Raw genomic sequence first — 144,179 nt, 5'->3', positions numbered from 1 at the left:
GACATAAGCACAGTTGACACCATCGAGGTGCGGATATTTACTTTCTACACAAGTAGTTTTTTTTCCAGTTTTGTCCGATGAACAGATTGTAGTGGTAAAATAAAAAGGGGATACATTTTTTTGTGCCATTTAGGCGAAATAGAATTCTAAGCATCACTCCAGTCAAAACAGGCTCTGCGAATGTTCAAGTCCATTCATTTGCTATGGGCTCGAGCTAGTGTTCCAGCTTAGCCAACGTTCTTAAGCCGTTCTTCAGCCTCGGGTGAATTTTGACTCGTTCTATTGTCCAGCCTATAGATAGCCAGAGCGAATTTATGAAAGCATCTGAATGTCCATTGAGAAAGCACAACGACTATACCATTTAGCCAAGCTAAGAATGACTGGAATAATCAAGTCAATAAATGTTGGGTAGTTTTGCCTATAGTTAATATACTGGCAAGTTTGTTGTATAACTACTAACGTTAGGTAGCTAGCTAACATACCGGTACATACTGTTGTAATGATATGCTATGTAGTTCGTAAGGACAGCGTCGCTATCAAATATAAAGCGTAAGGTAACTTATTTGAACAGTCATTACTTCATGACATTGAGTAGCAAGCTAACCCTTGGTCATTAGGGCAAATCTGGTCTGTGATAGTAAAGGTTGAATAGTCTCTATTGTTCAGCTATTAGCTCCCCAACTTGCAACAAATTGTTGCTGTTCCCATTCTCGTTTCTTTCCCTCTCCCACACATCATCATTCTGCGCCTGAGTGGCTCGCTTGTGGGCGTGCTGGCAGAATATGGCAGCAGCATCGGTTGTGCGTCAAGAATTCTGCATACAGTAGCACGTTTGTATGAAGGTGTGGTTATTCACAGGCAAATTGTTATATGCTATGGAGGTACATTTGTGCCTTTTTGTTGAGAGAAACTCTTCTTTAAAAAAAAAAATTCAATCAAAAATAATTGTTCTGAAAGCAACTTTTTCCCGACACAAAGGAAGTCATAGCGGACATCTATGAAGGACTGTGTGATGATGGCATCTCAGGTAAGCAGCACTGGGCGTTTTTCCGTCCAAATTTTAAATAGCTAGTAGTTAGCTCTTACGATTCAGTGTAGGTTTATAAAATTCTACTATATTATATTAATCCATACCGTAGAGTGAAAAGTCATGCAATTATTATTCTCAAGCTAACCAAAAGCGATTAGCGTTCTCGCCATTTTCAGTTGAATAAATCTAACTTTCTTTCATGGCAACTCATAAGCAGGCCATGTCATATTTGTTTCATAGTCGATATATTATCATACTTCATGACAGTGTAACGGTTAGCTTTTTTTACAGAAGGATGAAAGAACACAATGTCTGTCACAAAGAGTTAGGGAGGCTTTGCAGCGTGTAGATGATGCAGGTATCATTGCATATTTCCCATCACCTAATGAACAACCACAATATCAGTCTGGTGTTAAGCTTTCTGTGCTGTATTGACGTATCCTGAAAATGACATCTACTGCTTTAGATTGATATCTACAAAAAATAAGCTATTTTCTTTACTTTCAGAGAGCGAGCTGATCAAGGGGTCAAAAATGTAGATATTGCCAGATGTTCACTGTCCGAGGAACAGGCCGCGGAAGCTGCGTAAAGTGTCCATAACCAGAGGTAATTAAACAGTTCTGTGTTCTTTTTCTCTCCATCTCTGCCTGTCTTGTTGTACATGGAACCTGTCTCACATGCATTAATTAAAAACCCCTAAGATGTCAGCTGCTAATTTTAAGATTTACACCACATAAACACAGCCAGTTTCAGGGGACTATCTGTTGCCATCTGTTGCTGCCAAGTCATGATTTCCCTGGGGGTTAGCCTTGCAATTACCAAGTGGTGAGACACATAGCCCTCTATATTTAAATGTTTCAAGTACACTCCGATAGGTGTCTGCATCACATACAGTATCTTCTATTGACATTATCTTCTATTGTTTGTCCTAATGTCTGTTTTTCAGCATAAAGTAGTCTGTAGCCAGGTTGGACACCTGGTGAGACCACACACACACAATAATAGTCTCTCTTCTTCACTTCATCCCTCTCCCCCTTCTCCCTAAATCCTCTAAGTTATATCAGCTGTGTTGGTGAACCCCTCCCGGATCTGAACTGGCTGACACAGAGGGCACAGCATGATCATAGGTCACTTAGTTGGGTCAACAGGAAGTGTTATTAAAGAGATGCTTTACATTGAAATACAGACAGAGATGTAGTTGTCCCAGAGTTAATGATCCAGGGTCAGTTTTGCGTTTCACCTCCTGATGATTATGATGACTGACCGTGTTAGAATAAAAAAACAAGGCTTAATCATGCACTCTCTCTATCCATCTGTCTCATCTGCAGGTATGTTTTGATGTGAGAGAGGATGCCGGTCCCCCGTCACCTCACCCACTCTTAAGATAACCTTCGGGCCAACTGGGGGCCCAAGGCTGGTTAGGAGACACTGCAATTGTGATGAACTGAGAGAATATTAGGGTAGCACTGAAATTCGTTAATCATATGCTGTCTGCTGCTGTTCTTACCTCATTCCCTTTCTGTCTTCTACACCTCTCTCCCCACCTTCTTTCTTCCTCGTTTTATAATGCACACCATATGTGCATTGAAGTACAGATTGAATTTGTATTTATAATATTATAATTATCATAATTATAATGCATGTTTTATGTATTTATAACACCTGGGTAATGAACTTCTTTCAATAAAGCGTTTCACATTCTCCCCTGGTTGAAATTAAGTACTGTATCTCATTGAAATACTATATGCATATTTATTTTTTTGCTGTTTATATGAATTACAAATCAGCCTTTACTTAAATCATGTTTCTAGTCTATTGCATAGTTACAATGTGTAATCATTGATGTCCCAGGAGCAGGGATGGTAAACACTGTTGAAGTGTATAATTGTAATACAAACATGCAGACACAGCATCATTCAAATAATAGAGTTTGATATGACTGAGAAATACCTGAACCGCACCGTAATTTGCCAAGGAAGAGTACATGATCAGTGAATATATTTGGAAACTTGGAAACGCTCCACCACCAGCAGGTTGGAGATGTTATGATTGTGGCGTGAATTCAGTTGGCCCACTGTACTATAGTCCTCAATCATGACATAGCCACTTATCTGTTAATCATGGTTTGGCTTGGTTGTAGAACAATACAATTGCCCGACTATCATGTCAGCAGAAAAAGATAAGAGCGATTGGACTGGTTGTCGACACCTCTTTGTTTGTCTCTGCCTCTCTTGTCTGTCTCGCTGTGTGTCTGTTTCTCAGGAGGAGGTGTTCCACAAAGAGAACGGCCTGTCTGCAGAGCTGCTGCTGGGCTGCAGGGTGGTGCTGAGGGAGAGAGCCGTGGTCCAGGGCCTCATGTCCAAGTGCCAGACCATCTCGGGCAAGATGGTAAAGGGAGTCACCCAGGTCATAGACAAGGACATGGGCTCCGTGACCCAGCCCTCAGTACTCAACAGAAAGTAAGTGAGCTCAACTTCCACTGCTGTCCTGATTCATAGACGATTGCGTCTAGTCTACTATAGCCTGTGTCCCAAATGGCATCCTCTTCCCTATATCGTGCACTACTTTTGACCAGAGCCCTATGGGTCCTGGTCAAAAATAGTGCCGTAAAGAGTCTAGGATATGATTCCATTTGGAACATATACTTTTATATTCAGACTGGGAGAACAACTCCTCATTGTTGTAACTAATAGATCAATCCAAATGTTAAGTAAATGCCATGGTAATCCAGTTATCCATTTACCATGGCATAATGGATGTATTCTCAAAACGGTTAACCCCACGTCTGATATGATTTGTCTAAAAGGAATAAAATAATAAACCTTTTGTTAACCCCATTAAACAACTGTCACATCACAGTTAAATAGGTTGTTATGCCACAATTCACAGATACTTTTTTTTGCCTCTAAATGTCTTGCTTGGTTTGTCGTTGAAGGTCTTGTATTATGATTGGTTTGTCTGTAAATGTCTTGCATTGTGATTGGTTGCCATGCAGGTTGCAGTTGAAACCCTACCAGCTGATTGGGCTGAAGTGGCTTCTCCTGCTGCACCAACACAAGCTGAATGGAATCCTGGCTGACGAGATGGTGAGATGGTTTACCCCTTAAGCCGCCTTCACACTGCAGGTCTTAATGCTCAAATATAGATATTTAAAAAATATATATTTTTATGTCTACTGACAGAAGGTTACAAGTGACCAAATCGAATTTGTGTATTCAGACAGCAGTGATTTTCTGACAAGGCTACACTAGTTGTCATGGTAATGACGGGTGTGTGTGCCGTGGTGTTCGTGCTTCCTGTCACTCAGAAGTTAGTGAACACTGCTTTTTGCAAATGTGACAACAATGCCTGCCATGATGTTTCCCAGTTGCTTTGAATGTTCAAAAGCATAGGAAAAGAACACTTTTAACGTCTCAAAGGATAAGACGATCCAACTCTCAAAACAAGTCCTTTTTGGCTAGCCACAGCAGTCAACTAGACAGCTAGGTAGCTGTTTATCTCTCTAACACATGCAAACATTTGTTTGTAGCAATTAACAAGCTAGATAGATTTTTTTATTTCCCCTTTATTTAACTAGACAAGTCCAGTTAAGAACAAATTCTTATTTTACAATGATGGCCTGTCCCCCTTTGAATTGGATATGCAAATCAATAGGATTTTAGTCACTTCCAATTGCCAATGTGAACACTGCTTTTGAGAATACATTAGATGTGTCCCGAATGGCACTCTATTCCTTATACTCTTGAGTGTACAAATCATTAGGAACACCTGTTCTTTCCATGACATAGATGACGCTATGATCCCTTATTTATTTAATTTGTTAAATCCACTTCAATCAGTGTAGATGAAGGGGAGGAGACAGGTTAAAGAAGGATTTTTAAGCCTTGAGACAATTGAGGCCTGCATTGTGTATTTGTGCCATTCAGAGGGTGATTGGGCAAGACTAAAATAATATTGAATTGTCGTTGAACAGGGTACGGTAGTAGGTGCAAGGCGCAACGGTTTGTGTCAAGAACTGCAATGCTGCTGGGTTTTTCACACTCAACCGTTTCCCGTGTGTTTCAAGAATTTTCCACCACCCAAAGGATATCCAGCCAACTTGACACAACTGTGGGAAGCATTGGAGTCAATATGGGCCAGCATCCCTGTGGAAAGCTTTCGACATCTTGTATAGTCCGTGCCCTGACGAATTGAGGCGGTTCTGAGGACCAAATGGGGTGCAACTCAATATTAGGAAGGTGTTCCTAATGTTTTTCACACTCTGTGTATAGTGCACTACTTTTGACCAGAGCCCTTAGCGAATAGGGTGTCATTTGGGTCTTAACCACATATAGTATGATTTTTTTTTTTCTGTGAATTTCCCCCTCCCTGTGTTCTAGAACTGTTACCAACAGAAAACAATGTACTGTGGCAGGATGGTGTAGAAATGCCTCAACAGGGGTGTATTCACTAGAAAGTAAACAGTCTGAAACAGGGTGGGACTAACCTGAACTTGTCCAATCAGAAACTATTGTTTTTGTTGCAAGACATTTTCCGTTGCCAAACGGTTTGCTACAGTCTACACTTATGAATACCTAACAGATTTAGATAAGTGAGCATTTGAGTAATATTGTGTGTGGGTGTAGCACCTGCAGGGTGCTACACACAGACAGAGAACGAAAGGAAAGGGTGAGAAATATTTATTTTAACATTCAAAAGGGAAAGGGGTTTGCCTTGTTTGGTTTAAATCAGAGTTTGGAACTTTTTCGGTTCTGTTTCCTGAAACAGTTGCAACCCCTGGTTAAATACTTTTCGATTGCCAGTGTGGGATTGAAGTCCTTATATGAAACCTGGGGCTTTGTGATGCTGTTTTAGACTGATACTTTGAAGTGCAGATGTGGATCTCTATCACTCTTTCTCTCGCTCGCGATCTCTCTTAAATCATCTTTCTTCTACCAAATCAGGGTTTGGGAAAGACCATCCAAGCCATAGCCTTCCTGGGCAGACTGCACCAGGACGGCATCGACGGCCCCCACCTCATCACTGTGCCCTCCTCCACCCTTGGTAAGGGCTCTACTCACGTCGTGCCAGTCACTTTATAACCACTTTAAGCCTGTTTATAACCACTAATAGAACACATGACCTAAGCAAAGGATTAGTGTATTATTGGCATGTTTCTGTTTTGTGAAAAACCTGTGACCATTTCACATTAAACGACCGTTGCCCTTTACTCAGCCGAAACAAAACATTATGCCAAACATGACAGATATTATCAATTGGACTGGATTGAATTGACCTGTATTTTCTCTACAGATAACTGGGTTCGTGAGCTAAAGCTGTGGTGCCCTAGTCTCAAGGTGTTAGTCTACTACGGTGAGTCGTTTTCTCCCTTATCATCCATAGCTGTGAGTCTAAGCCGGTTTGTTTTCCCTAGGAACCAAGTGGAAGAAGATGGGCCGAAGCGGGGAGGAACTAACCTGAACTTGTCCAAACAGAAACACTCTTTTCATGATGAATACAAGGGCTGGGAATTGCCAGGGACCTCACAATATGATATTATCACGACACTTAGGTGCTGATACGATAAGTATTGCGATTCTCGCGATTCTATGTGTATTACGATTCGATACGGTGATTTTAGTTTTTTGCGATTCGTGTGTTCCAAACATATTGCTCACCATATGTCTGCTGCAGAGGGACAAGAGATCCATGAGAAAATGAGTTTTGGTCAGTCATGGAAATCAAATGGCTGAAAACAGATTGACTCTCTATTTTAAAGAAGATAGAGATCAAGCTGTAAAGGAGAAATACAGGCGTTTTGGTGCAGGTGCAACCAACTCGCGGCCAAATAATATTGTGATATTGTCAAGATGATACGATACAATATATCGTAAACAATAATATCCCGATATGTAACTGTACAGATGTCTTGCCCCCATCGCTAATGAATACATCCCCTGTTGGTATGTTCAGGCTCTGTGGAGGACCGGCGGTACCTGCGACATGACATCCTCAGCAATCAGGTGGACTTCAACGTCATCGTGTCCACGTGAGTACACATACACGTACGCACAATATTGTCGAATAGGTTTCAGTCTATTGGTGGAACCACAATGAGCTCTAGTGGAAGGGAAGAGCATTGCGTCCTCTGTCCTTGACATTGTGACTATCAGCTGCTCCGGGTTGATGTTTCCACTAGGTGCAGATCTAGGATCAGCTTCCCCTCCCCCGATCCAAACCTTAACCATTGGGTGGGGAAATGCAGTGGCCCCAGATCAGGATCTTGGGGCAACTTCACCCCAGAACCTTGCAGGGGTGTTTTAATGGGCTACGTACGTGTCTGTCTGAACCAGAAAAGCACTTTGTAATGCATTAATGATTGATTTTAATGAGCATTACACGCTGTTTGAGGCAGCCATATGGGAAATGAAGACTGCTGAATCGCCCGGGCTATGTTTCCAAACCTGTGTGTTGACAACACAATGAGTCAATTAGATACATACAGGGAGTTCACTGGAACTAAAACGCCTTGCTTCTTAAATGTGCTGAAGCATTCCCTAGTGTGTGTGTGCGTGCGTGTGTGTGCGGCGATGTAGGTCTACATACAGAATGTAAGTTCAACTACAAATGCTCATGTTTGGGTGTAATTTCTCTCTGTGCAGCTACAATCTGGCCATCGGCAACGACAGCGACCGCAGTCTCTTCCGCAAGCTCAGACTGAAGTATGCCGTGTTCGACGAGGGCCACATGCTGAAAAACATGAACTCCCTCCGTTACCGCCACCTCATGGCCATCAACGTTAGTTCACGGCACAACACCTCACACTTCCACATTGACAAGTAGTAGAAGCAGTTGTTGTGTGCAATAGAGTTGATGTCCCGCTGTCTAGCCATCAGTGTTTTTTTTTAATCTCTCGGACATTCCTGACTCTGTCTGCCTGGCTCCTTCTCGCTGTCTGTGATTCTGACTCCCTGTCTCCGTCTGTCCCCGTGTCTCCGTCTGTCTACCTGTTTGTCCCTGCGTGTCTCCCTGTCTGACCACCTGTCTGTGTGTCCCCAGGCGGAGCACCGGCTGCTCCTGACCGGCACCCCTCTGCAGAACAACCTGCTGGAGCTGATGTCGCTGCTCAACTTCATCATGCCCTCCATGTTCTCCAGCAGCACCACGCAGATAGCCAAGATGTTCTCCATGGTAAGGTCAAGGGTCAAGTTTGGCATAGAAATATTCTGATCCTAGATCAGCAGTCCGTCTCTGAGACACTTTGTGAGTACAGGCCCATGTCCCACTCCCCTCGTGTTAAGTGGGACTCTCACAGCAGGATGTGTGTCTTGATGTTTGTGTGGTAGAAATCCCACGAGGAACAGAGTCGTTTTGAGAGGGACCGCATCGCCCAGGCTAAACTCATCATGAAACCTTTCATCCTCAGACGAGTTAAGAGCGAGGTAAGGGCACTCCCAAAGTGACTTACACTGAGAAATACTGGATGGTTCACAATGTGATATTTAAAGATGTGTGTGGGGGGGGTGTGCGTATTGCACTCGTTTGTGTGTGTGTCTCTCAGGTTCTTAAGCAGCTGCCAGCGAAGGAGGAGAGGCTGGAATTCTGCACCATGAGCGAGAAGCAGCAGCTGCTTTACCAGAACATGGTGGGCAAGCTCAAGAAGTCTGCCATCGGAGAGAGTATGTACTGCACTGAACTGTAGTGTAGGTCCAGGGTGAAGTTTCTCCTAAATGCACATCTAGGATCAGATTTTACTCTCCCAATCCTAATCTTATCCATTAGTGGGGGAAAGTGCTACACTGACCCAAGATCAGGGTCTAGGGTAATCTTCACCATATTCAGTGTAGTGTTACAGCAGTGGCGTGAGAGACTGGTGGTGCATAGCAGGCACAATAAGCGTGTTTGTGTGCTCGGCATCTTACATCCTGTGCCCTAATTTCAACCAAACTGTTTTCTCTCTCCTTCGCTATTGCTCTCGCTCTCTCTCGCATGCTCAACCACTCGCTCACATCATCTCCATCTGTGTAGAGAAAGTGCTGTGCAACGTGATGATGCAGTTGAGGAAGATGGCCAACCACCCTCTGCTCCACCGGCAGTACTACACCACAGAGCGACTCGAGGCCATGAGTCACCTCATGCTCAAGGTTGCTGCTTTATTGGCCATTTTGTGTTTGTGTCCTAGTTTTTTTCTGTAGATTTATATAAATCAAGTAAGTTAATCTCCTAAGAAACTACATTACCACCCTTATCTCTTCTGTCTTTCTGTCAACCCTCTCTCCCTTTTTTTTCTGTCTTTCTCAATATGTATATTTGTATTCATCCCCCTCCCCCTAGGAGCCGACCCATTTGGACGCGGACCCGGTGCTGATCCAGGAGGACATGGCGGTGATGTCGGACTTTGAGCTTCACCGGCTGTGCCAGCAGTACTCGTCGCTGCACAAATACCAGCTGGAGAAAGACCTACTGCTGGACTCCGGGAAGTTCCACCTGCTCCAGACGCTACTGGCCACACTTAAGACCAAGGTAAGGAGAGAGACTAGTTATTTTATTACTCTGTTTTGAGTGTTTCTCCCGACTCTTTCTTGAGTTTAGCCTCGGGCCCATTCTGGAGGATGTACATTGTAGTATGGTGTGGAATCAGGGTTATCTCTAGTCATTATATTTCGATCTGCCATGTTCAGATCGTTTCACGGGGTGTGTTCATTAGTGCACACAGTAGCAAAACATTTTGGATTGAAAACAAGTGTATCTTATTTCAGGTTAGTCCCACTTGTTTTGTCCCGTTTTGGTTCGTCGTGAATACACCCGATATGTGATGTGGCTGTGCTGTGCTCTGCTCTTTCGGCAGGGAGACCGGGTGGTACTCTTCAGTCAGTTCACCATGATGCTGGACATTGTGGAGATTCTGCTTAAACACCTGGGCCACCGCTATGTCCGACTGGATGGCTCCACACCCATAGCAGACAGGTGAGCTGGGTTGGGTGGGTTCTTTCTAACATAATTGTGTGCAGTATTTTTCCATAGGATGTGTAACTTGGGGACATAGTGCATATAACATTTAAATAAAAAGCTGTTCACTGGCAAATCTCTGAGATTGTTGGTAGTATTGTATCTCACTGCTACTAGTGAATCTCCTACTTCTGGAGTGTCGAGAAAATGCACGGAGCCACTGTAATCCCTAGACCCACCTCTGTTTGTTTGGTGCAGGATCGTGCTGATTGACGACTACAATATGGACCCGGAGATCTTTGTGTTCCTGCTGTCGACGCGGGCGGGCGGCCTGGGCATCAACCTGACCTCAGCCAACGTGGTCATCATGCACGACATCGATTGTAACCCCTACAACGACAAGCAGGCAGAGGACCGCTGCCACAGATTGGGCCAGACTAGGTGAGACCGACAGGGAGGGGCCAGACCAGGTCAGACCGAGAAGGGGGGCCAGACCAGGTGAGACCAGGGAGGTGGTATGGTCTGGGCTAGGCTAAATTTGGGCGATAGGGAGATCTGTAGCGAGAGATGTCTCGCTTACAGAGAAGTCTTTATTAGTAGTGACGAGGTGCCATGTGGTCAGGAAAACCCCTCTGGCCCTAGAGAAGGTACTGTGAGGACAAAATAGGGGGATCTAGTGATGCTGAGGGAATGGACACTGCTCTGATGAATGACTGAAGGTCAGTGTCTGTCCATCTCCTGCTGCAGGACTGTCCAGGTGATCAAACTGATCCATAAGGACACCATAGAGGGTGGCATGCTGCAGCTGGGCCAGAAGAAGCTCAAACTGGAGCAGGACATGACCGCTGCCGAGGAGGGTAAGAACCTGGGGGGAGGGACACAGTCGAGCTTGCCCACATACACACACAGACATTTCAACGTCTTTAATTGTGAGAAAGAGGTGCTCAACCCAAAGCTCAGTGTCCATGGCCCCTCTCCTTTTTCATGTAATGCATCAGTAACACACGTTGAGAACAGGAGTCATCACATTATCGTATGTTTCTTTTCTTCTTCTTTTCCCCCTTCGTGCCCAGGTGATGAGGGCACCATGTCTGAGGACATGGCCGTCCTCCTCAAGGCATCGCTGGGCCTGTGAGGGTCCGGGAGCTCCCTCCCTGGAGTTTCATTGGGACTCAGCCTGGAGCATCCCACCCCTGACTGACCTGACTCACTGACTGACTGAACCCTGCCATAGGTGGGTCTTTCCCTGCTACTCACTCTGCCCTTGAGACCTGAGACGCAGCTGTGCACTTCCGACAGTCTGCACTGGAGACGATCTGGTTGTGTTGATGGGATTATTGGCCTTTGCTGTCAGTAGCAGAGATGGCGGGTGTCGTTGAAGGTCAGTGGCGACTCTGCTCTGTGCAGCACCTGTGGTGTATTCATTAGGAAGCTAAAGTGCCAAAACAGGGAGGGACTAACTTCAACTTGTCCAATCAATTATCGTTTTCAGTGCAAGTGGTTTTCTGTTGCAAATTGTTTTGCTATGGATTGCACTAATGAACACACCCCATACTCTGCTCTGAAACAATGCCAGTGAACAGTTTGTCAAAGAAACTCTGTCTGTGCTGCCTTATAGTGATACAATGAAGTCCTGCAGGGGACTGGCTACCAGGTGGTGACAGAGCTGCTCTGTTTATGTATCATTGTGATGTGACGTACTGTTGTCAAAGCTGTTACTCGTCCGTTTGTATTTTTGATGTCCTTGTTGCAACATCAACAGGGTTTGTCGAAACATGAAATAAAGATTTCAATATTTATTTTCTTTTGTTTCAATGGTTTATTTTGAAAGTATATTTGTCTCCTTTATTGTCAGATCTGGACCCATATCCACAGTGTGAGTCGAAAATTGGTCATTAGTGCCGAGAATAGAGATTTTACTCCTACTCTTATGGGCAAAAATAAAAGATAAGTCATACCTAGTAGGCAGATATTTAGGACACCTCATGAGCTGAGTTAACCCGTTAAGAGTTATGAGCAGGTGTCTTGATAATAAAATAAATGCAGCAAGTCAGTGGTTCCTGCACCACATGCTAATTACTTTTTAGTTGTTCAAATGTTTTGCTATTTCTATATGATCAATCCTTAAATGATGTAAACCTACATGCAACAGTATCTCCTGTGTCTTTGACAGTGATTTCACTAGATGCCTATTTCACATGATCTGCTTAAATACTTAGAAAAAATACTTAAATAGAGAATAAAAAGCCTAAATTGGGTATGCCTGTAAGTAGGACAATTGAATGCATCTAAGGCTTATGTTAACTTTGAGTTCGATTAAAAAATGATACAACTTTTAAAAGGTCTGTGACATTATCCGCAACTCACCTGCGGCCTACTGTTGCCAAAGCGATTTAGATTTGTTAGACGGGAGTGATGATATAAAGCTAATATTGTAAAAAATTATGCTTTTAACAACCATCAGAATTGATTTTCTTTTTAAATACATGCCAACATAGTAGGCGATAATAAAGAGAAGGCAAAGTGATTATATAAAATTATATCAAACATTTGACCATTGTCACATTCACCATGGGTGTCTTAAAGCGAGCTATAGAGTACACAGCTTGCAACGCCTCATTGCGATTGTTGCAAATGACGGGGAATAACCAATCGCAATAAGCGTCATCACTATCTTTCCTTTGCTGTACAAACCCGGGATTACCAGGTAAGAAACATCAACATAGAAATGCTACCAAAAATTATTTACAGAAACAGTCATCCATGATTCACCAAATTATATTTTGAGAGAGGAAGCATAATATTTTAAGCATATTGTCTATCTCCACTGAATGATATTAACTGTAAGGATTTCTTTCCTAATAATAATCTAAAATTAACAAATGTACTGAAAGACCTGGAAAGCCAATTTACAGAGGAGGAACTTCTCTGATTCAGAGGGGTTGAGTTAAAAACAGAAGACCTATTTCAATTGAATGTATTCAGTTGTACAACTGACTAGGTATCCCCCTTTCCCCTTTGTGTGGCAATTAAGTGCTTTCAGTCCCGACTCCGGGATGCTGGCCTTTTCAGACAGTTGGAAAGAAAAAGTCATAGCTCAGACTGGCAAAAAACAGAAAAGATTAAGATGGGCAAAGGAACAGACACTGGACAGAGGAACTCTGCATAGAAGGCCAGCATACCGGAGTCGCCTCTTTACTGTTGAAGTTGAGACTGGTGTTTTGCAGCTACTATTTAATGAAGCTGTCAGTTGAGGACTTGTGAGGCGTCTGTTTCTCAAACTAGACACTTTAAATAAACTAAATCTGAAAATGGTGGGCTTCATGTTTATAGCCTGCTACAGCATGCAATACTACGAGGGGTCATGCATGTACCATCCCATCTTTATATTGTGCATGTACTGTATGTATGCCCTTCAGAAACCCAAAATATTATTAGGAATCTTTCTTGTCAGACTGATAAAATAGAACTTAGATATTAGGCTTGTATAACAGTTATTTTACAACATGAAGGTTAGGTGAGGGATTTTTTTTAAGTACATTTATTCATGATACTATGAATAGAAATGGTGGAGTTACTGTATGTCACATCCAGTGATCAAGAATATGGGAATGTTTGCTCAATACAAAGTTACAACCAACTGATTGCAGCATTACTGCAAAAATGGAGGATGCAAGTGGGAGAGGTAGGCCTACTTGCTTCTCTGCCAAATATTAAAGATAAAAATTCTCTGAGAATTGGATTGGAATAAATAGAAAAATATACCAGTTTCATTTGAGGACAAAAATGTTGACAGCTGCGCAATACAGGTTACAAAATAGACGGAAAGAGGTTTTTGCAAATGTACAGTCATGGCCAAAGTATGACACAATTATTAATTTTCACAAAGTCTGCTGCCTCCGTTTGTATGATGGCAATTTGCATATACTCCAGAATGTTATGAAGAATGAAAAGATGAATTGCAATTAATTGCGAAGTCCCTCTTTGCCATGCAAATGAACTGAATCCCCCAAAAAATATTTCCAATGCATTTCAGCCCTGCCACAAAAGGACCAGCTGACATGTCAGTGATTCTCTTGTTAACACAGGTGTGAGTGTTGACGAGGACAAGGCTGCAGATCACTCTGTCATGCTGATTGAGTTCGAATAACAGACTCTAAGCTTCAAACGGAGGGTGGTACTTGGAATCATTGTTCTTCCTCTGTCAACCATGGTTACCTGCAAGGAAACACGTGCCGTCATCATTGCTTTGCACAAAAAAGGCTTTACAGGCAAATTGTTGCCAATTTATCGGATCATCAAGAACTTCAAGGAGAGCATTTCAATTGTTGTGAAGAAGGCTTCAGGGCGCCCAAGAAAGTCCAGCAAGCGCCAGGACTGTCTCCTAAAGTTGATTCAGCTACGGGATCGGGCACCACCAGTACAGAGCTTGCTCAAGAATGGCAGCAGGCAGGTGTGAGTGCATCAGCAAGCACAGTGAAATGAAGGCTTTTGGAAGATGGCCTGGTGTCAAGAAGGGCAGCAAAGAAGCCACTTCTCTCCAGGAAAAACATCAGGGACAGACTAATATTCTGAAAAAGGTACAGGGATTGGACTGCTGAGGACTGGGGTAAAGTCATTTTCTCTGATGAATCCCCTTTCCAATTGTTTGGGGGATCCGGAAATAAGCTTGTCCGAAGAAGACAAGGTGAGCGCTACCATGTGTCATGCCAACAGTAAAGAATCCTGAGACCATTCATGTGTGGGGTTGCTTCTCAGCCAAAGGAGTGAGCTCACTCACAATTTGCCTAAGAACACAGCCATGAATAAAGAATGGTACCAACACATCCTCCGAGAGCAACTTCTCCCAGCCACCCAGGAACAGTTTGGTGATGAATAATGCATTTTCCAGCATGATGGAGCACCTTGCCATAAGGCAAAAGTGATAACTAAGTGGCTCGGGGAACAAAAGATCGATATTTTGGGTCCATTGCCAGGTAACTCCCCAGGCCTTAATCCCATTGAGAACTTGTGGTCAATCCTCAAGAGGCAGGTGGACAAACAAAACCCACAAATTCTGACAAACTCCAAGCATTGATTATGCAAGAATGGGCTGCCATCAGTCAGGATGTGGCCCAGAAGTTAATTGACAGCATGCCAGGGCAGATTGCAGAGGTCTTGAATAAGATGGGTTAGCACTGCAAATATAGACTCTTTGCATCAACTTCATGTAATTGTCAATAAAAGCCTTTGACACTTATGAAATGCTTGTAATTATACTTCAGTATTCCATAGTAACATCTGACAAAAATATCTAAAGACACTGAAGCAGCAAACTTTGTGGAAATTAATATTTGTGTCATTCTCAACTTTTGCCACGGCTGTATTATAAATAAGTAGTCAGACCCTTTAAAAAAAAATCAGACCCTTTACTCAGTACTTTGCTGAAGCACCTTTGGCAGCAATTACATCCTCAAGTATTCTTGGGTATGACGCTACAATCTTGACACACCTGTATTTTGGAAGTTTCTCCCATTCTTCTCTGCAGATCCTCTCAAGCTCTGTCAGGTTGGATGGGGAGCGTTGCTGCATAGCTAATTTCAAGTCTCTCCAGAAATGTTTGACCGGGCTCTGGCTGGGCTCCTCAAGGACATTCAGAGACTTGTCACGAAGCCACTCCTGCATTTTCTTACCTGTGTGCTTAGGGTCGTTGTCCTGTTGGAAGGTGAACCTTCGCCCTGAGGTCCAGTCTGAGGTCCTGAGTCCTCTGGAGCAGGTTTTAATCAAGGATAGGATCTCTCTGTACTTTGCTGTGATCGCCTTTCCCTCGATCCTGACTAGTCTCCCAGTCCCTGCCGCTGAAAAACATCCCCACAGCATGATGCTGCCACCACCATGCTTCACCTTAGGGATGGTGCCAGGTTTTCTCCTGACGTGACGCTTGGCATTTTCAGGCCAGAAAGTTCAATCTTGATTTCATCAGACCAGAGAATCTTGTTTCTCATGGTCTGAGAGTCCTTTAGGAGCCTTTTGGCAAACACCAAGTCGTACCTTTTACTGAGGAGTGTCTGGCCACTCTACCTGTCTGGCCACTCTACCATAAAGGCCTGATTGGTGGAGTGCTGCAGAGATGGTTGTGCTTTTGGAAGGGTGTCCCATCTCCATAGAAGAACTCTGGAGCTCTGTCAGAGTGACCATCGGATTCATGGTCACCTCCCTGACCAAGGCCCTTCTCCCTCGATTGCTCAGTTTGGCTGGTTAGCCAGCTCTAGTAAGAGTCTTGGTGGTTCCAAACTTCTTTCATTTAAGAATGATGGAGGCCACTGTGTTCTTGGGGACCTTCAATGCTGCAGACATTTTTTGGTACCCATCCCCAGAGCTGTGCCTCGACACAATCCTGTCTCGGAGCTCTACGGACAATTCCTTTGGCCTGGCTTGGTTTGTCCTCTGACATGCACTGTCAACTGTGGGACCTTATATTGACAGGTGTGTGCCTTTCCAAATCATGTCCAATCGATTGAATTTACCACAGGTGGTCTCAATCAAGATGTAGAAACATCTCAAGGATGATAAATGGAAACAGGATGCGCCTGAGCTCAATTTTGAGTCTCATAGCAAAGGTTCTGAAAACGTATTTTAATGTGATATTTCAGTTTTTTACTTTTACTAAATGTGTATTTTTTTAATAACTTTTTTGCTTGGTCATTATGGCGTATTGTGTGTAGATTGATGAGGAAAAAACACAATCTGGCTGTAACGTAACAAAATGTGGAAAAAGTGAAGGGGTCTGAATACTTTTCCGAGTTCACTGTATCTCCCTGACTTGCATTTGTGTGTCCTTGCACGACCCTAAACAAGCACAAACCAATTGGTTGGTTAAGGGAGATAAGAGTAGCCTTTTACATTTCCTGGGGACTCAACAGTGTGTCAAGTTACTGTCATAGTGATGCACATATTCCTAAACATTGAAAGAGTTCACCCTAAGCACTACATAACCATAAAGGAACAAAACCGTCCCAAGATTAGGCCTATTACAGAAATTGTAGTCTACACACAGTCATGTGCATACGTGCAATCCCAAGTAATGTTGACTGGAGGCCCTAAATGACCTTTTGAAAAACGGTTAGACAATATGGCCTGTTCTGATTGCACATGATGGTGAAGGATACCTAGGCCAAGTTCACAAATGACTCATGTTTCAGTAGGCCTATACTAAAAAAAATGTTGGAGTTAGACAGGAGTTCTTCTAAGATCCTCCTCGAAGAACCTCAGGGTTCTTGGCAATTAAAAATACCCCCAAATGGTTCTTCCAAGAACCTCTTCGGAGGTGGGGTTCTTGAGGGAACTTCATAATTACAACTGAAAACGCTCATGACGAAATTTGAAATGAGACATCAGTAAAACAGGTCAATTGGGTTGATGTTTGGCTCCGAATATATACTGAAATATGAGAACTTTAACTCATACCGGTGTACTGTAATGAACGACAATATGGTTTTCTGTGAACAGCTTCCATGTCTAGTAACGCTACGTTAGAATTACCTTTAGCCAAACCGGGTAACTCAATGACCGTTAAGTAACGTTTAGTTTACTTTAATTTCCTAGCTAACTAGGCAACTCCACAGGAGGCTGCTGAGGGGAGGACGGCTCATAATATTGCCCGGAACGGAGCAAATGGAATGGCGTCAAACACCTGGGAACGATGTGTTTGATACCGTTCTAAGAATTCCAAGCCCATCTGCCTCGAACCTCCTGTGCAACTAGCAGGTTGTAGTGTTTACAAAACGATATTCTGCCCCATATATTCTATAATGCTTCCATAAAGCTAACATGGCTTCAAACACTCCCATTAGTGTCCAATTGAGAGTTAACTTTTGAGAGACAGCTAAATTAGCTTAGCTAGCCAAAGTAAGAGGACCTATCCTGAGATGTCATGGCGAACTAAATCTGAAAACGGAGGGCTTCATGTTTATATAGCCTGCTACGGCATACATGTACCATACCTTCTTTTATATGGTACATGTACTGTATGCAGAAACCCCAAACATTATTGTCATCCAGTAAAATGTTGCCTAGGAATCTTTCTAGGCAGACTGATAAAATGGAACTTAGATATTAGGCTTTTATGGCAGTTATTTCACAACATGAATGTTAGGCGAGGGTTTTCCCCTGTGTGTTCTACTCGGTTTTAGCAGGAGGGCTCCAAAATTGGAAGGATCTATGAAATGTAAAGAGGTAAGGTTGATAATATGGTGCTGTTTTGCTTAAGCAATTCAACTATGTAATTGTTTGATGATGTCATGTGTCTTTCAATATTATTTGAATATCTTAATCTCTTAATGTTTGTACAACTTTTCTATGACACGCCCCCCTTTGGAATTATTCTTAGGACAGAACATGGACACAATTAAATTGGGATCAAGAAGGAGGTAAGAATGTGTTGTAGGATTGCTGCATTTACATTCTTAAGTGGAATTACACCCACATAACAGTCAATACAAACTGAAATCCATTAGCATACAAATGGCATCTAAATTCTTTGGTGAAATGGTTTTGGTCATGGGTGTTCCTGCCCGTTACTTTGCTCCAATCAGGGGTTAGCCAATCTATGAAAGGGGAGTTGAGGCTGACGCAAAGTCGGCACATAACTATCCTTCGTTCATGGAGCCAGGGTGGGGACAGGGTATGTAAGTGCCTCTGTATATCCTAACTGAAGTATCCTCCTAGGATAGTGCTGCTTGCCCGAGCTGTGACAAGCTGGAGTGGCCTATTGCAGGGTGATGCATGTACCTGAGTCTACCCTCGAGATGAAAAGTGTTCCTAAAAAAAATATAATAAAAAGAGTTATGTTTTTCTTTCTCCAGGTGGCAGCGAAGCAGCGTTTTGATCACCCAATGCTTGTTATAAATCTCACCAACAAAACATTAGAACGAATGGGGCCCACTATGACATTTACTAACCTCATTTCATTGTTTATTTTCAGAAATGCTGAAGTACCTGGATGGTCTCTGGAGGATGTCTTCCAGTGGCTTCAGCAGAATCAATTGAAGGACTTAAACCTCTCTTTTCCAAGTTAAAAAAAAAATGTAAACACCTGTCAAAAGGCCTGCTTTGTTTAACTGCCCAATATGCAACACGCATTTCTTCCACCTCATAAAACAGATTCGCCACATTGGTCTATATCACCAGAGTGATCCAGTGTTACTGTTAACATGTGGACTTGGAGGTCGCATGAAAAGCTGTAAATGCTTTGCATTTATACAGAAATCACAAAGATTTGACGAAAGATACGTCTAATGGTTCTGTTATCCCTGTGCCTGACTTCATCGAGGAAGACGTGGACGATGATGATCCTGATCTCGCTTGGCCGCCTGCAACTAATGTCATTGAGTCCGTGGACTGCAAAACTGAGGACTTGGTTAAAAGCCTTAAGAGAAACCTCTGCCTTCCTATGTTGAAGATCTGAGAGAAGCATTGTGGTCCTGCGACTGTGCAGAACAGTCTAGGGGAGGACCTTCATTCCAATGTTGATTAATTCCTGTCCCACTACAGCGAGGCCTTTAAAATCCACCTTCGGGAAGATTCATATCAATGTAGATGAGGGCAATGACTTGTGTGAGGTTTTGAACCACTTTTGAAGAGTGTATGCAATGCATCAGTACATAGTGGATGCGGGAGCAATACTGCTGCAGAGAAATAGGAATGGCAAGACAGAGAGAGATACATCTGAGTGGTGAAGAACAGGACAGAGCCAGTTTCCAATACATCCCACTACCGTACGTTTTTAAGGTGGCACAAAATGGAGATGTCTGTGAAAGCTTAAATGGAGAAGAAGAAGAACGTGCAGACTATTAAATCTTGAATGATTTCATAGACAGGGATTTCTTCAAGAGCAATCCTTTATTCTCGCAAATGGTCCGGCTTAATTTTTATGTACTGTACAGTTGAAGTCGGAAATTTACATACACTTACGTTTGACTCATTAACTTGTTTTTCAACCACTCCAAAAATTTCTTATTAACAAACTATAGTTTTGGCAAGTCGGTTAGGACATCTACTTTGTGCATGACACAAGTAATTTTTCCAACAATTGTTTTCAGACAAATTATTTCACTTATAATTCACTGTATCACAATTCCAGAGGGACAGAAATTTACATATATTCCAGAAAATTATGTCATGGCTTTAGAAGCTTCTGATAGGCTAATTGACATCATTTGAGTCAATTGGAGGTGTACCTGTGGATGTATTTCAAGGACTACCTTCAGACTCAGTGCCTCTTTGCTTGCCATCATGGGAAAATCAAAAGAAATCAGCCATGACATCAGAAAATGTTTTGGAGACCTCCACAAGTCTTTTTCATCCTTGGGAGCAATTTCCAAATGTCTGAATGTACCATGTTCATCTGTACAAACAATAGTACGCAAGTATAAACACCCTGGGATCACGCAGCCATCATACCGCTCAGGAAGGAGACACGTTCTGTCTCCTAGAGATGAACGTAGTTTGGTGTGAAAAGTGCAAATCAATCCCAGAACAACAGCAAAGGACCTTGTGAAGATGCTGGAGGAAACGGGTACCAAAAGTATCTATATCCACAGTAAAACAAGTCCTATATCGACATAACCTGAAAGGCTGCTCAGGAAGGAAGAAGCCACTGCTCCAAAACTGCCATAAAAAAGCCAGACTTTTTTTAACTGCACATGGGGACAAAGATTGTACTTTTTGGAAAATTGTCCTCTGGTCTGATGAAACAAAAATGGGAGGTGCTTTGCTGCAGGAGGGACTGGTGCTCTTCACAAACTAGATGGCATCATGAGGTAAGAAAATCATGTTGATATATTGATTCAACACATCAGTCAGGAAGTTGAAGCTTGGTCGCAAATGGGTCTTCCAAATGGACAATGACCCCAAGCATACTTCCAAAGTTGTGGCAAAATGGCTTAAGGACAACAAAGTCAAGGCATCGAAGTGACCATCACAAAGTCCTGACATCAATCCTATAGAAGATTTGTGGGCAAACTGAAAACGCGTGTGCCAGCAGGGAGGCCTGCAAACCTGACTCATTTATATCAGCTCTGTCAGGAGGAATGGGCCAAAATTCACCTAACTTATTGTGGTAAGCTTGTGGAAGGCTACCCAAAACGTTTGACCCAAGTTAAACAATTTAAAGGCAATGCTACCAAATACTAATTGAGTGCATGTAAACTTCTGACCCACTGGGAATGTGATGAAAGAAATAGAAGCTGAAATAAATCATTCTTTCTACTATTATTCTGACATTTCACATTATTAAAATGAAGTGGTGATCCTAACTGACCTAAGACTAAGTATTAAATGTCAGGAATTGTAAAAAATAAAAATAAAAGAGTTTGAATCTATTTGGCTAAGGTGTATGTAAACATCTGACTTCAACTGTAGGTGAATTTGAGGTTGTTAATCCTCTAAATACACAAGCTGCGTATTTAAAAATTGGCAATATTGAGTGGAAACACATATCCCAGCCTCAAGACACATACCTCTCCACCTTGATACAACACAAGATAATTCAGAAAGTAGTAACTTGTTACAAAGACATCTTCCAGCCTATGCTTGATGATATCAGGCTGTTGGAGACACCAGGTGTTTCTTTGGAGTGCAACGGAGAAGGAAATCTATTTCGTGGCACCATTGCCACAATCTCCAATGGCAACCTCTCTGCCCATGATGTTGCTGGTTCATCTAAAACTGCAGTTCAGGAAGGACCTGTCGCTTTTGCACAGCAACCAAGGGAGGGTTCTGTTTGAAGTTTACAGAGGGGGAGTTCACCAAGTGTGACTCAACAAATTACAACTACCAACTGCAGGCAGCCACCCCCCCCAAAAAAACAGAATTTGCCGTAGTCTATGGTGTCAGAAGTCCATGCTACTTCTCTGAGATGTTATATGCACCTTCACCCATTGTGCACTTATTTCCCCTTGATGTGATGCATGACTTCCTTGAGGGTGTCATACCTGCAGTGCTGAGGTTGGTGTTACAGGAACAAGAAAAGACATCACTGTGGCCCAGCTAAATTATGGGATCAATAACTTCCCCTATGGCAACCATGGCAGATCATCCAGACCACCACCACTCTCGGAGCATGCTTTGTGGACGAATGGGCATCTGGGTGGAAGTGCATCTGAGAAATCCACTGTCTTCAGGTTACTTTGGGACCCAAATAACCACCTGTGATGCATGGGACGTGTACCTATTACTGAGAGAAATCGAGGACATTATCATGGCATCTACCACCAGGACTTGGGTACCTTACCTGGAGGAGAAAATTGTGGCATTTCATGCTATTTTTCAAGGTCTTCCCAGACAAGCAAATACCAAAGATTCAGTTTCTGATCCATTATCCCCGACTGCTGATAGCATATGGCCCACTTATTTATCTGCTGTGTATGTGCATTGAAGCAAAGCATCAGTATTTCAAGAGAATTGCACGTTATCTCCAATTACAAGAACATTGCATAGACACTGGCCAAAAAACACCAGATGAGGCAATGCTGGGAGCAGTCAAACAACACATGCTTAGGAAGCACAAAGCCACAATGCGAAGACACAAGAGACGTCCCAATACATGCCATCCCAGTCTCTGACACTTGTGCTTTGCAGGCTAGATTTGGGGAGGATCTGATGCCTGACTGTCCATCACTGTAGATACCGTGTCAGACAAAATTGGTGACTTTGAAGAACACTGGAATGCAATGGAGGCTCCTCAGAGGAGGAAGGGGAGGACCATCCTCCTCAGTGAATTTCATAAAAATGGTAAAACATTTTAAAAGTTAGAATTTTTAGGTAAAACTATACTAAATATAATCACGTCACCAAATAATTGATTAAAACACACTATTTTGCAAAGAAGATCTACAGCAGCCTCAACAACACTTTGTAGTGTAGCATCATGGTGTAGTTGGAGCACAGCTAGCTTCCGTCCTCCTCTGGGTACATTGACTTCAATTCAAAACCTAGGAGGCTCATGGTTCTCACCCCCTTCCATAAACTCACACAATAATTATGACAACTACCGGAGGATGTCCTCCAACCTAACAGAGCTCTTGCAGTGTGAACTGACATGTTGTCTGCCCAATCAAAGGATCAGATAATTAATCTAGTACTGAAGGCATAAACTCCAGCTACCGAGCACTGCAGAGCATGTGGTTAGTAGTTGACTAAATATTTATAGAGAGAGATTGTCCGTTTTTTTTCAGTTTCAATTTCTTAGTGTAGCTAGTTGCACTTGCTAGCTATGACTATCCAACACAAACTGGAACTCCCAACACAAACCAACTCAAGGTAATTTATTGCCACCGGGGCTCACCGGTGTAAATGCTTAATGACTGTACATTGTAAAGTTACTGCATGATTGTAGCAGGTTTACTAACGCATTAGATCTATTAGCTATGCTGACTATGACGTTACTTTAGCTAATATGGTGACAACATGTAGGATGTGTGTAGTGGTTAGGCTTGGAAAGGTTTTTTCTCCAGGTCACATACAGCTGATGTGTTGTGCATTGAAGTCCACAAGCGAAGGGAAGAGGTGAGAGGAGGAGAGCGCATGGAGGCTAGAAGGAATAAAACGTGGCTGATTGTTTACTCGTGATCTGGGGTGTATTCATTCCACCGATTCTGTTGAAAAACATTTCTTAAACAGAAGATAAACATACTTGAATTTGTCCAATAGACACTCTCGTTTGCAACTGTTGGACTAATGATTACATCCTAAATCAGCTAGATGCAGGCAAGAGTGTGCAAGGCGGTATTGAATGCCACTGCCTATCCATGTGTCACTGTCTGTCACCTCATATTTGTCTCTCGACCTGTGTGCACCTGCATTGTAAACTTTCATTCATGGGCTAGGTTGTATCAACCTCATGATGGGTATAGAGAAAATTCTAGTATCATGTAGTAGCCTTAACCTATTACTGTTACATTCAACTGGGTGAATGGAATATGAATGACAGTCATCCAATATGCTGTAATAGAAATAAGGCCATGCTCAAGAAAAAAATGTGTCCTCCTTCATCTTAAATGGCACTGACCGCCACTACTGGAATGTTCTTCAAACTTGTGATGTGCACATGGGCAGAGATTCCAGTGTTCTTCAAAGTAAACCACATTTACGGAATCTTGAGCAGCTGGTATTTGTGTGGAAAGGTCATGACTCCAGTTTCAACAGCCATTCACATGCCTATGTGGGTGAGGACAATCTCCAGTGCGCAGCAGTGGTGCCTGGTTAAGAAATGACATCCCATGGTCTGGACAGCTACCTTGGAGGGGGAGAAATTACATCCCATGGTCTGGACAGCTACCTTGGATCCCGAGAGTAGCTCACAATCCCTCTCCAGCATTGGATTTGCAGGTTTTGTCAACAAATGATATGGAGTCTTAGTCTGGATACCCTGGGTCTGGGTTTAAAGAGGATAGGTCTTGGTCTGGGATTCAAAGGGTCTAGTCCTGCTTTCAGTCTTGACTCCATCTCTACTAAATTAAATATATACTGTAAAGTTTGTTAGAAATTAGAGCACTTTTTGTACATAATCCCCCATTTTAGGGGACCAAAAGTATTGGGACAAATCCATTTATGTGTACTAAAGAAGTAAAAAGTTAAGTGTTTGATTCAATATTCGTAGCGCGCAGTGACTACACATTTTGGGATGAATTTTCGGTTTGTTTTGGTTGCGTTTAAGATTATTTTGTGCCGAATGGAAATTAATGGTGAATAATGTATTGTGTCATTTTGGAGTGACTTTTATTGTAAATAAGAATAAAATGTTTCTAAACAATTATACATTAATGTGGATGATACCACGATTACGGATAATCATGAATTAATCGTGAATAATAATGAGTGAGAAAGTTACAGACACACAAATATCATACCTCCAAGACATGCCTCTCACAATTACAATAACCTCTCACCATTACAATAACAGGGGAGGTTAGCATTTTTTGGGGGGGTATGATATTTGTGATATTTCATCATTATCCACGATTCATTCAGGATTATCCATAATCATGGTAGCATCCACATTAATGTAGATGTGTTTAGAATCATATTCTATTCTTATGGGACCAAATACTTAACTTTTTACTACCTTAATACACATATAAGTGTATTCGTCTCAATACTTTTGGTCCCCTAAAATGGGCAGACTATGTAGAAAAAGTACTGTAATTTATAAACAGTTCACCCAGTATAGATGAAAATACCCTCAAATTAAAGCTGACAGTCTACACTTTAACCTCAGTCATTGTGTGTAAAATCGTTGCTGGTTTGGTATAGGTGTTTTCGCCTCTGGCTGTCAGTCAGGCCGCAACAAAAAGAATACCGTTTTAAAACTGAAGTAAAAGTGTTGTTTTTTGGATGCAGAAATTGCAGAATTGAACTGCAGTTTTACTGCACTGTAACTGCAGTTACACTGCAAAATTACTGTAGTAAAAAAAACAGTGTTATTTGGACACAGTATTTGCAGCCTACTGCAGATGTAATGCACTTACTGCAGTTAAACTGTATTGTACTGTGGTAAAACTGCACTCTGACGGCAATCTTTTTTCAAAGGGGTATTGATGGGAAGACAGACACAGTGAACAGTTGACTTGTAGTTTACTTGAAAAGATAGACAGTATATAACAGCACAGTATGAAGGCAGCACAGCATTTACAGAGCAATGCTTGACTCTGAGAAGGCTACTGCTTGTACAAGGCACACTTGGGTGTGGAGGTGTGTGTGGATGTGGTGTGTTTTTCCTATAGGAGGAAGCAGATAACAAAAGTGGAATCAATATCAGGAAAAATATACAGCTATTACACAATTACATTGCGTGACACACTGACAATATTAGCTATAAGGGCAGCACTATAATATAGTACCCCCCACATTGACCCCTGTATATAGCCTCGTTATTTTATTATTACTTATTTTTTTTGTTTATTTACTAAATATCTTCTTAACTCTATTTCTTGAACTGGATTTTTTGTTAAGGGCTTTTTCATTCAGGGGGGGAGATCTGTGCATATTTGTAAACAACAGCTGGTGCACGAAATCTAGCAAAGTCTCTAGATTTTGCTCACCTGCAGTAGAGTATATTGTGATAAATTACAGGCCACACTACCTGCCTAGAGAATTTTCAGCTATACTTTTCGTGGTTGTTTATTTACCACCACAGACAGATGCTGGCATTAAGACCGCACTCAGTCAGCTGTAACAGGAAACCGTTCACACAGAGGCGGCGCTCCTAGGCCGGAGACTTTAATGCAGGGAAACTTAAATCAGTTCTACCAAATTTCTATCAATATGTTAAATGTGCATCCAGAGGGAAAAAAAATCTAGACCACCTTTACTCCACACACAGAGACGCATACAAAGCTCTCCTTCGCCCTCCATTTGGTAAATCCGAACACAACTCTATCCTCCTGATTCCTGCTCACAAGCAAAAATTAAAGTGGGAAGCACCAGTGACTTGGTCTATAAAAAAGTGGTCAGATGAAGCAGATGCCAAACTACAGGACTGTTTTGCTATCACAGACTGGAAGATGTTCCGGGATTCTTCCGATGGCATTGTGGAGTACAACACATTAGTCACTGGCTTTAACAATAAGTGCACCAAGGACGTCGTCCCCACAGTGACTGTACGTACATACCCCAACCAGAAGCCATGGATTACAGGCAAAATTCGCACTGAACTAAAGGGTAGAGCTTCCGCTTTCAAGGTGCGGACTTTAACCCAGAAGGTTACAAGAAATCCTACTCTGCCCTGCGACGAACCATCAACCAGGAAAAGTGTCAATACAGGGCTAAGATTGAATCATACTACACCGGCTCTGACACTCGTCTTCGGTGGCAGGGCTTGCAAACTATTACAGACTACAAAGGGAAGCACAGCTGCAAACTGCCCAGTGACACGAGCCTACCAGACAAGTTAAACCACTTCTATGCTCGCTTCGAGGCAAGCAACACTGAGGCATACATGAGAGCATCAGCTGTACCGGACTACTGTGTGATCACGCTCTCCGTAGCCGACGTGAGTAAGACCTTTAAACAGGTCAACATACACAAGACTGCTGGGCCAGACGGATTACCAGGACATGTGCTCTGGGCATGTGCTGAACAACTGGCAGGTGTCTTCACTTACATTTTCAACATGTCCCTGATTGAGTCTGTAATAGCAACATGTTTCAAGCAGACCACTATAGTCCCTGGGCCCAAGAACACATAGGCAACCTGCCTAAATGACTACAGACCCGTAGCACTCACATCCGTAGCCATGAAGTGCTTTGAAAGGTTGGTAATGGCTCACATCAACACCATTATCCCAGAAACCCTAGACCCACTCCAATTTGCATAACACCCAAACAGATCCACAGATGATGTAATCTCCATTGCACTCCACACTGCCCTTTTCCACCTGCACAAAATGAACACTTATGTGAAAATGCTATTCATTGACTACAGCTCAGCGTTCAACACCATAGTGCCCTCCAAGCTCATCACCAAGCTAAGGATCCTGGGACTAAACACCTCCCTCTGCAACTGGATCCTGGACTTCCTGACAGGCCGCCCCCAGGTGGTAAGGGGAGGTAACACCACATCCGCCACACTAATCCTCAAGACGGGGGCCCCTCAGGGGTGCTACTGCTCCAGTTTCAACTGTTCTGCCTGCGGCTATGGAAACCGGTGTCCCCGCATATTGACTCTGTACCGGTACCCCCTGTATATAGCCTCGCTATTGTGATGTTACTGCTGCTCTGTAATTCTAAAAAATTATTTTTTTTACAATTATTTAATTTTAAGGGGTGGACCAGCTTAATATTGCAGAAAGAATGTTGCTTCCATCAATGTAATTGTCTGCATCATTTCCAATCCCCCATATATTTTTGGGTAAATATATATATCCATACACGCATGCATACATATACACATATATACATACACATACCTATATAGACATACATACTTTTTTAAAGAATATACCTTTATTATTATTCCCCGCAAAACCTACCACGATCCCCCAATTGGAGTAAACTAATAAACATTTCGGCTTTTACCTTCAAATTATACATCTGATACACATTTTACAGACAGTCTATTTTACAATAGTTATTTTTTGTTTGTTTTTAGTCCTTCCTCTATTTCTGATGTCCATCCAGTTTGATTTCTATTTGTAACTGTGCTATTTCACAACAGTTCTGAACCTATATACACTTTACAGACCCCGTATGTTTTACTTGGTTTATCTTGCTATTACTCCCACCCTTCAGCTCCATTCAACCTCTCCCATCTATCTCTCAACAACATCCTTTTTGGATTTCTATTTGCCATATATTTTTCAACTGTGCTGTGATGCTTCACAAAATAATTGAACCTTTCTATTCTTATAGCTTCTACTGATTGTATATTAAAAATAAACTTTTTTGCTAAAATAATAATATTATTGATTGATTGACTATGGCTTTTCAAATCACCCAGTATTGCTATCTGCAGCATTAGTTCTAGGCAAATGTTGCAATTCTTCAGCCGTTCCTGGACCTGTGACCAAAAACGAGCTACTTATGGACAATACCAAAATAAATGATCTAATGACTGCCTCCTCGCAGTAGATTCTGCAGAGCTGGGAAGATATATATAACATTCTATTAGTTGCAAGAATTTTGTCTAGTAATCTAAATTGAAAAATTTGAAGTTTTGCATCCGGTGTTGTTTTTTGCATATCAATTTTGCATGTAATTATTTCTTACTTTTATTTCTTACTTTTTTAGGTATTTTCTTAAAACTGCATTGTTGGTTAAGGGCTTGTAAGTGAGCATTTCATTGTAAGCTCTGTTGTATTCAGCCCATGTGACTAAATTTGATTTGATTTGAACCCTGACCTGTTCACCAGAGGTGTTGCATTGTCCGGGACCTGGTGTTTTCGACTCTGTCTACCGTACCTGCTGTCTCTAACTCTGAATGCTCTGCTATAAAAAGCCAATTGACATTTACTCCTGAGGTGCTGACCTGTTGCATCCTCTACAACCACTGTGATTATTATAATTGGACCCTGATGGTCGTCTATGAACGTTTGAACATCTTGGCCATGTACTGTTATAATCTCCACCTGGCATAGCCAGAAGAGGACTGGCCACCCCTCAACCAGGTTCCTCTCTTGGTTTCTCCCAAGGTTCCTGCCTTGAGTGAGTTTTTCCTAGCCACGGTGCTTCTACATCTGCATTGCTTGCTGTTTGGGGGGGGCTGGGTTTCTGTATAGCACTTTGTGACATTGGCTGATGTAAAAAGGGCTTTACAAATACATTTGATTGATTGACTGAGAACTGGTTCGGGCATACACCCGAGTTGGCTTTTTTTCCCCTGAGTTCCCAATTGTTTTGAACGCACTGGAGTCGGAAGTCGGAGATTTTGAACGCGGAATAAGAACAGGTCGAGAGAGGCACCCTTTCGTAAATGCATACTAATAATTCAATATTACACTGATTCATAGGCCGAGTATGGTATTATGCATCTAAACAGTTAATCATTGTTTTTATCTCAATCGGCATAATGTCGTAAACGACGTATGTATACACGGATTAAATCACCTGGTTGTCTGCCCAATCTTTCGAATTATTAGGACACGTAAACGCAGTCACATAGGTATATTTGAACTGTGGATGTGCTTGCACTAGCAGCGCGCTTCTTTTGCGGAGTTAAGTGGGTTCGGGAAAAACTGAAAGTATGCATTTTAGAAATAGTTTTCATATAGAAACTTTATATGTCCGAACTCAGAATCAAATCGTCTTCACAAAAATAACATGGTCACTTTGGTACGTGTCTTTTGTTTGGCGACTTTCTGCATATCAGATATGTCCATGTGAACATAATTATTCGGGAAGTCGTTGCAAAGGATGTAATCGAACCATAATCTGGACCCCAAACAATCATGTGCATGGAATATATGTTTGATTTTAGATGACCAAAATGAAATATATACAAATAACTACAGTTCAAATAAAATACAACTGACTGAAATTACTGTCTTTTGATCATTTAGATCAGCTCTGGAAAAGATCTGATGTGATAAAATACCAATTAGTCGGAAAAAAAAATAGAATTGTGGCTGCCTGTCAAAACGTAGACATGGAGCAATACACTTGTAAAGATCGGCATTAGGACCCCTACATGAACTGTGCGCGGTATGCTCTTCTACACGCATGTGATCATGTGTCAGCAAGCCACTCATGCTCAAAGCAGTCAGAACCCCCTTATAATCAAAACAGAGACTAGCTGAAAGGCTCCCCACCACCATATCAACATGGATTGCGGAATTGTTACATCGAAAATAGTAATTTTGCTTCTAAGTTTAATATTTTGGGTAAGTGTTTGGTCGACTTTCTGTTGCTCCTTTGATTTATGTGTCGACTTCTTTCCACTGATCTAAATAGCACTGATCTAAATTCCTCTATGGTGAGCAGTTTTTGGTGAAACGAAACCTCTGGTTGGGCAATGGACATGGTAGGTTGTTGAATGTTATGGCCTGTACGGTATCTAATATCGATTTCAAATCGTGATTAAATAATGTGCATGACTTATTGAACATTACCAATAGGTTAGAGGAAGGAATTATTCTTCTTGGTTTGTATTTATGCGTAAATTTCAACATCTCTTTACTCGCAGTATACTCATTCTCAAAAGTCTCTGAAGTGGACCTACTTCCAGGTGCATATCAACACAGCCTGGTCTCATAAACGAGATATAGTAAACGTAAATCCGGGACATCCAAATTTGTATGATATGTTACCTTTGGTATGGTTACATAAGCCAAAAACGAAAGTAGGGTGGTTGGTTGGCGGGAAGGGTGGGTACGAACGTCTAGCAACCCAAAGGCATGAGTTCTGATCTCATCACGGCCAATTTGAGCTAATTAGTCATTTTTCAACTATTTACAACTACTTAGCATGTTAGCTAACCCTAACCTTTAACCCAGAATTCATAACACATAATCTGTTTTGCAAATTCGTAGCATATTGTACCTTTTGCAAATGTGTAACATAATACGAATTTTAATTCAGGAAGTCATACGAAATGAGTGATGGACTTCCACGAATTAATACATACTATACCAAACCTAAGATTTCATACTAAATGTAGTGTCTTGATTTACATACAGAAAGTTACAAAATCCTCTGAGATGAGGTTGATCGACACTGCACATAAGTGACACCAACCACACCACAATTGTCAATTGTAGATTAATCCAGGGACAGACTAGCTAGGTGAGTTCTGGCAAATGTCAGATGGGCAGGTCCATCTTTAGCCAAGTGGGCCTGTCTAAATAGTTTGTTATTTTAATGCAGAATTACCATTTCTGGGCCAGTATGGGGGCCTCAAGGTTAAAAAATGGGCCTATGTGTTAGAACAAATGCCCAAGATGTTTTCCGGTCCTTGTGCCTCCCCCCTGTTGTTCAAATCTAATTCTATAGAATTTCTAAATCAAGCAATGCGGCCAATACAGAAGGTGATCTGGTCGAATGTTAGACGTTGACGATTTTACAAAATAACAAGAAATTGAAACCTACAGTCTGTGGTTCTTTTTATTTTTTCCACTCATTTGAGGCACATGTTCCTGGAAGGATTAGGGGGTGGTGGTGGAGTGTGTGCGTTCTACTCGGGGTGGGCTGGTGGTGGATCTCATGACCGAGGACTCATTGTGAGTGAAAACGGGTCATGTGCCCTGGAGCTTTGAATCTAAAGGAATATTAGGCAATGAGCAGCTCACCACCTGATCACAAAAATGTGGAGACAGTGGTCAGGTGAACAAAACCAAAGCATGGATTCCTGTCTTACCTTGTCCTTAGACTGCTTACAGGGTAAGGAAACCAATATGTAATGTGGATGAAATGCTCATTTAAACTCTGAATAAACCTCCAGTGCGTTTGAGAGAAAGAAAGCTAAAGAGAACTGCTAAAGGCAGTCACCAAGGGCATTCTGAATCCCTTGTTTTTGACAAATCTACCTCTTTAGATACCTTGTGCAATAACCAAGTATTCAATGATTTTTTTTAGAGAGATGACTTCTATATGACCTGAGAGTTGACTATATACACTGCAATTCGTAGGACAATTCTGCAGCTATATGAGTTGGCCTCACCCATGTTGCGTCCCAATTGTCCACCCTTCTCCTGAAGAGTGCGCTTTCATACTTTGTGAAATGGATTTAACAATGGTGGAAACTCCCTTCAGCCAATGCTTACACCAATCCTATGCTTTTAAATCCATGATTGGGAGAATGCACGTGCACGATTCTGGCGACGTGTGGAAAATAGGCATCACTACCTTGATTAGCTGTATAAAGTGCTCATGTTGTTGTGTTCTTCACTCTAGGCTGCGGGGGGTGCCCTTGTCTATGTAGGCTCTTATGTGATCAAGAGCTACAGCAACTTTGACAACTTCCTGCAGGATAAGTACACGTTTATCTCGGCAGGCATCATCATACCTGTGGGAGTGGTGATGTTCATCATCGGTACTGTGGGCTGCTACGCCACCCTGAGAGAATCCAAAGTGGGCCTTAGCTTTGTGAGTATAAGCCTCAGACACCTTGGTGATGGTGAAAGGAGAGACTGGTGGTGCAGCCAGCCAGGCCTTTCGTAATAACGTGTGTGTGTGTGTGTGTGTGTGTGTGTGTGTGTGTGTCAAATGGCACCCTATGTCCTACATATGGAATAGGGTGCCATATGGAATGGGAGGCATACACTGCAGGTTTGGGGTCAATTCTATTAGAATTGTGGTCAATTCAGGACGTACACTGTAATTCCAAGTCTCTTCAATGCTTTTCAATTCATTTTTTTAATTGTAATTTTGTTTACATTTGGAATTGACCCCAACCCTGATACATTGTACGCTCTTTGTGGATCTTTGTGTTGAAGTCCTGCTGCTGCGCCCCTTGTTCTCGTTCTCCTTGCTGATTTATTGTCTCTCCCTCTCCTTCCAGTTCCTGCTGGTTATCCTGGCTATATTTGCAGCAGAGGTCGCTGCTCTAGTGTATGGGATCATCTACCAAAGAAGGGTGAGTGAATTCCACATTTGTCTCATAGGTTACAATAAAATAATACGTAGTGTATTCAATTTGCGTAGGTGTATTACATGTGTGGAGTATCAGCGCAGTATTTGAATAGACATAGATTTAGGTTTGTATACCTCATCTTTACAGATAAAAGGGGACTTGGAGCGGTCAATGACTGATGTGTTCCTGAAGTATGATGGTCAGAACTCTGACACCCGGGCTGTGGATTACTTGCAGTCTCAGGTCAGTATCATGCCATCTCTGAGCGAGCAGGGGCTTGCTAGGATTGAAACCGAGATTCTCAATGTGCGACTACTTCCTGTAAATAGGCCGACCTCGTGGAGAAATTTGCCACACTCCCGTTGATGGTGGTCTGAGTCTTTGTTGCGGGCGTTACAAGAAGAAATCGCATGTTCAGTCTCTCGATTTTTAAACCTCTCTGGTGCTAGCAAGCACCGGTTGGCACCAATAATGTATACACTAGATTGCTGATGCTATCTATGTATTGGCTAATGAGAGATTTTGAAGACACCGGTCAACCGTGTTGGTACTCCTCTGAAGGGGCAGTCCCCCATAGGTATAAGTAGGTTGGCATTTATTGAGATGACTCGTGTACTTGAGGCAGCTCTGCAGAGTGGTCACTAGCTGGCAGAGCCACAGTCATAAAATCTGATTTTGAACTGTAACCCTAATGCCTTAAATTAAGATCAAAAAGTGAATTTTTGTTTTCATACATTTTTGTGATATGGGCAATTTTGACTTTGCAGCTGGCCTATCTATTGAAAACTGCTCTGTTCTGCATCCAGGGAGACTCATGACAATACATGTCAACCTGCTAGGAATTAATGGAATTCTACTGTATTTCAATGAAATGTCTCAAGGACAGAATTACATGCATTTAAGTATTTTTTTGTTGGTTGACGGTAACATTAGTACTCTCTAAAAAATGATACATTAAGGAAAATGCTTTAAAAATACATATTTGTGTTTTTAGCTCTCATAATATAATAAAAAATTATGCATTAAGGTGTCTGTAATATAATAAATGTGGCAAAAACGAATGTAGACATTAATAAATGCATTTCTGTGTAGCCTTTTTACAATGTTGGGGGAGCACTAAAATGGAAGTTGAGTGGCTTTAAAACCGTGCCTATTGTGTGTGTATATACTGTATAAATAATTGGCTTGCACAAAGATTACATGATACAGGAAACTAGGCTTTTGCCAGCTTGGAGCTGGTTTAGGACCTATAAATAAGTCTACACATGAACCACATTAAGTCGCTATGATATGAAACTACCAAGCATTCTTCTTCTCTCTGTATACAGTTGCAGTGCTGTGGAGTGCAGACCTACCTGAACTGGACCACCAACCCCTGGTTCAGCAGCATTGACAACGCTGTGCCCGTCTCCTGTTGTAAAGGGAACAACACCGAGTGTACAGGCAAACTGGACCAGCTAGACCTGCTCAATACCCGGGTATGGATCAATTCAGTAAACGTCTAACTAATGCTACCTCTTAATCTAACTTAACTCGCTGGGGAGACGTAGTCTTTAGGCAGAGATCTAGGATCAGTTTGCCCTCCCCAAAACCTTACTTTACAAAAATGAAAAGCATGACTGGCCTTTGATCAATTTTTGATAGTCTGTCTTATTCATATCAAATCAAATTGTATTTGTCACATGTGCCGAATACAACAGGTGTAGACCTTAAAGTGAAATGCTTACTTACAAGCCCTTAACCAACAATGCAGTTAAAAATACCTTAATTTTTTTAAATATAAGTAACAAATAATTAAAGAGCAGCAGTAAAATAACAATAGCATGGTTATATACAGGGGGTACCGGTACAGATTCAATGTGCGGTGGCACCGGTGTCAAGGTAATTGAGGTAATATGTACATTTAGGTAGTTATTAAAGTGACTATGCATAGATAATAACAGAGTAGCAGCAGTATAAAAGGGATGGGGGGTTTCGCCATTTGTTTAGATTTTCAGGAGTCTTATGGCTTGGGGGTAGTAGCTGTTTGGAAGCCTCTTGGACCTAGACTTGGTGCTCCGGGTACCTCTTGCCATGCGGTAGCAGAGAGAACCGTCTATGACTAGTGTGGCTGGAATCTTTGACAGTTTTAAGGGCCTTCCTATGACACCGCCTGGTATAGAGGTCCTGGATGGCTGGAAGCTTGGCACCAGTGATGTACTGGGCCATACGCACTACTCCCTGTAGTGCCTTGCGGTCGGAGGCCGAAGAGTTGCCATACCAGGCAGTGACGCAACCTGTCAGGATGCTTTCGATGGTGCAGCTGTAGAACCTTTTTGAGGATCTGAGGACCCATATCAAATCTTTTCGGTCTCCTGAAGGGGAATAGGTTTTGTTGTGCCCTCTTCACGACTGTCTTGGTGTGCTTGGACCATGTTAGTTTGTTGGTGATGTGGACACCAAGGAACTTGAAGCTCTCAACCTGCTCAACTACAGCCCCGTCTATGAGAATGGGGACGTGTTCGGTCCTCCTTTTCCTGTAATCCACAATAATTTCCTTAGTCTTGATCACATTGAGGGAGAGGTTGTTGTCCTGGCACCACACGGCCAGGTCTCTGACCTCCTCTCTATAGGCTGTCTCGTTGTTGGTGATCAGGCCTACCACTGTTGTGTCATTGGCAAACTTAATGATGGTGTTGGAATTGTGCCTGGCCTTGCAGTCATGAGTGAACAAGGAGTACAGGAGGGGACTGAGCACGCACCCCTGAGGGGCTCCCTGTTGAGGATCAGTGTGGCGGATGTGTTGTTACCTCCCTTTACCATCTGGGGGTGGCCCGTCAGGAAGTCCAGGATCCAGTTGCAGAGGGAGGTGTTTAGTTCCAGGGTCCTTCGCTTAGTGATGAGCTTTGAGGGCACTATGGTGTTGAACGCTGAGCTGTAGTCAATGAATATCATTCTCACATAGGTGTTCCTTTTGTCCAGGTGGGAAAGGGCAGTGTGGGGTGAAATAAAGATTGCATCACCTGTGGATCTGTTAGAACGTTGTGCAAATTGGAGTGGGTCTAGGGTTTATGGGATAATGGTGTTGATGTGAGCCATGACCAGCCTTTCAAAGCACCTCGTGAGTGCTGATGGTTGATAGTCAATTAGGCAGGTTTCCTTAGTGTTCTTGGGTGGTCTGCTTGGAACTTGTTGGTATTACAGATGGGGAGATATTGAAAATGTCAGTGAAGACACTTGCCAGTTGGTCAGCGCATGCTCAAAGTATGTGTCGTAATTCATCTGGCCCTGCGGCCTTGTGAATGTTGACCTGTTTAAAGGTCTTGCTCACATCGGCTGAGGAGAGCGTGATCATTCTTCCATTTTTCTGTATTTCTATGTGTTAGTCCTTACTCTCTGACCTGTGTGTGTGTAACTCTAGGGTTGTGAGGGTATGCTGGAACAGCTCCTTCAGGATGTGATGAGTTATGCCTTGCTGGTCATCCTTGGATTTGCCATCTTCAAGGTACTGTACCTGGCTGTCCTCTGACTTAACATTTCATTTATCATGTTGCATTTCCAATATCAGGCTTTGCACCAGTGTTTGGCCTGAAGCTACATGCTTTTGTGATTCCACCTCTTGAGGCCAGGCACAACCCCCCCCCCCCCCCCTTTCCACCCCAAAATTCTTGGGCTGTGAAAGTCTTGGGGACAGAATTGGGATAGTGGGACTTTTTCTGAGATGTGTGAATCTACTTTAATCTTTGGTGCCAGACAATTTACTCTGTACTGAATGTACTGAATTTTACTGCATTTCTTTGTCCTTTCCTTTCAGATTTTCGGGACGCTCAGTGTGTGTGTGATCACGTGTAAAGTCAGGCGAGGTGGCTACCAGTCCCTGGATGCCTGATCCTGTTGGCTTGAAGTATACTTCTGAGGCTTGTCTTGCACACTCTCCTGGCCCCTGACTCCTCTCCCCTTTCTCCAGCACTGAGACTATAGAGCCTTAGGACTTATGTTCCCCACTCCAAGATTTTAGCAACCTTTCAGGAACATTCTTACAGTTTTCATTCAGCTTTCCTATGTAGTTGTCAGCCCACCAAACGTTGGGCAAACCACTGTCAACATTTGAAGCATTGGAAACCACAAGATGCCATTTTTTTTTTAAAGATAGTTGCAAATAGGAGTTACCACTCAAACTTTTAAACAATGGAAGTTGGTTTTGTAATTTCCTGCTGTGCATACTGAAAAAAATAAGAAAGGGTTTGCTCAGTGACATATCAGTATTATGGGGTACACTCCATTTTAAAGAGGCAATCTGGGACTCAAACAATAACAAAACGGCTAACCATGCAATTGTTTTGGTAAACAGCTGATGGATGGTGCTGGAGAAATGTAACCATTCTCAAATTCATAGACGGATCTATGGATACAAAGACTAACCATATATTAGATCAAAATGGATGTTTTCCTTTAAAAAAAAGAAGTGGTACAGTGTTTGTTTACAATCACATTGTTTACAAACAATGGAGTAAAAAGGCTTATATTTTGGGTTCTGATGGGGGTAAGACAGTTTAACTAAGCTCATGAGGCTTTTAAGTAATATTTTTCAATAATCAATTGCTATATATCATTAATTTGTTGACCAAAAATGTATGTGCCGCTCCCAGATTGCCCCTTTTTTTTTAAGGCTTGAAATGTTATGTTGAAACGGCCAAGGACGTTTTTAAGACTTCAACACATCAGGGTAGTAGGCTCTGTTTAATCAAGACTGGATTGTCTTGGATATACAGTATTATTATGTTACGGAAAGACTGTCAAGATTATTTGGGAAATTATTTGATAAAACTAAGGGACAGTTTGAAATGTACGAGAGGGTGGGGGGGTGTCATAAAGAAAATGCACCCCCCTCCACAAAGTAAAAATATTTTCAAATGACCTTCCTCTTGTACTGTAAAAAAAACAAACATTGCACACTCTGCCCACTCATGGAGTTAACTCAAAGTAATGTTTATGACCACAAATAATAACTGTAGTGACCCTGTGTTTTATAAGTGTGGATATTGACTTTGCCACTTCAGCATGCTTTTGTGGCACTGTCGATGCCACACAGGGCTACAGGCCTTGAAGGTTGAGTGTTTGTCGACCACCATGGACTAGCTCCCTGCCTGTTTCATTAGGGCTTACACTATGATCGGAGCCGGCTGCAGACAATGAACAACAAGAGGAATCAGATTTTTTTTAAATTTTGATGCCATATTTCTCATTATATTAAAATATATGGAATGAATTTTCCACCGACAGGTTTCTGTGCCAATGCACCACACCACCAATAAATAAAGCATACCGACTTTGGGCGTTCCAGTATCATGGTTTGCATTTTCAACACCACAGTAAATACTGTCAATCTCGACAAACAGAAAATAAATCCCTTCCTACCTTGTAGGCCTATGGAGAATCAAAAAGTTGGCTTGACAATCTCAGAATGTCATTACACATTTTGGTGTTTTGTAATATGTCTCTTTCCATTTGTCAATTGGCTGTTGCACATTTTGGATTAATTGATTTTATTTGGCAGTAAAAAAGTGACCTGGGTTGCAATGTGGTCCCTATTTTCACACAACTACATATACACTTACATAGATGCAGGCAAAAGGTTATACTTTTCACACATTAGCCAGCTTTTTGACATTTTTTTTTAGAAGTGTTTATTGTTGGTATGGCTTTGAGTTGCTGTGGTATTTTGTTCCACTCAATAGCACCGGTATATTAAAAAGTGTTCTCACCAGATAGACTTTTAGATTTAAAACAATGAATATTAGAGTATCCGGCTCCGGTATTATGCTGGTGGACATATCTAACAAATGAAAAATGTGGTACCTGGAGAAGAGTCTGTGATAATTGGTCCAGACTGTGGTCCCCCACAAAATAATCACAGCCAGCCTGCTTAAAATGCTTGACCTCCAGATGAGTATGAGGGGAGGGGGGGGGGGGTTTAAGTACAATTCTTACAAGGTTGTTTGCCACTGGAGTAGTTCACTTGCCAGAGTCTAGGGTGTCAATTCTATCCAATTGGGGAAAGATTTTCATGCGAATATTCTGAAATCTGCATAAAAACAATATGAGCATTTTCCCAACAGAGTTGTGTTTCTATCTATATTGACTTGTTGCTGATAAGTCTTTGCGTAAATACGTAGTGCACGTAACAAATAAATGTTGCGGTTAAATTCCCATGTACCAAAATAAAAAAACTACAAGTTAAATGGGTTTCCATTGCATTTTTAACTCTAGGCCTTGTTTTGTCACATTTTTTTGCATAGGTATAGAGAATGTGCCTACTCTGGTATCGCAGATACATTGAGGGTATAGGCTACATGATTATTATGGACGAAAGTGTGAGAATTGTTATTTGTCAAATGGCAGTCAAGCATCGATCATCATATTGTCACCAGAGAAAGACCTTTGATATTTATTGAAAGTAGCATCAAACTCATCACCTTGCACTTTCACCACCACCCTGTGAAGTTCATCATAATTTATTTCAGCTGTAGCCTAATAAACTCCATGCTTTCCCGAGTCGTACTGGGAGATGACACAACATATCATGTGACTACAAGTTTATTTCAATATGATGGTTATTATTATATCAGTATTTGCGCATTAGCGTTTCTACCGCCATTTTTCACATAATACATTTTACACACACAAACAGATCCCACCTTGTTTAGTGTATTTTATATTGTCTACATTTTTATCCAACATGTATTTTACTTGCATAAAAAGGTTTGTTGAAAACCTGGTTAATGTTGAGGATGCTGGAATTCTATTTTCCTACAGGAGACTTTTGAAGTAGCCTAATCAGATTCAAGCATTCTGACTGGTTGTGTTTATGCCACGTATAAAAGGTCATACATTTTAAAAGTTCAATTACAAATATTTTGCCTATAATGAAGCTTTAGGTTCTAGGTGAGCGAGGAATAGCCGCATTAAGCTTGCGTTAAGCTTTCCTTGAATAACTGGGCCTGCCAGGAGCATATGAAACATTCAAATCTCAGGGCTTTTGCAACATTATTCAAATGACATTTCCACTGCAGCCTAGAGTTTAATTTTGTACTCACCTGAAAACAATAATGCCATTGCTCATTGCATTGTAGTGTTGTTGGCTAGTCTAGGTAGGATAATTGCATTGTCCCCAAACCAGATCAGTAGGGGAGTTCTTTCATGTCCAATGATGCAGCTGGCCTCCCCACTGCCATCAGCTATTCCTGTTTGTCCTGACAATTGATGCAGCGTTGAATGCTTTTATATGTGGTATGATTGCTAGTTAGACTATTGCAAATCTGGACAAATGATCCACCTACCACTAGGTGCCACAATGGTGGCTAGAGGGCAGGATAGACAGTTAGACTAACTATTGACCTGTGGTACAGTAAAAGTTAGCACCTGGAAAAGCGTAGTGCATAAGGGAAGTACCAAAACACCTTGATATAGGGTAGGCGCATGCAAGCAGATGAGGACATTTGGCTGAGATGGAAGAAATTGTATAGGCTAGTAAAGCCTGCAAAATAGTGAATGGAAAAAAAGCACTGTGCCCAAATTCTGAGAAGTTGTAGGCATTGAGTGTAGTGGTTATCTCTTGGTTGGGGACCTTTTTTTTTAAAGACATTTGTAAATGCACAAGATAGCATATTAATATTTGACAGGAATTCCAATTCTAATTTGAGTATATGCACTGAAAAAAAATATAAATGCAAGATGTAAAGTGTTGTTCCCATGTTTCATGAGCTGAACTAAAATAAATCGGCCTCACAACCGCAGACCACGTGTAACCACGCCAGCCCAGGATCTCCACATCTGGCTTCTTCACCTGATCGTCTATGACCAGACACCCGGTCAGCTGATGAAACAGGAGTATTTCTGTCTAATAAAGCCTTTTTGTGGGGGAAAAATCTGCTGATTGGCTGTGCAGTTGTGTGAAATCTATAGATTAGGGCCGAATGAATTTATTTCAGTTGACTGATTTCTTTATCTGAACTGTAACTGAAATTGTTTCATGTTGCATTTATATTTTTGTTCCATATAGTTTATTTTTGCCACACACCTAGTTCTTAGGTCCAAACTGATAGGAACCCAGGTCACTCAGAAGAGAGGGCTACACTTGTTTAGGAACATATTTGGAAAAAGACACATGCAAATCAGTGGAGGCTGTTGAAGGGTGGACAGCTCATAATAATGATTGGAACAGCAAATGGAATGGTATCACACACATGGAAACCATGTGTTTCATATTTGATACCATTCCACTGACTCCACCCCAGCCATTACCACGAGCCCGTCCTCCCCAAATGAAGTGCCACCAACCTCCTATTGTCATGTCTTGTTATGTCTGTTCCTGTCCTTTCTCTTCATTCTCTCTCTCTGCTGGTCTTTTTAGGTTACCTTCTCTGTCTCTCATCCCTCAGCTGTTCTACATTTCCCCTAACTAGCTCATTCTCTCTTTCCCCACCTGTTCTCTCTTCCCCCTCTGATTAGGTCTCTATTTCTTTCTCTGTTCCTGCTACTTTCAGTGTCTGATTCTTGTTTGTGTTTTTTGATGCCAGAAGCAAGCTGTCGTCTCGTTTGCTTCCACCTTGTCCTGTCCTGTCGGAGTCTGCATGGCAGGTGCATCCTGCATTATACTACGTTCTTTTGTTCCATTGACTACGTTGGAAGAGGATTTATGCCATTCCTGTTTTTATTAAAGAACTCTGTTTTCTGTTAAAACCGCGTTTGGGTCTTCACTCAAGTTCATAACACCTATGGTGTAAATGCTCAAGATAGGATGTTAATATTTGACAATAATTCCCTATGCACTTCTAAGTAGAGTATATACAAAGATAGGACCCAATGCATCATTCTGTAAGTTAAAATGTTTTATGTATTTATTTAACCTTTATTTAACCACGAAAGACCCTTGAGGTTATATTGCATTCATAACCAAATGGGGAGGTGGTATTTACTGTACAACAACTTGTCTATCATCCCTGAGCTCCAACTTTTCCAACATGCTGACTTCTGACGTCACCTACTAAGGAAATTACCTCGATAACAGTATTTTCGGCAGTTAATTGTAACAAAACATTTGTAAAAAGCAATCTATTAAGATTTTAAAACGCCATCATTTGTTTACAAGCATGATAGCTGCACTTTCAGTTTATGGTTGACACAACTTGTTATCCATTAGCCAATCTGCATTTCTCAAAAGGTTCAAAGCACATGAACGCATCCAACTGGTTTTTACGACTTCACTGCAGGTAATTACCATCTTCCCACATGGTTATGAACACAGTATTGGAGACCTATTTCGAGGGTGACCTGGCATGTACATTTGCATCTGCAGCACCAATGCAACATATTCTGTGGAAACAGCAGGGGTCCATGTCTCAATCTGTCTCAATTGTCTCTAGGCTTGAAAATCATTCTTTAACCTGTCTCTTTCCCTTCATCGACAAATGATTCAAGTGGATTTTAACCGTTTAAATCATTAAGGGATTATTTCACCTGGATTCACCTAGTCAAGTCTGTCATGGAAAGGGCTGGTGTTCGTTCCTATGTATATATATATATATATATTATATTTTATTTTTATTATTATAATGTATTTGGGTACCTCTTCCCATTCTAAATCAACTTATATGGTAGCTTAACGACTTGAAATAATTGTGTAGTAGTAACACCAATGATGGTAACCCCTATGACATCTTTTAGGTTACTGAGGATTATCTTAAATGGAGGCCACAGATGCTCAATTCTAAGGTCATTAAACCCTTTAAAGATATTATACTAAAGTGATATGATTAACCACTCTGTTCACGATTTAAATTCATTTAAATTGAGTAACACCAATGACACATTGGATTTAGACACACAAAATGATCAATGGAATCCTCAAATTTAGGTGTGAATAGCTAGTCCTTTATTTCTATAGGACCCTCCTGCGATAACAGTGCTGCTGGAGGGAATGCTTAAGGTCTTTGTATTTCTTTGTAATTATTGATTTAAGGCGGTAACACCAATAGATACAACTTAGCAAAACATAAAATGTATTTTCATTTGAATAGCCTTCTTTGTTTTTATCTATCTGTACTGTACATGAACTACTTTGGTTCACTTTCGAGTATTTCAAAATAATAGATATTTCTAATCCCCAAAAGATCTCAATACAGCTCCACACATCACTACTGGGACAAGACAATTTGCAAACCTTAAGTACTTTAATTAACTTCTTGGACATAGGGGGCGCTATTTTAATTTTTGGATGAAAAACATTCCCACAATGCATAAAAATTATGTTTTGCAGTATAAAGGCATTATGTGTCATTTATAAACAGTTCAATATAAACAAAACAATTGAAGAACAACACAACATTTATAGCAGTCCATGCATTTTTAATTGTGAATGAAACCAGTATCACCCCCAATATTAGAATATCAACATAAGTTCTAGCAGAGCTGATCAGAGCTGATTTGATTGAGATTCGGTAATCTGTTAACTTGGCTTTCAAAGACTTGGCTTTCCCCTTTGAAGAGGGGAATGACCATGGCAGCATTCCAATCTTTGGGAATCTCAGACGATACGAAAGAGAGGTTGAACAGGCTAGTAATAGAGGTTGCAATAATTTCGGCAGATAATTTTAGAAAGAGAGGGTCCAGATTGTCTAGCCCGGCTGATTTGTAGGGGTCCAGATTTTGCAGCTCTTTCAGAACATCAGCTATCTGGATTTGGGTGAAGGAGAAGTGGGGGAAGTTTGGGCGAGTTTCTGTGGGGAGCGCAGGCTTGTTGACAGGGGTATGGGTAGCTAGGTGGAAAGCATGGCCAACCAGTAGAAAAATGCTTATTGAAATTCTCAATTATTGTGGATTTATCGGTAGTGACTGTGTTTCCTAGCCTCAGTGCAGTGGGCAGCTGGGAGGATGTGCTCTTATTCTCCATGAACTTTACAGTGTCCCAGAACATTTTTGAGATTGTACTACATGATGCAAATTTTTGTTTGAAAAAGCTAGCGAATAAAAGATATGTTAACTTTTAGCTCAATGCATGATATGGGGGAGAACATCATGGTTTGTCTGTCTAACTTTGTAATAGCTTGTCAATAATGTAATCTGAAGCTTTCAGTGTTACCTACTCTAGTAAAAACACTACTGCTGCTGTGTGCATTGTGTGTCTGCACAAGGACATGACGCCATTTCAATTTTTTTGAAAGGCCTGGCTTTCTGAGGCTGAAGGTTGCCATGCCTCACTACAAAGTGCCATCACAAGCATTATTTTCCAAGACTGAAATCCCAAACCTGTACAACGAGGTTAAAGTTGATGTTGGAAAAAGTCTGTCTCAAGGCACGAGGTCAGCAGTTTGCTGCAACTACTGACCTCTGGACTAGTGAAAGCGGGGGTGGTCGACCCTACATCAGCTTCACTATCCATTTCCTCACCCCAGACTGGCAACTGGAATCAAACTGCCAGAAAACACAGTTCTTCCCAGAAGATCACTCGGCTCACAACATCAGAATATTTTGAGGATATTCTGGGGGATCAACAAGAAAGACCTGGTCTGCATAACCACAGACAACACAACAAACATCATCAAGGCTTTTGAAGAGTTCCTAGATCTGTGGCTTGGGTGCTTTGGCCATCATTTGAACCTGGCCATCTCAAAGGCTCTGAAAATACAGAGCGTTGACACAGCAGTCAAGGCCTGCCGTCATTTGGGCCAAGGCTTCTCACCGAGCTGGAAGAGAAAGGAGAGAACTGAGAGAAAAAGCAAGCTGCCCTCAACATGCCACAGAAAGCTCTGATCCATGATGTGGTGACCCGGTGAGGATCGACACACAAGATGATTGAGCGTTTCCTCAGCCAACAGCAGCCAGTCTGTGTGACACAGGCTGAAGAAAGAGGATCATGGCGTCTGATGCCCAAGGATGCCGACATAAGTATCATGGACCAACTGTGCCAGCTCCTTGAACCTCTGAGCAGGTTTACAGATGCCCCAGAGACACGAGTGACACTGTCAGCCATCAAGTCTGTCCTGTACCACATCACACGTGATGTTCTGGTGGAAAAGGATACGGATCCATCCCTATCCAAGGAGATGAAAAGGATACAGAGCCATCCCTGACCAAGGAGATGAAAAGGATACGGAGCCATCCCTGACCAAGGAGATGAAAAGGATACGGAGCCATCCCTGACTAAGGAGATGAAAAGGATACGGAGCCATCCCTGACTAAGGAGATGAAAAAAGGGCCATCCCTACCAAGGAGATGAAAAGGATACGGAGCCATCCCTATCCAAGGAGATGAAAAGGATACGGAGCCATCCCTGACCAAGGAGATGAAAAGGATACGGAGCCATCCCTGACCAAGGAGATGAAAAGGATACGGAGCCATCCCTGACCAAGGAGATGAAAAGGATACGGAGCCATCCCTGACCAAGGAGATGAAAAGGGTATGGAGCCATCCCTGACCAAGGAGATGAAAAGGGTAATGAGAGAAGACCTTAACAAATACACAGAGAAGGCAAAAAGTCATGCACATGGCTTGTTTCATTGACCTCCGCTTCAAAAGGAGTTTTTTAGATGGGCCAGAGGCTGCAAAAAATTGACACTGACAGCTGTGTCCAGGAGGCCTTGAAGCTGGCAGCTGCACAAGTCAGGGAAGAACCACAAAGCACCAGCAGGACCTATAACATCCCCACAGCAGCATTGTGGGGAATTGGGAGGGGAAAGGCCTGGCTGGGTTGCTGAGAGAGATTACCTCAACAAAGCAGCAGAGGCGAAGAGGGTAAGATTCTGACCACCCCAGAAGACAGAGTGGAAGAAGAGATTAAGGTCTATCTGTCTCTGCCACCCATTCCAGCAGAAGAGGATCCACTGGTGTGATGGAGGGGCCATGTATCAGAGCTGCCTCACCTTGCCAGGGTTGCCAGGAAGCTTTTGTGCATCCCAGCAACCAGTGTGCCATCAAAGAGAGTGTTCAGTGCCAGCAGGCACATTGTCTCGCCTCGCAGATTACTACTTAAACCGGACAAAGTAAATATGCTGACAGTTTTACATTTCAATCTCAAGGGAACAAAAATGCAGACAGACAGGATGTTAGGCCAGCAGCACCTCATTTCTTTATGAAGGAGAGAACGCATATACAATCAATGCTGTTCATTTGATTTGTTTACATATTTTGTGTTGTTCATGTCAACACCTGCATATTGGATTTGTTTACGTAACAAATCAAACTAAAAAGTAACACAATAACAATAACGATGCTATATACAGGGGGTACCGAGTCAGTGTGCGGGGTACAGGCTCACCGTCGCTGGGGGTACAAACTCACCGTCGCTGGAACAGACAGGACTGGCAAAAAGTGGTCTTCACTGACGAGTCGCGGTTTTGTCTCACCAGGGATGATGGTCGGATTTGCGTTTATCGTCGAAGGAATGAGCGTTACACCGAGGCCTGTACTCTGGAGCGGGATCGATTTGGAGGTGGAGGCTCCGTCATGGTCTGGGGCGGTGTGTCACAGCATCATTGGACTGAGCTTGTTGTCATTGCAGGCAATCTCAACGTTGTGCGTTACAAGGAAGACATCCTCCTCCCTCATGTGGTACCCTTCCTGCAGGCACATCCTGACATGACCCTCCACCATGACAATGCCACCAGCCATACTGCTCATTCTGTGCGTGATTTCCTTCAAGACAGGAATGTCAGTGTTCTGCAATGGCCAGAGAAGAGCCCGGATCTCAATCCCATTGAGCACATCTGGGACCTGTTGGATCGGAGGGTGAGGACTAGGGCCATTCCCCCCATAAATTTGCAGGTGCCTTGGTGGACGAGTGGGGTAACATTTCACAGCAAGAACTGGCAAATCTGATGCAGTCCATGAGGAGGAGATGTACTGCAGTACTTAGCATCTGGTGTAGCCACCAGCTACATTGACTATTACTGTTAACCCCCCTTGTTCACACATTCATTTCTGTTCGTCACATGTCTGTGGAACTTGTTCAGTTTGCCTCATTTGTTGAATCTTATGTTCATACAAATATTTACACGTGTTAAGTTTGCTGAAAATAAAACGCAGTTGACTGAGAGGATGTTTCTTTATTTGCTGAGTTTATATCTCAAATGTAAGCTGAAGCAAAAACACGCATTGGAAAAGGAGCACGCGGAATTGCAAGGAAGGAAAGAAAAGTTGGCCATGGAACGGCAAAAAGGGCCGGTGACAGTCACACACACTCAAAGGTTCAAACCTCAAACGTAAACACAGTTTTTCACACACACTTTTCATCATGCAGGAAGCTCTGACAGGGTTTGTGCAGAAGCTTTGAAGAAGTCGTTGAACGTTGTAGGAACACACTGTGGACCAGGAGAAACCGTTCAGCAGCACCATTGACACTGGCCTAACACTCTGCAGAATGGAAGACGTGGCTAAGGACAGAGATGTCCCAAGTGAACATAGGATGTAACAGCCAAGCTGTATTGGCCTCCATTCCTGAGACAGAAGGAACCAAGGATGTATCCTTGGACAAAGAACACCCTCAGCCTGACAGTGCCCTGGGTGTTCAAGGGTGCATTAAAAAGATGCTGGCAATCCGTGTTGGTACCAGTAAAGAAACTTCTGATGTCAAGCATTGGAGTCAATGTAACAGAAGTCTGACAGATGCCGTTTTACTGAAACCCAAAGCTCAGAGCATTGGTCTAGTCTCCCTCACAGGAGAAGGAACGACCTAGACCTTTAGTCAAACTCAATTTCAAATCAAATCAAATGTATTTATATAGCCCTTTGTACATCAGCTGATAGCTCAAAGTGCTGTACAGAAACCCAGCCTAAAACCCCAAACAGCAAGCAATGCAGGTGTAGAAGCACGGTGGCTAGGAAAAACTCCCTAGGAAGAAACCTAGAGAGGAACCAGGCTATGTGGGGTGGCCAGTCCTCTTCTGGCTTTGCCGGGTGGAGATTATAACAGAACACGGCCAAGATGTTCAAATGTTCATAAATTACCAGCATGGTCAAATAATAATAATCACAGGCAGAACAGTTGAAACTGGAGCAGCAGCACGGCCAGGTGGACTGGGGACAGCAAGGAGTCATCATGTCAGGTAGTCCTGAGGCATGGTCCTAGGGCTCAGGTCCTCCGAGAGAGAGAAAGAAAGAAAGAGAGAATTAGAGAGGTCATACTTAAATTCACACAGGACACCGGATAGGATAGGACAAGTACTCCAGATATAACAAACTGACCCTAGCCCCCTGACACATAAACTACTGCAGCATAAATACTGGAGGCTGAGACAGGAGGGGTCAGGAGACACTGTGGCCCCATCCGAGGACACCCCCGGACAGGGCCAAACAGGAAGGATATAACCCCACCCACTTTGCCAAAGCACAGCCCCCACACCACTAGAGGGATATCTTCAACCACCAACTTACCAACCTGAGACAAATCCTGAGACAACTTCACCTCATTTCACACAGACATCCACGAAAACAAAAATAACCCACCTAAGCTGGGTAAGGAAATGAAAAATAACTCTGAACAAACCAGGACAAAGGAGTTCAATTGCTAAAGATAAGCAGGAATGTGAATGTCAGAAGAGACAGCTCCACATACAAGTCAAACCCAAAGCAAAAACAAAGAAAGTCTTAGAATAAGAGAGAATGAAAGATGAAAGATGGAGCAGGAAGTTAATGCCAGAAGAAGCAACCATCCTGTACCAAAGAACACTTACTGAAAGACTTTAAGACACTGAACAACTACATGACTGACCTGGCACACCAGTTTGTCTGTTCCTGTAAGAACCGACACTAGAGATGAGAAGCATGTACGGGGAGTTGAACATTTAATGAACGGACATGGAACAAGACAGGAGCAGCGTCAGAAAAAGGGGAACAAAATGACATGACGACAATAATGCTGAAGCGGGGAACAGAGCTGGGGAACAGACAGATATAGTGGAGGTAACAACACAGGTGATTGACTCCAGGTGAGTCCAATGAATCGTTGATGCACGTGACTAGGGAGGCAGGTGTGCGTAATTATGGAGGCAGGAGTGCGTAATGCTGGGTAGCCTGGCACCCTGGAGCGCCTGGGAGGGAGAGCGGGAGCAGGCATGACAGTTCCAGTCTTAACCTTTCTTTTTCCCTTTCCTTTCAGCTCAAGAACACACTTATACCATGCACACGTTTTTACGTAAAGATCAATCATGCACATGTACACGAAGAGACACTCATGCACTCGTTCGTACATGAAGATCAATACATGCACTTGCATACGAATAACTCACACAAACGCAGTACACTCTGTATAGTATATTATGTCATTTTCTTTTGAGCTACTTATTAAAACTAAAGTTGTTTTATTGTTTAGCTTCATGCTGTCACAATGATGGGGTCGGTGTTTTAAGAGACATTTTGTATGTATAAAAGAAAATATAGAATGTTTTTTTCTCGAGAAGCTGTTTATTTGCATGGAACATCCCTTTACTGCTATTGTGACACCTGGTGGCCACCGTTTGGGTTTACTTGTAGGACAACATTTTAAGGGGTTATGAGTAAAGATGGTGTCGTGGACCGAGCCACACTGGAGTGGCCACTGTTCATAGAGAGTGAGGCGAGGTGAAGGAAGCATGGAAATGTCTGAGAGAGCCAGACTTGTAAATTGTGCCAAGGAACAGAAGTTGGGTTTTGGAGAAATGCCATCAGTGCGTGCTCTGCGAGCAATGCAGTGGATGAAGGCGCGTCCAGAGCGGGGTGAACAGATAGACGTGGTTATGGACCACGAGGAAGAAGAGTCTAGTGTAGTGGGAAGATGTGTGTTGAGGAATAATGGCACCAGACATGATAAAGAAGAATCTGGACAAATAGGAGTGACATTTTTGGAGAAAGTGGACCCTTGCCTTTTGATGGATCCATTTGTGGTTTCAGGGTGTGTGGGAAAGGAGTTTGGTGCAGTTGAATCAGTGACGGTAACTGTCGTGAACATGTGATGTTTGTTTCTTCTGACCTGAGGGAGCAAGCGTCATGTAACTTGGGTCAAGATCTGTTTCTTGCTTTGCTCCTAGGAACAGGGCACCATTGAATGGAGTGATTTCTAGGGTAGTTTGGAGGTGGAGTGATTGAAATGTAAAATTCCTGGTGTTTGTGACACCCGTCGTGCGACGCAGGGGGGGGGCGTGGGGTGAAACAGAGGTGTCACTGTTTTGTCTGGTAGAGTCTCTGACTCAAAAGGACTATGTCATGTTAGCATATATCAGTTATCCTGTTAGAGCTTTTGTGCAGACTCCACTGTTCTGTTTCAGGTGCAACGTTTATGATCATGTTGCCGTAGTGCTTAGCGGGGGGGGAGATTCCAAGATGTGGGAAGTGTGCAGCAGGGCATTGGATAGAGGATTGTGTATAAAGTTGGGTGGGTCAACTGTAGGGGTGCCCATGTTGCTGGGGATTGGAAGTGTCCGGTGCAAGTGAGGCAGTTTGAAGTGGCCAGAGTTTTAAGAGTTGTGCAGAAGGTGTCATATGCTGAGGCATTTAAGAAAATAGAGGATGGGTCAAGAGTGAAGGATCCTGAGAGGATTCCAGTGTGTAGTAGATTTGTGCCAGCACAGACGGATAGGGAAACGAGTGATTTATGCTTCAGTAAGGTTGGCTTCTTAGCGTGCATAGCAATGGTCATCAACTATACCGCAGAAATGGGAATGTGTAATATAAAAAACTATACTGGATGAAAGTTGGGAACCATCAATTGTGCATGCACAATCCTACTTTTGTCTATATGCTCATGAGCAGTTGGACATTTATTTTGTGATTCAGTTGGAGCAAGTGATTTCTCAGCCCTTTTTAGGCTCATACACACACCAGAAACAAACAGTAATTGGACATCATTAGGAAGAGGAACCTGCTCAGAGACCAGGAGTGAGAGAGAGAGAGAGCGCGACATGGAAATGTTTCACTTTAATTCGCTGTAAATGCAAAAGCCCACAAAAAAGGCATACCACACTAGCAGAATACTGTTGTACAACAGGATCTGTGTACGTTTGGCAAAACTTAACATTGCATAGGCATTACTCCAACGTAGGGAAATAAGGTAAGTAGAAAAAGCATGTTTCCTGAAGAAAATGTGTACTTGCTTTAGCTGTCTTAAAGAAATGTTATTACCTTTAGAAAGCACACTAATTACATTGTAAGATAGGTAGCTATATAAAATGTTAACGTTCTTACCAGTGTTTTCCAAGGAAAGTGTAAGTACTTTAAAGTTAATTGCACTTTTGAAAAAATAAATAATCTTAAACTACATAGTTTAATTAACAAGGTAACTCTTGTAGGCATAGTCTGGGTGCCCCTACTATCTAATAAGGAGTGTATCATACAGGCCTATAACATATTATTCATATTTCCCTATATGACATATACGTTTTAAGGGGAGCGAGATGTTCAGTGTCCGTGAAAACGTGGTTAATAGCGCACTGACTGCTCTCAGGATTCCCCTCCACTGAGATTGGATGACACCTCACCTCCATGACGACTCCTTCCATGAGAGCTCCTCCCCACCCCATTGATAATCTGGGCTCCCAACGTCCACTGTGAGGCAGCTGTTGAGGGGTTTCGGCAGCCCAAAGAACGGGTGTAGGGTGAAGTTGTCTCTTGACACCGATCTTGGGTCAGTTAAGTGTTTTCTTGACTAATGTTTAGAGTAGGATTGGGGAGGGGAAGCTGATTCTAAATCTGTACCTAGTGAAAACTCCCCCCTCTCCCTTGACAGAGTGGATGGGGCTAGGGCCTCTATTTCTTGTCCTTATGAGACCAGTAGGTCACTCTAGATGCTCAACTCATGATGTCCTTAAGATGAAATCCAGTATACAAAACATTAGGAACACCTGCTCTTTAAATGAGACTGACCAAGTGAAAGCTATGATCCCACATTGATGTCACCTGTTAAATCCACTTCAATCAGTGTAAATGAAGAGGAGGCCGGTTAAAGAAGGATTTTTAAGCCTTGATACATGGATTGTGTGTGTGCCATTTAGAGGGTTAATGGGCAAGACAAAAGAAGTAGGTGCCAGGCGTACCGGCTTAAGTGGGTCAAGAACTGCAACGCTGATGGTTTTTCACACTCAACAGTTTCCCATTTAAACTGTGGTAAGCATTGGAGTCAACATGGGCCAGCATCCCTGTGAAATGCTTTCAACACTTTGTAGAGTCCATGCCCCAATGAATTGAGGCTGTTCTGGGAGCAAAAGGGGTTGCACCTCAATATTAGGAAAGTAATTCAGTTACATTCTGGACTTGTGTTCCTTCCTGGTATAACTGAATGGTGGGCTGTGGTCTAAGTGAGATCATATGAGAACCATGAGTGACACTTCTGTTCTTGGTGGAATTGGGTTTGGATTAAGGATACACATAGCCATTGCATAGCGTGCAAACATAAACCATTTCGTAATTATATGTTGTTAGATATAGCTAGGCTATATCAGAGAAGAGGTTTTTCTGCTAGGGCTGTGGGATGGCGCTTCAGCAGGTGTCAGAGACAGTGATTGACAGCTGCGAACGTGACGTCATATCGGGGGGCGCCGTGGTGGAGTTTGTGTTTTAGAAGAGGTTGCAACACTCGGTGTGGGAAGTATCGAAAGGAAGAAAGCAGCACTCAATAATTCATAGTGTAGCCTTCACCAGCCTGTGCGCAGACTACCGGAACAGATATCCTCATATCCTATTCCTAAATAAATACTTTTTTTTGCAATTAGCGGATACCTACAGTAACCACAATCCCATACTTTCTTTTTGACAGTCAAATAGACTAGGATTATTGTCGAAAACACGCATAGATTATTTTTTTCCCCTTCCCATCTCTTGCGACAGTCTGCGATGTTCATCCTAGCATATGCTGTGTGGTGAGTGCTCTCGCTGTGTTGTGATATCTTGCTTGTGCCTTTCTAGTTTTCAATGGATGGGCCGATAGATAAAGATAACGCTACGCTCGCTGAGCAAAAGGCTGGACACTGGCCATGTTCATCAGAGGTTTTCACGTCCCAAGACATTTGGGAATGACACTTTTACTGAATCTTTTCTTTTCACCTTTCGAGGTTTTGAATGTTTCTTGTTGCGATAAGGGCGTTACAATGTAGCCGCCACCACCACACACAATGATGCATTGTGCTACAGTAGCCTAGCCTACAACCACCGAAAATACACTACATGACCAAAAGTATGTGGACACCTGCTCGTCGAACATCTCATTCCAAAATGGGCATTGATAGGCAGTTGGTCTCCCATTTGCTGCCAACAGCTTCCACTCTTCTGGGAAGGCTTTCCACTAAATGTTGGATCATTGCTGCGGGGACTTGCTTCCGTTCAACCACAAGAGCATTAGTGAGGTCGGGCACTGATGTTGGGCAATTAGGCCTGGCTCACAGTCGATTCCAATTCATCCGAAAAGGTGTTTGATGGAGTTGGTCATTTCTGTATGGACCTGGCATTGTGCATGGGGGCATTGTCACACTGAAACAGTAAAGGGGCTTCCCCAAACTGTTACCATAAAGTTGGTAGCACAGAATTGTCTAGAATGAACTAAGGGGCTTAGCCCGAACCATGAAAAACAGCCCCAGACCATTATTCCTCACCCATCAAACTTTACAGTTGGCGCTATGCATTGGGGCAGGTAGCGTTCTTCTGGCATCCGCCAAACCAGATTTGTCCATCTGACTGCCAGATGGTGAAGCATGATTCATCACTCCAGAGAATGCGTTTCCACTGCTCCAGAGACCAATGGCTGCGAGCTTTCTACCACTCCAGCCGGTGCTTGGCATTGCGGCATGGTGATCTTAGGCTTGTGTGCGGCTGCTCGGCCATGGAAACATATTTCATGAAGCTCCCGATGAACAGTTCTTGTGCCGATGTTGCTTCCAGAGGGAAGTTTGGAACTCGGTAATGAGTGTTGCAACCGGGGACAGACAATTTTTTTAACGTGCTTCAGCACTTGACGGTCCCGTTCTGTGAGCTTGTGTGGCCTACCACTTTGCGGCTGAGCCATTGTTGCTCCTAGATGTTTCCACTTCACAGTAACAGCACTTACAGTTGATCGGGGCATCTATAGCAGGGCAGAAATTTGACAAACTGACTAGTTGGTAAGGTGGCATCCTATGACGGTGCCACGTTGAAAGTCACTGAGCTCTTCAGTAAAGCCATTCTACAGCCAATGTTTGTCTATGGCGATTGCATGGCTGTATGCTTTATACACCTGTCAGCAACGGGTGTGGCGGAAATAGCTGAATCCACTAATTTGAAAGGGTGTCCACATACTTTGTGTGTGTGTCTGTTATTGTGCTGTGATATTTGTACCCCAGTAATTGCCTAGTACACCTTGTTATAATTATATATCTAACCATTAAGTCATTTTAATGTTAAAAATAGTCATTAGAATGTGGTAATGTCTAGATTGTTCTTCCACTAGACTATGGTATGCAGTAGAGGGGCTCTGACATCCCATATAAGCATCAGGTAGGCCTATACATAAGCTATGCTATCTGTTCCTTGCATCTATTATATTAGGTAGGGATATCATGACACCAAGTAGGAGTTCTGTGTGAATGAGAGGCAAAACACGTGAATTGTGTGTTATCACCATGCAGTCCACATTAAAATGCAGCAGGTAGGATATCATCTTTGTATTTCATGCATAACTTGCTTCATCTCCCCCCTCTGTCGCAGAAGCAGCAGGTGGCAATGATGGCAAACGGCAGTATCCAGAGTCCAGGGGGAGGCAGGGCCAGGCTACAGCTCTAGCCACAGGCTGAGTGATTCCATGGACACTCATTAACTCAATGACACAAACCCGGGATTGAGTGGGAAGTTTGGGAATATCGGCCAGGGGTGGACTGAATGGGCGGGTCACTAACTGACTGATAGACTGCTATGGAAGGAGCGAGATCCACTAGAATCTCTGTGAATGTAACTCTCGGCTCATTTCCCCAGGGGGAGTTGAGCTGGGATCGCTCAGCTAGGATTAGAAACCAGTGCCGAGTGTCTGCCTCTGCCATCCCATGCTTCTATCTGTAGCAGGCAGAGTTGGGGCGTTGCTATGGCAACACTTGCCCTGCACCGGGGTGTAGAGTTGTCTCATCACTTGCTCTACTATCTCTGATACCTGAGGTAGATGGAACAAGCTTGACTACTGTACACGTTGTTATATTCACTTTGTTGAAGAGTGATACACTTGAAATTCTATGGAGCCTAATCCAGGAAAAGCAATCAAATCGATGCATGTTGATCTCTGCTATTATAAAACACATTTCTATTTGAAATAATGACCATTTTACAGATGGGATTATTTACTTATGTTTATGTATGACTCCAGTTCCTTTTATTTGCTTTGTCAAATCATGTACCATCCTTTCAGATTTTCTTACCTCGTCATGCAATAACTGGTGGAGGTCACAGGAGCCATGGCCAAACAGGACTCCCCACTGTTCCTCCATGGCTTTGACCTGGGGGATATCTTCATAGACCCCCAGCCCCTGGGCAGCGGGACCACTGGTCTGGTTCTGTCCGCTGTGGACAAGCGCAGCGGCCAACGGGTGGCTGTGAAGAAGCTGGTGATGCGTGACGTGGTCAGCGTGAAGCACGCCCTGCGGGAGGTCAAGATCACACGGCGCCTGCAGCACGAGAACGTGGTGCGCGTGCACGAGGTGTTGGGCCCCTATGGCCGCCCGCTTCATCGCCACCCAGCCCAGCTGAGCGCCCTGTACATCGTCCAGGAGTGCATGGAGATGGACCTAGCTCACCTGCTGGAGCAGGGGGCACTTCCTAGCGGGCACACCACTCTGCTCTTCTACCAGCTCCTTCGAGGACTGAAGTTCATCCACTCAGCCAACGTGCTGCACCGCGACCTCAAACCAGCCAACATCTTCCTCAACACAGACCAGTTACTGCTCAAGATCGGCGACTTTGGCCTGGCCAGAATCGTTGACCCACACTACTCCCATAAGGTGAGACTATAGTTAAAGTGGGCTGCAGTTAGAAGGGAACAGCTAGCTCGGGATCAGTATTCATGAAGCATCAGAGTAGGAGTTCTGGTCTAGGATCAGGTCCCAGCTGTCCGTGTTGTATTCATTATCTGAAATGCAAAACGTATCCTAGATCAGCACTCTAAGACGCTTCATGAGTCAGGGCCCAGGATTTTTTCCGAACCATGTGACCTGACCAGAAAAAGCTTAGTCCTTAGTGCTCGGGAAAAACTCCTGCCCTACATGTAAGGCGGAGACATAAAAAACGACAATTGTACTGCATTTCCAAACGATACAGCATTCTACCCATAATAAGATGCCTCTTTGTGCATGTTTCTGTGTGGTCGTGGTGCGTGTATGAATATATCCTTGCACCAAGTCACATGCATCAACTCTGTTGCCTAGTGTAGACTATGATGATTCTCTGCTTTGCATAAATGGAAATGACTGCATTATCATCCGTCTATAGCTAGTGCTAGAGGCGCGCTTTCATAACCTAACCCGATCTAAGTTACCCAGTATTCAAATTGAATGATTTCCCTGTCTGTTTTTTTTTGGGATAAGCATTCTGGGAGATTCATGTGACAATGGACTGATTTATTGTACTGCTTTATTATTGTGGTGGAACATTGTAACACTAGTAGCCCAGCGAGGGCCCAGTGGAAGGGGAGCTTTGTCCTGGCCGGGCCCAGACCCAGAGATCTGATCTCGGGGCAGCACGGTGTAGACCGGGGAAAGAGATGGCTCAGGCTGTGAACAGGAGTGTAGCCAAAATACCAATGGGCACACCAATGGGCTTCACTGTGCTCTGCGTGAAGTCGAGAGAAAAAAAAGCATCTATGCTGCTCTTACGCAGTGGATTGTGCATAGTTGGGCTGAGACAGGCCAGCTATAGAGTATTCTGTGTGTCAACTACACATCTGGCCTCCCTTACCCATCATCAGAGTATGGATGAAATGTGTTAGTTGCAACAGCTGACTTGGACATCAAAACTTTACGCCTTTGTCAGGATAAAAATCAGGTTGTATGGATGCTAGAGTGAAAAGAAGGAATAACCTGGGACGATTCCTATTAAAGAAGCAGGAAAAAAACCTTGTATGTCTCTCCTCTGAATCAACACAGGCCTGTCAGAGGAGTTCAGAGTAGCTATGTGAATAGACGTTGTTTGGACATGAGGGAACGAGGGGAGGCTGAATGGAACAGGAAGAGCAAGGTTGTGTTCCAAATGGCACCCCAATTCCTACATAGTGCCCTTTGGATCCATGTCCAAAGTAATGCACTGTATAGGGAACGGGGTGTCATTTGGGACACAACTTTGTTCTCCCTGTTCCATTCAGCCTGCCCTCGTTCCCTCATGTCCAAACGTCTATTCACACACAGTGCATTCGGAAAGTATTCAGACCCTTTGCTTTGAGACTCGAAATTGAGCTCAGGTGCATCCTGTTTCCTTTGATCATCCTTGAGATGTTTCTACAACTTGACTGGAGTCCACCTGTGGCAAATTCAATTGATTGGACATGATTTGGAAAGGCGCACACCTGTCCGAAAGTATTCACCCCCCTTGGCATTTTTCCTATTTTGTTGCCTTACAACCTGAAATTAAAATATCTTTTGGGGGGGTTTGTATCATTTGATTTACACAACATGCGTACCACTTTGAAGATGCTAAACATTTGTTATTGTGAAACAAACAATAAATAATACAAAAAAAGTGAGTACTTTGTAGAGCCACCTTTTGCAGCAATTACAGCTCTTGGGATATGTCTCTATAAGCTTGGCACATCTAGCCACTGGGATTTTTGATGGATGGGTTCATGCTGGTGTACAGCAATCTTTAAGTCATACCACAGATTTTCAAATGGATTGAGGTCTGGGATTTGACTAGACCATTCCAAGACATTTAAATGTTTCCCCTTAAACCACTCGAGTGTTGCTTTAGCAGGCACAGATTTGGGGAAAGGTACCAAAACATTTCTGCAGCATTGAAGGTCCCAAAAACACAGTGGCCTCAAGAATTCTTAAATTTAAGCAGTTTGGAACTTGCAAGACTCTTCCTAGAGCAGCCCGCCCAAAATACGTAATTGGGGGAGAAGGGACTTGGTCAGGGAGGTGATCAAAACACAATTGGCACTCTGACAGAGCTCCAGAATTCCTCTGTGAAGTTGGGAAATACTTCCAGAAGGACAAGCATCTCTGCAGCACTCCACCAATCAGGCCGTTATGATAGAGTAGCCAGACTGAAGCCACTCCTCAGTAAAAGGCACATGACGGCTCACTTGGAATTTGCCAAAAGGCACAAAGACTCTCAGATGATGAGAAACAAGATTCTCTGGTCTGATGAAACCAAGATTGAACTCTTTGGCCTGAATGCCAAGCATCATGTCTGGAGGAAACCTGGCACCATCCCTACTGTGAAGCATGGCAGTGGTGGTAGCATCATGCTGTGGGGATGTTTTTCAGCAGCAGGGACTGGGAGACTAGCCAGTATTGAGGGAAAGATGAACTGAGCAAAGTACAGAGAGATCCTTGATTACAACCTGCTCCAGAGCACTCAGGACCTCAGACAAGGGAAAATGTTCACCTTCCAATAGGACAACAACCCTAAGCACACAGCCAAGACAACGCATGAGTGGCTTCGGGACATGTCTCTGAATGTCCCCGAGTGGCCCAGCCAGAGCCCGGACTTGAACCCGATCTAACATCTCTGGAGAGACCTGAAAATAGCTGTGCATCGACGCTCCCCATCCAACCTGACAGAGCTTGAGAGGCTCTGCAGAGAAGAATGGGATAAACTAACCAAATACAGGTGTGCCAAGCTTGTAGCGTCATACACAAAAGATTCTAGGCTGTAATCGCTGCTAAAGGTGCTTCAACAAAGTACTGAGTAAATGGTCTGAATCCTTATGTAAATGTGATTTCAAATTTTGCAAAGATTTAAAAAAAAAGAAGAAAAAGTGGTTTCTTTTTGCGTAATCATTATTGGGTATTGTGTGTAGATTGATGACGGGAAAAAATATTTAAAACATTTTAGAATAAGGCTGTAACGTAACAAGATTTGGAAAAAGTCAAGAGTTCAATGCTTTCTGAATGCACTGTAGCTACTCCTCGGTCCAGACAACCATTGTACATAATGTGTACCTAGCTACCTCTCTATTTCTCTGAGTGGAACAGAATGTTCAGCACTGAACTCCTCTGACAGGCCTGTGTTGATTCAGAGGAGAGACACAGGGCGTGTCCTAAAATGGCACCCTATACCCTTTGTTAGGTTCTAAACAAACACAGTGTCAAAATTCAAACATGACGAAGACGAAGCTCAAACCAAGTGTATTCCCCCCAGTGGGTCAAACAGCTGCAAATACAAAGACATGTTTACACAAACATATATTTATACCCTCCTATGAGCCGAAGTCAACTCCTTACACTTCTACACAGCCAATGCATCTCTGTTGCTCGTCAGGAACTTAATTGGTTCCTCTCATTGGTGTAGCCTCCTGCTAGAACATACATGGGTGTGGAAATGTATGTGTGTGACAGGACTGACTGTTTCTCCTCACAGCATCTGTCCTGACCTTGGCCCAAATTCCTCACTCCTCCCTACTCCGGCTGTCCTACCTTATCAGACTGACACCAGATTGTTGCCCTTTTCCCCCCTCTTTAGAAGCCATGAGATTTAACAATACCATGTTTTAACAGAATGTAAACTTTCTGCACTCCCCCTTCCTCACTCAGTAACTTTCCATACACCTAGTTCATTGACCCCAAACAATACCTTCATTATACAGTGGGACAAAAAAGTATTTAGTCAGCCACCAATTGTGCAAGTTCTCAGCACTTAAAAAGATGAGAGGCCTTTAATTTTCATCATAGGTACACTTCAACTATGACAGACAAAATGAGAAAAAAATCCAGAAAATCACATTGTAGGATTTTTAATGAACGTATTTGCAAATTATGGTGGAAATAAGTATTTGGTCACCTACAAACAAGCAAGATTTCTGGCTCTCACAGACCTGTAACTTCTTCTTTAAGAGGCTCCTCTGTCCTCCGCTCGTTACCTGTATTAATGGCACCCGTTTGAACTTATCAGTATAAAAGACACCTGTCCACAACCTCAAACAGTCACACTCCAAACTCTACTATGGCCAAGATCAAAGACCTGTCAAAGGACACCAGAAACAAAATTGTAGACCTGCACCAGGCTGGGAAGACTGAATCTGCAATAGATTTCCTAGCCACCACCATCTCCAATGACATCCAATGTTCTGCTGCAGTCGGTATCTGTGAATAATACCTCTACACATCTCTCATCCCAAGGCCGGTCTACACCCTCGTTACGGTGTAGACTTTGGGTCCCAACGGTTGATAAGCAGCAACCTTCCAACACTTCCCTGTTACCGTCACTCGGTCCCACTGCTGGAGGTTAGGAATGGTGGAGAGATTAGTTGGCATATAAAACATTTAAAAAACGTTTTACCCCTTTATCTCCCCAATTTTGTGGTATCCAAATGTCTCATTGCTGCAACTTCCGCACGGACTCGAGAGAGGCAAAGGCCGAGAGCCGTGCGTCCTCCGAAAAACAACCCAACCAAGCCGCACTGCTTCTTGACACAATGCCCACTTAACCCGGAAGCCAGCCACACCAATGTGTCGGAGGAAACCCCGTGCACCTGGCGACCGTGTTAGCGTGCACTGCCCCCGGCCCGCCACAGGAATCACTAGTGCGTGATTGGACAAGGACATCCCTGCTGGCCAAACTCTTCCCTAACCTGGACAACGCTGGGCCAATTGTGTGCCGCCCCATGGGTCTCCCGGGCATGGCCGGCTGCGACATGGATTCGAAACCATGAGTCACATGTTTCTTAATCACACTGCTCGAGACGCTATTATCACAGCGAAACTCCCTACTGGTTAGGTGGCTTCCTGTATACAGGGAACTGTAGCTAGTCTTTCAAGAGTTGTACCTTCCATGAACCCCTCACTAAAAGTTGACAATAGAGTCTAAATCATACCACTATCTCTGCTACTCCCACCATGATCTGGGTATGCGTGACGTTCAACTTACCTTCATAGTAGTCTCTAAATTCATAGTTAGATTTCCTTTCATCTACTACGAGCTATCCCCTGTATCACTATACACAGAGGAGTGGTATCGTTACCCAGAGACTCTATTACCCACTTCCTTAATTTATGAGCCTCACAAATCTCCGCCCCAGTCATATTCAATTCTGCTTTCCCAATTCCCTATATTGTTAACGCCTTGGTTTTTGGGACTCCATAGAATGCACTGATATCGGTCCTGCCAGAATCTGAAACTTAAACCCTTATGGAAACATTCTCAGACACAGGCCCCCTATGTACAGTATCAGTGAAAACTTTGGACACACCCACTCATTCAAGTGTTTTTCTTTATTTGTACTATTTTCTACATTGTAGAACAATAGTGAAGACATCAAAAATATGAAATAACACATGGAATCACATAGTAACCCCAAAAATATTTTAGATTCTTCAAAGTAGCCATTCTTTGCCTTGATGACAGCTTTGCACTCTCTTGGCATTTTTTTATTTGTATTTTAATTTCACCTTTATTTAACCAGGTAGGCAAGTTGAGAACAAGTTCTCATTTGCAACTGCGACCTGGCCAAGATAAAGGAAAGCAGTGTGACACAGATAGCAGATTTTTGAAGTTGGTGAGGGAGATAAAAGTTCCCAACTTCAGCGATTTTTGCAATTTGTTCCAGTCACAGGCAGCAGAGAACTGGAACGAAAGGCGGCCAAATGAGGTGTTGTCTTTAGGGATGATCAGTGAGATACACCTGCTGGAGCGCATGCTACGGGTGGGTTTTGCCATCGTGACAAATGAACTGAGATAAGGCGGAGCTTTACCTAGCATGGACTTGTAGATGACCTGAACCATCTCAATTCTCTCAACCAGCTTCATGAGGAATGCTTTTCCAACAGTCTTGAAAGAGTTCCCACATATGTTGGCTGCTTTTTCTTCACTCTGCAGCCCAACTTATCTCAAACCATCTCAATTGGTTTGAGGTCGGGTGATTGTGGAGGCCAGGTCATCCGCTGCAGAACTCCATCACTCTCCTTCTTGGTCAAATAGCCCTTACACAGCCTGGAGGTGTGTTTTGGGTCATTGTCCTGTTGAAAAACAAATGATAGTCCCACTAAGCGCAACCTAGAAGGGATCGCGCATTGCTGCAGAATGCTGTGTGCCTTGAATTCTAAATAAATCACTGACAGTGTCACCAGCAAAGCACCATCATACCACCTCCATGCTTCATGGTGGGAACCACACATGCAGAGATAATCCGTTCACCTACTCTGCCTCTCACAAAGACAGCGGTTGGAACCAAAAATCTCAAATCTCAAATTTGGACAGATTTCCACCCCGTCTAATGTCCATTGCTCGTGTTTCTTGGCCCACGCAAGTCTCTTCTTATTTTTGGTGTCCTTTAGTAGTGGTTTCTTTGCAGCAATTCAACAATGAAGGCCTGATTCACACAGTCTCCTCTGAATAGTTGATGTTGAGATGTGTCTGTTACTTGAACTCTGAAGCATTTATTTTGGCTGCAATCTGAGGTGCAGTTAACTCAAATGAACTTCTCTGCAGGAGGGAACTCTGAGTCTTCGATTCCTGTGGCGTTCCTCATGAGAGCCAGTTTCATCATAGCGCTTGATGGTTTTTGCGACTGCACTTGAAGAAACTTTCAAAGTTCTTTACATTTTCCGCATTGACACTTTAATTTCTTAAAGTAAGGGAAGGACTGTCGTTTCTATTTGCTTATTTGAGCAGTTCTTGCCATTATAGGGCTGTCGTCTGGATACCACCCCTACCTTGTCACAACACAACTGATGCAACTGATGCATTAAGAAGGAAAGAAATTCCACAAATTAACTTTTAACAAGCCACAACTGTTAATTGAAATGCATTCCAGGTGACTACCTCATGAAGCTGGTTGAGAGAATGCCAAGAGTGTGCAAAGCTGTTATCAAGACAAAGGGTGGCTACTTTGAAGAATCTCAAATATAAAACAAATGTTGATTTGTAAAACAAAACAAACAAACAAAATTGGTTACTACATGATTCCATATGTGTTATTTCATAGTTTGGATGTCTTCACTATTATTCTACAATGTAGAAAAAAGTAAAAATAAATAAAAACCCTTGAATGAGTAGGTGTGTCCAAACTTTTGACTGGTACTGTACTTTTCCTCCGGCCACATACATTTGCACATAGCACATTCCATCTAACCAATATACGTTAATAACTACTGCTAGTCCACTTATAAACATACTAAAACGGGCTCAAGTCAATTAGTCCGTTTCCAACAATCCCTTATCTGGAACAATGTTTAATTGTTGATTAATGAAAACATTGAATGAAAACAATGAAAACATTCTTGGCAAATGCTTTCGCTTTCGTCCGTCTTGCGCCGGTTCCACGTCACCTAGAATACATATTGACTTGAACAGTGAAGAGAGAGAATACGTGTTTATTACTTTCACACCATCCTTGATGAGATTGGGGCAAGGACCTTTAATCCGTTCTGTTCTATACCAATGGATGCTGGATCTTCACTGGGCCCCTATGAAAATGAGGTCCATGTTGGTTATCTCGCTCGCTTTTACCCAGTCGTCTTCATCCTCATCCTTGGGTGTCACAGCAAGACAGACTATGAGCCTTGTACGTAATTAGGTGTACTGTATCATCCAAAAAGCCATATGTACTGATGTCATGGTAAAACACAACCCCTACTATCAATGTACCTATTACGGTTAGCCCAAGGTCAAATCTAGTGCGTTCTTTCATAAAATCTCTATTGGAGGAAAAGGAAAAGATAAGGTTTCCTGCGAGCAAACCCTCCTTCGACTCAATATGAATTAGTTCCAGAAGCCACCTGCAGGATGAGCAGTACACCCTCCCCTCAATCTGTGCTCTCCTCACAGCTTAGGGGCAGTGCTCTCTCTCCTTCTCGCCTTTCCGAATCATAATTAGAACTATTGATAAATGATCCATCCCAAATTTAGAACGACAGACCTAAGTGTTTCACTTAGAGTCTATAATTTTAAGACCCACAACTTTGCACACACCGACACTGGCAGAATGTACATTTACAGACAGGAGAAAATATATTTACAGTATGTGCTACTTATATATATTTTTTATTTCACCTTTATTTAACCAGGTAGGCTAGTTGAGAACAAGTTCTCATTTGCAACTGCGACCTGGCCAAGATAAAGCATAGCAGTGTGAACAGACAACACAGAGTTACACATGGAGTAAACAATTAACAAGTCAATAACACAGTAGAAAAAAGGGGAGTCTATATACATTGTGTGCAAAAGGCATGAGGAGGTAGGTGAATAATTACAATTTTGCAGATTAACACTGGGGTGATAAATGATCAGATGGTCATGTACAGGTAGAGATATTGGTGTGCAAAAGAGCAGAAAAGTAAATAAATAAAAACAGTATGGGGATGAGGTAGGTGAAAATGGGTGGGCTATTTACCAATAGACTATGTACAGCTGCAGCGATCGGTTAGCTGCTCAGATAGCAGATGTTTGAAGTTGGTGAGGGAGATAAAAGTCTCCAACTTCAGGGATTTTTGCAATTCGTTCAAGTCACAGGCAGCAGAGTATTGGTACGAAAGGCGGCCAAATGAGGTGTTGGCTTTAGGGATGATATTACCAGCATTAACTTCTCATCACAGCCACCGTTTGTCCCTGTCTTAGATTGATGACCGATCAGTGTCTCAATTAGAGGTCGACCGATTATGATTTTTGAACGCCGATATCGATTATTTGAGGCACAAAAAAAGGCAATTTAAAAAATATATATATATTTGTAATAATGAAAATTACAACAATACTGAATGAACAATTAACACTTTTATTTTAACTTAATATACATAAAATCAATTTAGTCTCAAATAAATAATGAAACATGTTCAATTTGGTTTAAATAATGCAAAAACACAGTGTTGGAGAAGAAAGTAAAAGTGCAATATGTGCCATGTAAAAAAGCTAACATTTAAGTTCCTTGCTCAGAACATGAGAACATATGAAAGCTGGTGGTTCCTTTTTTCAATATTCCCAGTTGACAAGTTTTATGTTGTAGTTATTATAGGACTATTTCTCTCTATACCATTTGTATTTCTTACTCCTTTGACTATTGGAAGTTCTTACAGGCACTATAGTATTTCCAGCCTAATCTTGGGAGTTGATAGGCTTGAAGTCATTGCTAAGAGCTGCTGACAAACGCAGCAAAGTGCTGTTTGAATGAATGCTTACGAGCCAGCTGCTGCCCACCACCGCTCAGTCTGGCTGCTCTATCAAATATCAAATCATATACTTAATCATAATAAACACACAGAAATACGAGCCTTAGGTCATTAATATGGTCAAATCTGGAAACTATCATTTCGAAAACAAAATGTTTATTCTTTCAGTGAAATACGAAATCATTCCGTATTTTATCGAACTGGTGGCAACCCTAAGTCTAAATATTGCTGTTACATTGCACAACCTTCAATGCTATGTCATAATTATGTAAAATTAAAAATTAAATCATCACCGTTTGGAAAAGTTGAAGTAGGCTGTGATTTGATGATAAATTAACAGGCACCGCATTGATTATATGCAACGCAGGACAAGCTAGTTAACCTAGTAATATCATCAATCATCTCATGGTTATGTGTAGTTAACTAGTGATTATGTGAAGATTGATTGTTTTTTATAAGATAAGTTTAATGCCAGCTTGCAACTTACCTTGGCTTCTTGCAGCCACAAGGTCCTTTTGACGCTGCACTTGCGTAACCGGTGGTCAGCTTGCCACACAGTTTCCTCATGGATTGCAATGTAATCGGCATCCAAAAAGGCAGATTACCAATTTGTTATGAAAACTTGAATTCGGCCCTAATTAATCGGCCATGCCGATTAATCGGTCGACCTCTAGTTAAACCACTGTTAGTGACTTCCACTGTGGCTGTATTAATCGCACGCACAGCTGCTAAGTGAGTGGAATTAGATTCCACATTCAAACCTCCTGCACTATTTCAACCTAGTGAAAATTTTGGTCCACTAACCCCGCAATAGCCGTTTTGATAAATGGGTTTCATACCTGCCATGAAAGCAGACGTAGACATTCTATTATTGTACTCACAAACCCAGTCTTTTTAATTCAGTCTGAGCACATCTAATTTTGGTTTTATCGGTTTTGCTTTTCTGTTGATAGAACGCTGATATCACAATGCTGGTGTATTGATATATTGATTTTTAATTTATGTCATTGTGCCAACGACACAATAACATCTCTGAACTCTTTATTAGATTGGAATTTTCCATCAGCAGGGAAATGCTGACCAATTTTGTCGAGTTTACTACAATGCTTGTGCACTTCTTTCAGCGCGTCCATGGCTTTGCTGTAGTTTTCCTCTTCTATTCCCCCTTTTACGGGAGTGTCAGTGACCACGGATGCCATTTCAAGGGTTGTTATGTCTGCGTCTCTCGACGGTGTCCAGGGTGTTTAGATTTCCTCACTCACTGCTCTAATACACGCCCTCTATTAACAATTTTCCAGGGTTGTGATACCCACATCCCCGGAGAGTAGTTATGGTATTTGTGCCTATTAATTGGTCACGGCTCATGATACCTTGTGATAGAACTAATATCGAAGCGTCTGCTAATTTACTACTGGAAAATACAGGAGACCTAATGTCTTATACCAGTGTCACAATTCCAGTGGGTCAGAAGTTTACATACATAAAGTTGACTGTGCTTTTAAACAACTTGTACAATTCCAGAAAATGATGTCATGGCTTTAGAAGCTTCTGATAGGCTAATTGACATCATTTTAGTCAATTGGATATATTTCAGTGCCTCTATGCTTGACATCATGGGAAAATCAAAAGAAATCAGCCAAGACCTCAGAAAAAAATTGCGGACCTCCACAAGTCTGGTTCATCATTGGGAGAAATGTCCAAGTGCCTGAAGGTACCACTTTCATCTGTACAAACAATAGTATGCAAGTTTAAACACCATGGGACCACGCAGCCGTCACACCGCTCAGGAAGGAGAGGCGTTCTGTCTCAAAGAGATTAATGTACTTTGGTGCGAATCAATCCCAGAACTACAGCAAAGGACCTTGTGAAGATGCTGGAGGAAATAGGGACAAAAGTATCTATATCCACAGTAAAACGAGTGCTATATCGACATAACCTGAAAAGGCCGCTCAGCAAGGAAGAAGCCACTGTTCCAAAACCGCCATAAAAAAGCCAGACTATGGTTTGCAACTGCTCATGGGGACAAAGATTGTACTTTTTTGGGAAATGTCCTCTGGTCTGATGAAACAAAAATAGAACTGTTTGGCCACAATGACCATCGTTATGTTTGGAGGAAAAAGGGGGAGGCTCGCAAGCCGAAGAGCACCATCCCAACCGTGAAGCACGGGGGTGGCAGCATCATGTTGTGGGCGTCCTTTGCTGTAGGAGGGACTGGTGCACTTCACAAAATAGATGGCATCATGAGGTGGGAAAATTATGTGGATATATTCACTTCTTAAGGTATAGGGGGCAGCATTTTCACTTTTGGATAAATAGCGTGCCCAATTTCAACTTCCTGCTACTCATGCCAAGAATATAAGATAGGCATATTAATAGTAGATTTGGATAGAAAACACTGAAGTTTTTAAAACTGTTTGAATCATGTCTGTGTAGATCTTATGTAGCAGGCAAAACCCTGAGGACTAACCGTTCAGATTATTTTTTTTAGGTCTCTGTCTGTTCAGTAAGTTCTCATTGGGAAACTATATTTCTTCAGCACTTGTTTTCAGTTCCTACCGCTTCCACTGGATGTCACCAGTCTTTGGAATTTGGTTGAGGTTATAACTTTGTGCAATGAAGAAGTACAGCCATCTAGGAAATGGGTAACACTGCTGAGAGTTGCGCAAGACTTGAAAAGTAGCGTTAGTTTCCTCTCGTCCTCTATTGAAAACAGACCCGTATTAACGTTTAAAAATACCTAAAGTTGTATTACAAAATTAGTTTGAAATGTTTTGACAAAGTTTACAGGCAACGTTTGAGATATTATGTAGTGATGTTGCGCAACTTGGAAGCTGTTTTTTTCTGGATCAAACGCGCCAAATAAATGGACATGTTGGATATGTATAGACGGAATTAATCGAACAAAAGGACCAATTGTGATGTTTATGGGACATATTGGAGTGCCAACAAAAGAAGCTCGTCAAAGGTAATGCATGTTTTATATTTAATTCTGCGTTCTGTGTAGCGCCTGCAGGGTTGAAATATGCTACTCTTTACTGTTGTGCTATCATCAGATAATAGCTTCTTATGCTTTCGCCGAAAAGCCTTTTTAAAATCTGACATGTTGGCTGGATTCACAACGAGTGTAGCTTTAATTTAGTATCTTACATGTGTGATTTAATGAAAGTTAGATTTTTCTATCATTTTATTTGTATTTGCCGCACTGCATTTTCCCTGGCTTTTGGCCAAGTGGAACGCAAGCGTCCCCTATACCATAAGCAACATCTCGAGACGTCAGTCAGGAAGTTAAATCTCGGTCGCAAATGGGTCATCCAAATGGACAATGACCCCATGCATACTTACAAAGTTGTGGCAAAATGGCTTAACTTCTAGCGTCCCACCTCACCAACAGCCGGTGAAATTGCAGGGCGCCAAATTCAAAACAACATAAATCCCATAATTTCAATTCCTCAAACATACATGTATTTTACACCATTTTAAAGATAAACTTAGTGTAAATCCAGCCACAGTGTCCGTCTTCAAATAGGCTTTACGGTGAAAGGCACACCAAACGATTATTTTAGGTCCGCACCTAGTCACAGAACTACACAGCCATTTTCCAGCCTAGGAGAGGGCTCACAAAAGTCAGAAATAGCGATTTTTAAATTCATCACTAACCTTTGATGATCAGGACTTCGTTACACATTAAATGTGTGTTTTGTTCGATAAAGTTAATCTTTATGTCCAAAAACCTCATTTGAAATTGGTGTGTTATGTTCAGAAATGCATTGTCTCAAACAAACATCCGGTGAAAGTGCAGAGAGCCACATCAAATTACAGAAATACTCATAATAAACATTGATAAAAGATACAAGGGTTATGCATGGAAATATAGATAAACTTCTCCTTAATGCAACTGCTGTGTCAGATAAATGTTTGTTTTGTTCGATAAAGTCCATCATTTATGTCCAAATACCTCCTTTTTGTTTGTGCGTTTTAGTTCACAAATCCAAACTCACGAGGCGCGGGCAAGTCCAGGTGAAAGTTCAGACGAGTCCAAAAAGTTATATTACAGTTCGTAGAAACATGTCAAATGATGTATAGAATCAATCTTTAGGATGTTTTTATCATAAATCTTCAATGATGTTTCAACCGGAGAATTCCTGTCTTTAGAAATTAAAAGGAACCCAGCTACCTATCACAGCCACACGCATGATTTAGCTCATGGCACTCTGCCAGACACCTGACTCAAAACAGCTCTCATTCTCTCCCCCTTCACAGTAGAAGCCTGAAATAAGGTTCTAAAGACTGTTGACATCTAGTGGAAGCCTTCGGAAGTGCAATATGACCCCATAGACACTGTATATTCAATAGGCATTGACTTGAAAAACTAAGAACCTCAGATTTCCCACTGTTGCATTTTTTTCTCAGGTTTTTGCCTGCCATATGATTTCTATTATACTCAGACCTCATTCAAACAGTTTTAGATACTTCAGAGTGTTTTCCATCCAAATCTACTAATGATATGCATATAGGCAGTTTGGGCACCTTTTTATCCAAGCTACTCAATTACTGCCCCCCAGTCCCAAAGAAGTTAAGGACAACAAAGGCAAGGTATTGAAGTGGCCATCACAAAGCCCCTGACCTCATCCTATAGAACATTTGTGGGCAGAACTGAAAAAGCGTGTGTTACAGCAGCAGTTACAGCAGCTCTGTCAGGAGGAATGGGCCAAAATTTACCCAACTTAATTGTGGGAAGCTTGTGGAATGATATCCAAAACATTTGACCCAAGTTAAACAATTTAAAGGCAATGCTACCAGACACTAATTGAGTATGTAAACTTCTGACCCACTGGGAATGTGATGAAAGAAATAAAAGCTGAAATAAATCACTCTCTACTAATTTTCTGACATTTCACATTCTTAGAGTAAAGTGATGATTCTAACTGACCCAAGACAAATACATTTTACTAGGATTAAATGTCAGGAATTGTGAAAAACTGTTTAAAACTGAGTTTAAAAGTATTTGGCTGAGGTGTGTAAAACTTCTGACTTCAACTGTACATTCATTATACATGTAAAGCAGGGGTGTCAAAGTCAAATGGACGGAGGGCCAAATAAAAAATTTAGCTACAAGCCGAGGGCCGGACTGTTCGAATGTTCATTGAAAAATTTTTAAATGACGCATATAGTCTAGTGAACCTAATTGAACCTACTGAAAACCTAACAAATATATTCCAATATGATCAGATAAATAAAGCAATATTTTCTTATGGCTCTGTCAGTAATCTTTAATTTTCAACAGACACAAAAGACAAATTTCCTTTATATAAAAATCCCCATAACATGAACATTAAATGAAAGAAACCGGTATTCAAGGCACCATCAGTAGCCTATATTTTCTATTTTAGCAAAAGTGGGCTAAATTTACTTCAAAGAAAAAAACAATAATAGCAATTTTCTATCATCCACTCAACTGAAATATTTTTAAAATATAATTGGATTGAAATACAATAAAATAAAAGTGCAAAAATCTATTAATCAAAAACAACACTTTGTTTAAGGAGAAGTAACATGCAGTGAAAACAAATATTAAACTTTAACTTTTAAACTTGAACTGAGTAAAAACTCTAAATATGTGATTGCACAGTAATGTTCACTTGTTTGAGGTTGAGGGTGATACTTGGTGGTGTCCCATCTTTTCCACAAGTTCATCAATGTTCGGGGTAAGGCTCTGAGCTGAGGAAATCCTCAGAATTGAGTGGAGGTGTTCAGCAGTAAGTCGACTTCTGTGTGATGTTTTGTTCAGGTTCATCAAAGAAAAAAGTTGTTCACACAGGTATGTGCTGCCAAACATAGACAACGTTTGAGCAGCCTGGATGCGCAACTGGGGCATTGTGTCGGGGAGGAAACGGGCGAACTCCGCAGCACCCACTGCCGCATATTTTGCCCTCAGTGCATCATTGCATTGGAGGTCAATCAACTCCATTTGGAGGTTTGGTGGTGAGCTTTCCACGTCAACAGCAAATGGGTTACCGAGCAGTTCCAACCTGCTTTTTTGTGCTTCAAAGTCAGCAAATCGGCGTCGAAAGTCAGCGGCAAGCATACCTATTTTATCAGCCAACTGTGCGCTCGGGAACGCACTGGTAGAGAGCTTCTCTTTCATGGTCTGGCAGCTGGGAAAGTGGCTCAAATTTTCTTTCCGCATCTGCGTCTCCCACAGAGTCAGTTTGGTTTTAAATGCCTTCACTGTACTGTACATATCAGAGATGACATGATCCCGACCCTGCAGCTGCAAGTTCATTGCATTCAGATGACTCGTAATGTCACACAGAAAAGCCATTTCACACAGAAACATTTCGTCTCGGAGTTGTGTTGTGTCTTTCCCTTTGCTGTCCAAGAACAGACAAATCTCCTCCACGAAGCTCGAAACATCTTTGAAGCACCTTTCCCTGGCTTAGCCATCGCACCTCTGTGTGATAAGGCAAATCACCATGCTCCGTTTCTAACTCCGTCAGAAATGCCTTGAACTGGCGGTGATTCAAACCTTTGGCTCTGATAAAGTTAACTGTGCGCGTGATGATGCTCATTACATGCTCCATTTTCAAGGCTTTACCGCACAACGCTTCCTGGTGTATGATACAATGATAAGCTGTCAGCTCACCTGTCGCGTTTTCCTCTTGCATCTTTTCCGTATCTTCGCCACCAGTCCGCTCCTGTGTCCACACATCGCAGGTGCTCCGTCGGTTGTCAAACCCACGAGTTTTTCCCAAGGCAGCTCCATCTCATTTACACATCTTGACACCTCTTCATACAAATCATGCCCCGTAGTTGTGCCATGCATAGGACGTAAAGCCAAAAACTCCTCTGTCACGCTTAGGCTGGAGTCCACTCCGCGGATGAAAATTGACAACTGGGCAATGTCAGAAATGTCGGTGCTCTCATCCACAGCCAAGGAATATGCAATGAAATCTTTTCCCTTTTTCACAAGCTGCTCTTTTAGATTGATGGACAACTGGTCTACTCTCTCGGCAATGGTGTTTCTGCTCAGACTCACATTTAAAAAGAGTTGCCTTTTTTCTGGGCAAACTTCGTCACAAACTTTAATCATGCAGTTTTTGATGAAATCCCCCTCCGTAAATGGCCGGGCTGATTTAGCGATCTCTTCTGCCAAAATAAAACTGGCCTTGACAGCAGCCTGGCCTTGTGATTTGGCTTTTTGAACAGAGCCTGTCGAGATTTGAGGCCTCGTTTTAATTCCTCTGCCTTTTGTAGCCTTTGTTCCATGTCCATATTCTTGTTTTTGTCGCGTGTTTCGTTTCATAATGTCGTCTCAGATTATACTCTTTCAGTACCGCCACACTTTCTCCACAGAAGACACACAGGTTTTCCAGCTACCTCCGTGAACATATACTCCGACTCCCACCTTGTTTGAAACCCCCGGTTCTCAGTGTCCACCTTCCGTTTTGCCATTTTTGATGGGTATCTGAAAGTTAATTTTACTGTGATGCTGACGACTGCTGTGCCAATAAATATTGAAATGAAGCAGCCTACTGCTCGGTGATGTAAAGGAATCAATATTATGTTAACATGAATAAGTGTATTTCAAGCTAGACTTCAACACCTTTATAGTGCAGTAGTGCAGCACAACTATTCCCTGTAGTGCATTACTTAGGCTCTAGTCGTATGTGGCTCTGGTCAAAAGTAGTGCGCTATATCGGGAATAGGGTGTCATTTTCGCAACCGTACAGTCTCCGGTTCTTCCTATGCCATGCTTACTTAGAGAGAGGCTAACAGGCCAATGCTCATGACAGCTGCTGGGATAGTCCTTGCTTGGTAAATGTGGAAGATACATGACATTTCATCCTAAATGTAAAGTTAAAGGCCTTCGCAGCAGACACAACAACGGGAAGACGTCAGGGATTTTGTCGTCAGCCTCCGACGTGGAGAGGAAGTTGACAGGCTATTTGCATTGTTCATATCGTTTCAATTGACCTGTGGGTGTGCCGCTGCGCTCGTGAAAGTAAGCATGTCAGCCTGTGACAGAGGGTTGGCAGGTTTCCTTGAGCATTGCGTCGGTTTTCATTATCAGTGCCAATCTCTCCTCAATGGCGCTATACCAATTATTTTTTTTGCCAAGTTTGCCATAATGACAGATGCTTTGATTTGAAGTGCTAACAACGCCAAACAACATTTCGTTACTGATAGACACAGGATGTGTCCCAAATGGCATCGTATTAAGTGGACACCTTTTGACCAGGGCCCATAGTAACGCAACAATGCACCTATAATTGTAAATCTGACTCTTGGAACCATCAGTGACTGACTCAACCGTGCCTTTGGACAATAAGCAGAGATTTGACAGGTGGCTTAGTCACAGAAGATGGGCTGCAAGCAAAGGTGACAGGAGGAGGCCTAACTGAATCTCTCCGGCTGCTGAGCTAACCCTATTCAATTATTAGTCACCTGGAGAGTGGGAGAGGGAGTGAAACGAAGGACAGTTGAAGAGAGAGGGGGAGGTTGTGTGGTCCTAAGGCTGTTTCAGCTGCTTCTCATCAATCATTGAACAGTGCTCCGTTATCCATTGGCAGAGAGTGGAGGGGAGGGACAGAGAGGACAGGGGATGCTTGCCTTGCACTGGGGGTTGTGTAATGCAATAATTTAATTCAATTCAAGATCCTGCAGAGGTTCTTCGCAGTGGATGTTGGTCTCAGTCCAGTGGCTGTGTGTTTCATAATCTCATCTCTCTACATCTATCAGGTGTGGGTGGGTACCGGAAAAGTCCCCACAAAGATGGTAAAACAAGGAAAATTCTCCCTCATGGGGACATTTGACTGGTCGCCATGAAGACAAAGGCTATTTTATGGTTAGGGGTTAGCGAAGATAGGATTTTGAATAGAAATCAATTTTAAGTCCCACAATGATAGTAAAGCATAGGCTTTGTGTGGGTGTAATGGATGTTCTAAATAAACAAAGAGGAGATAAAGTGGTCAAGTCGTGCTATTCTAACGAAATGAAGCCGGTGTGTCATTAGGCCCATTCCTCCTGACAGAGCAGGAATACATTTTCACAAACGCTTTTTCTCTGACATTCTGTTCCACCATACTTAGATATATTTCTCAACATTGTAACTGACATGAAGAAGAATACTGTCTTCTATAAGCCTACCTGTAAAGTGTGAGCGTAAAGAATTGGGGGCAGCTGTAAAAATGCCCTCAAAATATTTTAGCGAAAGAGCCATTAAAATGTACAAAGTTAGAGAACCTTTTACGTATTAATTTACTTGTTATACTTACCCTGTGTGTGCTGTCGTCTGTGTGTATTGGCCAGGGCTACCTGTCAGAGGGCTTGGTGACTAAATGGTATCGGTCTCCACGCCTGTTGCTCTCTCCCAACAACTACACCAAGGCCATTGATATGTGGTCAGCTGGCTGCATCCTCGCAGAGATGCTAACAGGACGCATGCTCTTTGCAGGTAAGAGGTTTATTGGGGTGGAGAGGTGTGGGTATGAATATGATATGAGAGAGAAACTGGGTTGTGGCCATTTTGTTTTTATGCTGTTGGGCAGTACAGTCTATTTGTCTGTCCAGGATCTTTTTGATGTAGTGAAGAGATAGTATACTTTGTTTACCGGGATGCATAATACAGAAATGTCCATTTGCCTGTCTGTTCTCTATCCGACCTGCTTAACAGTGTCAATAAGTGTAATTATTAGAAGCAAAATGATATGGGGTGTCTTCCAAATGGCACCCTACATTCTTTTACCAGGGCCCATAGGGCTTTGGTTAAAAGTAGTGCACTATAGGAAATAGGGTGCCAGTTGGGACAGAGCTGAGCTTTTATGTTGTCTCGCAGTGACAGTGTCATTATAACTCCCACTGTTGTCACGATTACACTGGCTGAAGTAAAAAAACAAAAAACAGATCATTTGGAGACTTGAACAGAAACAAAACAGAAAAAAATGCTTTTTGTGCTCACATTATATAAGCATTTTTAAGACAGTTTCTTTAGGATTCTGGTGTCATTGTTTAATATCATGTACAGATACTTTTATCCAGACCTAATTTATTCAGTATGTGGTCCATGACCTTGTCATTAGTCATGAGGGCGCAGCTTTTCTTTTCCCAGTAGCCTGCTCCAACCATCTTAATACCAGTCTTTAAAAATACTTCTACTAAGTTAACCTCAAAATTTCAAAACTAGCCTTTAACAGTTTCTTAACTTCTACCACAGAAATACGTTTAGACAGTTAAACAAGGCACCTAATTTTTCTTCATGAAAATTGCCTTTTCTAGTTTTGGAATCATGATTTGATTGAGCTGCTTCTTTACTCCTGGTACTCTGTGTCTTCCTGCCTGGTTCCTCCTGCCTGGTTCCTCCTGGCTGGTTCCTCCTGGCTGGTTCCTCCTGGCTGGTTCCTCCTGGCTGGTTCTTCCTGGCTGCTCTGCAGGAGCCCATGAACTGGAACAGATGCAGCTGATCCTGGACACGGTGCCTGTGTTGAGGGAAGAGGACCGCCTGGACCTTCTGCAGGTCATGCCCACTTATGTCAGCCATGGCTGGAAGATCAAGAGGTCATTTAGGGAGCTGATCCCTGAGGTGGAGGTGGAGGCGGATGGTGAGCGGGATGGAGGGTGGAGAATTAGATGGAGCCTTTGTTCTCTCTGAAACAATAACTGTTTTATGCTAAAAATCATGAACACACGTGTCTAATTAACTTGTTGCCTACTATTCCCAGAGAAAACAATATTTATTCCTGATTCGATATGGCATTACTTGCAGCCACGTATGCACATCATTTGAAACCATTTTCTATTCTCCGTTCACGTCTCTTTCTCCACTAGCCATTGATTTTCTGGAGCGTATCTTGACCTTTAACCCCATGGACCGGCTGACGGCAGAAGCGGCCCTGTCCCATCCCTTCCTGCAGCAGTACTCATTTCCTCAGGACGAGCCCATGTCGCCCCAGCCCTTCCGCATAGAGGACGAGCTGGATGATAGCCTAATCACGGAGCCTGGCCACAGTCACAGCCAGGCCTTTAGCTCTCATTGGGACAGGTGTGTGTCTAGCCTGGTCCCAGATCTGTTTGTGCTGTCATGTCAACTAGCGACAAGGAGTTGACATGATAGCACAAAGAGATCTGGGACCAGGCTAGTGTGTGTCAGCCATAGAGATTCATCTAAACTCAGCAAAAAAAGAAACATCCCTTTTTCAGGACAATATCTTTCAAAGATAATTCATAAAAATCCAAATAACTTCACAGATCTTCATTGTAAAGGGTTTAAACACTGTTTCCCATGCTTGTTCAATGAACGATAAACATGCACCTGTGGAACGGTTGTTAAGACACTAACAGCTTACAGACGGTAGGCAATTAAGGGCAATTAAGGTCACAGTTATGAAACCTTAGGACACTAAAGAAGCCTTTCTACTGACTCTGGAGACATGAGGACTGCAGATGTGGCCAGGGCAATAAATTGCAATGTCCGTACTGTGAGACGCCTAAGACAGCGCTACAAGTAGACAGGACCATCAGCTGATCGTCCTGGCAGTAACAGACCACGTGTAACAACACCTGCACAGGATCGGTACATCCGAACATCACACCTGCGGGACAGGTACAGGATGGCAACAAAAACTGCCCGAGTTACAACAGGAACGCACAATCCCTCCATCAGTGCTCAGACTGTCCGCAATAGGCTGTGAGAAGCTGTACTGAGGGCTTTGTAGGCCTGTTGTAAGGCAGGTCCTCACAGAGATCACTGGCAACAACGTCGCCTATAGGCACAAACCCACAGTTGCTGGACCAGATAGGACTGGCAAAAAGTGCTCTTCACTGACGAGTCACGGTTTTGTCTCACCAGGGGTGATAGTCAGATTTACGTTTATCGTCGAAGGAATGAGCGTTACACCGAGGCCTATTCTGGAGCGGGATCGATTTGGAGGTGGAGGGTCCGTCATGGTCTGGAGCGATGTGTCACGCATCATTGATTGGACTGAGCTTGTTGTCATTGCAGGCAATCTCAACGCTGTGCGTTACAGGGAAGACATCCTCCTCCCCTTCCTGCAGGCTCATCCTGACATGACCCTCCAGCAATGCCACCTGCTTGTTTTGTGCGTGATTTCCTGCAAGACAGGAATGTCAGCCATGGCCAGCACAGTTCCCGGATCTCAATCCCATTGAGCACATCTGGGACCTGTTGGATCGGAAGGTGAGGGCCAGGGCCATTCCCCCCAGAAATGTCCTGGAACTTGCAGGTGCATTGAAGGAAGAGTGGGGTAACATTTCACAGCAAGAACTGGCAAATCTGGTGCAGTCCATGAGGAGGAGATGCACTGCAGTACTTAATGCAGCTGGTGGCCACACCAGATACTGACTGTTACTTTTTATTTTTTATTATTTTTACCCCTTTTTCTCCCTAATTTCATGGCATCCAATTGTTTTTTAGTAGCTACTATCTCGTCTCATCGCTACAACTCCCATACGGGCTCGGGAGAGACAAAGGTTGAAAGTCATGCGTCCTCCGATACACAACCCAACCAAGCTGCACTGCTTCTTAACACAGCGCGCATCCAACCCGGAAGCCAGCCGCACCAATGTGTCGGAGGAAACACCGTGCATCTGGCAACCTTGGTTGCGCCCGGCCCGCCACAGGAGTCGCTGGTGAGCGATGAGACAAGGACATCCCTACTGGCCAAGCCCTACCTAACCTGGACGATGCTAGGTCAATTGTGCGTCACCCCACGGACCTCCTGGTCGCGGACGGTTACGACAGAGCCTGGGCGCGAACACAGAGTCTCTGATGGTACAGCTGGCGCTGCAGTACAGCGCCCTTAACCACTGCACCACCCGGGAGGCCCATTAGCTAATTTAATGCAATGTTACTTTTGATTTTACCCGCCTTTGTTCAGGGACACATTATTCAATTTCTGTTAGTGACAAGTCTGTGGTGTCAGCTAACGTTCACACAGAGACACATAGCAGCAAACAGACTTAGTGAAAAATAACACAGCAAAGCAACAGAAAGAGATTATGAAAGGAACTGTGACATGCTGTGCACAATAAATACACCAAAGAAAAGTAGAAATAAAGTTGAGTAAGATGAAGCCGAATAAAATGTTGCATGGATGTTATATATAGAAGCTAATTCATTCTACTCTTAATCAAATCTCCTGGGAGACACTTCACCTGCATGCCGCTGTTGTTTATTCTGTCATAGTACATTAAACAAAAATAGAAACACAACCTGCAACAATTTCACTGATTTTACTGAGTTACAGTTCATGTAAGAAAATCAGTCAATTTAAATAAATAAATAAAGCGCTAATCTATGGATTTCACATGACTGTGAATACAGATATGCATCTGTTGGATACATTAAAAAGAAAAAATCTGATCCACGCCCCTGTCAGTATCTGGTGTGACCACTATTGCCTCTTGCAGTGCGACACATCTCCTTTGCATAGAGTTGATCAGGCTGTTGATTTTGGCCTGTGGAATGTCCCACTCCTCTTCAATGGCTGTGTGAAGTTGCTGGATATTAGCGGGAACTGCAACACGCTGTCGTCCACGTTGATCCAAAGCATCCCAAACATGATCAATGGGTGAAATGTCTGAGTATGCAGGCCATTGAAGAACTGCTCGCCCACACGACGCCATGCACGGTCTGCCATCTGCCCAGTACAGTTGAATCTGGGATTCAGCCGTGAAGAGCACACTTGTCCAACATGCCAATGGCCATCGGTTACGACGCAGAACTGCAGCCAGGTCAACACCCTGGTGAGGACGACAAGCATGCAGATGAGTTTCCCTGAGACGGTTTCTGGCCATTTGTGCACAGACAATCCCGCAGGTAAAGAAGCCGGGTGTGGAAGTCCTGGGCTGGCGTCGTTACATGTGGTCTGTGGTTGAGTCCGGTTGGACGTACTGCCAAATTCTCTGAAACAATGGAGGCGGCTCATGGTAGAGAAATTATAATTTGATTATCTAGTAACAGCTCTGGTAGACATTCCTGCAGTCAGCATGCCAATTGCACATTTGTGGCATTGTGTTGTGTGACAAAACTGCACATTTTAGAGTGGCCTTTTATTGTCCCCAGGACAAGGTGCACCTTTGTAATGATCATGCTGTTTAATCCGGTTCTTGAAATGCCACACCTGTCAAGTGGATGGATTATCTTGGCAAAGGAGAAATGCTCACGAACAGGGATGTAAACAAAATTGCGCACAAAATGAGAGAAATAAGCCTTTTGTGCATATGGAACATTTCTGGGATCTTTTATTTCAGCTCATGAAACATGGGACCAGTACTTTACAGTTGAGTTTTATATTTTTGTTCAATATAAGTTGTAGTGTCTACCAGGTGGTTTCAGTTTTGTATTCATTTATCTTTCATTGTGTGTGTGTGTGTGTGTGTGCACATAAATTAGGAGCAAATGTAACGGGTATAAAGACAACAAATATTTACTTCACAACAATAGATCGATATGGCAACTTAGATGTTTCACTGACAAGCACTTTGTTTCCACTGTGCAGGTATGAGACCAGCCTGTCATCAGACTTGTGCTGGCAGCAGCAGGGTGGGTGTCAGTGCTTGCCTGGGGTCTCGGAGGTGGGTGACCCAGAGGAGGAGGAGGTCCTGAGGGATCCCAAGGCAGGCTCTAACCCCTTGTTGGAGGAGGCCCAGGTGGACCCTCGCAAGTATTCCCACAGCAGCTCTGCTGAGCGCTTCCTGGACCACTCCCACTCCTCTCTGGAGCGTGCTTGTGGGGGCGGGGCCTATACTGAGCTGGACTGTGACCGTTCCTGTGACTACAAAGTGGGCTCTCCTTCCTATCTCGATAAGATTGCGTGGAGGGAAGACAAACCGCAGCACTACTCCGAGCCCAAACTGATCCTGGACCTATCTCACTGGAAGAGGAACAGACAGGTGCCTGAGCCTAGAGGGGCCAGTTTGGAGGAGCTGCCTGTCGAGGAGCCGCCTGGGGACCTGTTCCAGGAGATATCTCGGTGGGTGGAGAGCACTCAGTCTCTCCTCCACTCTCCCAGCCTGCCCCAGGAACCCCTGCCCTACTCCAGTTCACCCCCGCTGCCCCTCTCTCCCACTTTCCTCCCCGCTCCCCTCTTCCACTGCTGTTCGCCGGCCATAAGGCCCTCAGCTGGACTGGACGAGGACGACACACTCAGCCCACCTGCCTCATCCCGCTCTCCTCCCTCTCTGTTGCCCTCTTCTCCTCCGATTCCTTCGCCAATCCATGAACGCCTCCAGATGCCTCCCTCCAGGGGGCAAGAGAGCCCGTTTGACCTGGATGTGTTCATCACAGCCCTGAAGCGGTGTGGTCAGAGTGAGGACCTCGGTGGAAACCCAGACGGGGCCAAACAGGCCAACATCAATGGCGTATCCAGGCTTCCAGAGCGCAGACCGCCCCCACGTCAGACTCCCAACTCCTGAAAGGAGCTGGGGTCCAAGGCTAACGCAGAGAGCACTGGTAGACTGAATAGTGAACGCATGTAGAAGGGGGTAAAAGGGGAAGTTGCACATGATTTAATGGGTACAGTTCTTTTTTTCTTTACCCATAAATCATTGGGGTGTGCGACTTTCTTTCATAAGTAAGCGTTGCCTTGACACGAACCCTGCTCACTTAAACTAGCGGTGCTGCTCCTTTGTTCAGAGCTGCTTTTACTGTATGTTACAAGAATAAGAGGAGAGTGAGGTGTGGATCAAGTGCCATTTGGTACTGTACGAACAACGTAAGCTTCTGGTGGTTTTGCGTGGTCACTGCTGTAAATGAATGCACGTTGTACAGTATCTAACTGAAAGGCCTATGTTGCAGCGATGTGTACTCATTACAAGAATGCCTGCAAAATGATCAACATTTGGTTGGAGAGAGGAACCCCCGGGTATTCTATAGCAGAATAGGTTGAAGAGAAAGCAAATCAGCTATTTTTGTTGAAATTACTCTTAAACATAACCCTTTTGGTTGTTAAGATATCTTCTGAATGCGAGTAGCTATACAGTAGGTCTCCCTGCAGCAAATGGCTATTTAGAATTATACGAGTATCTTCCATTTAGTGGGAAGTATTTCCTATAAAGAAAAGGGGTCTGAATGTATTTATAGATCCACGTCTTAGCATAAGAACAGATATCTCTGGTCCAGGGAGTTGTGTTCCTCCAATAAGGAAAGTGTTAGTGGAGGAACACTCACTAATGACCTGGACCGGAGCTGAAGAACAGATAAAGGGAGACGGCCCCTGGGAATCCTAGAATGATGTCGATACATTTGAACATTTTTACTGCTAACAATTGTGCACATTGAACTACTGTTTCTTACAGCATCTTCCAGATGCCTGTAATTGTTTGTTGACAGGTTTACGGTGCAGCTTTTGTGTATTTTTGTGTATTTACCTGAGAAGGAGTGCTCTCACAGTACCACAGTAAGATATCTGTCTAGCTTTTGCACACCCATGTTCTCATGACAGGGAGATAAAAACAGAACAGTGACAACACTGTAGTCAGCCTGTAGCTGATTATCATCACCAAGCTGACATCAGAAAGCCTTCGGAATAGTCATGCACAGGGAGCAACAGCTAAAAGGTCACACACTCATCAAGCACTCTAAACTCCGTGGTAGGGTCCCAAACTACACCCTATTATTCCCTTTTGACCAAAACCCTTTGGGGATTAAAGGCTCAGTATGGTGAAAAATGGGAATTGCCTGTGTTTTATATATATTTCTACAATATGAGGTTGGAATAATACGGTGAAATTGTGAACATTATGATGATGCACTTTTAGGGTAAGAGCAGTTTGAAAAGACCACCTGAAAGAGTTCCAAACCTCTCTGCCAATAACAGCTAGTTTCCAGTTTTCCCCTCCCCACTACCAGACAGTCTAGCACAATTCTTGCTAAGAAGCTACCTTTGTTTGTTTTCAATTAAAAATGGTCAGAAAATAAATCACAGTAAGGACCCTTAATTGTTACCCATAAATGATTTGATATTGAGATAAACATGGCTGCATTGGACCTTAAGGTTCCATTTGGGACATAGCCCTCGTCTCCTGCTTTTGACCATTGTTCCTACTAGTCAATGACGGCGAACGTTCCAAAATGTCACAATGATATTATACTCTTGAGTCATGAGCAATTCATCTCATTGCACAATATCACCTGGCATTCTAAAGGGGACACAATAAGCGAGCATAGTCAAGTCTGGAAATTGCAGGGTGCAAACTGTTTTCAGAGCAGTGCATTGTCATTTTAACATACAAAAAAAAAGCACATTGGACAGACACTGCCAGGGACCAGGTTCTTAAAGGTCAACTAGGCTTCATGTGCAGTGTCAGATGTTATCTGGGCAAGTCCATGTTATTTTATTGGTAAAATAGGAGTCCTCAATAATATCAGAAATATCTTATTTGATCCGATGTGCTTGTTGAGACGGAATTATGTTCCTTTTAGTCTGGGAGCCGGGTTATGAATATGCTTCAGAATAGGCCTACAGGCTTTTGCACACCCAAATAGGCCTACAGGCTTTTGCACACCCAAATAGGCCTACAGGCTTTTGCACACCCAAATAGGCCTACAGGCTTTTGCACACCCAAATAGGCCTAGGCTTCCAGCTCGCTGAATGTAAGTAGTTTTGCATGGCTTGATCCTTGATGAAAACTATCAAAAGATTTTAACTATATAAAGTGTGGACCATCTTTATTTGAGGATGTCCTGGTTGTATCACATATGGTAGAATCTGCAGCTTTCACAGCTGAAATCAATTTACACGATCCCTTTTGCAGTTCCTGTTTTGCTGATCAACTAAAAATAAAAGTTTACTAAACATTTTGTGTAGGGTGTTTTTTAAATTCCCTTTTCCTTTGACTGCTGATATCAACATAAATCCTCTGTTATGTGCTCCGGCACACTTGCGGATGCAAATATTGGACTGTGACTCAAAGTCTAACGTCAACTCTCAGACTGTGTCCATAAATGACAGTTTCGTAGTATTTCATCAGCTCTGGACTGAAGGTTCCCCTACTTGACTTCCCCTCCCCCAATCATAGTGGGTGAAATGCAAAACTGACCCAAGGCCCTCATCTAGGGGTAACTTTATACACGACACGCAGGTTGAAATATGAAAACAAACTCTGAACCAATGATATTAATTTGGGGACAGGTTGAAAAGCATTAAACATTTATGGAAATTTAGCTAGCTAGCTTGCAATTGCTAGATAATTTGTCCTATTTAGCTTGCTTGCTGTTAGCTAATTTGTCCTGGGATTTAAACGTTGAGTTATTTTACCTGAAATGCACAAGGTCCTCTACTCTGACAATTAATCCACACATAAAACGGTCAACCAAATTATTTCTAATCATCTCTCCTCCTTCCAGGCTTTTTCTTCTTTGGACCCTATATGGCGATTGGCATATAACTTGCATAACACGACGACCGACCGAACTCAGTTCATCTTTCAAACACCCACGTGGGTATAACCAATGAGGAGATGGCACGTGGGTATCTGCTTCTATAAACCAATGAGGAGATGGGAGGGGCAGGACTTGCACCGCGTTCAGCGTCACAAATAGAACCGACTTCTATTTTAGTGCTTGGCAACGCAGACGCTCGTTGGCGCGTGCGAACAGTGTGGGTGCAATAATTGAATAACATGTATGTTTAAATTTATTTTGCAACGCTCACGCACGCAATGCGAGTGGTGTAGTCAGCATGTAAGGGAGGACACAGAGGGAATGAACACTCCAAGGCTCATGACTCTCTGTCATACACAAACATCCTCCTCAAGTAACACCTATCTGATACAAAACAAGTGCTTTCCTGACTAGGGTTGGATTTATTCCATAACACAGAAGATCAGTGTTGTGGCGTGATTGAAATTTAAAAGCAATGTTTCTGTGCTTGGGGAGACCGCATTTACGGTAAATGCTGGAAAGGCTATGTCGGCTCAATTGCAAATTACCTTTACATTTCAACCACTCTACAACGCTGAGCTTAGGCTTTACTGATTGAATCTGAACTTCAGCATTACGGATTTAACCGAGCCCTGAGATCCCTGCTCCAGTTTCACATGCACTTCAATGGCTCCTGAATTTTATATTTTCTCTCTTGGCAGAAGAGAGTTTAGTCAACAGTGCCCCCCTCCAGTGGTGGACAGAGCACATTGTTTTTGTCGCAGGCCAGGTGCACTCTTGGCAGTTTCAGCGATACACACAATTAATAGCCTCAATCTCAATTCAACTTGATATGGAAAGATATGAAACATTTGATGGGGTTTGGAAAGAACACACTTCATGTTCCCATATTTAGCCCTAACCTACCTAAACCCTGTTCACTTGTGAAATAGGGTGCAGTTGCCCAGGACCATGGCTATGAGAGTCAGCCACCTCCCATTGTATATATGTCATATACATATTAGTCTTAGCAAGCTCTTTTGGCAGAAAGCTAAGCTTTTTATAATAGCCAGAAGTGGATAAAGTACCCATTGTCATACTTGACTTAAAGTAAAAGATACCTTAATAGAAAATTACTCAGGTACAAGTGAGTCACCCAGTAAAATACTACTTGAGTAAAAGTCTAAAAGTATTTGGTTTTAAATATACTTCGTTAAAAGTAAATTTAATTTCTAAAATATATATTTTTATTTTATTTGACACAAACTAAATCTACAGAAAAAGCATGCAAAGGCTTCTCCAAAATTATCTGAAAAACACAAGCATAATTACAACCCTAGTTCATTTATGCAACAGCTATATCAAAACTTGAATACTTTATTAAAATACATTATCAAACAGATTTGATTCCAATTACAAAGTTAAAAGTGCATGCAGTGCCTTGCAAATGTATTCATCCCCCTTGGTGTTTTTCCTATTTTGTTGCATTACAACCTGTAATTTAAATATATTTTTATTTGGATTTCATGTAATGGACAGACACAAAATAGGCCAAATTGGTGAGGTGAAAAAAAAGAAGAAAAAAAACTTGTTTCCAAAAAAAATTACAATTAAAAACGGAAAAGTGGTGCGTGAATAAATATTCACCCCCTTTGCGATGAAACCCCTAAATAAGATCTTCTGCAACCAATTACCTTCAGAAGTCACATAATTAGTTAAATAAAGTCCACATGTGTGCAATCTAAGTGTCACATGATCTGTCACATGATCTCAGTATATATACACCTGTTCTGAAAAGCCACAGAGTCTGCAACACCACTAAGCAAGGGGTACCACCAAGAAACAGCACCATGAAGACCAAAGGAGCTGTGGAGAAATACAGATCAGGATTGTGTTATAAAACGGTGCACCATTAAATCCATTATTAAAAAATGGAAAGAATATGACACCACAACAAACCTGCCAATAGTGGGCTGCACACCAAAACTCACGGACCAGGCAAGGAGGGCATTAATCAGAGAGGCAACAAAGAGACCAAAGATACACTGAAGGAGCTGCAAAGCTCCACAGTGGAGATTGAAGTGTCTGTCCATAGGACCTATACACTCCACAGAGATGGGCTTTATGGAAGAGTGGCCAGAAAAAAAGCCATTGCTTAAAGAAAAAAATAAGCAAACACGTTTGGTGTTCGCCAAAAGGCATGTGGGAGACTCCCCAAACATATGGAAGAAGGTACTCGGGTCAGATGAGACTAAAATGTAGCTTTTTGGCCATAATGGAAAACTCTATGTCTGGTGCAAATCCAACACCTACCATCACCCCAAGAACCTCATGTTTTTCATTGTCAGGGACTGGGAAACTGGTCAGTATCGAAGGAATGATGGCGCTAAATAAAGAAAAATTATTGGGGGAAACCTGTTTCTGTCTTCCAGAGATTTGAGGCTGGGACGGAGTTTCACCTTCCAGTTTCACCTTCACCCTAAGCATACTGCTAAAGCGACAGCCGAGTGGTTTAAGGGGAAACATTTAAATGTCTTGGAATGGCCTATTCAAATCAAATTTTATTTGTCACATACACATGGTTAGCAGATGTTAATGCGAGTGTAGCGAAATGCTTGTGCTTGTAGTTCTGACAATGCAGTAATAACCAACAAGTAATCTAACTAACAATTCCAAAACTACTGTCTTATACACAGTGTAAGGGGATAAAGAATATGTACATAAAGATATATGAATGAGTGATGGTACAGAGCAGCATAGGCAAGATACAGTAGATGCTATCGAGTACAGTATATACATATGAGATGAGTATGTAAACAAAGTGGCATAGTTAAAGTGGCTAGTGATACATGTATTACATAAGGATGCAGGAGATGATATAGAGTACAGTATATACGTATACATATGAGATGAATAATGTAGGGTATGTAAACATTATATTAGGTAGCATTGTTTAAAGTGGCTAGTGATATATTTGACATAATTTCCCATTAATTCCCATTATTAAAGTGGCTGGAGTTGAGTCAGTGTGTTGGCAGCAGCCACTCAATGTTAGTGGTTGCTGTTTAACAGTCTGATGGCCTTGAGATAGAAGCTGTTTTTCAGTCTCTCGGTCCCAGCTTTGATGCACCTGTACTGACCTCGCCTTCTGGATGATAGCGGGGTGAACAGGCAGTGGCTCGGGTGGTTGTTGTCCTTGATGATCTTTATGGCCTTCCTGTAACATCGGGTGGTGTAGGTGTCCTGGAGGGCAGGTAGTTTGCCCCCGGTGATGCGTTGTGCAGACCTCACTACCCTCTGGAGAGCCTTACGGTTGTGGGCGGAGCAGTTGCCATACCAGGCGGTGATACAGCCTGCCAGGATGCTCTCGATTGTGCATCTGTAGAAGTTTGTGAGTGCTTTTGGTGACAAGCCGAATTTCTTCAGCCTCCTGAGGTTGAAGAGGCGCTGCTGCGCCTTCTTCACGATGCTGTCTGTGTGAGTGGACCAATTAAGTTTGTCTGTGATGTGTATGCCAAGGAACTTAAAACTTACTACCCTCTCCACTATACTGTTCCATCGATGTGGATAGGGGGGTGTTCCCTCTGCTGTTTCCTGAAGTCCACAATCATCTCCTTAGTTTTGTTGACGTTGAGTGTGAGGTTATTTTCCTGACACCACACTCCGAGGGCCCTCACCTCCTCCCTGTAGGCCGTCTCGTCGTTGTTGGTAATCAAGCCTACCACTGTTGTGTCGTCCGCAAACTTGATGATTGAGTTGGAGGCGTGCGTGGGAACGCAGTCGTGGGTGAACAGGGAGTACAGGAGAGGGCTCAGAACGCACCCTTGTGGGGCCCCAGTGTTGAGGGTCAGCGGGGTGGAGATGTTGTTGCCTACCCTCACCACCTGGGGGCGGCCCGTCAGGAAGTCCAGTACCCAGTTGCACAGGGCGGGGTCGAGACCCAGGGTCTCGAGCTTGATGACGAGCTTGGAGGGTACTATGGTGTTAAATGCCGAGCTGTAGTCGATGAACAGCATTCTCACATAGGTATTCCTCTTGTCCAGATGGGTTAGGGCAGTGTGCAGTGTGGTTGAGATTGCATCGTCTGTGGACCTATTTGGGCGGTAAGCAAATTGGAGTGGGTCTAGGGTGTCAGGTAGGGTGGAGGTGATATGGTCCTTGACTAGTCTCTCAAAGCACTTCATGATGACGGAAGTGAGTGCTACGGGCGGTAGTCGTTTAGCTCAGTTACCTTAGCTTTCTTGGGAACAGGAACAATGGTGGCCCTCTTGAAGCATGTGGGAACAGCAGACTGGTATAGGGATTGATTGAATATGTCCTTAAACACACCAGCCAGCTGGTCTGCGCATGCTCTGAGGGCGCGGCTGGGGATGCCGTCTGGGCCTGCAGCCTTGTGAGGGTTAACACGTTTAAATGTTTTACTCACCTCGGCTGCAGTGAAGGAGATTCCGCATGTTTTCGTTGCAGGCCGTGTCAGTGGCACTGTATTGTCCTCAAAGCGGGCAAAAAAGTGATTTAGTCTGCCTGGGAGCAAGACATCCTGGTCCTTGACTGGGCTGGTTTTCTTCTTATAGTCCGTGATTGACTGTAGACCCTGCCACATACCTCGTGTCTGAGCCGTTGAATTGAGATTCTACTTTGTCTCTATACTGACGCTTAGCTTGTTTGATAGCCTTGCGGAGGGAATAGCTGCACTGTTTGTATTCGGTCATGTTACCAGTCACCTTGCCCTGATTTAAAGCAGTGGTTCGCGCTTTCAGTTTCATGCGAATGCTGCCATCAATCCATGGTTTCTGGTTAGGGAATGTTTTAATCGTTGCTATGGGAACGACATCTTCAACGCACGTTCTAATGAACTCGCACACCGAATCAGCGTATTCATCAATGTTGTTGTCTGACGCAATACGAAACATATCCCAGTCCACGTGATGGAAGCAGTCTTGGAGTGTGGAATCACAGACCTTTGAGTGTGGAAGCCCAGACCTCAATCCAATTGATAATATGTGGTATAACTTAAAGATTGCTGTACACCAGCGGAACCCATCCAACTTGTAGGAGCATACCAGATTGCTTCTTCTCCACATCTCCGGTTTCCTACCGCAAACTCTGATCCTTTTCACCTGGATCCTCGCAGCTAGCTAGCTGCTATCCGAGTGGCTACCCCCTGGCTAACGTCTCTGTCCGAAGCAAGCACCAGTGAGCCTGGAAGTGGCCTTGTGCTAGGCCCATCTCCCGGCTAGCTGAAGAGGTCCATCAGCCACTCTTTGAGCTACAATACATATTTTGCCAATAGGCCTGGACCCCTTTTACTGCCGACATGAAGCCCCGCCAATTACGTTTGTCTACCAACGTAATCCGCCCAAGGGGTTTCAACAGGCTCCTTCATTGCGACGTCCCCTGAAGGCCCATCTGCTAGCCTGCTAGCCGCGGCCCGCTAGCTGTCTAGAGCATATCGGACTGTTAGCTGAAGAAGACCATCAGCCAATTTCTTGGGCTACAATAACTAATTTTGCCAATTGGCCTGTGTAACAGTACTCTTCTTGCGTCAATCATCGACACGAGCTCCAACTTGTAGCACCAGCCATGGAGATTTATTCTGATAGAAACAGCACAAAATTGCACGTCATGCAATGCACGGCTCACCATCCAACTCTGCACTAACACATACTGGTTTGGTGCTTGTTCACTGGCACGATTCTAACTGAAACATCCTCCCTCGTAAGCAAGCTACGCAAACCAGCCAATAAGATGCCATGTTGAGTAGGTGAAGGCAAGACAAAACTAAAACCAAAAACCCATTGGCTTATTAACAAAGTGCCAAGGGGAATCACCAATATAACCCTGTTACACCTGGACCCCTTTACTGCCTACACGGAGCCCTGCCAATCCAAAACTACTGGTCTGCCGACATAACCTTCAGAGGGGGCTACAACAGACTCTTCCGTCGCGACATCCCCCTAAGGCCCTTCTGCTAGCACCGGCCCGCGAGCTATCTGATTCGCCTTGTCTCCAGCTCTCCTACCCTCCCACTGGTCCCCATAATCACTCGGCTACGCATGCCTCTCCCTAATGTCAATATGTCTTGTCCATTGCTGTTTGTGATTGTCTTATTTCAGTGTAGACTCCAGCCCTGCTCAATATGCCTCAGGTGACCTCACCTGGTCTAAATGATGTCTCTAGGGACAAAACCTCTCATCATTACTCAATGCCTAGGTTGTATTCCTCCACTGTATTCACATCCTACCATACCCTTGTCTGTACATTATGCCTTGAATCTATTCTTCTGTGCCCAGAAACCTGTTCCTTTTACTCTCTGTTCCGAACGCACTAGACGACCAGTTCTCATAGCCTTTAGCTGTACCCTTATCTTACTCCTCCTCTGTTGATGTAGAGGTTAATCCAGGCCCTGCAGTGCCAACTCCACTCCCATTCCCCAGGCGCTCTCATTTGATGACTTCTGTAGCCATAAAAGCCTTGGTTTCATGCATGTTAACATTAGAAGCCTCCTCCCTAAGTTTGTTTTACTCACTGCTTTAGCACACTCTGCCAACCCAGATGTCCTAGCTAACTGCAAGCGTGGCAAATCAATCACTATTTTGCTTCCCCTGCCTCCTATTCGGTGGCGAGGGTGTGTGGTCCAGGTCTGGGTTTAAAACTTGTCTGAAAGGGCCTCTTTTCCAAGCTTAAAAGGATAAATATTCATATGCAACACCATGGGCCAGAAAAAGTTGAATACATTGGCCATGCTGTCAATCCAGCATAATGTCTGCTGCGTTCAAGACAACTGGGAACTCAGAAAAAAACTAGCTTGGGCTGGGAAAATAGGTTTTGAACTGTCATCCAACTCGGAATTCCAAGTCCGGAACTCCGGCCGCTTTCCAGAGCTCCGACCTGAAGTTCACTGACGCCATGATTCGACCTTGTTTTTTAAAAGTTCCCAGTTGTCTTGAAAGCACCAGAAATCCAGAAAATGTCAGACTGATGTCAAAGGTTAATACCAAAGTTTGCCCTCAAGAAGAACTGCCGCGCCACATTCAAGTGAGCACAGAACAACTGAGTCTAGGAATATGTCTTGTATACGGCTGCATAAATTATGTAATATGCCAGGGAGATATGTATACAGTAGCTAAGTACTACTAAGTGTATGTTGTGTAGTAGTAGTCCATGTGTCTCACTCTAAGAAATATAAGAAATATAGCCTGTTTTGGTGAAACGTCACCGAATATTGCAAGAGCTTTCATTGTCTGCTTATTTCCCCCCATTACTTATCCACATTTCTGACTTGGTGCACAGGGAGAATACTGTAAGAACAGCCCATGTTCTGAATTCGTTCTCTGTACATTTATAAAGTGCTGAACAAATAGTGAACTACTCACTCATTGTCTTAATTGAAATTATGGCTTGCCTCTTATCCGCTCATCGTTCCCTTATGCCGTAGTTTGTACATCTCAATTGTTATATAGCTTATATAGGTCTACCTCATTTGTATCTTAGCCATTTGTAGGCAATGTTGAAATAATTTCTGTCACACCCTGATGTTATCCCGTGTATTTATACCTGAGTTTTGTTGCCAGTTTGTCTTCTCCCGTCAAGTCCTACCAGCGTGTTCCCTGTGCTCTAGTTTTTCTTAGTCTTCCCAGTGCTGACCTTTCTGCTTGTCCTGATCCTGCCTGCGGTCCTGTACCTGCCTGACTCCGATTTGGATTATGACCCTTTGTCTGCCTCTTATTTTTTTATTAACCCATCCCCCTCTTCGGAGGACAATTTTTTTTTTACAGCTTTCGTTACATATAGATACATTTTGCATACATGGTACTTTTTATATAAAGAAGTCGTAACAATAAATAATACATTACCAAACAAACTCTTCAATCCCAAACCTCAGCCACTCTCGCCCATCCCACCTATCACCATAGACCACCCTTGTTTAGTTTCCATGTGCCATATAATTTTCAATTGTGATGTTTTACATTATTTATATTTCTAATCATATAGTATCCACAGAATGTGAGCTTAAGATGAAAACCTTCCCTACGAGTATCATTTGACTGACTATGGCTTTCGCAACTCACCCAACACTGCTATTTGTAAGGTTAATTTTAAATACATGTTGTGATTATTATTTTTTAACCATTCCTAAACCAGAAACAAGCTACATAGGGGCAATACCAGAATATATGATCTATTGATTCCGTCTCTTCGCAGCAAAATCTACAGAGCTGAGATTGATGTATGCCCCATATACAGTTGAAGTCAGAAGTTTACATACACTTAGGTTGGAGTCATTAAAACTCGTTTTTCAACCACTCCACAAATGTCTTGTCGACAAACTATAGTTTTGGCAAGTCGGTTAGGACATCTACTTTGTGCATGACACAAGTAAGTTGCCCAACAATTGTTTACAGACAGATTATTTCACTTATAATTCACTGTATTACAATTCCAGTGGGTCAGAAGTTTACATACACTAAGTTGACTGTGCCTTTAAACAGCTTGGAAAATTGCGGGAAATGTCATGGCTTTAGAAGCTTCTGATAGGCTAATTGACATCATTACAGTCAATTGGAGGTGTACCTGTGGATTAATTTCAAGCCTTACCTTCAAACTCAGTGCCTCTTTGCTTGACATCATGGGAAAATCCCCCCAAAAAATCAGCCAAGACCTCAGAAAAAAAAAATGTTGACCTCCACAAGTCTGGTTCATCCTTGGGAGCAATTTCCAAACGGCTGAAGTATTCACGTTCATCTGTACAAACAATAGTACGCAAGTATAAACAGCATGCAAAAACTGCAAATCAATCCCAGAACAACAGCAAAGGGCCTTGTGAAGATGCTGGAGGAAACGGGTACAAAAGTATCTATATCCACAGTAAAACGAGTCCTATATCGACATAACCTAAAAGGCCATTCAGAAAGGAAGAAGCCACTGCTCCAAAACAGCCACAAAAAAGCCAGACTACGGTTTGCAACTGCACATGGGGACAAAGATCGTACGTTTTGGAGAAATGTCCTCTGGTCTGATGAAACAAAAATAGAACTGTTTGCCATTATGTTTGGAGGTAAAAGGGGGAGGCTTGCAAGCCGAAGAAACACCATCCCAACCATGAAGCACGGGGGTGGCAGCATCATGTTGTGGGTATGCTTTGCTGCAGGCGGGACTGGTGCACTTCACAAAATAGATGGCATCATGAGGTAGGAAAATTATCTGGATATATTGAAGCAACATCTCAAGACATCAGTTACAGCTTGGTCGCAAATGGGTCTTCCAAATGGACAATGACCCCAAGCATAAATCCAAAATGGCTTAAGGACAACAAAGTCAATATATTGGAGTGGCCATCACAAAGCCCTGACCTCAATCCTATAGAAAAGGTATGGGCAGAACTGAAAAAGCATGTGCGAGCATGGAGGCCTACAAACCTGACGCGGTTACACCAGCTGTCAGGACGAATGGGCCAAAATTCACCCAGCTTAGCGTGGGAAGCTTGTGGAAGGCTACCCGCAACGGACCCAAGTTAAACAATTTAAAGGCAATGCTTGTAAACTGAGTGCTTGTAAACTTCTGACCCACTGGGAATGTGATGAAAGAAATAAAAGCTGAAATAAATCATCATTCTCTACTATTATTCTGACTTTTCACATTGTTAAAATAAAGTGGTGATCCTAACTGACCTAAGACAGGGAATTTAAACTAGGATTAAACGTCAGGAATTGTGAAAAACTGAGTTTAAATGTATTTGGCTAAGGTGTATGTAAACTTCGACTTCAATTGTATATGATTTGTCATGAAGAGGCTCCACTAAAAGATGCTAAAGTCTCATCAGCACCAAAAACAGTTTTACATCTTTTGTGTACCATTTTTGTGTACCATTAGCACATAGTAATATCACAAAAGGAGACATGATTTTACACTGAAAAAGTAGTTTATTTAACTTGCAGCGAAAAAAAAAATGACACCTGTCATTTGGCATCACCCCAGAGAAGGCGGGGAGCAGACCAGAACAAAAAGAGGAGCTGCGATGTCAGTCAACAGAAAACATACAGCCTTCATTTACAAGCTTTTTAATAACTTCGGCAGTGCGGCACATCCAGGAGTTGGTGTGTGGTATACAAGGCATGATTAGTGCATGAAGACAAGAGAGTAGAGAGTAACCATACAAACAAATAGACCCTGAAGAATTGGAGTGCTTTGCTTCGTTGTATTTTGCAGTCAATGTTCTTCCCTCCGCAGTCTTCATAGATCAGACTCTGAACCCTTTTTCCCCTTCCTGTTTCCCTGCCAATCAGAGGAGACCAGGAAGTATGGAGTGAGTACAGAAAGTTTTACATTGTTAGTTTGTTGGTCCGCTTGTCTGGGGCTTGACTGTCTCCAAGGGCTTAAGACAGCTCAGGAGATTTGACATTTCATGATAAGTTGTTACCAAACCCAATATCCTTCAACTGAAATACACTAACAGTTCAGCATACTTGAGAAGTATATTTATGCATCAAAGTTGGTATATTTATGACATTTTGGCATTACCCAGGCCTCCTTTAAGACTCCATAATATTTAATCTGTAGGTGTTACAAAGCAAAAATTGGTGTTATATGAAGCTTTACCGCTTACTTGGTAATATGAGTAGTATTTTGAGTTCAAAAACAACAAAGAAGAATATTGACAAATAAACACGAATAGCGTTAAAGCCCTAATAACATGTTAAGGCGTGAGCTGTTTATGGGCATAATTTTTTAAAATGCCGTTAATCACTTCTCTATTTTTCATCACCGCATGGAACCTTTCAAGAACACATGTTATCCGTACAGCCCCTTTTAAGCGCAGAACACCAACACTGAACACATCTAGACTACAGTCCAAACACTTAATAGACACACCCTATCCCCTCAGCCCTCCAAGTAAGTAGACCCTTCTGATGAGGTATCATGACAAGTATACACTTGCAGGGAAAAGGGGCGAGGGAGGAAGGAAGGAATGGTTTTTAAAATGGACCGCCCTTGCCCGGAAATTCATCACTCGTTCATCCCGCGATGATTGTGTTTTTTACATGCACTACAGTCAATTATGAGTGCATGTCTACTTATGCATGTCTATTTTAAAACACATAATGAATAATATACACCTACTGTGTGAAAGCGAGCAAATTAATTAGCTAACATTAGCCTACCTAGCTGGAAATTCTGTAGAAGGAAAATGCTTTATTTCTACAATTTCCAAAAGATGTTGCAGCAGGGAGAGAGTACAGCTATATTTACTTTTTATGAGACGTGTTTGTGCCGTCATGTACATTATTTGCACAATTTCTAACTTATTTGCATTTGTTTTTACTTACGCTTGTTGTTGACTTCTCCATTGATGTTGTTTTTAAGTTTTCGCTGACTTCTTAGCAGATGTACAATCGTCGCAATTTGAAATAAGGGGAGTTTCAGGCCTCGGAGTGAACATAATTGTACACTCGCAAACGCGACTAAAAACGAGGGTTGAGGGGCTTACGTTGCAAACTTCCCTTGCTTGGCTTATCAGTGGGACCGCCCGCCAAGATGGCGATGGGGATTCCCCCAAGGGCATAAGGCGAGGGTAAGTGGACGAGGGTGTGTCTTTTATGAGTTTGGACAGCAGCCCTACCAGTCAATGCTTGCGCCTTTAACATCACTCAAGACCATGTGCCATTCTACAAAATAATTGTAAAATTTATGCCCAATATTCCCAAAGCTAATTTTCTATATTTTTTTTTGTGCCTAGGATTCATGTGCATGTCGCAGGTCGTTTTAAACTATTCTGGAGTCAGTATGTTTTGGTTTTATAACAAACTACATTGTTTAGCTTGCCATGTTACCCAGCAACATGATAACTTGACCATTGACTATGCACACATTCTGATTGCAAGAACTGAAAAGGAATAGGCTACTGCTTCAAAGTACTGTAGGCTGCATATGTAAGAGTGGGGTGTGTATGATTTTGTGTTAAGAGCAGTGATTCTCAACTGGGGGGGATTTTAAAAAGGTAACCTTCGCACCAAAACTTATTTTGAAAGGATACCGCTGCACCACTTATTGTTGCTGACTTTACAAGGCCAAACACTAAGATTATCATGATAATTGATGATTAAAGAATTTCTAATGATTGAAAAAAAAAAATATTATCCAATATTATTGGACTGGTGTCGATGTTATGTTCTGAGTCTGAGTCTGATCATTTATTACACCCCACTCCTGAACTGGTCTCCTAATTAAAATGGATTATTCTCCTGAATTGATAACAAGTGTTTTCTCAGTTAACATGGCTGTGTAATGACTTTATTTAATACCATAATTGAGACAGTCTATTTTGCAAGTGAAACCTGCCCAAGAAGGCAGCTGCAAGACAACATTATAAAAAGTAACAGTCCATAATATTGGGTCGCAACTCAATAGACATGGTCAAATTTGGGTCTCCAGGCAAAACCAGTTGAGAACCACTGTGTTAAAGGATGCATGTGAGAGCAGGTGTAAAGCGGCAGTAAAACGCCAAGTGTGCAGACCTTAAAATTCCACCCCCCCTACTAACGTTGACGCTCCTGCCTCTTCTTCTGTGGGGTTTATTGGTTGGCATCCAACGTTATGGTGCATTACTACCATCTACTGTAGTAGATCGCCCATGCCTCACACATATGTACTGGAGGCATAGCTTAAAACATTTACATTTACATTTAAGTCATTTAGCAGACGCTCTTATCCAGAGCGACTTACAAATTGGAAAATTGACCAATGGAAGTATAAAGAAGGGTTTATGCAGATGCAGGAATGTCCACAAACAGGAACGCCCTGAATTGTGGGCTGCAGTTGCACCCTTCTCAAAAACTCACCATAAGCGTTGGGCGGCGCAAGAAGAGTGAGGCGGGTGGAAAAGACATGACAGGCAGAACAGTGACTGTATGCTAGCAGGATAGTCCATATCTTCAATCTTTTGCACATAGCGATGTTGTTTCCATTAGTGGATGAATTGGTCTAATTTAGCATGTGTGGTAAAGCCTCAACCCTTACCTACCTTTCCAATTCAAATGAGCTTGAAAATGACAATATTTTTATTCAATTGTGTGACTACAGCGACAAAACGCAAAAAATTTGACATGTTCTAATTGAGGCATCAAAGCTGACAACCCGCCCACCCAGCTTCGGTTGGAACATTATAATTCAAAACAAAACAATGCATTCTAAAACGCACGCCTTTCACGCTCGTATTTTGTGAGTTTAGGTCATAAGTGAGAAAGAGTGGGTGTGAGGAGGGAGGGAGAGGGTGTAGGCCTGTGTGTAAAGTTCTCTGAACCGTACAGATGGTTTAATAGCTCTTTGTATCCATAGAGCCAGTCCTTTTTTCCCCTGTAGTCACACTCATTTAGAATGCCTGAAGATTTAACAGAACTTAAAGCTGTGCGTGTGTGAGCAAGTGTTAACCTTCAAGAACATTGATAAGCGGGAGTAGGCCTACTTAAACATTGGGAGCATTAATAGCTAACTGTATTTGACAGTGACTTGTGTTGTTTATGGTGAAAATGCTATTAAAACTGATGTAGCCTAGATAATTCAGTGTTTCCATCCCTTACAATCAAATAAAAGTATGCCTGTAACTCAATGCATTACTTTTTAAATTGAAAAATCTTTCTTTAGGGCCACATTTGAGCAAATTAACTAATGCCATTAGCGCGATTAAGTATTTGAATCGTTTGACAGCCCTAAACATAATATACTATACAGGTATATCAACATTCCAGAGTGGGAAATCTGCTACTTTTAAAGATTTGGCCCATACTTAACAGTGAAATTGGTAGGCAATGTAACCAATCACAGTCCTTCTTTAATAACTTGTGTAATTGCACATCCTGCAAATCACCAGCAGAGGGCGACCATTTTAAATCTATTTTCACATTCACTCGGTTGGTAACACATACAAATTAGATCATAACTCTAAAAAGTAGTAGAGATCCCACTCTGTAACTTTGATATGATCATAGAGTATATTATGTTCCACAATATATAGAAAACATTTCCAAATCTAAAATGGTGGTTTGTTTTCAAAATTCATGATTAGATTTGGCAATATTCATACATTAAGTAAAAAACAAAATGTTCAATCACTCATATAGTAATGAGCTAGACAGAGTGAATGGTTTTGTTTTGTAAACTATTCTGGAGAGTGAGGACTACTGCTGCTGCACTGTTAACTTGGTAATCTTCCTAGAGGTGACTTCCTGCCTGATTAAGAGTGGAACACACACATGCACGCACACACACCTTGTATTTAAAAAGACATCCCATTCGACTCACAGCTTTACACAGGTTGAACAGCACAACAAACTGGGGTCATTCTACACTGCAGCCTTTACCCCTCTCTCTGAACCAGGCGTGAGCTGTTGGTTTGATTTTAGACAGGGACACTTTATGAGATACACTAAATGTGTGTTGTATTGAGTTTTACTTGCAAGTGCGAGGAGTATCTATGTGACGTCTTACCTGATGGTGTTTTGGCTGATCTGTTTGCAAACCTTTCACTTTCGACTTCTCCTGTTCAAGTGAAGCATGTAGTGATGTCACCTGGAGAGAGAAATAAATGTAATTCAACCAGGACGACAGTTTTGCACACGATTAATGGTTTGAGACACACGCACAAGCACACACACACACACACACCTGTGAAGACAGCTCCTCTTTGATATTTAGAAGCTCTTCCACCTGCAATAGGATCTCTGCTTTATCTTTCACTGTGGAGAGAGGAAGAGAATGAATGAGAACAAGTAGGCCTACCTAATGCATCAGTAATGGATTACTGTATCGTCTCAGATTGAATTAGGAGTGCAGTAGCTGTACTCTCTCCCTGCTGCAACATCTTCAGGAGCTGGGAGTTTCTGGCTTTCACTTCTTTGTACTTCACCTGAGGATCGAGAACAATAACACGTTCACACCAACTGTAAATGCCAGATGGTGCTGTTCTGTCTTCTTGACATGCTCCATCCAAAGCCCAGTACAGTATCCATCCAACGACTCACCTCCCATTGTGAAATGACCTTCTTTAACTTCTCGATTTCTTGGTCTTTCTTCTCCAAGTCGTCCTTTAGCTGCTCAGTTCGGGGGTCCTGGGAGGTGTGATGGGAGGCACAGTTAGGCTCTGAGAGATAGAGTTACCCTGTCCTCCATGGTCTCATCAGCAGTCACTCAATGGTCGAATATAATTTGAACATAAAGCCATTATACTTGGAATGAACTGATTTGCAGTCCGTCTCACCGGTTCATGCTCTGTTGAAGTCGTGACCTCGGCGTCAGTGCTGTTAGAAAACTGCTCTCGTCTTTTTTCCTGCTGTACGATTTTGATAACGTCATCCTCAAGCTTGTTGAAGAACTTGTCTTCTGGAGGTGTGGGCAGTTTGGTCTCCTGGAGAGTGGATTCAGCATTTGAATTATTAAAATCACACACACACCCTACACAATTTGCGCTAGTTCACGTCATATCACCACCTGTCCATTACATTCATCCTTACATTACAGGGTTTAAAACCCTCGACCGAAGTACTGCAAGCCAAACACCGAATACAACAATGATGCCATACCTCACCTCTTTCTCCTGCTTCTTACTAAGCTGATCTGTAACGGAGAATCGTGGTTTTTAAGGAGAATTCAACAAGTCAAGTGAACTTCGTTAAAAAACAGAATAATAACATGAGTGAGGCCACTGAGAAAACAGACAATTATAGCACATTATACGCAGCACCTGCTCAAAGTTGACTGTTAAACAAGTAGTCCGAGTGTTACTGCTATGCTGGTATTGTATTGATGAAATGGGGCAGTGCTCAATGTTAAAGTCCCAATGCAGCCTTTTTTCCCCTGAATGTCAAATCCTTTCTGGGTAACAATTTAGTACCTTACTGTGATGGTTTTCAATTAAAATGGTAAAAAAAAGAAACAAGTGTAATTTCTTAAGCAAAAATGTAGGTAGGACTGTCTGGTCTGAGAGGGGAGTGGAAAACTGAAAACTAGCGGTTATTGGTGTGGCAGGTAGCCTAGCAGTTAGCGCGTAGGGCCATGAACCGAAGGTGAAAAAACAGTGCCCTTGAGCAAGGCACTTACCCCTAATTGCTCCAAAGTCACCATTGATAATGACAGACCCTAGCCGTGACCCCACTCTCCAAAGGCTGTCTCAGGGAGAGTTGTGGTATGTAAAAAAATAAAAACATTTCCAATTCACACTTGTAAATGTCTGAAATAGGACAAATATAAACACTCACCTAATGATTTCTTACTAGAATGTATTATTATTATTGGCAGAGGTTTGGAACTCTTTCTTATTGGTCTTGTTGCGTTCTAACTTGAATTATACTGTCACTATATGTCACTATATAATAATTCATTGATTAAGGGGAACAGGAAATATGTGTATGGAAAGTTACTGAGAGAGACGAGGGGGTACAGAAAGTTCAGTTTGTTCAAACACGTTATCGTTATATATTAACAAATTTACCACCTGATGTCACCAGGCAGGCCAAAACTCCATCCCACCAAAACAGGCTGAAATTTCAAGCAGTCTTTTCAAACAGCTCTTACACTAAGATGGCATTATTAGAATTTTCACAATTTCACAGTATTATTTCAACCTCATAGTGTGGAAATATATATAAAACACAGGAAAATCAGTCATTTTTTGACTGCACTGGGCCTTTAACATAAGTGTAGCTCGAGCCACTGCTGGTCTCACCCCCCTCTGCCTGGAAGTCCTTCAGAGACACTGTCATCTTCTTGTCTTTTCCCTGCTGGCTCTTCTTCTTGTCTTTCTTCCCTGCCGCTGCTCCTCCTCCTCCTCTGGACTTGGGAGAGGGAGTATCTGTTCCGTCATCATCCTGACAGGAGGCAATTTAAAAGAACAGCATCTGCTTTAATGGAACATTAATTTCATCAAAAAATAAACATTTTGGTCTGAGCCATGTGTGTGTAGTTCTCTCTCTATGGTTCTGATTTCTGTTAATCTTTTAATGACAGATGTTTTGTGACAGGGTGCTGTATACTCATGCCTGATTGCTACTGACAAATTTAAGGACCGGCCCTGGCCGAACCCAGAAATAACTTCCTCTGTTAGTATCCATTAGCTGCTCATCTGTCTGTCCCTTGCTTCCACTGCATGCGCTCTGTGCATATCTCTGATGGTGTGAGTATCTATAGAAACACCTCTGCTTGCTGTTCTGCTCAATGATTAGACATTCCTGAGCAAGCTCTGTACTGGTGGCGGCCTGAAGTCTTCTTCACAACAATTGAACCGCTCTCCTTGAAGTTCTTGATGATCCGATAAATTGTTGATTTAGGTGCAATCTTACTAGCAGCAATATCCTTCCTGTGAAGCCCTTTTTGTTCAAAGCAATGATGACGGCACGTGTTTCCTTGCAGGTAACCATGATTGACAGAGGAAGAACAATGATTCCAAGCACCACCCTCCTTTTGAAGCTTCCAGTCTGTTATTAACTCAATCAGCATGACAGAGTGATCTCCAGCCTTGTCCTCATCAACACTCACACCTGTGTTAACAAGAGAATCACTGACATGATGTCAGCTTGTCCTTTTGTGGCAGGGCTGATATGCAGTGGAAATGTTTTTGCGGGATTCAGTTCATTTGCATAGCAAAGAGGGACTTTGCAATTAATTGCAATTCATCTGATCACTCTTCATAACATTCTGGAGTATATGCAAATTGCCATCATTCAAACTGAGGCAGCAGACTTTGTGAAAATTAAAATTTGTGTCATTCTCAAAACCTTTGGCCACGACTGTATAATGTCGGGGTCCATCGGGCTCGGGTAGCAGAGCTCTAGTGCTGCATTGGGACAGTATGGTACCTGTTTGTGCTCCTCAAACTCCAGTTTACTCATAATCAGTGCCTTCTCCAGGTCTGCCTCATACAGCTCACTTGTTAACTGCATTGGTCAGAAACAAAGACGAAGATTAAGGATGGGATTAGCTGGGGGATATCAGGTAAGGGTAACATCCATAAGAAATTATAATGCCCATTCATGCCCACCATGTCAGGTGTTACCATGAGCCCTGTTCAGAAACAATCCCTAAAAAATCATAGATATGAAGAAAATAAATGTAGTTGTAGGACCATATTTCACCATATCTCTAAAACCTAGGGGGGGGGGGATCTGTCAGGTTTTACCTGGTAGTCCCTCTGTTTCCATTGCTGCCAGCCTTCCGGGGGCATGGATTGGTCCCCTGCTGCGGGATGGAGTAGCTCATTGGCCACACCCTGCAGAGACAGGGAGGGGGGCGGGGCAGAGGACTTCTGAGGGAGCTTCTTAAAGGCAAGACTCCTTAACTGCGGACAGGAGACAGGAGTCATCATCAGTCCACAAGGTCAGGTGAAATAGTAAAACTGAAACCTTTGAGACCTGATGTTGGGTTCAGCGAGGAGGTTAAATGCCCCTGCCAGTCACCTCATTGGCCTCGCTCTGTTGCTGCTCTCGCTTCTTCTTCCTCTTCTCCTTCTTGCCGTTGCTCGCGGTGGATTTCCCCTCGGTTGCCTTCCCAGGCCGACCCTTCCCAGAGTCCCGGCCACCTCTGGTCTTTCCTGACTCCAAATCGGAGTCCGAATCAGAGTCAACCTGAAGCAGGGCAAAGCGAGAAGCTGTGGTGTGGACGGAGATCATTACTGATGCCATCTGCTGACCTATGCACAACAAACAAGATACACGCAGAAAGAAAACACGTCAAATTAGGCAATGCATAACAAAACCTTTCTAATCTGAACCTCTCCAGTGCAACCCTAACAATAAACAAAAAGAAAGCCATAAAAACAGACCCAATACCATAGAGATCCTATTAAATTACTAGAGGACTACGTAATGAAGCCTCAAACTTCCAGAATGGGATGAAAATTGCAGCCATATTGGTCAGGAAGAAATCCAAACCAGTCTAATTGGAAAGAATGACAGTAGAGGCATAATACTGATTTTACCGATGTAGGAAAATAAAAGGCAGGCATGTGATGTAACATATATTGTGTATTACAATCATTGTCAACCTATAATATTGTCAATTAAGAGCGTTCAGAAAGTATTTATACCCCTCGACTTAATCTACATTGTGTTGTAGCCCGAATACAATACCCCATAATGACAAAGCCAAAACATTTAGAATTGTTGCCCTTCTTATTAAAATTGTATTAAATATAGGAATGCCTCATTTACATAAGTATTTACACCCCTGAATCAATACGTTAGAATCACCTTTGGCAGCGATTACAGCTGCGAGTCGTTCTGGGTAAGTCTCTTAAGTGCTTTGCACAGCTGGACTGTACAATATTTGCACATTCTTCAAGCTGTCAAGTTGATTGTTGATACTTGCTAAAAAAGCCATTCAAGACTTGCCATAGATTTTCAAGCCGATTTAAATAAAAACTGTAACTAGGCCACTCAGGAACAATCAATGTTGTCTTGGTAAACAACTCCAGCGCATATCTGGCCCTGGGTTTAATGTAGTTATCCTGCTGAAAGGTGAATTTGTCTCCCAATGTCTGTTGGAAAGCAGACTGATTTTACCTGCGCTTAGCTCTATTCCATTTCTTTTTATCTTAAAAAACTCCATAGTCCTTGCTGATGACAAACATACCCATAACATGTGCAGCCACCACCATGCCTGAAAATATGAAGTGTGGTACTCAAGTGATGTGTAGAGTTTGCCCCAACTTTGACAGAGTTAATTTCCTTGACACCTTTTTTGTAGTTTTGGAATATTTTTAGTCTTTCCCGACTTCCTTCTTTTCAATTCGTAATTTAGATTAGTATTGTGGAGTAACTACAATGTTGTTGGTCCATCCTCAGTTTTTTGTCCAGTTTTAGTCACCCGTGGCCTCGTGGTGAAATCCCTGAGCAGTTTCCATCCTCTCCGGCAACTGAGTTAGGAAGGACGCCTGTATCTTTGTAGTGCCTGGGTGTGCTGATACACCACCCAAAGTGTAATTAATAATTTAAACATGCTCAAAGGGATATTCAATGTCTGCTTGTATATTTTTACCAATGTACCAATAGGTGCCCTTCTTTGCGAGGCATTGGAAAAGCTCCCTGGTCTTTGGTTGAAATTCACTGCTAGACTGAGGGACCGTACAGATAATTGTATGTGTGGGGTACAGAGATGGGGTACTCATTCAAAGATCATGTTAAACACTATTATTGCACACAGAGTGCATGCAACTTAAGCTAATTTTTACTACTGAACATATTGAGGCTTACTATAAAAGGAGTTATACTATACTTATTGACTCCAGACATTTCAGCTTTTCATTTTAAATTAATTTGTAAAAATGTCTAAAAACATAATTCCACTGACATTATGAATTATTGTGTAGGGCAGTGACAATCAATTTCAAATTCAGACTAACACAAAATGTAAAGAGGTGTGAATACTTTGAAGGCACTGTACTTATAAATACAGATTATACAAGGGAGTGTTCTGTGTAAATAGCCTCTAAAATATATCTTAATAGACCAGAAGTTTCTACATTTTGGTTCTTAGAAAGCTGTGAATACGATGATAAAATATCAGTTCTTGTTGCATTTACAACTTGTCTAAGTCCTATCATCAACTGAATGCATTGTTTGAATGGATTGTTTGGCATACAGTGCATTCGGAAAGTATTCAGACCCATTGACTTTTTCCACATTTTGTTATGTAACATGCTGACCATACCGGACAAGTCATGTGCGTGAGCGTCGCAAAATAAATGTAGAAATCCACGTTATTCAATTATTGCGCGTCAATGAGCATCTGCGACTCCAAGGGCTAAAATTGAAGTCATTCCTATTTCTGACGCAGATCACGCTGAAAGTCCTGCCTCTCCCATCTCCTCATTGGTTTATAGAAGCAGGTACCCACGTACCATCTCCTCATTGGTTATACCCACGTGGGTGATTGAAAGACGAACTTTGTTGCCGGTTGTCAGGTTAATACTATGAAAGTTGATGCGATCACCACATAAGTTCAAAGATTAAAAAGCCTGGAAGGAGGAGCGATGACTAGAAACGATTCGGATGGCCGTTTTACGTGTGGATTAATTGTCGAGTAAGGGTCCTTGTGCAATTCAGGTAAAATAACAACTCAATGCTTATATCCCAGGACAAATTAGCTAGCAACAGCAAGCTAGCTAAATAGGACAAATTAACGTTAGCTAGCAAGTGCAAGCTAACTAGCTAAATTGCCATACATGTTCAATGCTTTTCAACCTGTCCCCAAATTAATGTCATTGGTTCAGTTTGTTTTGATATTTTAACCTGCGTGTTGTGATCGTGTTTGGCAAAATAAATGTATGCACTACGGCGCACGCGCGCAGCCGGTTTGGGTTGCGTATTACAGCCTTATTCTAAAACTGATATTTACTTTTTCCTCAATCGACACACAATACCCCATAATGACAAACACAAAAAACTGAAATATCACACTGACATAAGTATTCAGACACGTTACTCAGTACTTGGTTGAAGCGCCTGTGGCAGCGATTAGAGTCTCTCGCTCCCTCTCTCATTGTCCTGTTGGAAGGTGAACCTTCACACCAGTCTGAGGTCCTAAGCGCTCTGGAGCAGGTCTTCATCAAGGATCTCTGTACTTTGTCCGTTCATCTTTCCCTCGATCTGGACTAGTCTTCCATTACCTGCCACTGAAAAACATCCCCACCGCATAATGCTACCACCACCATGCTTCACCGTAGGGATGGTGCCAGATTTCCTCCAGATGTGACGGTTGGCATTCAGGCCAAAGAGTTCAATCTTGGTTCCATCAGACAAGAGAATCTTGTTTCTCATGGCATGAGAGTCCTTTAGGTATCTTTTGGCAAACTCAAAGTGGGTTGTCATGTGCCTTTTACTGAGGAGTGGCTTCCGTTTGGCCACTCTATCATAAAGGTCTGATTGGAGGTGTGCTACAGAGATGGTTGTCCTTCTGTAAGTCTCTTCCATCTCCACTGAGAAATTCTGGAGCTCTGTCAATGTGACCACCAGGTTCTTGGTCGTCTCCCAGACCAAGGCCATTCTCCCCCGATTGCTCAGTTTGGCTGAGCGGCCAGCTATAGGAAGAGTCTTGGTGGTTCCAAACTTCTTCAATTAAAGAATGATGGAGGCCACTGTGTTCTCTGGGACCTTCAATACTGCCAAAATGTATTAGTACCCTTCCCCAGATCTATGCCTCAACACAATCCTGTCTCGGAGCTCTACGGACAATTCCTTCGACCTCATGGCTTGGTTTTTACTCTGACATGGACTGTCAACTGTGGGACCTTATATAGACAGGTGTGGGCCTTGTCCAATCAAATTGTAGAAACATCCCAAGGATGATCAATGGAAACAGGATGCACCGGAGCTCAATTTCGAATCTCATAGCAAAGGGTCTGAATTAGGGTTGCAAAATTCTGAGAATTTTCAATACTTCCTGAAATCCCGGTTGGTGGATTCCCAGAATAAGAAGGGAATAAGCAGGAATTCCAGAAATCTCCAACCAGGAATGCAGGGGATTTATTGTAAGTTCCTGGAATTTTGCAACCCTAGTCTGAATACTTGTGTAAATAAGGTCTCTGTTTTCATTTTTAATACATTTGCAAACATTTCTAAAACCCTGTTTTTGGTTTGTCATTATGGTGTATTGTTTGTAGATTGATGGGTATTTTTTTTTATTTCATCCATTTTAGAATAAGGCTGTAACGAGGAATGAACGATATATCGGTGAACATATCAGAATTGGCCAATATTAGCGAAAAATGCCAAGATCCGTATCAGCCCAATGTCTAGTTAAACGCCGATGTGAAAAACTGATGTCAAAGCTGACGTGCATACCGATATAACGTAAGTACATGATGTAATGACGCATAAAATTTTGCACTACACCTGCGACACAGCATTCCTAACCTAGCCACAATGTCTGCTGTGTGGATCGAGCAAATAAGTTGAGCAGTCATTTGAATGAGCAAGAATTTCTGCGAGATAACTCAAATGCAAAATCCATTAACGCCAAGATAATGGAATTCATTGCACTTGACAATCAACCGTTCTTTGTCGTGGGTGATGTTGGCAACTGATCGAGCGCCAGTACATACTAACGTTACCAAGTGCGCTATTGTTCAGATGTTGCCCTACCGGAGCTACACAGTAACAGCGTCACTGCTATTAGCTTCAAGACATACTACGGAATGCCATTGGGTCTTTGAATGTCAAAAAAGATACACGTCAAATAACACAATATGACAATGACACTGTTTAACGCGTTAAATATGCTTTTCATTTGACACATCAAATAACACAGTTCTATTTTTGCATGTTGTGTGTTCTGAATTTGCACGTGCAAGTAGCCCTGTCAAAACTGTACAAAAAAAGTCTGCAAACAAGCAAACACCGGCAACAAACGATGTGTTTACAATACCGTGTTGGTAATAAAGCATTATTTGTTTGACTGCAACTTCTGGGGTAGCTAGCTAGCTTTAGCTTGGTACCTAGCTAGCACCAATACAACAAGCCTGAAAACAATGACCAGTAGAAACTGCAGGCATTTTCACTATTCTTAGCAATGATTTCGGAATGCTTGTGAGTAAGTATTAGCTAGGTAGCCACTTGTTGTTCGCCTATTGAAATTGAACAGCTAGCCAGCTACTTAACCCTGTTGCCCAAAGCTAACGTTATAAGCAGCCAGCTAGCTTCTTCTGGCGAGTGAGGCTTGACCTGACCGGCTTGTGTTGTAAAGTTAGCCACAATAAGGATTAGGCACAATAGTGGAATTTGCTGTTTGCCTTCAAAATAATTGTACCTATTTGAAAGTGATGCAGAAAGTTACAATTGGTGGAATGCCATATTTAGACTTGATAATGTTAAACAAGGTTGGAATGTGAAGCAATGAAATTGGGTATCAGTCGACTCAGTGACACCCACAGAACACAACTGTTTAGAGTTTATGCAAATATTAGCGAAGTAGCTCTTATCGCGAAACTGCGACTGTGTGAAATCAACTCCCCAGACAGCCTATTGTGTGTGTATTGACAATCATATTGCACTGTACAGCTTTACATAAGGATTGGTGATCAATGAAATGGAGTCTACTCAATACCCAAGATATTCAGAGTTATCAGACTCCAAAACATCCTCGCTAGAGGATTCTGGTCCTTGGATTATGATTTTAACGCCGATACCGATTATTGGAGGACCCAAAAAAGCCGATCTGTGTATATATACACACAATTCCTGACATTTAATACTAGTAAAACTTCCCTGTCTTAGGTCAGTTAGGATCAAGACTTTATTTTAAGAATGTGAAATGTCAGAATAATAGTAGTTATTTCAGCTTTTATTTATTTCACTACGTTCCCAGTGGGTCAGAAGTTTACATACACTCAATTAGTGTCTGGTAGCATTGCCTTTAAATTGTTTAACTTGGGTCAAACGTTGCGGGTAGCCTTCGACAAGCTGGGTGAATAAGTTAAGTTGGGTGAATTTTGGCCCATTCCTACTGACAGAGCTGGTGTAACTGAGTTAGGTTTGTAGGCCTCCTTGCTCGCACACGCTTTTTCAGATCTGCCCAAAACTTTTATATAGGATTGAGGTAAGGACTTTGTGATTGCATTGATGTTTATGGTTAGGTACATTTGTGCAACGAAAGTGCATCGACTCGATGAATCGATGAAATCAGCCCTGATTAAATCGGCATTGCCGATTAATCGGTCGACCTCTAATCCACGCAGTATTGTTTTCCCTCTGAAATAGTGTTCAATACACATAGGTTGACAATAAATGTGGCTCAATTCACAATTGTTTCAGAGTCCTGCAATAAGAGCAACGATGCTAATGTTCTCTGGGTGTCACTGAGTAGACTGATACCCCATGTCATTGATCCACAATCCATAGGTAAGGCTGTACACAAAAATAAGTATCCCCCAATACAATTCTAAAGTATAATACATCCACTGCGATTTCAACAGATTTGTCAAATTAACAAATTATTGTCTTTTGTTGACACTATACAACAACAATCCAACCTCGTTTAGCATGATCTATTCAATTATGGAATAATTCTACTATTTGTATGCATTTGCATCACTGTCAATTACATTTTTATTTTGAAGGCTAACTGCAAAGTCTACTATTGTGGCAAGCTTCACAGATGGGTCAGACCACCATTAGTCTAGTGGTGTGGGGGCTGTGCTTTGGCAAAGTGGGTGGGGTTATATCCTTCCTGTTTGGCCCTGTCCGGGGGTGTCCTCGGATGGGGCCACAGTGTCTCCTGACCCCTCCTGTCTCAGCCTCCAGTATTTATGCTGCAGTAGTTTATGTGTCAAGGGGCTGGGGTCAGTTTGTTATATCTGGAGTACTTCTCCTGTCCAATTCGGTGTCCTGTGTGAATCTAAGTGTGCATTCTCTAATTCTCTCCTTCTCTCTCTCGGAGGACCTGAGCCCTAGGACCATGCCCCAGGACTACCTGACATGACTCCTTGCTGTCCCCAGTCCACCTGGCCGTGCTGCTGCTCCAGTTTCAACTGTTCTGCCTTATTATTATTCGACCATGCTGGTCATTTATGAACATTTGAACATCTTGGCCATGTTCTGTTATAATCTCTACCCGGCACAGCCAGAAGAGGACTGGCCACCCCACATAGCCTGGTTCCTCTCTAGGTTTCTTCCTAGGTTTTGGCCTTTCTAGGGAGTTTTTCCTAACCACCGTGCTTCTACACCTGCATTGCTTGCTGTTTGGGGTTTTAGGCTGGGTTTCTGTACAGCACTTTGAGATATCAGCTGATGTACGAAGGGCTATATAAATAAATTTGATTGATTAGTCAAATAAGAACTGTCTTATAAACTAGGGTTATTTTAGATGACGCCTAGCTATATAGTTAGCCTGCTAACTATAGCTACTGAAACCTGATTGTCGTTTTGCTATGTTTTTGGGGAAGAATATTGTTTGCATCCATGAGCGAGCTAGCTTTTTTCTATGACCAGCACTGTAGGTGCGCGAGACAACTTTACCAGCATCATAGCATATGTATCGATGAATCGTTGTGACATATGAAATACGAGTGATCCAAGTGTAATCAATGTGTAATAACTATGTAAAAAATTGTGACGTGCAGTCATATTCAGGTCCCGATTGGTTAACAAGATTATTTGACTCGTCGAATAGTGTTATTTGACCTGTATCTTTTTTGACATGCAATGAACCAAACACCGTTCCTTAGAAATCCTGGTTGAGAATGAAATGACTGAACAAATGAACAACGAAACAGCAAATAAGTGAAAGAAATAGGTTTTGATTATGCTTTACTGGTAATGGGGACATACGTAAATGCCAACAAAATTACTTTTTGGTCTGTGTGGTGTGTGTGTGTGTGGGTGTAACCTTTATTTTACTAGGCAAGTCAGTGAAGAACAATTTTTTATTTACAATGACGCCCTACCCCGGCTAAACCCAGACGATGCTGGGCCAATTGTGAGCCGCCCTATGGGACTCCCAAACATGGCTGGATCTTACACTTAGATGCAGTGCCTTAGACCGTTGCATCCATGTCTGTGTGTTAACTATTTAACTGTACTGGAATGCTTAAAAGGCCGCTAAAATTGTAAATATCGGTATCAATATTTTTGTCAAGGAAAATATTGGATATTGGTATCTGCCAAAAATTTAATATTGGTGCATCACTAGTTGTAACGTAACAAAATGTGGAAAAATGGAAGTGGTCTGAATACTTTCCGAATGCACTGTATTTGCAGGTAATACAAATGTAAAAACAAATTAATCATTATTCTAAAACTGGCTAGCTAGCTAACAAACATACAGTGCAGATAAATTGTTTAAATTCATTAGAAATAAGCTTTGTGTGTGTGTATGGAACATTTCTGAGATCTTACTTCAGCTCATGAAACACAGGACCAACACTTTACATGTTGCATTTATATTTTTGATCAGTATAGTATTCTAATTTCTAATTATATGCCCAATACAATGTGAATGCCTGGTTCTACAATTAGCTAGCCTGCCTACTTCTGATCTTCAACTAAAATACTTTTGTTATGTAGCCTATGAGCCTACATTATAGCGAGCAATCAAAGTAGTAAAACACTTGCTGGCTAGCTAGCTAGCTGGATGGAGATTCGTTTTACATATCACTTGATGCTGCTGCACTTGCCCAATGGACTAAAGGTGCCTAACGTTACTCCTTATAGTCCAAGGACTTTACATATTCTGTCTGAAGGTGAATTGGCTCTAGAAGCCAAAACAGACAAATACTTCATCTAAACTTGAATCAATTCTGTAATAAAAACAAAAGGATCACATCAGAATAATTTCACAAATGCTAAATACAGTCCGTTTTAACACAGTGGAAGTCGACAGTACTTTTGTGTCATCTGTCTTCAGTTAACACACAGGTATTCGGAGCAACCTGGTCTCAGAGCATTTTGAATTTTTCTGTATGAAAATCTGTGTCACTCCATTTAGTATCATATGTTATCAACACTTTAAATGTATCTAAATGTATGATATGGTATGTATTACATTTGGGGATGTCTATCACCATTTCGTATAATAAATTACAAAATTACAATTCTTATATGTTACGAATTTGAAAAATGTACGTTTGCTAAATATGTTACATTCTATATTGTTGTGGCTAATGCTAACATACGCTAGCTTAACATCAGCTAGCCTAGGGATTAGGGCTAAGTTTGATAATTAGGTTAAAGGGTTAGCTAAAAGAGTTAAGGTTAGCTAACATGCTAAGTAGTTGTAATGTAGCAAAAAAATGTAAGTAAAATGTAAGTAGTTGAAAAGTTGCTCATTTGCTCTAAATGCAAATGTTGTCCGTGATGAGATTCGAAGAAATCATTGGGTTGCTAGAAGTTCACGTTAGGGTAGGGTTAGCTAACATGATAAGTAGTTGCAAAGATTATAAAAAGTAGGTAAGCAGTTGAAAATGTGTTAATTTGATCAAATTGTCCATGATGTGATTCGAACGTTTGCGTTATACGCCCGACCAACCACCGCCCTTTCGCCTTAAGTAACCATACCAAACATAACATACCTATTTGATTACACCGGATTTACGTTGACCACGTTACGTCTAGTCTATGGGAGCAGGCTGTTCCGGGAGACAGGTAGCTAATTAGCACAGGTAGTCAGTCCACTGTCCGTAAACATGCGCTGTAACATGGAAATAAAACCGTGTGGGAACCCTAACCCGATTAAGGTGTGTAACGTTTTTTATTTTGTATTATTATTTCTCGCTGATATTAAATAAGGTCCTTATGCTTCCAAAAACCGTACCGCAAATGGTGTTAATGTTCGGACAGAGCGTCGGGGCGATTAAAAAAACGTCCCCCGTACAGACGACGACTTCGTCCAATGATTTAGCTATGTGGAATGGAACTGAGAGTCACGATGAAGGGCTCCTACTGGTCTACCTGTCCCGTAATGGCATGTCACTTATTTAGCTAACTGGGTTGCCTTTATAGTCGGTTGACACTTTCAAACTAAATGTATAACTCGGCGAAGAGGGGAGTGGTCATTCGGTAATTGGATAACTAAACGTTAATTTCGCTAGATAAATTAACTTCTACTACTGAAAGAAACCGTGTCGTCCGATTAGCTTGGTTCAAAGAAAGCATCGAATGTCTTTGCCTAGCTAGCTAAGTCAGATAAAACAGTTCTAGCTACATATATTGCAGCCATATCCATATGCAGCTGTAAACTAACGCCGCTAAGTAGCTAGCTCGTATTATGGTTCGTTTACATGAAACTCATGCTATTATAATTTGGAAATCAAATCAGTTCATTCAATATTGCATTGGGAATGTTTGAGGGGAAAATATTAATAAACAAAAAAATGTAATTCAAAACATACTTTCACCTGTTCAAGTAGTTAGCTAGCTAGATACCACACGTTCACCACTTTCCGTCGGCAAAGTAACTACGGTGGCCCAGTTGCCTAAAGTATTCTACAAGACAAAACGGGCCCGTGATGGCGAACTCTGGTCTCAGGAAAGCATATGCAAATGGCTTCACGTCAGTAGAAGGAGACAGAGGTCTACTTTTGCAACACTGTATTAATGACTGCCTTTCCAGACCAAATTTTATTTAACTAGGCAAGTCAGTTAAGAACAAATTATTATTTACAATGATGGCCTACCCTGACCAAAACCGGTCAACGCTGGGCCAATTGTGTGCCACACTATGGGACTCCCAATCACGGCCGGTTGTGATACAGCCTGGAATCGAACCAGGGTCTGTAGTGACGCCTCTAGCACTGAGATACCGTACCTTAGACCGCTGCACCCCTCGGAAGCCCTTTATCTGAAGAGACTTTACATCATTTAATAGTACATTTGTTTTGTTGTCCCCCACAATTAAATCTGAGGAGGACTATGGATCTATCTCCATACATTCTTAAGTTAGTCACACACAATATTTCAGACAACACTGCCCCGATTTTGCACAAACGTGGTTGAATGAAGCGTATTTACACATTACAATTTACAATTACACTTGTTGGCCCAAGGGTGGCACTATAGTAATCAACTGCAATTCCAAAATTTGAACAAGCATATATCCTGTCCCATTTGAGCTACAGTCATGAGATTCTGTGCAGATATGCAGCTCCTCATGTGCAGTATGTTTCCCATAAGAACCTATTACATTTTCTGCAAATTAGACTGAATACTTGTTACTAATTAGCACAGGGGGAGCTGCATCGCTCGTGCGAGGTGACATGTTTACTGTTGCCTTTTGCTGTTTTACTTTTTATGCGCTTTGAGATTCTTTGAAAAGGGCTATAGAAGTAACAATGTATGTATGACCGCTGTTCTGACCAATCGGAATCCACACTTTAGGATTGTTTTGATCACGCGGACTGGGAAATGTTCCGGGCAGCCTCAGAGAATAACATCGATCTATACGCTGACTCGGTGAGTGAGTTTATCAGGAAGTGTATAGGAGATGTTGTACCCACTGTGACTATTAAAACCTACCCTAACCAGAAACCATGGATGGATGGCGGCATTAGCGCAAAACTGAAAGCGCGAATCACTGCATTTAACCATGGAAAGAGGACTGGGAATATGGCTGAATATAAACACTGTAGTTATTCATTCCGCAAGGTAATAAAACAAGCCAAATGTAGGGGCAAAGTGGAGCCGCAATTAAACAGCTCAGACACGACGTATGTGGCAGGGTCTACAGGCAATTACTACAAAAAGAAAACCAGCCACGTTGTATCACCGCCTGGTACGGCAACTGTACCGCCATGTACCGCCCAACAGCAAGGCTCTCCAGAGGGTGGTCACTAAGCAGTCACTAATTCAGAGAGGCTGCTGCCTACATAGAAACTCACTAGTCACTTTAAACAATAGCACTTTAATCATGTTTACATATCTTTCATTACTCATCTCATATGTAAAGTATATACTGTATCTTATGCCATCTTTTGCATCTTGCCTATGGCGCTCGGCTGTCACTCATCCATATATTTATATGTACATATTCTTATTCCATCCCTTTAGATTTGTGTGTATTAGGTAGTTGTTGAGGAATTGTTAGATATTATTGCACTGTCGGAAACATTTCGCAACACTTGCATTAACATCTGCTAACCATGTGTATGTGACCAATAAGATTTGATTTGCAACGTTGTATCATGAATTATGATCATCAGTGGTGTAGTGGTGAGTATAGGGGAGTCCATTTTACGTCTGTCACTTTCGGGTGAATTGTAAACGACTGGTATGTCCTAGAAACATTGTTACAGTGTGTAATGGTGGCTAAGATGTGCATGTTTGTATAAAATATTTTCAATCTACCTAAAAAAAAATCTAAAATTGTTACTTTGTGCGCCGATCTCCCCTACGGCGCACTGTTTTCCCATACATTTTTTATGACTTTTCCCATATTTTTTTTCAGGTTTTCACTCTGAAAACCACACCTTTTGTTTTATAGAAAGACGAAAAAAATTATGTTCTAAGTACACAACAATATTTAAACCACGTAACAGTGTGTAGTTGACCTTTAATTCAATTGCACACCAAGCAAGAGACCTAGATAGCATTACTTCTGTAGGGTGAATTCGGAATAAGTAGGTCATTGCATTTCCGTCTTCTGTGATCTCTTTCAACATCTGTCCAATAAATTAGCCCAACACAATACATTTATGAAATCCTCAAGATGTTTCATAATCAAACACAAAATATATATATATTTAATCATATTCACAGGAGTCATGACTCAAAACCATAATATCAGTTTGCATTTTGTAGACTGGGACAGCAGGTTAGATAAACTGGGACACCATTATTATAGTCCCAATGACAATTCAACTTTGTGTGATTTAGGAAACATCTGAGAATTTCATAAATGTATCATGTGTTGGGCTAATATGTGGGACAGGATGTCTGAAAAGGTTACAGAAGACAGAAATGCAATAAGTGTCCCACTTTTTCTGAATTCACTCAAATAACAGAACTAATAACAGTACTACAATACAAAAAAAATACAGGATATGGTACTACAAGAACCAGAGCCCAATGGATCTATTTTCTCCATTGGAGGTTGTCCCTAATATAAACTGGATCTCTTTCCTCCATTGGAAAAGCCTATTAGACTGTCCCACTTTAGCTACTCCATGTTGTCCTACTTTAGCTAGCTATAGTCGGTAAAGTGGAAACAAATAAACAAATGAAAATTGTCAACTTTGTTATGTATTTTAATGCACCAGTACATAGTATGCACATTTATATCACAATTTGGCACAGTGCATTATTTGACAGTTTTATAACCTTATCATCAAAACAGAAAAAATATATAATCTTGCAGCGTTCTTCACAGGGTGAACTTCCTATTTGAAGCTTGCTCTGCACCCCTCTGTCACACCAATGAAGTGATGTGATTTTGATCATGTGGATTCTCTGCAAGGGCTTAGTAACAATCGTTTAGATGTTCTCTTGTCAGAACAATAAATAAACGCATTAGGATTAAGCAGTGTCAGTGTTTATGATATCCCACTCTTTCTGAATTCACCCTACTGTACAATGTAGGCTACATGTGATGCCAGAATTTGCAAAACAAATGCCCTTCAATTGTTAGGCTTCAAATCATCATGATATCATTCTGCCAGGTATGACTACTTTGCAGTCAACATTTAATTTGGAAAGTTTTTTTCTGGAAAGCCCTATTTAGACATTTTCATTAAAACAGCGCATGATGACTGAACTGCTGCGCATTGAAAAGATTTAACCAAGACTTCAGACCAAACTTTTTCAATACCTGGTTTGCATACCTATTGTTGTCTTAGTTGGAATTTACTGGTAGATATCATGATTTGAAATCTCTTTCCAATGGATGTCATTCAATTCAATGAGCTTCTCCCATGCGACAACCAGTTGAGAGCTGCACACTCTTGCTGCCTGATATTCCGCTGAAACTAGCTACACTACATGACCAAAAGTACACTATGGGTCAAAAGTTTTAGAACACCTACACATTCAAGGGTTTTATTACATGTTCTACTGTTTTCTACATTGTAGAATAATAGTGAAGACATCAAAACTGTGAAATTACACATGGAATCATGTAGTAACCAAAAAAGTGTTAATACAAATCAAAATATATTTTTTATTTGAGATTCTTCAAATAGCCACCCTTAGCCTTGATGACAGCTTTGCACACTCTTGGCATTCTCTCAACCAGCTTCATGAGGTAGTCACCTGGAATATATTTCAATAGGTGTGCCTTCTTAAAAGTTGTGGAATTTACTTCCTTAATGCATTTGAGCCAATCAGTTGTGTGTGACAAGGTGGGGGGGGTATACAGAAATAGCCCTATTTGGTAAAAGACCATGTCCATATAATGGCAAGAACAGCTCAAATAAGCAAAGAGAAACAACAGTCCATCATTACTTTAAGATATGAAGTCAGTCAATATGGAACATTTCAATTACTTTGAAAGTTTCTTCAAGTGCAATCGCAAAAATCATCAAGTGCTATGATGTAACTGGCTCTCATGAGGACCGCCACAGATTCCTCTGGGAAGACCCAGAGTTACCTCTGCTGCAGAGGATAAGTTCATTAGAGTTACCAGCCTCAGAAATTACAGCCCAAATAAATGCTTCACAGAGTTCAAGTAACAGACACCTCAACATCAAATGTTCAGATGAGACTGTGTGAATCACTCCTTCATGGTTGAATTGATGCAAAGAAACCACTACTAAAAGACACAAATAATAAGAAGAGACTTGCTTGAACCAAGAAACACAAGCAATGGACATTAGACCGATGGAGTCCAAATTTGAGATTTTTGGTTCCAACCGCTGTGTCTTTGTGAGACGCCGTGTGGGTGAACAGATTATCTCCACATGTGTATTTCCCACCATAAAGCATGGAGGAAAGAGGTGTTATGGTGTGGGGGTGCTTTGCTGGTGACACCGTCTGTGATTTATTTAGAATTCAAGGCACACTTAATCAGCATGGCTACCACAGTATTCTGCAGCGATATGCCATCCCCTCTGGTTTGGGTTTAGTGGGACTATCATTTGTTTTTCAACAGGACAATGACCCAACACACCTCCAGGCAGTGTAAGGGCTATTTTACCAAGAAGGAGAGAAATGAAGTGCTGCATCAGATGACCTGGCCTCCACAATTCCCTGACCTCAACCAAATTGAGATGGTTTGGGATGAGTTGGAAAACAGAGTGAAGGAAAAGCAGACAAGTGCTCATCATATGTGGGAACTCCTTCAAGACTGTTGGAAAAGCATTCCAGATTAAGCTGATTAAGAGAATGCGAGTGTGCAAAGCTGTCATCAAGGCACAGGGTGCCTATTTGAAGATATATTTTGATTTGTTCAACACATTTTTGGTTAGTACATGATTCCATGTGTTATTTCACAGTTTTGATGTCTTCACTATTATTCTACAATGTAGAAAAAAATAAAGAAAAACCCTTGAATGAGTGGGTGTTCTAAGATGTGGACACCTGCTCGTTGAGCATTTCATTCCAAAATCATGGGCATTAATATGGAGTTGGTCCCCCCCTTTGCCGCTATAACAGCCTCCACTCTTCTGTGAAATCTTTCCACCAAATGTTGGAACATTGCTGCAGGGACTTGCTTCCATTCAGCCACGAGCATTCGGGAGGTCGGTCACTGATCTTGGGTGATTAGGCCTGGCTCGCAGTCGGTATACCAATTCATCCCAAAGGTGTTCGATGGGGTTGAGGTCAGGGCTCTGTGCATGCCAGTCAAATTCTTCCACCCTGATTTCGACAAACAATTTCTGTATAGAATTGCTTTGTGCACCGGGGTATTGTCATGCTAAAACAGGAAAGTGCCTTCCCCAAACTGTTGTCACAAAGTTGGAAGCACAGAATTGTCTAGAATGTCATTGTATGCTGTAGTGTTGAGATTCTCCTTCACTGGAACTAAGGGGCCTAGCCCAAACCATGAAAAACAGCCCCAGACCATTATTCCTCATCCACCAAACTTTACAGTTTGGACTATGCATTGGGGCAGATTCTCCTGGCATCCGCCAAGCCCAGATGGTGAAGCGTGGTTCATCACATCCGGGAACACGTTTCCACTGCTCTAGAGTCCAATGACGGCAAGCTTTACACCACTCCAGCCGACACTTGGCATTGCACATGGTGATCTTAGGCTTGTGTACGGCTGCTCAGCCATGGAAACCCATTTCATGACACTCCCGATGAACAGTTCTTGTGCTGAAGTTGCTTCCAGAGCCTTTTGGAACTCTGTAGTGAGTGTTGTATCAGAGGACAGGCTATTTTTACGCACTCCGTTCTTCAGCACTCTGGTGTCCTGTTCTGTGGGCTTGTGTGGCCTACCACTTTGCGGCTGAGCCATTGTTGCTCCTCGACTTTCCACTTCACAATAACAGCATTTACAGTTGACCGGGGCGGCTCTGGCGGGGCAGAAATTTGACGAACTGGCATGTTGGAAAGGTGGCATCCTGTAACGGTGCCACGTGTAAATTGACTGAGCTCTTCAGTAAGGCCATTCTAATGACAATGTTTGTCTATGTGCTCGATTTATACACCTGTCAGCAACGGGTGTGACTGAAATAGCCGAATCCACTAATATGAAGGGGTTTCCTTTTGTGTATATATAGTGTATGTGTGCAGGGCGCATGTTTATATATTTTACGTACTTTGCGATTGTGCAGGCTTTGTGCATGATTTCTCTATTGTACTACACTATTTATTTTATTTATTTAACATTTATTTTATCAGGAAGTCATACTGAGACCAAAGTCTCTTTTACAGATGAGCCCTGGATTACATAAATTACAGAAAATACACACAGCAAAATATAAATGCAAGAAAAACACAATAAAAAAGAATCACATTCATCAGTAAGAAAGTCCTCAATCAACTTTCTGAATTGCCTTAGAGGCACAAGAACATTTTGTTTAAGAACATTTTGAAGATTTTTCCACAAATAAGGGGCAAGAAAGGTAAATTAACTTTTAGTTTACTCAGTAGAGACCAAAGCAATTTCCAGAATTAGCCAGCCCTGAGTCCGGGTGTGGTATGTCTAAAGTTTAGTAATGATGTTAGATACAAATGTTTTTTTTGTAAAAGTACTTTATAAATGAAAACATAGCAATGTATCAACCTAAACTCAGCAAAAAAGAAATGTCCTCTCAAGGTCAACTGTGTTTATTTTCAGCAAACTTAACATGTGTAAATATTTGGATGAACATAAGATTCAACAACTGAGACAGAAATGGAATAATGTGTCCCTGAACAAAGGGGGGGGGCAAAATCAAAAGTAACAGTTCGTATCTGGTGTGGCCACCAGCTGCATTAAGTACTGCAGTGCATCTCCTCCTCATGGACTGCACCAGGTTTGCCAGTTCTTGCTGTGATATGTTACCCCACTCTTCCACCAAGGCACCTGCAAGTTCCCGGACATTTCTGGGGGCAATGGCCCTAGCCCTAGCCCTCACCCTCCGATCCAACAGGTCTCAAATGTGCTTAATGGGATTGAGATCCAGGCTCTTCGCTGGTCATGGCAGAACACTGACATTGCTGTCTTGCAGTAAGTCACGCACAGAACGAGCAGAATGGCGGGTGGCATTGTCATGCTGGAGGTTCATGTCAGGATGAGACTGCAGGAAGGGTACCACATGAGGGAGGAGGATGTCTTCCCTGTAACGCACAGCGTTGAGATTGCCTACAATGACAACAAGCTCAGTCCGATGATGCTGTGACACATCGCCCCAGACCATGACGGACACTCAACCTCCATATTGATCCCGCTCCAGGGTACAGCCCTCTGTGTAACGCTCATTCCTTCGATGATAAACGCAAATCCGACCATCACCCCTGGTGAGACAAAACTGCGACTCGTCAGAGAAAAGCACTTTTTGCCAGTCCTGTCTGGTCCAGCGATGGTGGGTTTGTGCCCATAGGCGACGTTGTTGCCGGTGATGTCTAGTGAGGGACCTTCCTTACAACAGGCCTACAAGCCCTCAGTCAAGCCTCACTCAGCCTATTGCGGACAGACTGAGCACTGATGGAGGGATTGTGCGTTCCTGGTGTAACACGGGCCATCCTGTACTTGTCCTGCAGGTGTGATGTTCGGATGTACCGATCCTGTGCAAGTGTTGTTACACGTGGTCTGCCGCTGCGAGGACGATTAGCTGTCTGTTCTGTCTCCCTGTAGCGTTGTCTTTAGGCGTCTCACAGTACGAACATTGCAATTTATTGCCGTGGCCACATCTGCAGTCCTCATGCCTCCTTGCAGCATGTTCATGCAGATGAGCAGGGACCCTGGGCATCTTTCTTTTGGTGTTTTTCAGAGTCAGTAGAAAGGCCTATTTAGTGTCCTAAGTTTTCATTACTGTGACCTAAATAGTGTCTTAACGACCGTTCCACAGGTGCATGTTCATTAATTGTTTATGGTTCATTGAACAAGCATGGGAAACAGTGTTTAAACCCTTTACAATGAAGATGTGAAGTTATTTGGATTTTTACGAATTATCTTTGAAAGACAGGGTCCTGCAAAGGGACATTTCTTTTTGTACATGCCAACCAACTTTCTGGTAGAGAATTCAGTGATGAGTTCTAAAACTGTCACCATAAAACGCAGTGTGCTATGATAAACTACATCTAATGGCTTTAATGAAGTAGCAGCTTCATTCATATAGATGATGCCACTTCATTTAATGCCACTTCATATAATGTTTACATAACCTACATTACTCATCTCATATGTACAGTGGGGCAAAAAGGTATTTAGTCAGCCACAAATTGTGCAAGTTCTCCCACTTAAAAAGATGAGAGAGGCCTGTAATTTTCATCATAGGTACACTTCAACTATGACAGAGAAAATTAGAAAGAAAATCCAGAAAATCACATTGTATGATTTTTAATGAATTTATTTGCAAATTATGGTGGAAAATAAGTATTTGGTCAATAACAAACGTTTATCGCAATACTTTGTTATATACCCTTTGTTGGCAATGACAGAGGTCAAACGTTTTCACACACAGTTGCTGGTATTTTGGCCCATTCCTCCATGCAGATCTCCTCTAGAGTAGTGATGTTTTGGGGCTGTTGCTGGGCAACACGGACTTTCAACTCCCTCCAAAGATTTTCTATGGGGTTGAGATCAGGAGACTGGCTAGGCCACTCCAGGACCTTGAAATGCTTCTTATGAAGTCACTCCTTCGTTGCCCGGGCGGTGTGTTTTGGATCATTGTCATGCTGAAAGGCCCAGCCACGTTTCATCTTCAATGCCCTTGCTGATGGAAGGAGGTTTTCACTCAAAATCTCATGATACATGGCCCCATTCATTCTTTCCTTTACACGGATCAGTCGTCCTGGTCCCTTTGCAGAAAAACAGCCCCAAAGCATACTGTTTCCACCCCCATGCTTCACAGTAGGTATGGTGTTCTTTGGATGCAACTCAGCATTCTTTGACCTCCAAACACAATGAGTTGAGTTTTTACCAAAAAGTTATATTTTGGCTTCATCTGACCATATTGCATTCTCCCAATCTTCTTCTGGATCATCCAAATGCTCTCTAGCAAACTTCAGACGGGCCTGGACATGTACTGGCTTAAGCAGGGGGACACGTCTGGCACTACAGGATTTGAGTCCCTGGCGGCGTAGTGTGTTACTGATGGTAGGCTTTGTTACTTTGGTCCCAGCTCTCTGCAGGTCATTCACTCGGTCCCCCCATGTGGTTCTGGGATTTTTGCTCACCGTTCTTGTGATCATTTTGACCCCACGGGGTGAGATCTTGCATGGTGCCCCAGATCGAGAGAGATTATCAGTGGTCTTGTATGTCTTCCATTTCCTAATAATTGCTCCCACAGTTGATTACTTCAAACCAAGCTGCTTACCTATTGCAGATTCAGTCTTTCCAGCCTGGTGCAGGTCTACAATTTTGTTTCTGGTGTCCTTTGACAGCTCTTTGGTCTTGGCCATAGTGGAGTTTGGAGTGTGACTGTTTGAGGTTGTGGACAGGTGTCTTTTATACTGATAACAAGTTCAAACAGGTGCCATTAATACAGGTAACTAGTGGAGGACAGAGGAGCCTCTCAAAGAAGAAGTTACAGGTCTGTGAGAGCCAGAAATCTTGCTTGTTTGTAGGTGACCAAATACTTATTTTCCACCATAATTTGCAAATAAATTCATTAAAAACCCTACAATATGATTTTCTGGATTTTTTTTCTTCTCATTTTGTCTGTCATAGTTGAAGTGTACCTATGATGAAAATTACAGGCCTCTCATCTTTTTACGTGGGAGAACTTGCACAATTGGTGGCTGACGAAATACTTTTTTGCCCCACTGTATATACTGTACTTGATACCATCTACTGCATCTTGCCTTTCCGTTCTCTACCATCACTCATTCATATTCTTCATTCCTTTACACTTGTGTGTATAAGTTGGTTGTGAAATTGTTAGGTTAGATTACTCGTTGGTTATTACTGCATTGTCGGAACTAGAAGCACAAGCATTTCGCTACACTCGCATTAACATCTGCTACCCATGTGTATGTGACAAATAAAATTTGATTTGATTTTTTTTGATTTGATGTCGCCATAGTCTAGGACCGAACGTTACGTTGACTGAATAATCTGCTTTCTACCATTTAGCGAGAGGCAGGGACTATTTCCATAGAATAAGCCTATTTTATTCTCAGATTATCATCTATCCAGATGCCCAAATATTTGGACACAATCCAAGGTACATATGCTTAAATCATCAGACTTATTTTTATGCGCTCTAGAAAACAACATATACTTTGTTTCACCTGCATTCAGTACTAATTTCAGGTCAGTAAAGTTTTTCTGTAATACAATGAAGGCAGAGTGTAGTTCAGATAGAGCCTGGTCAACCGTGGGAGGCAATAGCATACACAACAGTATCATCAGCATACAAGTGTAGGTTACATTTTTTTTTTTTACAGACAAGTCGATATTGTTAATGTAAAAAGTACAGGACCCAGAATCGACCCCTGCGAGACACCTTTCGTAACATCCAGGAAACCTGATTTTAACACCATCAGTAGATATACATTGAGTTCTATCTAAACCAGTTACAAGCAGCCAGGTCTAGGCCAATTTGAGGAAAGCTTCTGAATTAGCAGTGAGTGTCAACAGTATTGAAAGCATTTGACAGGTCATTGAAGAGGGAAGCACATTGTTGCCTCTTATCCATACAGTTAACTAGGGATGCAGCAGAGATAGTGCTATGACCTGGTCTAAACCTCGACAGATGTAAATTTAGAATACATTTCAAAGATAAGATCTTAGCTGAGAATTAATCAAGGATTCTAATATTTTAGCGAGGCAAGAAGGCCGATTTATTATTCAAATCAAATGTATTTATATAGCCCTTCAGCTGATATATCAAAGTGCTGTACAGAAACCCAGCCTAAAACCCCATACAGCAAGCAATGCAGGTGTAGAAGCACGGACAGCTGATTATTAAGGTCCCAAGAGTTACCACCACTGTGAAGGGGAGTACATGGACCGCCTTCCAAACCTTGGGGATAGTACCAGAGATAATCAGGTAAGAAAATATGGGTTAATGATTCAGCAGTCACGGGGGCAGAGAGCTGCAGCAAAAAAAGGCTCAAGTGTGTATATATACATTTTTTTTTACATGCATTTAGTACAGATAGTAAAATGATACGGCGTATACCTCCACTATACTACTTTGATACACATCAGTGAGGATTAAGAAGTGAGTATAGCCTACATAATAACCACTAAAGAAAAAGTGGGTTTACGGCATATACCAGCAAATAGCTCCCACTACACCACTGATCATATGTTGTATCGGGATTGAAGTATTTACAAGAAGTCTAATCGTACATTGCTTTGTGGAAGTATAATGTTTGCCGCCTCCATCAGTTGGCATTTTACTTAAGTGATCCATTATCTTATTTATTAATTAGGGATTCTAAAAATATGCCTTGTGCCACTTCTATCTCTTCTTGAAATTGGTGTGAAGTCTAAATGCAACAGGTGTCATGCTCACTTGCACCCATTGACAACAATATCCAAGATAGCCACGAGATGGCGACCCAAGCCTCAAAGTCTGGGATGCCAGATCACAATTGTTTGACTCAAACCAAGCATCTATGGCTGTATTTACACAGGCAGCCCAATTCTGAATTTTTCACTAATTGTTATTTTGACCAATCAGATCAGCTGTGAACAAGATATGACGTTAAAATACCAATTAGTGGGAAAAAATTATCAGAATGGGGCAACCTGTGTAAACACAACCTTTGTGTATTATTTAGATTTGAATCAGGATTATATGTCCACCAGCATTGGGTTTAGGCCTATTCTTAGTTGTGCACAGGTGTGTAGAGGCCCTACTATAGCCATAAATACATAATAGCGTAAATTTAACCGTGGGTTTTCACAGGAGACGACGAGGCGATTACATTTCAGAAGACATTGGCGAGGGAACGTGAACAGGGAGGGACCAAAGTTGTGGAAACCGAATTTATCCAAAAGCACTGCGATATCACGGCGTTATTGACCAACCTAAACCCACTATAGCTTCCAACGGTGGAAAAAGTACCCAATTGTCAAATTGAGTAAAAGTAAAGATACCTTTTAATAGAAAATGACTCCAGTAACAGTAATCCAGTAAAATACTAATTGAGTAAGTCTAAAACAATTTAGTTTCGAATATGCTTGAGTATCACAAGTAAGTGTACTTGCAAAAAATACGTAAGTATCAAATGTAAAAGTATAAATCATTTCAAATTCCTTATATTGAGCAAACCAGACGGCACTTTTTTTCTTTACGGATAGCCAGAGGCATGCTCCAACACTCAGGCATAATTTGCAAACTAAGCATTTGTGTTTAGTGAGTCCGCCAGATCAGAGGCAGTAGGGATGACCAGTGATCATCGCTGGACGAGTGCAGGAAATGGACCATTGTACTGCCCAGCTAAGCATTCAACATGTCACAAGTACTTTTGGCCGTCAGAGAAAATGTTTAAGAATGTAGTGGGAGTAAAAGTAAACGTTGTAAAGTACAGATACCCCCCAAAAAAACGATTTAAGTGAAATATTTTTTAAGTACGAGTGGGTTCGCTGTTGATACCTAGCATGCTGTCTGGGCGAAGTCAGTGTGGCTATGTGATGCATAATCTCCTGTAAAATGTAGGCTACACTGAATGCCTACCAACATAATATAGGCCTGTAGTGACAGGTTTGTTTTACTTATTTGACTTTGACTATTGTTTTGTAGGGTGAACATTAAACTCTAATTGTTTACGGTGGATGCACGCCTGCTTTTGTAATACCATCAGCTGTTTAACCAAACTTGTTATTTGGCTAACTGCCACTCTACCTTGTTCCATAAGGCGGAAGGAGGGGGCTGATAAAGTTCTGCGCATGCTCTATAGGTTGTTTTTCCACAAAATCATCGCTTAAAGTGAGCTGAGCGACGAAAGTTCCTTGTCTTTGACCAGAGACCAACGCGCAGACGGGCGGACGATAACAGCATCCACTGCTGTTATTAAGCCTTTACATCTAAATGAACTTTTGTCAAAGAAAGCCCTGATCATGCCCACTGCTTTTGCAGGGCAAAGATATTGATCGGCGTATCAAATACATTTTTTTTTCTTCGTATGAGATTATTTTTTCATATACTTTCATTTTTCGGTAGGCTACCTGTGTTTTTTTTACACCATGGTGCTTGGAAAGGTGAAGAGCTTCACAGTCAGCTACGACTGTCTCAATGACAGTAATGTCCCCGTTTTCGCAAGTGGGGACTCGGTCTCAGGGAGGGTGATCATCGAAGTCACTGGAGAAATCCGTGTGAAATCTCTTAAAATTCATGCAAAAGGATTTGCGAAAGTTCGTTGGACTGAATCGCGAAATGCTGGCTCCAATACTGCCTATACGCAAAATTACGCTGAAGAAGTAGAATATCTCAACCATAGAGACATCCTCATTGGACATGAAAGAGGTAAGAATATACAACCTTATTTGTAAAGAAATAACTTTGTTATTGACGTGCTCGGTGTAGTCTAGTCATGGTGGCCCTTGAGGTTCCATACAGAGAATGCTGTTGTGTTGTCAACCTATACTATTGGCTAACAATGAACACAATTGAATGTATAACAGAGAACGATTTGGGGACGATCTATGAAGCAGCTCACAACGATACCTTTTATTTGGTTTACTACTGGCTATACAGCCGTCTATAACACATTTTGTAGGCTGTTGACATGTCTTGAGACATGTCAACTACAGTATTCTTCAATGAATTTTTATATTTGACATATGGGAATGTATTTAAGCACGATACTTCATAATCATGTTATCATATAGACTACATAATTCTAAAGTGTATCTTTAGCCTATCAAATTGGCTGTCGGCTGCATATCCTGAATGGGAGTCTTCTCTATCCTTCCTTCATTTTAGCCTATACAACTATTATATGAATTACACTATTTTCTCAAAACGCAGTACATGAAGGTGCATAGCAGTCTGTTTACATGTGTGCAGTTTGATCCAAAAAATAGTTATCGAGCGATCATGTAAAGTTGAACGTTGTAGCTATTCTTAAGTTTCCACCATTGTTCGAAGCTGGTTCAATCCTGTTCAGAAACTGGTTGTGTGGGGTGAAGGGACTGGGCTTTCTCTCCGTTGATTGGCTGAAGTGCTCATGCGTCTTCAAATGACCTCATGCTTTTGCAGAAAATGACAGAAAAAAAAGTCGGCAACTTTGTATCCGACCTGTCAGCACAATGTTACAAAGTCGCATGAAAAGAAATGTCATTCGTTCAATTTAGCCTGTTCTATTATGCTTTTATCTAGTGATTTAGTGATCGCCTACTGTGTGTAGCCTAATGAATGGTGCATAACAAGGCCTGCAATTGGCTATGAATATGATTATCTGAAGGCATAACAATTTAGCCTATTTGCGGATAATAAATGTAGGCTACTACTTTTTGTTCACTTCAGAATTACACATCACTGAAACTTGGTAGTCCTAGTCGCTAGAACAGGTTTGTTAGCTTGTTCCTGAGGTAGTTGATCGTTCAGCTGATTGGATAGAAAGGTCAGTCCGAGAATTGAAGTAGCTTCATTTAATGTGGGGTTTGAATTTATGCCATCAACTATTTTGTACAGTGTTGCCCAATTTACAACTTAGTTACCTTTTCCTTGTTACTGGCTGTGATTTGAATGTTTCTTGATGGTGAAAATAATGTATTTGATCTGTCTATGTATGGGAAATTAATGTTTGCATGTTGCTCATGTTTTATATCAATTGTTGAATAGTTTTAAGTTCCTTGAAATGGTCAAAGCCTTACTATGTGTCTATTGCAATCATGTATGCAGTTTTTAAGGGTATCCGTGGCATTTAATAAAGGTTTAAGTAATATAATTTACTTCTTTGTCTGTCCTCTTTTTCAATAACTGTGTGTGTTCCTCTATTCTATCCGTTACAATATTTTCTGACGTGTAATATTGAGTGGGTGAAGTCTCTATGGGACGCGGTGCAGTACACGCGTCAGGTCTTGAGAGGGCTGTGCCTGATAGTGAGCATGTTGGGTTGAGCCATGGACTGAATGCCGCACACAGTGAATGCGTGATGAGAGAGCCGGCTTGGGGAAGCTGCTCGCTCCGGTTTAGGCCGGTCCTCTCCTGCTCCAGTCTGCTTTTGAGTGACAGTTCGGCAGTTGTTTACCGCGACTCTGCCGCTGCTTAAGGCTGGGTGGGAGCGCTGAGCTGGCAGAAACGAAGCTCCCGCTCCATAACGCGTAACTTTTAAATAATACACAGCGGGCTAGAGTTTATGTAAAGAAACAAAATAATCAACATTTTCTTACAGATCACATAATGCTCAATAACGCGTCGTCGTTGCCCCCCCCCTCCGCCTATTACACAAGAATAATACATAATGTGAGAAATAATTATTAGATTCTCTATTTTACAGTTAATCATTGATTGGGACAGATTATATCACTTTTATGTGCTTTTAGAAAAACAATATTTTAATTTCAATACTGATTTAAACAATGTGTCAAATTATTTTTGTTCAAGACTTAAAAGTTTGTTTTTTTTTATACATGGGTAAATATGTGTTTCCAGAAGGGTCAAAAGGATCTTTAATCACAGAGATCATAATTTCACATTTCCATTTTTTTCTTCTTCTCATCATTGTCATTACAAGCTGTGCCTTCCTGGTGTCCGAAAATGAAAATAATTATGACATGAAGTTCTGTTGTGCTCTGTTCCCCTCAGTTGTGGCGGTATTGTTTTATATCTGTGTTCTGATACGTAGGTGACATCGTACTGTATATTTTCCAGGTATGGCATACGTGTTGGAATATTGTCCCTCTCTTGTTTCAGATGATGACAACTCAGAAGAAGGACTCACCACTATCCATTCAGGAAGACATGAGTATGCATTCAGCCTTGAGCTTCCACAGATGTAAGTATCTCCTCTTTACCTATCAAAATATATATATTTTTAAAGGACAAATACTTATATTAAATATCCGTATGTCTGTCCTTAGTTGAAGATTGAAATAGCGTCTGGCTTTGTTCTCCTGAAATGACCCTCTTTCCCCTCTCTTATTCCTCTCAGACCCCTGGCTACCTCATTCGAAGGGAAGCACGGCAGCGTGCGCTACTGGGTGAAGGCCGAGCTACACAGGCCATGGCTTCTGCCCATGAAGACCAAGAAAGAATTCACAGTCTTCGAACACATCGACATCAACACTCCCTTACTGCTGGTGAGCTTAAGGATCTTTCTCCTGTACAGTGTTTGTATGTGTAGTTAGACTATAGGCACTTCCTTGGTTACCCCTAATCTCTTCAGGGTCTTTAGAATTGTTCAATGGTTCATTTGGTAACGGCGATCGAGTTTCATTGGCAGCCAAGAGAGTGACTTAAAGGCAGAAGTATGACAAATTTCTAGCCGCAATTGTTGCCTATATATAGAAGGAATTAGCCAGTACCAGCACTCAGGCCCCTTACTTTTCAGCCGTTGTAATCTGATTTGGTGTAGTGGCTGCCAATGCCTATTATTGTGGTCGCAGCTTGTCCCACATGTTTGTTGATGTTGTTGTACCAACTGACACAATGCACAGAGGACACCAGTGGACATTGGTTGTGAAAAACACGGTTTCCCCATACCTAACAGATTATTTCCTGATCAGTTGATATAGTAGAAAAATTATGACATACAGCATGAAGCGATGATGTTGATTTATGTGTGTGTGAAATTACTGCTGATTTTAAGTATTGGGTTGTCTGTGACAGCCACCTGCTGTCTAAACATGCCTTCCGGGTATATGGAAAGAGAAACTGGTATCTCCCTGTATTTGAATGACAGGCCTCAGGCGCTGTATGTCATTATGCTAGCTGCACAAGGGTACAGTTTCTGCCAGGGGCCAATAACATGTATTTTCCCCCTAGGGATGATTGGGTAGAGGAATAAAGTATTTTCCAAACACTTACGTTTCCTTGTTTTCGCTCTCTGTTTCAGTCGCCCCAGGCAGGCACAAAAGACAAGACTTTATGCTGCTGGTTCTGCACCTCAGGTCCAATCTCCTTAAGTGCCAAAATCGAAAGGAAGGGATATACCCCAGGTAAGAGGAACACCCCGACTCTGTCACTCGTATTGATTAGTCATTTGGCACTCTTGTAGATTAATGACTGTAGATGACTGCCGTATTATGTTTGTGACATCTCAATCAAAGGATCCTTTAACTGATTTAACTGAACCGCTTCTTACTTGTCTTTGCAGGAGAGTCTATTCAGATCTTCGCTGAGATTGAGAATTGCTCGTCTCGCATGGTCGTGCCAAAGGCAGCCATTTACCAAACACAGACCTTCTACGCCAAAGGGAAAATGAAGGAGGTAAAACAGCTGGTGGCCAACATCAGAGGAGAGTCGTTGTCCTCGGGCAAGACGGAGACGTGGAATGGCAAAATGCTGAAGATCCCCCCCATCTCTCCCTCCATCTTGGACTGCAGCATCATCCGAGTGGAGTATTCTCTCATGGTTAGTACAGCTACTGCCCTGAAGAGACCATCTCTTTCTCGCTCTGACATTTGTAAACCAATTCAAACGGGTTGAGAGAAATCTGTAGCTATCATCCGTATAAATATGGAGTATAGTGTGCTGTAAAATGAGAATATGCGTCATTAGGATCCACATGGTTACTAGGCACATTTTAATAGGTTTCTTGAGTGGTTCCTAGAAAGCTCTCGATAGTTCCCATAAAAGCCTGTGACCTAGGCAGTCATGGCAAAGACACTCCCATCATACCTTGTGTTCTCTCCATACGCAGTTAAGAGGATCAGTCTAGAATATTAGTGTCGACGCCTGTCTTAGAGGTGCTAATGACCTCTTTACCCTGTCATCGGAGTGCCCCTTGCCCAAGTCTTAACACTGTTGAACACACAGGTTTGTTGTTCAATGAAGGTGGACCTTCAGTTCTAACCCTCTGTTGTGTGCTGCTCACCCTCTCCAGGTGTACGTGGACATCCCCGGAGCTATGAACCTGTCTCTGAACCTGCCACTGGTCATCGGCACTATCCCGCTGCACCCCTTCGGCAGCCGCACCTCCAGTGTCAGCAGCCAGTGCAGCATGACCATGAGCTGGCTAGGCATGGCCCTGCCAGAGCGCCCTGAAGCCCCACCAAGCTATTCAGAGATCGTGACAGAGGAGCAGAGACGGAGCCTGGAGGTGACCTCAGCCAGGGATGAGTTTGAGGGACCACTCTTTGCCTACATCCAGGAGTTCCGCTTCCAGCCTCCTCCGCTCTACTCTGAGGTATGCATCAGCACAGCGTACACCCTCAACTTTTACACACTGCAGTAAGTGATCATACTAAAGCCTGGTAGCCAAGAGGTCTTGGTCTTTTTGTTAAAGCAGTGTTTCCTCCTCTTCCTCTAGATTGATCCCAATCCCGATCAAGCCAGCCGGACGGAGGAGAGGAGACCTGACACTTGTCCATCACGTTGAAGGAAACACAGAACCCCCGCCCGGAGATGTTTTGGGCGTTTCTAAGTCAACTCTGTTTTTGTATTTTTCTTCCCCCCGGTGACAGCGTTCGCACTCCGCCCGCGACGTCGAGAGGAGAGAAAAAACAAACAAACAAATACCACAGGGGAACAAAGCCCTGCCCACTTCCACAGAGAAAGGCACAGGAAGTCTGCCTTCCTGCCTGGCCCGGGGAAAGGCCGGTCGAACATCCACCTAACCTGTGAGGGGGGGAGAAGAAAAAAAAATCTTTAGTGGAGACAGCCTTGGTGGAGTGAGTGATGACACGCCAGGGCCATCTCTGCCTATGGCTCTTCATCGACCTCATATTTTCTGTTACCACTGCACATGCGGACATGGCTTTCACATAGAGCAGAACTATCATGTCGAGACCTGAGCAGGAAAAAAAGAAAAACAGGAAGAAGAGAATACAATATAACCACCACTGTCTGAAGCGCTCAGCGGCAGTTGGCAAGGGAGCAAAGACTGGCCTCCTCCTGCCTCATTTGGGATTTTTGCACATGTTATTCTTTGCTTGAGTTGTGTGGCTCCATTTTAAGAAGAATAAAATCAGCACTAATTGTTTTTCTTCTGCCTAGTAACAATGCTGGACTAAAGAGACTGCAGGCTTAACTCATAAACTCCTTATCCGCACAACTTCGAACAACGCAGAGAACATATTTGGACAAAAACAATGCACTGACCTTGTTTAATCTGTTTTAAGATGTTATTTTTCCTTATTACATTTCCTTAATGACTTGTAGACTGGACTTGAATGCAGCAGAACACTCTCCATCCAAAAGCTCTTTTTCGATATTGCCTCCTCAGTTTGGTTCAAAGTGTGGCATCCTTTTTTCTGGTTCTGTACTATGTTTTGTCCTTTGATTTAGTTCCAAACTTAGAATGCCTTTTATGCCAAGCATTGTTTGCTTCGTGTTTATGTTGTGCTTGTTCTGGAGTAGAGGAGCCGCAGGCTAGAGCTTGTCACTCAAGTATAACATGAAACGCAGAGAATTTTGTGTGTGTGTGTGTGTGTGTGTGTGTGTGTGTGACGGAAAGAGTGGGACATATCAGAATTCGCACACTCTGTGTCTGCAGCCCCTCTACTCATACAACAGAGGCTTACATACTGCCTATAAAAAAGCACTGTCTCAGGTGATCTTCTCACTTGCCAAATGATTGAAAAAGAAAATGTTTTGTTTTAATTGTACTGTTTGAAATAGTGAAAGGAGGATTTCTTTAAAAAAAAGTATATTACCATAACAAGAGAGAAGAGACATACACACAGAGCAGCAAGGCAGCTTTCCAAAATGAACGACATTCCCTTTTTGCCATCGCTGCACTTGCCGACTTCATTCACCAACTGTGTTATTTTCCAGACCAGTGAAGCCTGAAATGCTAGAATTATATATAATTTAAAAAAAAGTAAGACTACATGATATGAAATGCTTCAAATAATGGGGCAGACACAAACCCAGCCTGGCTAAATGCTGGGGAAGAATTGGACGTTGCTAAAGCTCCGCTCAAACTGGCCAGAACAAGTAGTGGTAGGTTGAAATGAGTAATACATTGGTTTTCAAACTCATTCAACACCTAGACCAGTAATAGTGGAGATTTGGCATTGTCTTAAACATGAGGCACTTTTTGAAGGAAAACATTTTAAAATTGCATTGACAGTGAAGGTCTGTAAAATGTTGGGCATCCCACATCATTTCTTGATGAGACATTTGGTCAAGCAGTGTTTGTGTTGGACATAAATGCATTATTTCATCTTCTAAGACGTTTTTTGAAAGTTTACAGTTATAATTAGTTGACAAGTTTGTGTGTGTGTGCTCTGTTTAGATCTAGCTAGCAACTATAAGAATATTGCTTACAGTGACAGAAAAAACTACAAATTAAAGTGATCTTATCTTAGTGGCCTTGACACAGAACTGACATAATTATGATGCTTCATTATCAAGTGTCGATATAATTTACAACCTTACTCTTTTAGCTATTTTCTTTTCTTTGTATGTGTGATTAGTCCTTTCATGCTTTTCAAAGGGACAAAAAGGGAAGAAAATAAATCGTTTAAAAATATATATATATTTTTTTAATGACGATCCCTGGACAAGCCTCTTGTGTGTTTTTCTGAATGCGTTTAGTGATGACTGGGTAGTTAGTTTATGTACTTGGGCATTGATGGTTTGTTATCCAGTCAGACAACCCCATTTCTACTCACCTTTCAGCTTCAGGGAACAGCTGTGGATCAGCAACCCTCCCTTCCCACAGAGAACGAATTAGCTTACAAATGGAATAGACCGCTAATTCTAAGATAAAATCACTTTTGTTTGTTTTGATTTTTATCTTGGGGAATATGTATCAAGCTAAAGTACAAATGAATAAGCTTAAATCTGTTTCAGGTTGGTCAATTCTATAGTCCATTGTTCGGGCCTCAGTGTAGTCCAGTTTTAAAAGCTAAATTCCTGACTTACTAAAGTGAGGAATTAAAACATTAGAAATGGGAGAGTGCATCTGAAATGTTTTAGAAACAAAGTGCAATATTACTCATTTGAATTAGTTTCATTCACTATTTGTATGTCTAATTTCTCCTTTTGTCTTTTTATAGTTTCTTAGTCACGATCATATATAGATATTGTATGAATGTCCTGAATGATTGTAACCTTCTGCCTAGTATTTCTTTTGAGTTTAATAAACTTTTGTTAAAAATGTACATTGTTGTGGGAATCAGTAATTTCTTCTTGATGAGACCTCATTAAACTTTCAGCATATGGGTTTTAAAAAAATCGGAAAACTTACCTGATCTAAGTTATCTGAAATCAATTTAGTTAGGCTCATCCAACCATAGACTATATAAAGATGAAGGGCTCAATATCAGTACAGCAGTCCCACATTTTGAATGAAGGCAAGACATCACGAGCATGGTCACGACACACGCAGCCCAAGCTTCCATAAACTAGTGCAACAGCGCCTCTGCTGGTTGTTCCTAAAAACAGACTTCACTCCACTGCATCCACTATTCCAATTTTATAGTGTGAGCCTGACAAAAGACTTGGGGCTCGATTCAATCCATATGTTGAAGATCAGCGCTATAGCGCAATTGAAATGTAAAGGCAATTTAAGATTGAGCCGACATGCAACGTTTACCGTGAATGCAGTCTCTGCCAATGCGGGAACATTGCCTTTAAATTTCAATCGCTTTTCAGCGCTATGGATTGAATAGAGCCCTTGGTAGTGGTTTCCTAGAAAGAAATGTCAAGGAAGTAGCTATAACAATCAAAATCAATAAGGAATGCCAATGCAGGCATGACGGTTATATCCACATGTACATGGTTTTACTTGTCTTGGTCAAAGTTGTGTATGCTGTAAGGCCTCCCAACCCAAAACACAAGTTTATATCCACCCAACTTATCTCCACGTTATAGAGCTGAACAGCTGACAAGGTGCCTTTTAATGGCATTTTCTTGATGTTCTCATTCACTGTAAATGCTGCAAGTGTAAATTACCTTTAAAAGTCAAATTCGAAGCGTGGCTTTAATGTGCCTTGGATTGAATCCCGGCCTTACTCTAGTCTAATAAAATGTGTTTACTTATAGGGATGTGAAATGCTGACGTGGGCTGTATCTTCTAGAGAGAACATGGATGTGTTCCTCTGGCAGGGTATTAGGGTTCAGGGGTCATGCCAAAGCTGATATCTGAGGTGCTGGACACACAGACACCAGGGACACTGACTCCAGTTTCTCAATGACCTTTCCTCTCAGGAAGCTCCAGGGGTCATGACCTATGTGAAAGTCATAGGTCACACACAGTGGTTTGAGTACAGAAATTGGACAGGTACAATAGGACTGCGAAGTCACGGTGACCCCCATCTCCAGGAACAGCGCAAACTGTCTCTAACCAGAATAGAAAGGGAGGCCCCGGTGCACAACTGAGCAAGAGGATAGGTACATTAGAGTGTCTAGTTTGAGAGACAGACGCCTCACAAGTCCTCAACTGGCAGCTTCATTAAATAGTACCCACAAAGCACCAGTCTCAACGTCAACAGTGAAGAGGCGACTCCGGGATGCTGGTCTTCTAGGCAGACTAACAAACTAGACACTCTAATGTACCTATCCTCTTGCTCAGTTGTGCACCGGGGCCTCCCTTTCTATTCTGGTTAGAGACCGTTTGCGCTGTTCTGTGAAGGGAGTAGTACACAGCATTGTATGAGATCTTCAGTTTCTTGGCAATTTCTCGCATGGAATAGCCTTCATTTCTCAGAACAAGAATAGACATGAGTTACAGAAGAAAGTTCTTTGTTTCTGGCCATTTTGAGCCTGTAATCGAACCCACAAATGCTGCTGCTCCAGATATTCAACTAGTCTAACGAAGGTCAGTTTTATTGCTTCTTTAATAAGGACAACTGTTTTCAGCTGTGCAGTCATAATTGCAAAAAGGGTTTTCTAATGATCAATTAGCCTTTTAAAATGATACATTTGGATCAGCTAACACAACATGCCATTGGAACACAGGAGTGATAGTTGCTGATAATGGGCGTCTGTACGCCTATGTAGATATTTGATAAAATATCAGCCGTTTCCAGCTACCATAGTCATTTACAACATTAACAATGTCTACACTGTGTTTCTGATCAATTTGATGTTATTTTAATGGACAAAAAAATTGCTTTTCTTTAAAAAACAAGGACATTTCTAAGCAACCTCAAATTTTTGAACAGTAGTGTAAGTATACAGTTAGAATAAACTTTGGCAGCGATTACAGCTATGAGTCTTTCTGAGTATGTCTTTTAAGAGCTTTGCACACCTGGATTGTACTATATTTGCACATTATTCTTTTTAAACTTCTTAAAGCTCTGTCAAGTTGGTCGTTGATCGTTGCTAGAGAGTCATTTTCAAGTATTTTCTTAAATTGTCAAGCTGATTTAAGTCAAAACTGTATCTAGGCCACTCAGGAACATTCAATGTTGTATCAGTAAGGTACTCCAGTGTGTACATGGCCTTGTGTTTTAGGTTATTGTCCTGCTAGAAGGTGAATTTGTCTCCCATTGAAAGCAGACTGGACCAGGTTTTCCTGTAGGATTTTGCCTGTGCTTAGCTCTATTCCCAAAAAACTCCCTAGTCCTTGCCGATGACGATCCATGATGTAGCCAAGCTTGAAAATATGAGTAATACTCTGTGATGTGTTATGTTGAATTTGCAACAAATGCTTTGTATTCAGGACACAAAGTTCATTTCTTTGCCACATTTGTTTTGCGGTTTTTAGTGCCTTATTGCAAACAGGACGCATGTTTTGGAATATTTGGATGCTGTACAGGCTTCCTTCTTTTCACTCTGTCATTTAGGTTAGTTTTAAACCTTGTAACTGTTTTAAAGTCACCATTGGGCTCATGTTGAAATCTCTGAGCGGTTTCCTTCCTCTCCGGCAACTGAGTTAGGAAGGACGCCTGTATCTTTGTAGTGGCTGGATGTATTGATACACCGTTCAAAGTGTAATTAATAACTTCACCATACTCAAAGGGATATTCAATGTCTGCTCTTTAAAACAAAATTACCCATCTACCAATCTACTTTGCGAGGCATTGTAAATCCTCGCTGGTCTTTGTGGTTGAATCTGTTTGAAATGCACTGCTCGAATGAGAGACCTTACAGATAATTGTATATGTGGGGTACAGAGATGAGGTCGTCATTCAAAAATCATGTTAAACACTATCAGAGTCCATGCAACTTATGTGATTTGTTAAGTACAGTTTTACTCCTGAACTTATTCAGGTTTGCCATAACAAACGGGTTAAATACATTTCAGCTTTTAATTTCGAATGAATTTGTAGAAATGTCAAACATATTTTATACTTTGACATTATGGGGTATTGTGTGTAGGCCAGTGACAAAAAAAAATCTAAATTTAATCCATTTTAAATTCAGGTTGTAACACAACAAAAAGGCAATGGGTGTGAATACTTTCTGAAGGCACTGTACAATGCCACGCACGATACAGTTTATTGATTCACACTGAATGCTGGACCATTGCTAACTTTCCTCATCAAGGGGATAGGATGTTAGGTTGAGATTCACCTGGTTGTCTCTGAGCATGTTTGGTCAGAACAAACTGGGTTGTAATTGTGCTTTGAGCATGATTTCTTCCAATCAGGCATTGATATCAAAGGATGGCCATAAGATGAAATACAATGGAGGGGTGTTTCTATTCCAATAGCCATTGTACTAACTGTACACATTGTTCATTTCATTCAAACTGTCTTGTACTGAGCAAAATGAAGAAAGACAAATCGATACATTTATTTTGTAATAGTTCGGAAGAAACAAAGCAAGTTTGTATCAATTCATTAGTATTTTCCAATTTGAAGTTGTGTTTGAAATGCCTTTCATGGTTGGCATGGGTGAGAGATACATAACCTGTGAGGTAACAAAACGATCAATGCAATACGTAGACAATCCATTGCGTTACGTCAGCTGTGTTTTGTAATAATTGATTACAAAGCAAGAAGAGGAGTGTAGAATATTACGCACAATGATGGGATTATTCTGAGCAATGAAAAATGCACTATTCTCAAGCAAGGCTATTGGCTCTACTCGAGCCTGAGTGAAGTTAACTGATTATGGCAGTATTTTTTATTACACCCAGCTGCACATAAATCTGGCCTACAGCAGAACATTTCAAATGATTTTCTGCTCTTCAAAGTATGGATGCTAACCATATTTGACACATCACTGTCATAGAAGTGCCAGGTAATCGTTCCACGCACATTTCTTTTCCATGATGAGTCAGCGGCCTGCTCAGCTTTGACCTCGCACTTTTGTGTCCCTTTGTGTGTGTCCCCCCCGGTCCCCGCTCCCCCGGGCCCCGCTCCCCCTGGCCTGGTCTCTTTGACACTTGTGGGTCTGGCCCTTTGTGCCTGGCTGACCCCTGGGACAGGGATAAAGGAGGGTGGGATTATTGGGGGGAGCAGCACGCTGATTAGCTAGTGCTGACGCTACGCAGGCCTCAGCTGTTTCCTCTCACAGGCTAATTCAGACACCGCAACCACTGCTCCAGTCAGTCAGTCAGCCCATAGAGACCTGTGACCAAGCACGTCCAAGGTCTCAATGGGAGAGACTTAGCTGCCTCATCATCACTGTGACAGTGACATCACTGTCACTGTCACAGTTAGATGCACATATACATTTCTGCACAGAACCAGAGTGAAGAACCCACTGGCCCCAGCATTCTAGCCTGGTCCCAAATCATGGAACAAGGAGTTGACATGACAAACAGATGTGGGATCAGGTTACCAGCATTCCCCTCCCCAGGTGTTGCTACATAGCAGTTTTATAGTGTGAAACTTGAACTACGAGATTTGCGAATGTAATGTTTAGCCAATAGAACAATTGGGGTGATAAAAGCTCATGCAAATGGAGGGAATGAAGGTATTGAATTTCTTACTTGAATTGGCTGTATAATCCCAAAAAATGTCAGCCAATTCTCATACGGATGTCTGCAGCCCACATGCAGAGATAAGTGTTAAGATCGTGAATAAAGTCTAATAGCTTAGTTGCCATAATAGAAGCACAATACAAATTAATATTATACTGATTTGTCTGGCATTAGAGGATAATGAAGCCATTAAATTAAGTTTAAAAATGTAGTTGTTTGGAGAAAATGACCATTCACAATAGTTATGCTAGGTCAATGCTTTAACAAAAACAGTCTGAATATCTTAAGTGCCTGTCTGCCCTTATGGGAATGCTCAATGGAACTCTGCAAAAAAACAGCAAGAAAGTTAACTCCTCTTACCCTACTGACTGCTCACTACTGATTTGGTTTCAATGACTAGTTTTCAAAGTCTGGGTTTACATGTCTCTCTCTGTAAATTACTTTCATGTCTATTGGCTTCTCTTGTTTCAGCCAGCTTGCATGTGAGACATAACTAAGTGAATCACGTTTCAGACGGAAAAGTTGCCATTATTGTTGAAAGTCTGTCACAGTCGAATAGAAACAAGAAGCAAGTTCATTTTGGCAAGATGTTTTGTTATGATTTTAATAGGCAGACTGCCATGAGGTTTACAGTTCCAATGTCCACTTTGTTCTTTTTAATCCTGTTTTCTAGTGAAATTATGTTGTCATTGTCACATCCTGACCGTAGTTCCTTTTTTATGTCTCTATTTTGGTTTGGTCAGGCGTGAGTTGGGGTGGGCATTCTATGTTTTGTACTTCTATGTGTTTGGCCTGGTTATGGTTCCCAATCAGAGGCAGCTGTCAATCGCCGCCCGTCAGTCCAGAGGCACCAGAGCCACCCGTCAGTCCGGAGGTGCCAGAGCCGCCCGTCAGTCCAGAGGTGCCGCCAGAGCCGCCCGCCAGAGCCGCCCGCCAGTTCCGAGGCGCCACCTAAGTGGGCCAAGACTAAGGTGGAGTGGGGTCTACGTCCCGCACCAGAGCCGCCACCGCAGTGAAATGCCCACCCAGACCCTCCCCTATAGGTTCAGGTTTTGCGGCTAGAGTCCGCACCTTTTGGGGGGGGGGGGGGCGTCCTGACCTTAGTTCCTTTTTTATGTCTCTATTTTGGTTTGGTCAGGGCGTGAGTTGGGGTGGGCATTCTATGTTTTGTACTTCTACGTGTTTGGCCAATCAGAGGCAGCTGTCAATCGTTGTCTCTGATTGAGAACCATACTTAGGTAGCCTGTTCCCACCTGTGTTTGTGGGTAGTTGTTTTCTCTCTCTGTGTCTGCACCAGACAGAACTGTTTCGTGTTGGTCTATTTTTGTTATTTTGTCTTAGTGTTCTGAGTTAAATAAATGTTAACATGGACACTTACCACGCTGCGTTTTGGTCCGATCTTGACTACTCTTCATCAGACGAAGAGGATCGTTACAGTCAATGTGATTGTAGCATGCTGCTCTTTGTAAAGTTAATAGTAAAGGTCACTATCAAATGGTTGTTTCTTCTTGAGCCTTGACCTATTGGCTCAAGCTCTAAGTCGTCTGTCATCAGGTCTATTGGGCCTAACGACTGGATTCAATCGGTAGGGTGGAAGTATCGCGGAAGATCCACATAGACATTTAAAAGTAATTTCTGATTGAGCCGACATATGCAACTTAGTCCGTGAATACAGGCTCCGTGAACATGGGAACATTGCCTTAAAATTTCAATAGAGCTACAACATGGCTTTTCTGCGATACCTCCGGGACAGGGATTGAATCCAACCCTTAATATCATAGTACTCCAATACCCAGTAGCATGTTCCTATTGAAAACTAAAAGTTAAAAGGGCCTCATCTATGATAGGGAACATTGAGTAACCAAATGTTTGTTGTCAACCTAGAGAAAACACAAAGTGCTTAATAAATTAAATTTCCCCCAAGTATTTCTTTCCATCAAATACATTGCTTGCACAATATAGCGTCTTAGAGCCTGAAGGACTAGGAGCATAGGGACCAGAAGGCAACATTATGACAAGGATATGGATGCCTGATGAAGACCTAAGGGTCGAAACCTAGCAGCATGAGCAGCAGTGCGCAGCTTTTTCCTTTCTGTTTTAATATTATGACAAGGGCCAGGAGTTTTTCCTGCTTAGGTCACATAGGCCCCTAGTTACGACGGCTAAATCCAGTCTGATCAAGTCTCTCGTTGTTAGAAGGCTGCAGGCATAGTCTATTACAAGGAGTCATTGTGTTTAGATGTATTTTCGCAGAGCTGTTATTTTCTGCCATCCGTACTGCACACACCTCAGCTCAAACACTCTCCTTCAAAAACCATGCTATTCATATCTGACATAAATACACATGTTTTTCTGCTCTGTTTTGTTTGTTAGACAGCGAGGCCATAATGTTCCCAAACCTTTTAGAGAGTAAGAGCTCTTCATCATCATCCACAACAAAGAGAAGACTGGCTCATTCCAGTTTGAAGCCCTTTGACTCTCTCTGCCAGGTGCAGTTATTTAAAAAAAGAGTGCAGTTATTACAACAGACGTCACTTGTGACAAGTACTCTGCAAGGGATTTTCAACAACCTTGCGAAGGACAAGTTGTTTACCTTCACGATGCAATATGCTGAAGTGAACCGACCGGCGTAGGACAGGAGAAAGAGCAGAAGCCTAGTGCACCTTGTCAGCTTTGATGTGGCGTAGGCATTGAGGAAGACCAGGCGCAGGAAAACAGTCAAACACTGAAACAGTGTTGCACATTGGTGAGACACTCCTCCTCTGCTGCCACATCGTCAACGCCTGTCACCATGGCAATGCGTGAGAAAAACACATTAAGGAAGAGGTGACAGCTGCAAGCGGGAGAAATGGACACCTGCCCTGATGCCTGCCCTGACCACACTGGGCCTGTGTGTGCTATGGAGGAACCTGATAGCCCGAGTCACAAAGCCATGTTCCCATGCTGGGGGCTCTATACTCTACAGTAAAGACCAGCATGTTCAGCATTCAATCACACATATAGACCTGTCGGCACCACTGTAGTACAAGTTCAAGTCCCTTCTCACTAACACAGGCAATAGGCATAGTATTAGGGTTGTGTGTGTTTGCACCTCACTGCCCCACCCCCCCAGAAGAAAAAATAACAAGCTCAAAGGCAAGCATCAAACTGTGCAAGCCCAGCAACCTGGTCTCAGAGCATTTCATATTAGTCTCTACGTAAATCTGAGCTACTCCATTTATGATGTGTTACATTTTGTATGGTATGTATTAATCTGTGGATGTCCATCACCCATTTCTTATGACATGTTACGAATTACAATTCATATGAAATGTTATGAAATTGCAAAACATACCATATGTTAAGTATTTGCAAAACTAACATTATGTTATGAATTTGCTGAATGTATGATTTGTTAAGAAGTCTAGCTAGGTGGCTAGGTAGCTAAGGTTAGCTACCTGGCTAACGTTAGCTCGGCCAGGGTTTAGGGTTAGGGGTTAGGGTTAAGGTTGGGGTTAAGATTGGGAGTTAGGTTAAAGGGTTAGGGGAAGGGGAAGAGATGGCTAAAGGGTTAGGGGAAGGGTTAGCTAAAGGGTTAAGGTTAGGGTTAGGGGAAGGGTTAGCTAACATGCTAAGAACTTGCAAAGTAGCAAAACATGTGTAAGTACTTAACTTGCCAATTAGAAAGTTGCCCATGATGAGATTTGAACTTGCAACCTATGGGTTGCTAGACATTCATGTTATACATCCATCCGTCCACCCAGCTTTTGGTTTTGCCTTAAATAACAATCTGTCTCATGTAACCATACCAAACTTAGCATATCATATTAATTTGAGTGTCCAACATTTACATTTACTATGTTACGTATTGTCTATGAGACCAGGCATGCTGAACCAAGTGGAGGAAGGCATAGCCTACTGATCTTACTAAGTGACAACTGAGATAAACTCTGAGAAACGTCTTCTCAATGTCAACTGCATTTACTTTCAGCAAACTTAACATGTGTAAATATTTGGATGAACATAAGATTCAACAACTGAGACATAAACTAAACAAGTTCCACAAACATGTGACTAACAGAAATTGAATAATGTGTCCCTGAACAAAGGGGGGGGGGTCAAAATCAAAGGTAACAGTCCGTATCTGGTGTGGCCACCAGCTGCTAAGTACTGCAGTGCATCTCCTCCTCGTGGACTGCACCAGATTTCCCAGTTCTTGCTGTGAGATGTTACCCCACTCTTCCACCAAGACACCTGCAAGTTCCCGGACATTTCAGAACACTGACATTCCTGTCTTGCAGGAAATCACGCACAGAACGAGCAGTATGGCTGGTGACATTGTCATGCTGGAGGGTCATGTCAGGATGAGCCTGCAGGAAGAGTACCTGACAAGCCTGACAATCACCCCTGGTGAGACAAAACCGCGACTTGTCAGAAAAGAGCACCTTTTTCTAGTCCTGTCTGATCCAGCGACGGAGGATTTGTGCCCATAGGCGACATTGTTACCAGTGATCTCTGGTGAGGACCTGCCTTACAACAGGCCTACAAGGCCTCAGTCAAGACTCTTTCAGCCTATTTGCAGACAGTCTGAGCACTGTCACATCCGGATGAAATGCATGCCCAAATTCAACTGCCTGCTACTCATCCCCAGAAGAGCAGATATGCATATTAGTAGATTTGGATAGAAAACACTCTGAAGTTTCTAAAACTGTTTGAATCATGTCTGTGAGTATAACAGAACTTATTTAGCAGGCGAAACCCCAAGGACAAACCATAAAAAAAAAATTGAGGTCACTCTCTTTTCAATGAAATTTCATTGGGAATCCAGATTTCTAAGGGACCTTCTTGCAGTTCCTATCACTTCCACTGGATGTCAACAGTCTTTAGAAATTGGTTGAGGTTTTTCCTTTGTGTAATGAAGAAGTAGGGCCATCTTGAACGAGGGTCACTTGAAGTGTACTGTTAGATAGAGACGCGTAACCAGAAAGCTAGCTACAGATTGTTTTCCTCCTGTATTGAACACAGATCATCCCGTCTTCAATTGTATTGATTATTTAGGTAAAAACATTCCTAAAGTTGTATTACAAAAGTAGTTTGAAATGTTTTGGCGAAGTTTACAGGTAACTTTTGAGATATTTTGTAGTCATGTTGCGCAAGTTGGAATCGGTGTTTTTCTGGATCAAACGGCCAAATAATTGGACATTTTGGATATATATCGACGGAATTAATCGAACAAAAAGGACCATTTGTGATGTTTATGGGACATATTGGAGTGCCTACAAAAGAAGCTCGTCAAAGGTAAGGCATGAATTATATTTTTATTTCTGTGTTTTGTGTCTCGCCTGCAGGATTGAAATATACTTTTCTCTCTTTGTTTACGGAAGTGCTATCCTCAGATAATAGCATTGTTTGCTTTCGCCAAAAAGCTTTTTTGAAATCTGACATGCTGGCTGGATTCACAACAAGTGTAGCTTTAATTTGCTATCTTGCATGTGTGAATTAATGAAAGTTAGATTTTTATAGTCATTTATTTGAATTTGGCGCACTGAATTTTCCCTGGCTTTTGGCCAGGTGGGACTTCCACATATCCCAGAGAGGTTAAACACTTT

General features: G+C 42.3%; 5 protein-coding genes across 9 annotated transcripts in view; 4 read left to right on the top strand and 1 right to left on the bottom strand.

Moving 5' to 3' along the window:
- Window positions 1-11,791, top strand: part of LOC135514413 (SWI/SNF-related matrix-associated actin-dependent regulator of chromatin subfamily A containing DEAD/H box 1A-like) — an 18,956-nt gene extending 7,165 nt beyond the window's left edge. For both annotated transcript variants that reach the window (XM_064937889.1, XM_064937890.1), the window contains exons 9-23: window positions 3,293-3,489; window positions 4,026-4,116; window positions 5,974-6,073; window positions 6,323-6,382; window positions 6,983-7,058; window positions 7,672-7,807; window positions 8,069-8,200; window positions 8,356-8,451; window positions 8,571-8,688; window positions 9,038-9,153; window positions 9,344-9,532; window positions 9,858-9,976; window positions 10,217-10,399; window positions 10,706-10,815; window positions 11,032-11,791. In XM_064937889.1, the coding sequence (XP_064793961.1) occupies window positions 3,293-3,489; window positions 4,026-4,116; window positions 5,974-6,073; window positions 6,323-6,382; window positions 6,983-7,058; window positions 7,672-7,807; window positions 8,069-8,200; window positions 8,356-8,451; window positions 8,571-8,688; window positions 9,038-9,153; window positions 9,344-9,532; window positions 9,858-9,976; window positions 10,217-10,399; window positions 10,706-10,815; window positions 11,032-11,093 (1,785 nt within the window). In that variant the 3' untranslated portion in view covers window positions 11,094-11,791. The remainder of the gene's footprint in view (window positions 1-3,292; window positions 3,490-4,025; window positions 4,117-5,973; window positions 6,074-6,322; window positions 6,383-6,982; window positions 7,059-7,671; window positions 7,808-8,068; window positions 8,201-8,355; window positions 8,452-8,570; window positions 8,689-9,037; window positions 9,154-9,343; window positions 9,533-9,857; window positions 9,977-10,216; window positions 10,400-10,705; window positions 10,816-11,031) is intronic.
- An 18,357-nt stretch (window positions 11,792-30,148) lies between these two features.
- Window positions 30,149-39,219, top strand: LOC135514412 (tetraspanin-36-like). The gene is made up of 7 exons (XM_064937888.1): window positions 30,149-30,311; window positions 32,320-32,511; window positions 32,927-33,001; window positions 33,146-33,241; window positions 34,327-34,476; window positions 36,399-36,482; window positions 36,792-39,219. The coding sequence occupies exons 1-7, from the start codon at window positions 30,252-30,254 to the stop codon at window positions 36,864-36,866; spliced, it is 732 nt and encodes a 243-aa protein (XP_064793960.1). The 5' UTR covers window positions 30,149-30,251; the 3' UTR covers window positions 36,867-39,219.
- A 13,360-nt stretch (window positions 39,220-52,579) lies between these two features.
- Window positions 52,580-83,083, top strand: LOC135514411 (mitogen-activated protein kinase 4-like). Of its 2 annotated transcripts, XM_064937887.1 has the most exons (7): window positions 52,580-52,860; window positions 54,677-55,117; window positions 55,365-55,953; window positions 74,578-74,722; window positions 75,699-75,866; window positions 76,093-76,306; window positions 79,785-83,083. In XM_064937887.1, the coding sequence occupies exons 3-7, from the start codon at window positions 55,411-55,413 to the stop codon at window positions 80,698-80,700; spliced, it is 1,986 nt and encodes a 661-aa protein (XP_064793959.1). In that variant the 5' UTR covers window positions 52,580-52,860; window positions 54,677-55,117; window positions 55,365-55,410; the 3' UTR covers window positions 80,701-83,083. The 2 variants fall into 2 exon arrangements, with proteins under 2 accessions (XP_064793959.1, XP_064793957.1); XM_064937885.1 differs by having other exon boundaries at window positions 54,677-55,953.
- A 10,609-nt stretch (window positions 83,084-93,692) lies between these two features.
- Window positions 93,693-112,628, bottom strand: LOC135514410 (G kinase-anchoring protein 1-like). 2 transcript variants are annotated; one of them, XM_064937883.1, is made up of 12 exons: window positions 112,521-112,628; window positions 102,091-102,323; window positions 101,814-101,972; window positions 101,494-101,571; window positions 100,365-100,506; window positions 99,228-99,256; window positions 98,901-99,047; window positions 98,665-98,751; window positions 98,486-98,549; window positions 98,309-98,379; window positions 98,132-98,212; window positions 93,693-93,922 (listed from the first exon to the last, which is right to left on the bottom strand). In XM_064937883.1, exons 2-12 carry the CDS (start codon window positions 102,313-102,315, stop codon window positions 93,881-93,883), a joined length of 1,125 nt encoding a protein of 374 aa, XP_064793955.1. In that variant the 5' UTR covers window positions 102,316-102,323; window positions 112,521-112,628; the 3' UTR covers window positions 93,693-93,880. The 2 variants fall into 2 exon arrangements, with proteins under 2 accessions (XP_064793955.1, XP_064793956.1); XM_064937884.1 differs by having other exon boundaries at window positions 112,515-112,613.
- A 12,971-nt stretch (window positions 112,629-125,599) lies between these two features.
- Window positions 125,600-133,876, top strand: arrdc3a (arrestin domain containing 3a). Of its 2 annotated transcripts, none has more exons than XM_064937881.1 (7): window positions 125,600-126,125; window positions 128,478-128,601; window positions 128,758-128,905; window positions 129,661-129,763; window positions 129,922-130,178; window positions 130,651-130,953; window positions 131,077-133,876. In XM_064937881.1, the coding sequence occupies exons 1-7, from the start codon at window positions 125,846-125,848 to the stop codon at window positions 131,143-131,145; spliced, it is 1,284 nt and encodes a 427-aa protein (XP_064793953.1). In that variant the 5' UTR covers window positions 125,600-125,845; the 3' UTR covers window positions 131,146-133,876. The 2 variants fall into 2 exon arrangements, with proteins under 2 accessions (XP_064793953.1, XP_064793954.1); XM_064937882.1 differs by having other exon boundaries at window positions 125,601-126,125; window positions 128,520-128,601.
- The last annotated feature ends 10,303 nt before the right edge of the window (window positions 133,877-144,179 follow it).

The sequence above is a fragment of the Oncorhynchus masou genome, chromosome 25, assembly GCF_036934945.1.
Source record: "Oncorhynchus masou masou isolate Uvic2021 chromosome 25, UVic_Omas_1.1, whole genome shotgun sequence".
Classification (NCBI taxonomy): domain Eukaryota; kingdom Metazoa; phylum Chordata; class Actinopteri; order Salmoniformes; family Salmonidae; genus Oncorhynchus; species Oncorhynchus masou.
Note: the sequence above shows the minus strand (reverse complement) of the source record. Positions and strands in the feature narration are given on the sequence as shown.

What these genes read in the sequence shown, in the direction of transcription:
- LOC135514412 (XM_064937888.1), top strand. Translation starts at nt 30,252, where the DNA reads ATGGATTGCGGAATTGTTACATCGAAAATAGTAATTTTGCTTCTAAGT. An exon ending in TTCTAAGTTTAATATTTTGG is followed by an intron (nt 30,312 to 32,319) that starts GTAAGTGTTTGG and finishes TCTTCACTCTAG; the next exon opens with GCTGCGGGGGGTGCCCTTGT. An exon ending in TTGGATTTGCCATCTTCAAG is followed by an intron (nt 36,483 to 36,791) that starts GTACTGTACCTG and finishes CTTTCCTTTCAG; the next exon opens with ATTTTCGGGACGCTCAGTGT.
- LOC135514411 (XM_064937887.1), top strand. Translation starts at nt 55,411, where the DNA reads ATGGCCAAACAGGACTCCCCACTGTTCCTCCATGGCTTTGACCTGGGG. An exon ending in AGGACGCATGCTCTTTGCAG is followed by an intron (nt 74,723 to 75,698) that starts GTAAGAGGTTTA and finishes GCTGCTCTGCAG; the next exon opens with GAGCCCATGAACTGGAACAG. An exon ending in TTTAGCTCTCATTGGGACAG is followed by an intron (nt 76,307 to 79,784) that starts GTGTGTGTCTAG and finishes TCCACTGTGCAG; the next exon opens with GTATGAGACCAGCCTGTCAT.
- LOC135514410 (XM_064937883.1), bottom strand. Translation starts at nt 102,315, where the DNA reads ATGGCATCAGTAATGATCTCCGTCCACACCACAGCTTCTCGCTTTGCC. An exon ending in GTAAGAAGCAGGAGAAAGAG is followed by an intron (nt 99,048 to 99,227) that starts GTGAGGTATGGC and finishes TCCACTCTCCAG; the next exon opens with GAGACCAAACTGCCCACACC. An exon ending in GATGTTGCAGCAGGGAGAGA is followed by an intron (nt 98,380 to 98,485) that starts GTACAGCTACTG and finishes CTCTCTCCACAG; the next exon opens with TGAAAGATAAAGCAGAGATC.
- arrdc3a (XM_064937881.1), top strand. Translation starts at nt 125,846, where the DNA reads ATGGTGCTTGGAAAGGTGAAGAGCTTCACAGTCAGCTACGACTGTCTC. An exon ending in CCTCATTGGACATGAAAGAG is followed by an intron (nt 126,126 to 128,477) that starts GTAAGAATATAC and finishes TATATTTTCCAG; the next exon opens with GTATGGCATACGTGTTGGAA. An exon ending in TCAACACTCCCTTACTGCTG is followed by an intron (nt 128,906 to 129,660) that starts GTGAGCTTAAGG and finishes TCTCTGTTTCAG; the next exon opens with TCGCCCCAGGCAGGCACAAA.